Source organism: Cibotium barometz, chromosome 16 (assembly GCF_041138505.1).
Source record: "Cibotium barometz isolate CiBa-2024 chromosome 16, ASM4113850v1, whole genome shotgun sequence".
Classification (NCBI taxonomy): Eukaryota; Viridiplantae; Streptophyta; class Polypodiopsida; order Cyatheales; family Cibotiaceae; genus Cibotium; species Cibotium barometz.
Window position 1 is genome coordinate 14476676 of NC_141061.1, and position 144179 is coordinate 14620854.

The 144179-nt window shown below is 44.1% G+C and overlaps 2 protein-coding genes across 4 annotated transcripts; both read right to left on the reverse strand.

The window, feature by feature from the left end:
* Positions 1–8688: 8688 nt before the first annotated feature.
* Positions 8689–106955, reverse strand: LOC147630408 (mitogen-activated protein kinase 4b). Of its 3 annotated transcripts, none has more exons than XM_086810274.1 (7): positions 106734–106955; positions 106254–106328; positions 105977–106142; positions 105664–105793; positions 28616–28753; positions 9911–10538; positions 8689–9075 (listed from the first exon to the last, which is right to left on the reverse strand). In XM_086810274.1, exons 3-7 carry the CDS (start codon positions 106132–106134, stop codon positions 8900–8902), a joined length of 1230 nt encoding a protein of 409 aa, XP_086666400.1. In that variant the 5' UTR covers positions 106135–106142; positions 106254–106328; positions 106734–106955; the 3' UTR covers positions 8689–8899. The 3 variants fall into 3 exon arrangements, with proteins under 3 accessions (XP_086666400.1, XP_086666402.1, XP_086666401.1); XM_086810276.1 differs by having other exon boundaries at positions 9911–10094; positions 10206–10538; positions 105977–106328; positions 106734–106946; XM_086810275.1 differs by lacking the exon at positions 106734–106955 and adding an exon at positions 106587–106727.
* A 16934-nt stretch (positions 106956–123889) lies between these two features.
* Positions 123890–125026, reverse strand: LOC147630409 (F-box/kelch-repeat protein At3g24760-like). The gene has a single exon (XM_086810808.1). It carries the CDS (start codon positions 125024–125026, stop codon positions 123890–123892), a length of 1137 nt encoding a protein of 378 aa, XP_086666934.1.
* Between the last annotated feature and the right edge of the window lie 19153 nt (positions 125027–144179).

A 144179-nucleotide genomic window follows, 5' to 3' on the forward strand; every position in this document is an offset into this window, starting at 1 on the left:
AAGTTGATGTTTGAGTACATGTGTTTTGCACATACAAGATGTAGCTTGCTTCAGATGCTAATGCAACATACAAGAAGGTAGAATAAGTCTTATCTGATGTTGGATTGCATCAAGGCCAATCAAGTAGAAATAAAAAATGATAAGAAAAAGTCAAGAAAGAGTGGGAGTTTTCCATGTAAACCGTGTTTTGGGAGAGTGAAGGCTCAAAAATTTGTGAGATGAAGATAGTAAAGGTAAATGTGTGGATCATACTTGATGAATTGGAACCACTTTTGCAAAATATGACATTCAATTCTAGTGATGCCAATGCATTTAAAGAGGCGATGTTGGCAAAATTTCATAACTCAATGACAAAGGCATGGACTTCAAATTGCATCACATGATATGGTAAGAATGGTCATCATTTTGTTACAATTAAAATGTGAATGTAATATTTTGTTACAATTAAAATGTGAATGTAATATTTTGAGTTTAATTGTGGATCCTATGATTTTGAATATAGCACATACTTGAGGCTCATGGTCCATACTTTGCTGAATAAGGAAGTTTGGCGATATTGTCCACACAAGGCATGGAACAATCTCATTATTGGCATGCTCGATACGGATTCTAGAAAGCAACAATGCATGGAGGTGGAATCAATGGCTCTAATATTATGAGATAGTTACTCCAATGGTGGTATAGGAGAATAGAGATAAGGTACGAGGATAAATTAATAAAGTCCAAATCCAATGATATAGAAGTTGTTTGTAAGGCAATATATGAAGTAAGGAAATCAAGATACAAAAATAGCATGGCTATAGAATGGTTGATAACCCAAGAGAGAGTCGGCAGCAAATGGAAACATCAAGCACAAAATGGTGAAGAGTTGTAATTAAGAAATAATAATAACATTTTATGCTTATGAGTGTAGTGGAGCAATCTAATGTTTTAAAGAAATAGGTGTTTGCTAAAGTCAACATTGATAGCTTTTTTAAAGTGTTCATAGTGTTGATATTTTTTTAATAGTAAGTGTTAATTACTTATAGTAAGTCCCATTTATAACTGAAGGCACTTCTTTCATTTCTCTCCATTCCTTCTAGCTTGTGAGTATGGCATGCACCAAGCAACTTGCAACAAAGATGCCTACCAAGCCATTGGTTTATTCATTTATATCTAGTGAACCTACTGATAGTGACAATGATAAACGTTAGGCTCCTCCAAATGGATTAGCTGCTCCGACTACTTCAACTAGTAAAGCTTATTCTCCTATGTATAAGAAGAGAAGATGGAGATGAGGCACTGTTGCTTTCATGAAATTAGGAGGTTTCATAACAATCTTGAGTTGATTATAACCAAGGATCCTTTCTTGAGGCTAGTGCAAGGAATATTACAAGGTCTACAAAAGGGGAAAGTAGTATAGGTACTTTTTAAGAGATTAGCATGTAATGAGGAGGGACGGTCAACCCAAGTGCTGCTTACTCTTCAAGAGGTAGCCGAAATTTACTTGTTGGTGGACCTCATGCATCCATGCCCGATGTATCACACTCAAGAACTTGGATCTCTATCTTGTTCGTAGGGTCTATAACAATAGTGATGTATTCAATATTAGCCTTGACATGGTTTAAAGAGATGTGTTAATGCTTGTGTATCAGTTTGTCTTTTCTTATTTTCATTGAGTTCTACTCAACTAGTTATACTTGATGTGATGTAGGGCCCGTTAACAATAGTGATGCAATGCAACCTGAACCTTAATATGGTTTAAAGAGCTACATTAATGCTTGTGTATTAGTTTTATTTTGATGTTTTTGTTCATTTCTACTCAACTAGCTATACTTGATGTGATGTACTAGATGTGGAATCACTAGAGAAAGTTTAAGTTTTCTTTATTTACAATATTATGTCCTAATGTCAACGTACATTCTTATATTTTCATGATAACAAAATTTGCATGTGCAGGGGTTGTTTTATATGATAATATTTTTTTTAAAGAAAAAATTGACACATGGTATTATGCAGTGATCAAAATGGGTTGCAGACCCCCACACGACGTGAGTCTTTAGATGCAAGCCATATAGGCCTTTTATGGGGCTGAGATTTTATCTAGGAGGTGGTACATGCTACATTTTGTGCATACATAAATTTTGAGCTCATTCTGATTAGGGGGAAATTTTTAAAATTTTTAAAATTGTCAAATTTATGTATTAGGCCAATGTTTTAAAAAATCAATTTTTGGTTATAAGTATGTAAGTAACCCTCATCTCTCATCTCTCTCACGTCCAAGAGAATAGCTTGCACGAATCAAACTACAAAGAGAGTCTAGCCCATGAAGAAGAGGCATGGAGGACCCCCCATAGAGCAACATCACAAACGTAGGTGGAGGCCTAGCATTGTGGCTCTCTGTGAGATTAGGAAATACCAAAAGTTGGCTGACCTACTCTCATCTCGTGAAGGTGTCCTCCTTCTAATATGTTGTGCGGGAGATCTTGCAAGATATGTAGCTCTGCATGGACATGATGCTCTGAGCTCATAGAGTAAGAAGTCCACAACCTACATGGTGGACAACTCAGGTCATGGAGGCTCTATAAGAGGCTATGGAGGCATACCTGATACAGACTTCAACATGCCTTTTCTTAAGACCTTTGCAATTGCATCATCAACCTCTTCACTTGAGTTGGAAAACATATTCTTCATCTTTGCACATTGTGCATAGACCCACCAATTATACTGCCCACTCCCTTTGGTTAACTTATGTAATGGTTTGAGAAACCTCACGTGCTCACATGTTTCTTTGGTTTTCACAATAACAATAGTCTTTGCAAGCATTGCTGTCTTCTTCTTTTTTCTCCTTCTCCAAAAACCTGCAGTTTATAATGTAAATATGCATTGTCTACCTTGATAACATGCATCATATTTTCTGTAACATATATCTCACCTTGTAGATTTTGGCACTCTCTCTCCTTTTCACTTAGTGTTTTATGATCTCCTTAATCCTTGCATCCATGCCCATCATGGTGTACTAAAAAGATGTGTAAACACTATGAGCTTACATTGTGAGCCTCTTATTGTATCCTAATAACCTTGCATTGCCTTCACACACATACTTAATGAAAGATGTAAACCCACTAAATTGTGGAGGTGTTTGGGTAATTGGATTGAGTGGATAAATACACCCCTCAACGCAAAGATTAATATAATTTTTCCTTGAATTTCTCTCTTGTTACATTATCTCCAGTTGCCTTTCACTTATTGACATTCTCTTAGCCTCCAATTGGAAGTGATTGTCTCTCTTCATGTTTTTACCTCTAATTAGAAGTAAATGTCTCTCTTCGTGTTTTGACCTCTAATTAGAAGTAAATGTCTCTCTTCGTGTTTTGACCTCTAATTAGAAGTAAATGTCTCTTTTCCTCTATATTGGTGTGACCTCTAATTAGAAGTAAATGTCGCTTTTCCTCCAAATGTCTCTCTTCGTGTTTTGACCTCTAATTAGAAGGAAATGTCTCTTTTCCTCTATAGTGGTGAATACTTGGCCTCCAACTGGAAGTAAATGTCTCTCTTCCTGTTTTGGCTTGCATCCTAAAATTGGAAGTGAATGTCTCTCTTCTTGTTTCGGCGTGCATCCTAAAATCAATAGTAGTATTCTATCATCTTTAAACACAACTATTAACCCAAAATTAGAGCTTTTGCCACTCCATTAGTGATTACAACACCTTGACCATCTTATTTCTTGCCTACAAAAGGGATACGTATTGTCCAAGTTGTCATATCCCCTGAGGTGCATGGTTTATCTTTCCCATGGTCCCAAAAGAAGATGGGATTTAGGTATGCATTACAGACTTTCATGGTTGTAAATTAGAACCCAATGCAACCCTTTGAGAATGTGTTACCTGACCCTCAATACAGTATAGTGGAAGATTAAAACTTACAAATCCAAGAGACACTTGTTTTAATAAAATCCTTTTTCTCACAAATCACAACAGATTGATCATTCCCTGACCTTGGTTCTCAGACCATGCAAACATGTTATGGCATATGAATAAGCTGGAAAAATGGTGGAAACAAACTTGGTAGAAAGTATGGAAAAGTAAATTGCCAAAATAGTGAGTATTCTTTTGGAGATGTATTACAGAAGCACTCCCTCTTGGTACAACTTTAGCCAAAAGAAATATTACTACTGCTCAATGTCCAAGGTGCTCATGCTCTAATGAGACCATTCAACACTTGCAATGGTGTTGTATTAACACCAAGATTTCTTAAATAGTTTGTGTGTGTTTGATTGCTACATTTCTTGGTACACATTTCACCAGGAACTTATGGATCTTTGGCAAATATGAGAGAGAGGAGACTAGAAGGAATGGCACCTTTTTTGAAATGGATAAGATTTTGGGCTCTCTAGTCACTTTGGATTGCAGGAAATGGACTGGCTTTCCAATCACCCCCGATTGATAAGTATGACTAATTTCATCAATCATTGAGTTAATCCTTATATAACTAAGCTACAATAGCTGGATCAGATACATATACATTTTTTCCATTGCTTTTATTTTTGTGAATTGAAGAGAAACACTCTCATGAGGGTGCTTCTTTCTGTACAGTAAAGTAATAGAACAATAGTTTTACAGAAAAAGAAGTGTGTGTGTGTGTGTGTGTGTGGAAACAAGAATACATTACTAGTATAACCACATGGGAATTGAAGGATAGATTTATTAGAAAAAACTACATGGCCAACGGATAGAGCCTATTTTATCCCCCCTACATCTATTAAACTTGTGCCCTTGACAAGAAAAAATCAATTAATATGTTCTTAATTTTATGGCTTTGACCATGCAATTTGTTACATGCTCAATCACCCAGAGGTTTTTCCCCTTGATCAAGCTCCTAAAAAATATGCTTAATCCAATTATTTTGTTGGCTAAAATCATAAACATTGGAATTAATCAACACTAAGTACTTATATGCATTTCCATGAGATGATTTGTAAGAAACTTCATGATAACCCTTCAAAAAACAACCTTAGCAACTCTAAAGTGATCAAAATAGTAGAATAACACCTCAAGCTAATGCTCCCACTGGAAAGAACCCACCATGTAACAAGAAGCACATTTTTCTTGTAAATGGGAACAATCTTGTTTATCTCTATTCCCCCTTCAGACATAAGCCCTTTTTCTTGTGGTTATTACAAACCCTTGAATCCTAGTCCTTAAATGAGTGATGGTTTGTAAATGAATAATTTTTTCCTAATTGTAAAATATATCTAGCTTGGTGCGGGTTTTGCTTCATGTCATTTTATCTTCTCTAAATGGTATTTTTTAGTTTAAATCCAAACCTTTGACTCTTCATTGTCATTTTATATACCTCAAATTTGTTAACAAAATGATCTCTTTTATCAAACCAAAAAACCTCATTATTGAGTTCTTACACCTATAATTTCGAATGATGCCATGCTAAATACTCTCAATGTTATAATATTTGGTTAGGCATACCTTCTTTCTTCTTTATATGATCTAATTACAAGTATTCTTTGTGGATGAGATCCCTACTTGTGTTTGTCACATATACCCAAACTTTTGTCAACAATTTTATAATTTAGAATCCATGTCCGAATAGTCTATATGGCCAATTTTAGATATCTTGCTCCTAGAATGGTCTCATCCACATTCCTTGTGATCCCTTTAATCCTCATGAAGCTTTAAAATTCATTTTTGAGGGAAGGCAATATATTGACATCCTTACACTTAAATATCCATATTCAAACACATTAATCCAAGCTATCAAGGAATTATTTTTGGTCCAAAGTTAGTAATTTCCAAAGGACTACCAACACTTTTTAAGGAAAAATCTCTTTCTACAAAGACTTCTAAAATGGTTTACATTAACTTTGTAAATAAAGTCAAGAATAATAGAGTCATTATGTGTAAGCATCTAGCTTATGTATTAACCAAAGGTAGAGCTTTGTGAGAGTTCTTTATAGCCCTATCTCTATCTCCCTCTATTGCTATCACTAGTTTAGCTTTCAACTTGAAAGTTTTCCATCTACCAACTTCACACCCAAAATCAACACATATTTTTCCAACCTTCAAGGAAACACAAATGCTTTAAAATTCATCACTAATGATTCTCACATAGTCTTCTCTACTCTTCTTACTTAGCCAATCTCCTTTAGTATCTTAAGTTGGACCCATGAGGTAGGAGGTATAAGGGTAAACTAGCATTGCAAATGATCCATATAGCAAAGGAGTCTAGCTTTAAGATTCCAAGTGGTAGGAATGGACACAAAGAGTTTTCTTTATCTTCACCAATGACAATGTCTTCAATGGTTGAATAAGATAAAAGTAGATTTTCTCTCTTATCTATAGGATTACTAATAATATACAACCAATTGTTAACACTAGCATTGTAAGAAAGAACAAATTTTGTGACTTTAGGGACTTTTGTAGAAAATATACAACCAAATTGTTATCTAAGAAAAAAACATTTTTTTGTGACCTTTAGGGACTTTTGTAAAAAAATTTTTTTTTGGTAAACATAATGTCTCAAAGAAAATCCTTTCATCGAAATACTCTCAACATAAGACATTATTGAAAGAAAATATAATCACCAAAAATTTTACAAAAAAAGCTTTACTTTTTTCATTTTGTTGTAAAAACACCTTAAATATTTTTTAAAGCACGTTGCAAATGCAATGCAAAAAATAATTCTATATGTATTCAATCCATTGGCATGTACCTTCTATCAACTTAAGAGATACTTTTTTACATACTTCTCACGAAGATAAGGCTATTACAACATTTTTAATGCTACTTTTAGAAACTATAAAAATCATAAACTTATTAGATACCTAATTTATTTTCAATATACATGGTTCATTAACTAATAATACTCAAGTAATTTCATGAAAATTTTTGTTCATTTTCCTTTTCATTTCTTTAAAACTTGTAAATCATCATGGCTTGCCAAATTCGATCCCTAAGAGCTATTTCAATGGAATTCTATAAAATTTTAAAATTACAAAAAATAACATAAATATGTTGTAATATGTATAAACACGGGGTCTTTTGTTGATAGAATGTACATACTAATGGCTTGAATACATGTAGAATAATTTTTGTATTTCATTTATAGTGTGCTTAATGTGATTTCAAAGTATATTCTAAAAATTACATAAATGGTGACCTTTTGAAAGACTATTAAGTTTTTTGTGGCAACTATTATCTTGTGTTGAGAGTATTTTTGTGATAGGAATTTATCTGAAACAATATACTTAGAAACTTTTTCAAATCAGAATGTTTCTAAAAATGACAGTGTCTTTTTTCTACAAGGCTAGTGTTAAAGCAAAGGTAACAAAGAAGGAGATCTTCATTAATTTGGAGGCAATTTGGATTGCTTTGGACAGAATGAAGTTTTTGGAGAGAACACCTTGTAGATCATTAATCTATTAAAATATCAACTTAATTAAAGGTTATGAAACCATCTTATATTCCATATAAGATGTGTGTATATACTGAAAAACAACAATACAACCATAGTATAACCACATGGGCATTGTAGATGTATTTTCCTTTTAAAAGAGTGATCATAACAAAAGCAAAAGAGTACTTGCACCTTTATGCACTCTTTGCATACAATCTCAATCTCATCAATTCTTGTTCTTCACACGAACGCATAGGAGGGTAGCAACAAGCCATATGTTTAGTTAACTATCAATAATATTTCAATATTATTCTCTATCTCTCTCACTTTGCAATTTGTGTATCCATTTTGCACATGGAAAGATCTTGCATTGACTAGTGTTTTTTAATAGCTTTTACCCACCCTTTACTACTTCCCAAAGAGGGTCTCATCATTAAACAACTGAAGTAATACATCGGCTTTTAGATCGAGCTTTTTGTTATATTATTAAAGGCTAAGCTCAAAAGAATTGAAACTACAGGAGAAATTTTGGGAAGAAACCTAAGAATGTTTTCCTAAATTGGAGGCAAAGAGAGGCCTTTGCATCAACAACTAATCTTGAAGTAAGAGCACAAGGGACTTCTAAAAGAGATAGACCAAACCCAAGAGTGTCACGCAAAGAAATCTCTTTAGAACATTAGGCCAATGGCATGTCTTTGGCCCCCCCCCAAACAAAAAACTTTGAAAGTAAAACCCTTAACATTGTAGATGGTGCACTAGCGTGAAAATCATTGGAATGATGGACCTAGTCTTGAACAATAGGGAACTTAAATAAGGGTAGTTTCGAGAAAATAAAAAATTCATCTAATTTGTTCAAGATAAACACTACCACGGCTTGGGTTCAATACTTGCCCCCTCCTCCCGCGTGCCTAAATGGCATGTGTGGTCTGTCCATTTCCTCACTAAATAAAAATATCCCTCGCAATACAAAAAAAAAGAAAGAAAGATAAACAAGGTTTATCCCATATTTTAAGGAAAATAACATTTATGTTTCTTACTACCTAGTGAGGCTCTCTACTTGCTTCATCGCTTCGTATTGAGGTGTTCTAATAATATTATCATCGCTTTATTTTGCCAAGAGGTCGTTTTTGGAAGGGTTGTCTACATGAAGTTCTTTCAATTCTTGCAATATAAGCTCATGCAAGTTCTTTAACCTTTGACTAATTTCAATGTATATGAATGAGTTTAGCCAAATACATGATTAGATTAAGCATCTTCTCTAAAGGCAAAAAACTCTAGATGATTAAGCATGTACAAGGATTTGATCCAAAACAACATAACACAATTAATTTAAGGTTCCAATGCAATTACCTCCACTGTTAACAACACTCCTACATGTTTTCCTTATATTATTTGGGATTTCCACTTAGTAGATTTCAGAAAATGTTCACTTTTGCTGTCAAGAGACAGCACACACCATACATAAAACCTGCACCAAACGGCAGTGGTAGTTCTACGACAAAATGCTTCCTCACTGGATCATATCGTCCGGATTGAAGCTGAGTGCCTCTAACCAAATCAGCTCCTTTATGTGCTCCTCAGTGAAAGAGGGTTGTTCAAAATCAAAATTAAAAGGTTCGTTGCAGGCAGGCTCATCGTTGATGTCATGAAGACTTGCCAGATAGGGGTGACTCAATGCTGCTTCAACTGTTAAAAAGAGGCACACATCAACACAATTAACATTTTTTGATATAGAACACTAAGCCATCTCTAATATGGTCCTTAATCAAAGCACTAAGCGATTCTAACAAGTTCCTTGATCAAAACACTAGAAGTCATCCATTATTTGATCCTTGATCGAATCACTAAACCATTCCTTGATCAATGCACTAGGCCATTGCTTCTATCTTCCTTCATGAAGACACAGCCACCCTGAATCAAAACATCAAGTCATTGCTTACATGGTCCATCAAAACACTAAGCCATCCCTTATATGGTCCTTGAAAAGAATGCTAAGCCGTCCCTCGTACTGTCCTTACTCCAGACACTCAGCCATCCCTTGTATGGTCCTTAATTGAGACACTAAGCCATCCCTTACATGGTCCCTTAATCAAAACACTCAGCCATCACTTACATGGTCCGTAATCAAACACTCAGCCTACCTATTATGGTCCCTTATCAAGACACTAATACATCCCTTATATGGTCCTTAATCAAAACACTAAGCCGTCCCTTGTGTGGTACCTTAATCAAAACACTATGCCATCCTTACATGGTCCCTTAATCAAAACACTACGCCATCCCTTACATGGTCCCTTAATCAAAACACTATGCATCCCTTATATGGTCCTTTTTGAGTCCATGAGAAACTCAGCACACGAGCATGCACATTAGTAATGTATCATGCTTATGTATCTCTCATTATCACAAAATCTCTCCCCCCCACAACCCCCCCCCCCCCCCCCCCAACCCCAAAAAAAAAAACAGAAATCCCCCATAAGATACCAAACCAGCACACAATTATCCCTAGAATACCACAGACCCGTGATGCGTTTTGCTGGATCAAAAACAAGCATCTTGTCAATAAGATCTATAGCTTCAGCATTGATGTGGGGGTATTTTTGAGCAAGTGGCTGCCGTTCAAATCGTGGGAGTTGCCTAATGTATCTCTGAGCATTGTCACTCCTCAAAAATCCTAGGTCCTCATCATTGGGAGAACCGATTAACTGCATAACACCATACCGCCATACAATACACCAATGCATGATCAATGAAGGTAAACAAAGCACAGATTTAGAATCAAAACCATACAAACCACCACTCTTAAGTTGATATACCTCTGTGATAAGCCTCAGTTGCTGGACATAATCTCTTCCTGGAAATAGGGCCTCCCTATTCAGTATCTCCATGAAGATGCAGCCCACAGACCAAACATCGATTGCAGCTGTATATTCCGAGCAATTCAGCAATAACTCGGGCGCTCTATACCAGCGGGTCACCACATACTCGGTCATGAAATCGGTCTCGGATGTTGTACGAGCAAGCCCAAAGTCGCATATCTTGAGATCGCAGTTTGCATTAAGCAACAAATTGCTGGGCTTCAAGTCTCGGTGCAGCACGTTTGCTGAATGGATGTACTTCAGACCTCGTAATAACTGGTATAAGAAATACTGCACACGGTGCGAAGAGAAAACATGCCTTAGCTTTAACAACAGCTTGTGCAGCATTCAACAAACAATATGCAGAGACCTTGCGCAAACACAAACTGAAGCTAACACACTGATAAGATTTTCACATGCATAGCCCCAAACCGGGCCTCAGGGCCTGGTCAGGATTGCTTTGGGCCTCCCAAGGGTAGCAAAGGCTGCCTAATCTGTCTGTGTTGATGCTCTTCTTGCCCATTCGGATTGAACCCCTTCCTCTGCTGTCCATACATGTTCACAGCCTATCCTTGTCACAGGCCAATTGCCTCAAGGACTTGGAAACCCATCACATGCATGACATAATCTACCTATGTGCACTCCTACTCACCTTCATGCAGGACCTGTTAAAGTCAGGTACATTACTGTGATCACCTCTCAGTTGTCAGCCCCACAGAGAGACTTGGGTGAGCTGGATCATTTAGAGTAGGAACAGGGGCTTAGATAAGGTAAAATTTGGGCTTTTGTGGATAGCATATGAACAAGCCCTACAAGTGATTTTAATAATAGTTTATAACCTTAGGACTAACGTTTTGAGGGTTAATAAAGTTCTACCCTCACAACTTAGAAAAAAAAACAGGAGTCCCAGCACCTTCGAAAGCTGCCACCATCTGTTTGAAGCTGAGAAGGTTGCCGCCTCTGATCGTTATGTGCCACCCGACTTCGGAAAACTTGCTGGCTGCTGTCCACGTAACCAGGACAATGGGTATGCACACTCTTCTGGAAAGGATGCGGGGTGCCTTCTCGACTGCCCAGGCAGCCCTTGGAAGCACATTGTCACTTCAATCTTCACACAAAGTAGAACATCTCTCACTTTTGCAGAACTAAGCTCTTTGGTGCTTCAGCATGAAGCACGTGTTAATGATATTGTAGCCACTAGTTCCAAGCATCCCCGGCGCTACAAGACTCACCCACAGCGGTACAAGCAGCACATGAAAACAAGGCATACTTCTAGACTCTAGTTAATCATCGAACAAGCACATGCATTAATGAGCTATGCATATGCATATGCACATGTAAATGTTTGGACATGGTACATGAGTGGTTGCAGACATTGACATTGGCATAAATGCATCGGTCATGTCAATAGCCCCCTTTCAGCAGCCGCCCTTGCCCTTCTGCCATTGCTGCAGCCCCGGCCCTTTCAGCTGGCCCCCTCTCGTCCTTGAGGCCGTGGATTATAGTCAGGGTTGAGGAGGACCGTGTGGGTCTCCTCAACATTTATGCCCCCAGAAGGGTGGCGGGGCAGACCAAGTGCAAGGCCCAGGTAAGACAGGCACAAGTGCAGATTTCAACATGCTGGAGGACGCAGACGACATGCAGGGAGAAGGCTTGGATACTATCACAGGGAGTGAGTACACGGCTTGGGAGGAGCTCATCCTCTCCCTGAGGGACCAGGATCCATCACACTTACCAGAGTTTGGGTGCACACCAGGAAGCCTTTGCTTCTCCATGTCAGACTAGAGGATGTAGGGACCGAACCTCTCGAGCATTGACAGATTTTGTGGATGAGTGGGCTTATAGAAGAGGTGGTTTGATTGGTATTCTTGCAGGCACCACGCTGTCAAATCATTCGCCAGTTGTCCTCCTCCTGGAGGACACATGGAGACCAGAGCATCAACAAAGTTCACCCTTTGAAGCCATGAGGGATTCCTATCAACAGGATCCAAATTTTTCAAAGCCTTAAAACTCAATGAAAGAAAACAATTGGATTCTTGATGGTGAATAATCTTTTCTTCCACCACAAAAGATTATGCATCACACGAACATTTACACATTGTTTTAGAGGAGATGCATCAACCTCCATACATGGGTCATAGAGGGGTATCCTCTACATGAAAAAGGATGTAGCTAGATTTTTTGCCGAATGCATGACTTGTCATCAAGAGCTACAAAGGCAAGACCCAAGGCCGATTGACGTCATTACCTATCCCTAATGAACCATGGGAGTATATATCAATGGACTTCATTACAAGCTTCCCTACTACAAGTCATAATAATATGATTTGGACTATAGTGAGCCGCTTTAGTAAACAAGTCTATTTCATTCCATGCAAAAAGACGTTGATATCTCAACAAGCCACACACTTGTTTATCAAGCAAATCTTTGTACATCATGGCTTAACCCAGGTCATTATGTCTGATCGTGATTCTAAGTTTTGTAGTCATTTTGGGACTACACACTTTAAGAACTTAGGCACTAAGTTGGATTTCACAACCACATTTCATCCAAAGTCTAATGGATAAACGTAAGTTACTAATAGTATGATTATGAACTTACTTAGCCTATGGTTCATCTCAACCTAGACTTTGGGACACATAAATTCACCTTCTTCAATTTGCTGAGAATAATACACCTCATTCAACTACGAGCTGTGCACCATTTGAGATTATTTATAGGAAGACTTTTCCCATTCCTACCTCTCGCCTTTATCATAAAGGAGAGGTTGTTGATGAGTGTACTCCAGATTTCGAGAACATATTTCAGCAAGTATGCCTAGTTATATGCAAATCGCAAGAAGCGTACCCTAAACAAGTAAACAAGAAACGTAAAGTCGTAACTTTTAAAGAAGTTCCCGTAAAAGAGACGTCTAAAGAGTGTTAAGAAGAATCTAGTAGTCAAATTGGCACCAAGGTTTTATGGACCATTTAGGGTCACCAAAAAGATTAATGACTTTGCACACTGGTACATTCATAGTTCTTTCAACATTAGTTTGTTGAAACCATTGAGAGCTCCACTTTCTTCACATGCTACTTATGAAGAGCCACCTCTAATTGTTGATCGAGAGGAAATGCTTGAACTTGACATAATCATTGATCATCAACACACTACCGAACAGACAAGAAACACATACACCAAGTATCTTTTCACCTTCAAGAGCAGTCCTACGATGATGCTTGGTGGATGCCTAAGCGATATTTTCACACTTGTCTAGACCGTATCCTCTCATATAAGCAAACAAGTGAGGATAATTGCCCACTCAAGTAAGAGGGATGTTAGCTATCCTTCTATGGTAGATTGGGAATGCCTGGAATACCATTGCCCCATGCTCGTAGTTGGTATCATGGGTAATTTCATATTAAACACTAATAGGCTAGTGTTATTGGTGTATATACATTTAGGGCCATGCTAGTGTTATTAGTATTACAGGTAATTTTGTGTTTATACTAAGCTAGTGTTATTGGTGTTTATATTTGTGCCTATCATATATTGTCATGTTGGGATTGATTGTGAGTCCAATTGATTGTATATAACTAACATGGTTAGGTGATAAGCACTACGATGGAGCCGATTAGGATGTCATATGGATGCAAGGTTGTGCATAGCACATATTTATCATTGCGGAGTTACTTCATTTATTTGGCCATGTGCCGCCATTTTTGTTATTATATCCACCACCCATTTTGTATAGTAGGGGTGTGTAATGCACATGTGAGTGTAATTATTTATGGTTGCAAGCTTAGGTGCAAGACTTATGGTTATTTTTGTAAAAGACAAGCCCAATCTTTTAAAGAAAAATAATTATGGCTCCTTGGGCTATTTTGGAAGAAATATAAAAAATACCCATGTGTGGAAAGTGAAGCCACGCACATCTGGCGGGTGGTAGGGGGGGCGGAGGAGAGAAGCGAAGGATTTCACACACAACGCTTTGTCTTGTGTTATTTTCTTCATGCTTTTATGGGCTTTCATATGCTTTTGCCATGATTAATTTATTTGCACATGGTTGTTCAATTCTAGCTTGAAAGGTAGGTGAGTGGTAAGAGATTTCTCCTCGTACCAAGATCTCCTCAACGGCGCTACTCCCTACTATACAACATACAGACCAATCCTACTTGCTATTGGCGCTTGTTGTTGGTGTCTTCATTGGTGGACTCCCCCTTATGCCTAGATGCTTTGAAGAAGGGCCAATTTGCTACTACTGACTCTTGGAGATGTTGAAGACTGGGAAGGATTGTTGTCCTCGTACCAAGATCGTGTCAACTACCCTGCTCCCCCTATTGTACCACATGTACATCATACAAACTAGTCCTGCTGACGCCGGTTGTTGGTGTCTTCATTGGTGGACTCCCCCTTGTGCCTAGATGCTTTGAAAAAGGACCAATTTGTTGCTATTGACTATAAAATGTGGAAGCTTGATGAATAGAATCGGTTCTTCCATCAACAGAATTCAGCAATCTTTCGTGACGAAGATAACACACAAGATAGATAGATAGATATGTGCAGAAAAAAAGAGAGAGAGAGAGAGAGAGTGAGTCCGACACAGTATTGGGTCTCGAATACCCTCTATAGGGCCAATTGTGAATTGCATCAATCTTTGCAAGATCCATCCGCACTCCATCTTTGGACACAATATGCCTAAGATAATGTATCTCTGATAAGAAGAACTCACTCTTCTTTGCATTTATGAAGAGTTTATGCTTACGGAGTTCTTCAAAAACAATAGCCAAATGAGCTTTGTGCTCTTCTTCGGTCTTCGAGAAGACTAGGATGTCATCAAAGAAGACACCTGTAAATTTCCTGTACCCACGGAATATGTGATCCATCATTCCATTGAATGTAGCCGGGGCATTCGTAAGACCAAAAGGCATAACAAGATACTCATAAAGCCCAAATGCTGTCCTGAAAGCAGCTTTATGTACATCCTCAGGCACTACACGTACTTGATAACACCCGCTCTTGAGATCAATTCTGCTAAAGCATGCTGATCCATCCAACTTGTCAAGAATGTCGTCTATGCGTGGAACCGGAAACCAATTCTTAATGATAAGCTTATTCTGCTAAAGCATGCTGATCCATCCAACTTGTCAAGAATGTCGTCTATGCGTGGAACCGGAAACCAATTCTTAATGATAAGCTTATTCAAACCTCTATAATCAAGACACATACGAAAGGATCCATCCTTCTTTTGAACCAAGAGGACGGGTGAACAATATGGAGAAGAGCTTGGTTGAACCAAACCCTTCTCAAAAAACTCATTCACCTGCTTCATGATCTCTTCTTTTTGGGATCCACTTACACGATAGGCTGGCCTATTAGGTGGTGAGCTACCCGGCACAAGATCAATGCGATGATCTTCCGGTCGTACTGGTGGCAACTCATTTGGTAGCTCATCGGCAAAACAATCATTGTACTCTTGCAAGAATTTCAACCTATCATTATTAAGAGTGTTTACATGTACATTATTTTCCTCAACATGATCCCGTACAAAAATCAAGTACGCAAAAACACTCTTTTTCATTACTTTCTTAATTTGTACATGAGATACAAGGGGAATGGTATCATCCTCTTCACCAACATCAATTACATGCTCTCGGACTTTATGCATGAAGGTGATTCTGTTGGTCTTGTAAGCCTTGCACGGATCAATACGTGTATGCCAAGGCTTTCCAAGCAATACATCACAGCCATTCACAAAGGCGCCACAAGAAAATCCTCATGATCCACATAGACTTGAATGTGTATGCACAACTTGCCAATAATAGGTATAACCTGCACTTCTCTACCAACAAAGGCAGCCCCTGCTTCAATTTGAGGACCCATGTCCTCCACTTCAATACCCAAAGCAGCTACCATCTATGTAGATATAAAGTTCTCAGTTGCACAATCATCAAACATGAACAAAGGGGGCTGATCCTTAAGCTGTCCCCAAGCTTTACATACAACCTTGTCTTTGCTATCATGTGAAGTGTTGCCTTGCACATCCGGAACCATATGCACATTAGGCTTTGATGCATTTGCATTATCACGCTTCTTCTTGTTTGGGCATGCCTTTGCAATATGCTCGGTGCTACCACAAGTAAAGAATTTTCCCTCACTCATATATTGCTTTTTCTGCTCCGGAGTGAGACCATAGTCTCTCACTTTGAAGGGATGATTCTTGCTTTGGACCATTTTTATCTTGGTTTCGGTCCTTTTTAGGTGGCTGTCCATTATTTTGCAAGTTTTGGACAACCCTCTCTTTGCCTTGTAATGAGGGTTTAGCCTTATTGGATCGACTCAATTTGAGTTCCAATTGCTCGGTGGCAGTGGCGGCTGCGATTAGTTGGTGTAAGGTGTGATCAGGATACATTTGTAGTCCCGCTTTGTACAGATGTTGCAATCTCGATTGAAACCTTCTCTTCCTTTCCGCCTCGGTGACATGCATAAATGGAGACACCTCCAAAAGTACTTTCCAAAACTTTTGTACATATGCATTCACTGTTTTCCTCTCATTTTGCTTCACCCAATCCCACTTCATTGTTATCTCATTCAATGCATTGGGAGGCAAGAATTGAGCATAGAACCTATCCTTGAACTCTTCCCATGATCTAACAGGATTAGGTAAGAGCTTCTGTGTGAGCCACCAATGGGCAGCAGTGCCTTTCATGAACATGCTTACATACCGGATCATGGATTTCTGAGTGAAATCCTCATCACTGAAAGCAAATCAAACTGGGCAATAAAAGCAAGTGCCTTTGATACATCATATTCCCCATGCATGATATACGTCAAACTTCACAGATTTGTCTCCGGCTTTGAAGTCACGAGACATTGATGCATGTGCCTGCATCTCAACATGTTTTCCCCCATGTTTGTCCATTGGGACAGCCCCTATGACTGGCATCATTTTAGGAGCAAAAGGTGATACATAAGGCATAGATACATGTGCCCTGTAAGCATGAGGCATGGCTGGCCCCTCAACATGCATTGGTACATTTTCAGCCATAGCTTCTCCCTCATCACGAGCACACTCGAAGGCATGAGTGACATGAGAGATACGGAATACCTGCACCAACAGAAAATTGCAACCCATGTTGCATGTGTTGTGCATGCACATTTTCAACCGGTAATGGCATATGACATACATTTTTACCACTGCCATAAACATTGTGTCCTTCACGGGCTACATAAGGTATTTCTGCATGGCGTGAAGTCACTGATTGTCCCTCTCCCACAGCATGGAGATTCATCCTCTTAGACATAAGTTCTTGTTCGGACACCTATGGGGATTCCAAGACATGTCGGATGGTTGCCTTTTTTGCATAGGCATCCTCAGTACGAGCCAAGTATGCACGTGCTGCATCCCTCGGTTGCATGTGCAACTCTTGAGCAATCATTGCCATTGCATAATCCATATAAGATTCAGCTTTCTTGGCTTTCAAACGGTCATGTACCAATGGATCTTCGCGGCGGTAGAGATTCAATTCTTCTTCTTGTGCAATTTGCTGAATTGACAAGAGACACACAATGAGCCGGAATGGCCGGCCCCTCCCTCAAATAAAGTTTATTGATCTTGGGAGAATCAAGTACATAGTGTCATGGGCATTTCTGACTAGATTTCCATACCAATGCATATGAATACAGTATTGCAAACAAATGGTTGTCGATGTAAACTTGCAACTCACACTACCCTCTCAAGTGCCCATGTTCCCTACCATCTACTCTCTATTGTTCCACCAACACATGATAGCAACAATTTGCAAGAGAGCACGTAAGACAAGAGAACACTACACAGGGTATGTGATCTTGTAATCCGGTTCCTCCCTCTTGCTATTTGCTTCCGTATTTAAGCATAAAAGCTTACCAATTGCAAGTAGAGTCGATGATAGCGGAAGTCTTCGCGATGAAAGTCCTTGGAGTGATGAGATCTTCGATTTGTCGCATTTCTTCGCGACAAAAGTCTTCAAGAAGGGAACCCTAGGAAAGCTTCCCCTATGGTTTAACTTGAGAAAGAAGAGCTGAAATTAGGGTTTTCAGCAAAAAGACCAGAAAACCGCAATAAAGAGAGCTGTTTTGCTTAATTTCAATCATTGGGAGTGTGTAGGAGAGTGATTAGCACCCGAAAACACTCTTGGAAGCTTGGGAAACACCTTAGCAAGCTTGGATATGGAGTAGGGAAGAAAAAAGTGCAGAAAATACAGCCCAAATGCCCTCATGAAGGAGACGCCAATCTCTAGAGAGAGTAGTGAGGTGGTGAGTTGTCCAGTGTAGGTGGCAGGCAGGTGCTTTGTGGAGCAAGCTAGAGTGAACACATGGCTGGTTACTCCCTTTGTACAAAGGGGATAAGGTCTGGGCGGTGTGGACATTGGGTTTTGTCCACCTCGGGACATCAGTGTGTGTGAACACTAGGCTAGTCCTAATTTATAAGTGAGTTTTGGTCGCCCAAAACTTAATGAAGTGTGTACACACTCACTTATAAATTAATGTTAACTCTTAAGGCTAGGTTTATAACCAATACTTACCACCTGTCACATGCCACATAACCATGTCAGCAGACAGTTTCACACGCACGGTTCACAGGCGGGCGTCCCCTTACCCGGAACTACACATTGGTCAAGCAAGCTTGAAAACAGCATGCAATTTCAATTGCAAGCAAGCACATAAAGATGCTATGCAATGTAGCATTGGTATGGGCAATCCCCGTTCATGACACTATACCAAAATAGACATGCTCTAGGCAAGTAAACGAAGTACCAGACCCAATGGAACACCAATCCACCAGTCGGGCATGTACACAGAGGCACAAGTCCCAACGGAAAGCCAAGTCCACAGTATCACATGAGTGGCATCAATCCCGGCATATACAACTGCCATGGACACCAGTCCAATGTACATACATGATGAGAAAGCACGGGTGGACCAACTGGGTTTCCAAATGGTGACAATTGGCGCCCAATTGAGGCTTTCTAGTGGATCCCGAGGGGCACTCCACTTCGCTATCTTGGTTGCCAGGTTGGCATTGGAGCAACAGCTCGCCCTCTTCTTCTGAGTATTCGGAAGAAACTTTTATACTGGAGTTATACGAGGCTCTCCCTAGCAGGTAGAGTGGTGGTGGCTAACCAGGTTCTTCTTGCTACCATGTGGTACATCACTTCATGCTCGGCCTTCTCTCGGGCATGTATTGGCTAGGTATAGCGGTTGATCAAAAACTTCCTATGGACTAGCAGTGATGGGAGGCCAGCAAGGGCCAAGGTGGCATAGAGAGTGATCATTCAGCCACGTCGTAGAGGGGGGCTAGGCCTCATTGACCCCGCTATTCTGAGCCGTGCCCTGCTGGGCAAGGTGATCGTTAGAGGACTCCTTCCCGATGGTGAGCCCTGGAAGGATTTCCTCTTGGCCCAGATTTCAGCCCGCACCCCGAGTCTAGGGGACCCTTGGCCGTAGAGTACCAAATGGATTTTCACAGAGATGCGGGCCCACGGTTTTAACCTAACTTTAGAACAGATTTGCAGCCAGCTTACTTTGACCTTGGGATCACCTCAGGCTTGCCCTTAGGCACATAGCTCCGGCAGCCTCAGAGGAGCGGCTTCGGCACCCTTTGGTCTGGAACCCTTGACCAGTTTACCCAGTGGCCACATGTTGGGGGTTGACCTCATGTATCATGGGGCGCCTTGAGCATAGGACCAACCAGGTCCCTTGGAGATTGGATCGCACACAGGCAATTACCCTCGGAGTTGCAGGAGAGAGGCCTAGCAGGGGTCCGAGGTAGAGACAGGCTTAGCATTGACATAGACTCGGGTATCCCTTAGGAGTGGCTGACCCCTATCCCAAACCCGACTCCCCCAAGGTGGCTAGGTGTGTTTACCAAACATGATATTCTCGTGGCGGTCCACGGTGCAGATGAGGGTTGTGGTCTGCTCCCTTTTTTCTATTGGATCCCATGGCAGACTAGAGAGATTTGAGCTTCCCTTAGAGGATTTCAGTGGTGGCTACACCCTGCAGAGGGTGAGGGTGATTGGTTTTCGGGCACGGGAGTGGCACATAGACCCACCACCGGCCAAGGTGGCCAGGGAGAGATTCTGGCGGTTATGGATATGGGAGTGCCGACCTCTCACGTGCCTACAGTGGGACCTGCGAGAGTGGCCTTGGCATGACCCCGCGGATCGAGAGGAGACTCTGGATGCCCCCTTCTTTGCATATACAACGTGGCTAGGTTGCAGCATCCAGATGCCAGAGATTGATGGCACCCCGGCAGCAACAGCATGTTGGAAGCCATAGGGCCTCTCACAAAGTTTCCTTTCAAATTTCTGGAAGAGGCTTTGGGAAAATTTTCGGCCTAGAAAGATCACCCTCTTTCTTTGGCTAATGGCACAAAGGAGCTTGGCGGTCGGTACTTGACTGGCAGTTGGAGGTCGGCCAGCAGCTTGTCCGTGGTGTGGCCACCCTCAGGAGTCTCAGCGAAGGCTCAGTAAATTTGGGAGCGGATTCTCCGCATCTTCATTATGGACAAGGCCTTGACCTAGATCATTACATGGGGCACTGTCGCTTGGGCTACAGAGGCTGGAGTGGTCAGGGCTTATGAGGAGGATGGGGGAGGGCTAGCCCTTCAGGTCTCTCACCATCGTATTTCGGCAGTACCGGTCACAGCCCCATCTACTGACTAGTGGCAACCAAGCTCATGCCTGAGATGGGAGATTTGCAGTAGCATCGTAGCCTGGCACATTGGCGCACTAGATGCACCGAGGCCATTGAGAGTACCCACACTCCACCTGCTAAGTCCATTAGGAGCACTTGGCTCGACATCATTCACACCCTCTGCGGTCAGTGGGGAAAGTTACAGGGAGATTCTAACCGCATGCGGAAGCAGCGGGAAGCTTTCTGGAGGCTCTGGAGGCCTTGACCATTTCTCACAAATAGAGGTGGTGCCCCACTTGGCATTACCGACCACCTGTGTGGTTGTTCCCCCTCCCCTCCCCCTATATGAGAAAGCCTTCTCCTCACAGAGCGGCCAGCCGGAGAAGTGTCTCTTCCCCTTATGATCATTTGATTCCCGCCCTTATATGAGGCGAGTTTGTATCTAGCCCTTCGTGGTTGTATATAGCCCTTTGTGGTTGTCTTTCATTAACTAATAGAAGGACCTTTTTCCCACAAAAAAAAAAAAATGTTCGCTTCAAGGACTGCAAACAAGGTTCTAGTCAATAGTGACTAGAATGCTCTTCCAAACGCTACTCATAAGGAGTCCTACCAATAGCTGAAGAAAACGAATCATTCAAGACTGCTTGAACTAAAGCAAATAAGATTCCCACTTACCTTGTTGATCGTAGACATAACATTTCAACATGTCAAAGACCAAATGGCTGTAAATTTCTATCTGGTTGTCTGTCTGCGGGGGTGAAAGGCATTGGAAAAGTTCAATTTAGTACCAAAGTTATCAAACAATGCCCTCCAGAAATGGTTTGTAAACTTGGCATCACAGTCGAACACTATGGTCCTAGGAATCCCACCAATCAAATACCAATGCCGAGTGAGCAAGTGGGCAACGTCCTCGGCGGTCACATTGGCCCTACATGGAATAAGCATAATAAATTTGCTAAATCTATCAACAATAGTCAAACATTGCATGTTACACTTACCCGAACTGGGAGGAAAATTTGTCACAAAATCCATAGATATGTCTTGGAAAGATCCCTCAAGAATAGGCAGTGGTTGAAGCAACCCTGCTTTCTTCCTAGGAGACGCTTTCACTTTCTAACTAATAGGACAATGTTGCACATAGGTTAACACGTCTCGCCTCATCTTTGGCCAATAGTATTGCCTTTCTTTTTTTCTCTTTTTTTTTCTTCTTATTTTTCAACTGGCCTTAGTCCCAAGATCCTCCCATACTTACTGATTTTCCACCGCCGTAGGCGCTTAGTTCTCCACCCGTAAGCGATGCCGCCAAGAAGCATCCAGGGGGGTTTTGAACCCAGGACCTCTTGGTCATAGTATTGCCTTTCTATCTTCTCCAAAGTCGAATTCATGCCCCTGTGACCACCGGTGATGGCATCATGGGCGTCATGGAGAAGAGCTGCCTTGAATGACTTCATGACACAACGGCGGATTTTGTAGAAAAGCCAACCATCTTGTATCAAAAAGTGACATGGTCCTCTAGCGTCTAATGCATATTTGCACTCTGTAGTACTGAATTCCTCGAAATCTGCATATATGTGCTTCATATCATTAAGTCCCGTACCAATAAGGTCTAATCTAGTGATTTGAATTGTAGTCACCTCACTTTGTACATGTAGATCTTCATGCAGAAATTTCAGCTCTGCTCCTTTGCCTGCAAAATCTTCTTGCAGGCTCGAGCAGGGGGGAGGGGGGGGGGGGGGGGCGAGAGCTTCAACGAGCTTTAGTTTAAAGGTTATAAAGCCTTAATACATATTTAATACTTATGGGCACCGTCCAAAGAAAATGTCCAGTCCCTCTTTTAAAATGTGTGTGAACACATTAGCTTATAAACATTAAAGTTAACCATAGTTTATGGATTTTACATTTTAAAAGGGACAAAATGACAATACTTACCACCTGTTCATACGACACACCAACGAGTCAACAAACAGCACACACACGGTACATTGGGAGCGTCTCCGTCCAGTGTACTGGCACGACATAGCAGGCAAACACACACAAACAAATCATGCGAAAATAAGTTTATGCATGCAGTCATAAATGCATGTGCACATGTAATGGACGAAATCTCCCTTTCATGAAACTTGTACAAAAAGTTCCTATCGGGCACAAAACTGGTGCGACAGAAATATGAATGTATGTCATGGTCTTCCTATGGAGTGACAATCCCATAGGTAAGACGCCATCCTGGCCATACATGGGTGGCACCAACAGGCTCCCATCCATATAGCACGAAGCAGCTTTGGTCACAACTTCACACAGACCCCATCACACGCAAATTCCATTTTCATTGGAACACCTTGGTGGCTGACCTTAAAGCCCATTTTCTTCCACCACAGTACATGACCAATCTTGAGGATGAATTTTACAAACTCACTCAAGGTGGTTCCCTTATTTTGACCTATTCAAACAAGGTCATTACAATGGCCCAGCAGTTGGGCATATCAGAAGAAGATAAGCTCAAGCAGTTTATTCGAGGTTTAGACACTACCATCCATTAGGTACCCAATGAGGAATTTTGAGCCTCAAACTTATGCACGGGCACTGACCCTCACTCAGAATCAAGAGCTGATGCTGAACGGAGGTAAGCCCAAGCAGGTATAGTCTATCCCAAAGCCCCAATAACAGTCATCTACCCAGGGTAAGGGGACTCAGAATAGCAACGACCAAAAGGACCAAAATAAAAATTCTTCGGGTCAAGAAAGATTCTACGCCCAAGAAGACTCCTGAGGAAAAAGCTAAGGAGGGCATCACTGGAGGTTATCTCCAACCAAATGAACTGACACAGTACAGGGTAGAGAACCGTTGTTTCTTCTGTCACATTGTGGAACACAGAAAGAAAGATTGCACTAAGTCCCAAGCTGAAAAGTTTGCTAAGGTATCCACTTTCATAGTAGCAATCGTAGCATCATCATCCACACCTCCTCCATCAGCCTCAAATGCCATTCAGCTTTTACCCTCTTTGAATTCAGTGCCACCAGTGGTATTTGATGATAAGCAGGAGGGTGAGGTTGAGGGCAAGACAGGCTCTCATCCATGCCTATGGCACTACACGGGGACAACAGTTCATTGTCCTCTTTGACATGGGCAATTCTAAGGGTGCCATCTCTCCGCAGTTGGCTACCAAGATGAGTTGTACCTTGGTTCCTTATCACTTAGATGTGGACAGGTTTACCCCTGGTGTCACAAAATTCCTCACACCTTTTGCTTTCTAGTGTTCATGTGTGGCATATGGAGCCTGACATGACATACATGTATGGCTAGTGGAGCCTGACATGGCGTGTTTGTATGGCATATGGAGCCTAACATGACAGTACATGTATGGCTCATGGAGCCTGACATGGTGTACATGTATGGCTCATGGAGCTTGACATGATGTGATTCCCTAGGACTAGCTATCCTCGAGATCTTCTGTATTTATGTTCTGGCAAGGTTCCGGAAGAATCATGAGCCTAGAACATTTTATCTGATACAACTGTGCATATGGGTGTTTCTTCCAGTCTAACTGCACTAATGTGTGCATGACTTTGATTTTACCTTTGGATTCCTTGTTTTGTTTGCATGGACAATGCCTGAGATTTCTGCCTGCGTTGTCCATAGGGCCGGGAACACCTGGGCACCCTGTGGACGTGTATGTGCACACTTGTTTGGGACTAACAGGTGGTCTACATGTGTTTTGTAGGTGGTAAGTGTCCCTAAAAACTCAATTTAAAGCCTTATGATTTCACACATTAATATATATGGGTGCAGGTTCACACACACTTATAAGTGACCGGACAACTTGTAAGTAGTATACACTAGGCAAGACTTATTTAATACACGTGGCAACCAAAAGACGGGCTCTGGACAATATTTCGGCCATCTTCAAGTAGGTGCTTCCTTCTGGACCTGAAAAGCACACGTTTCATCTATTATTGGCGGAGGAGCTCTATTGTTGAGGGGAACTCAAGATTTGTTGCTTTTCTGGTGCATGGGAGTTGGTCAACTGGTTCTATAGGCTAAGAACAGCCATCTACCGCGGTAAATACCCACCAGGTGTATGGGAGATGCAGAGTTCTTTCAGGAGTACCCCCAGTTGTTGGCGGACTACTTGGAAGCCAAGAACCTGCCGCCAAGTTAAGCAGGAGGGAATGTCACGTGCACCCTGCACTGGGGTACACAATGACACACTGGCATGATCATCAGTGCAATATTTGTACAGAAGTAGAACCTTTTCTAGGATTATTTGTCGTACACCGTGACCCATTGTGAGCCCTCAGTCCAAGGATAGTCAGGCACGAGCTACCTAGGTCAGTCTCTGTGCTTTAGAGGTCAAACAGATACAGTCCTCTTAACCCACTTGGAGAAAGCATCATTCAGAAGCATGTAGTGGTCAACCTTAGCATTAGATGCATGTAGGCATTTTAGGTTCATTCACATAGAAGGAGGGCCAGCCCAAACTTGTGGGCTAGCCTTGCAAAGGCATCCAAAGCCTTTGCCATATAGTCGGCCAGCAACCGAAAAGTATTGCTACAGCCCGACCAGCATTTAATGGGCAGCCGACATGAAATACAGCACCCGACCAGCATTTAATGCTACCGATTGGTATTAATCAGTCGTGAGGGTCTTTTTCAACAGCTGACTGTTCATTTAACCAATCGTGGGTCTTTTTGCCTCAACCGACAGCCTCCTATGGGCAGCCGACTACAGTCCTGAAGAGGTATAAAAGCATAACCTCATCCCACATAAATTCATTCAAGTATATTGAGCACAGTACCTCAGTTTGCAGCATCCAAACACTCCACGCTAAGAAGAAAGATACTCTTCACATTCAGCCAGCATATGTGCAGTCCTACAGCTATCTGGACTTCCATTAGTGGCCAAGGAGAGTCTTCAGCAAGCCTCGGGATAACTAGATGCTCAGCCAACGTACGGTCTTCCTCGTCCTTGCGTTAGGCATTCATATCATTTGTACTCAGCATCGTACAGCATTTCTTCAAAGAATAATATAAGCAAATACTCCTGCTTGCAGGGAAAGAGGGGGGGGGGGGGGGGGGGGGGGGGGGGGGGGGGGGGGGCTTCAGTGGGTATTGGGACCCAATACTCTGTCGTCTTCAATATTCTCATTCTCTTGTCTCTCTTCTCTCTAAAGTTGATGCTAAAGATTCTCACCACATACAGGTATAAAGAAGGCCCTATTGTGCGTTATCACGATCAAGCTCAATGCATGTAACAATGGGATAGCCTCGGTCTCTAAATACAAAATACGTTTCGGATTGATGCAACCAAGAATAAAGGGTCATGGGGTTCGAGTTTACCGTTGTACTTACAGAAGTTCATTTTCTCAGGAGGATGACTTGAGGAAGAAGCGGGTGTCACTCTTGCATCTAAAGCCGCAAAAAATCTTTCGTGCTCCACGCGTTGTTTGGCGTTTTTTTGTGTGGCAGCACGGGATGTTGCCTCACAGTCTTCCATCAATCAAATCTCCAATGCTCACCTCTGCAACTCGAGTGCCGAACAGTTGCGGTAGTAATCCTCACTCAAGGTGGGTTACCCGAAAGAGGATCTGCTATCGGGTTTTGGGAAAGAGAGGGAGAGAGGAGTAGATGGAGAAGAAAAGACTAGAGCATGGGTTCTTTCCTCCCAGGAACAAGATCTGCACCTTTTGCTCTTCCAACTTGGTATTCTGGTTTACGAGTGCTCACATCATAGTCTAGAACATCTCGTGCACACTCATGTTTGCCGTCCCCGAACGATTGCCTGATGCTCCTTGTTCCGCATTTCTTTGTTCTCTCTCTTCGTCAAAGTTCGCCATAGTGCGAATAGTCACGTTCTTTCCAGACTGCAACAAAACCATCCACACTGTGTGTGGGAGACTTTCCATAGGCCAAAGGACAGGAGTCACATCGAAAGGGGTGGTCCTCCAGAGTCTAGAAACCAATCACACAAGCAAAAAAAAACTCTGGTTTTCTAGCTGAATCTTCCCATTTGAAGAAGCAGACTCTGATACCAATGTAACATGCGGAAGCTTGATAAATAGAATCGGTTCTTCAATGGACAGAATTCAGCAATCTTTCGTGAGGAAGATAACGCACAAGATAGATAGATATGTGCAAAAAGAGAGAGAGAGAAAGATAGAGAGTGAGTCGACACAGTATTGGGTCCTGAATTCCCTCTGTAGGGGCCCCACCATAGATGGTGTATTTGCTTTATTAGAATGATGAGAAAACAACACAAATCTGTACATATTCTGTAAATAATTTGACTCTTGACCTTCAACCTTCACCTTTGCTTTAGGATTCCCTTTGGCTGTCCTAGCCATTGGAACGCTTCAGCACTTTGTGAATTGTAAGATGCTCAAATGACTTTCTTGCCCATGCTTTTATAGGCTAATAAGATGCTGGTCGGTGGTAGCAAACAGGGGTTGGCCTGTTTTAATTGTCTTCCACGACCTGAATACTGTGCCTTTTAATAAGCGCCTTTCACACCTTGCTGTGGGCTGCCTCTTTGCAATGCTGTCAGCCTGCCTTTGAGGCTGGCCGCCTACCAGGCTGGCTGCTCATGGCTGACCGACTGGCTGGATGCCTTGCTGCCCAGGTGGCAGGCCCCTCTAGGCCTGGCCAACAGCATGCCCAGCCATCATGGCTGTTGGGCATCGGCCATGGGCCTCCATGGCCCCTTGGGTGGCCCACAAGGGTTACCCCCTTGGTAGGCAACGGTACCAAACCCTCTTCTCGGGTAGCCCAAAGGGCTGCCCCTTCTTCTACATGCAACTACATGCTCTAAATCTCAGATGCATGGTATCTGGCTACAAACCAAACACCTGGAACATCCGTCATCATTCCAAAGGGTGACTCACACTACGAACTGGCACCGCTTCATGTGCGGGACTTTAAACACCTGACCAAGACCATGTACGGGACTTGTACACCTGACCCTGGACGCTTAGAGTGGAACCCTAGCTAACTCCTCCCAGATTGGGGCTCACAAGGGACCAGTTTCCACTCCAGGTCCTACACCTACTGTACAGATATGTCCACGTGGCATCCAAGTGCGGGATGCATGTGACACTAACTCTTGGAGGTGTTGAAGACCGGGGAGGATTGTTGTCCCCTTCATTTCTCCACAATGCTGTTGCAAGGAGGTGCTACAAGCAATTAGAATGGCTGAATGCAAACCCCTTTCTTCTCCAGATTGAAGTTTTTTAAAGTGCCACATCAGCATCAATACATTTGTACTAATTATTGGGGATAAATTTACAACTAAAAACGTATGAAGCTAAGTGCTAGAATCTAACGTTTCCAGGTAGGTTAGGGGCAGCATCAGCCACAACAGAGGCTCAACTCAGCAAGGTGCTGACAACTCAATCACAAACAGTGAAACATTTGCTCAAAAAAATCTAAACAGAGTTAAGTATTGCAAATACCAAGATCAACAGAAATAAAGATCAAGAAACATTAAAATACAGTATGAATCACTTTTCTGCTAAACCTAAATCTCTCAAGATTGACCTCATGAAAGCAGCAGACGCTCTGGTCTGCCTAGATTTTACAAAGAACATTGTTTGGAGGCCTCATACTCAGGTGTATTCATACTCTCCAATGCTTTGGGGGTGGTCCAGAGTTGTAGAGCCTATGGTTGGGTAAGTGAGAGAAAGTTTACAAGAACAAGTGCAAAACAACATTAATATACATACTTGACAATGGTCTTCTGTCAGGGGTTGATTTGATCGAATAATTTGGTGTAAATCAGTGTCCATGAGCTCATAGACAATGTACACGTCATTGAAATGTGCTCTATCAGGTGGCCGAATGATGTCTCTTATAGCAACAATCTGTAAACAGACACAGAATATTGTAATACTTTTCAACTCCCTAAATGCATTTACAGAATTACCACAGCAAAACAACCCACTCCTCAACAACTAAACACACATTAGCATTCTTAAAGAATCTGTATTCCCTTTCCTCTTCTAAATCTAAAGATCAAAATAAGGTATTCTAAAAGATAACAAGAAAGCAGAAAGTCAGCTTTCTTTTTCGTTTTAGTTTTTTATTTTATTTTTATTTTACTTATTTATTTATTTATTTTTTGGGGGGAGGGGGGGGTGGGTGCGGGTTAAGAAAGATTGTATTATGTATCTATAAAAGTCCCAAAGGTTCACTAAGAATGAGTACATATGAGCCGTGAAAAGCTGGATGCCAAAAACATGCAAAAAGAAACATCTACAAAAGAAAACAGGCCCATTCTCAAATGCTGGTCCAGGAGCTAACCCCGTGGTAGGGGGAGGGTGGTTAGCCTATAGAAGGCTCTACAGATCTACCGAGCGTGGGAGGTGGCTCTGTGCCTCTCCAAGATTCCTCAAGTTGGGGCTGATGTCAAAAGTGATACAATAGTGTCCATGTAATCTCATCATGGTACAAAAGAAAACAAAGACTAGAGCTATGAGAATGGAATATCAAATCCGAGCCATATGATACAAAGTGGGACCATCATCATCGTGCAACCTAAGGAGCTAACCCCCTGGTAGGGGGAGGGGGTTAGCCTGTAGAAGGCTCTACAGATCCACCGGGCATGGGAGGTGGCTCTGTGCCTCTCCAAGATGTCCTCAAACTGGGGCTGCTATCTGTGTGGCTGGCGAGGTCCAAGGAGTCTCGGGCGTCGGGCTCACTGTAGTGTCGTGGCCCGGTCTAGAGTCACGCCAGAGTGGGGTTTGGCGGGGGGTCGGGCACTCAAGAATGTGTGGCTCGATGAGGCTGTGGGTTATGTCATCCATGGCCGGTGGGGCGTCCTCTTGTGGTCGAGAAAGAAAGAAAGAAAGAAAGATATATTAACGTCTACGAGAGGCCAAAGTCGGCCTATGAGACAAAAAATAATACAACTGTGTTCTTCTGGTCATCGGAAGAAAAGAAACAAAAGAAAAAGTGTGCATGTGTCTCGATACAACTTGTGAATCATCATGAATCGGTGGAGCCCATATACAAACAATATAAGGGGGGTGGGGATGTGGATGGAGTGCTAAGGCAAGATGCATCTCTATATGCTGAAGGGGTAGTACAAGCATGCTATGCAGATCTATGTCTAACTCCATCCAGTGCCATAAGAGGGATATAAGATATCATACATCGCCGATGCTGAGGCTGTGAATGGCATGAACATGTACCCTGAGTCTGAATGAAAGCCAGCTAGCCTCTCCTATGTCTCCATCTGGTGTCTCATTCGGATAGCTGCTATCTCTCGGTGACGGAGTCGGGGTGCTCTATGTCCAATCTGTCTAGGTCTCCTCCTGGCTCTCAATTCCTCTGCTCTCTGTGCGGTCACCCCACGTGGTACATCAACTGGCACTGGCATAGCTCTCTGGAAGAAATCTGTGAGCTGGGACTGTCTCCCACCCCTGGTGGGAGCGGGTGTCTGGAGGAGTCTCTCTCGAGAACTATGAAGCTCTAGTAGTAGTCTGCCAAGCTGTCGCTGGTCCGAGGCCTCCATCAACTGATGTAGTGAAGAGTGCTCCTCAAACAATCCTGCATATCTATCTCTGACCCCCTGGTGGGCTCTACATCTACATACAAAATGATCCTCAGTCTCCACCTCCTCGCGGCACAATCTGCATATCCGCTCAGCTTTGGGAACCCGTGCCGCTCTCCCAGCCTCTATCGCTAGCTGATGTGATGAGACTCGTAGCTGTCCACAATAGCAACGCGAGAGCTGTGTGGCATGTATACATCCATGTACCGCGGTCGATGTATAAACCCATCCCCTGAGATGCTCATAAAGTGGTCTCTGTAATACAGCATCTTCGGTGGTAGTGGGCTCTCTGGTGCTGTCCATGTCTCCTGTATGTAGTGCTGCCATATGTCCTGTCTCATCACTCTGTTCCTCTCATTGAGAGAGAGGTAACCCCGTGGAGCAAACTGATCATACTGAAAAGGTGGCAACCGCTCAATGTCTATCCCATGATGTGAGAACCACTGTAGCATCTGTGCATACCAAGATCCACTGTGTCCAGCCTCGGCCAGCTGTCTCGATGCCTCAAAAGCTCGGCGGGATAATCTCTCCGTGGGCATCTCCCTCATCCTGTATATAAAGGAGAGAGAGAGAGAGAGAGAAATGAAATGAAATGAAATGTTATATTAACATCTTCAAAAGGCTATGAGACCAAAGTTACAACCATGTGACATCTGATACACTATCTAGAAAAGAAAAGAAAGAATTGAAGGTAAGTATCTAGCCCTACAATACATCAGTAGGGAGCATCCGGAAGCAGCAACTAGGGAGAGAGGGAAGCTAATGCTACTAGTCAAAATGGGGTACATGAGTACATGGATACATGAATACATGAATATGGGGGAGTACAAAAGTGATAGTGAGTACAACAGTATATGGCTGGAGTGGTAATCATCCTAGGAGCTCTAGCATGGGTCTCTGCCGGATGGCCTAGATATCTGCCATAGTGAAATGCCTGGTCGGACGAGCCCGATGCCTCGCAATGATGCTCTGAATCCTCCGGTGTAGGCACCGTCTCCGATGTGAGGATCCGCAAACCCTCGGGCGTCTAGATCTGCCCAACTGGATAGCTCTCTCAACTAGAGTCCCACGGGGTGTTTGCTGTGGTAGGGTATCGGCTTTGTGTCCTCCTGGGTAGTCCCTCTAAAGAAGTCAGTAATCTGTCTCTGTGTGGACTCCCTGCCAGTCGGGCGTCTGCTCCTGATAATGGACTCTCTGAGCTTGTGGATCTCCAGGAGATAAAAACCCAAGCATCTCTGATCACAATAGTCCATGACTCTAGCTAGTGGTCCAAATCCCTCTCTGAAAAGGCAATGGTAGCGCCCTCGAATCTCATAGTATGCTGTGCAGCGACAGATGTAGTGCTCCTCCGTCTCTAGCTCTGTCCGACAAATCTAACAAATCCTATCCCCTAGAGGTATGCCTCTAAATCTGCCTGTCTATATCTCTAATTGATGTGAAAAGGTACAGATTTGCCCAATGGCGCACCTCAATCCATGAGACATATGGGTATCCATGTAGCTCGGTCTAAGTATAAAGCCATCCTCAGTGGTGCGGAGAAGATGGTCTCTATAGAAAGCCATCTTCGTCCCCAACTCCTGTGAGGGCTCTAGCCATGTCCTCCTAGTGTCCAACTGAATGAGGTCCTGTGTCTGATGACTCTACTAATCTCAGAATGTGTCAAGGTGAGAGAGGGTGCCTCCAGAGAGTACTGGAAGGGTGGAAGTCTGTCTAAACTGAATCCATGGAGCTCAAACCAGGATGCTATCTATCTGTCCCAATATAATCAGAGATCTCATCAATGTATAGTCCAAATAGAGTCGGAGAGAGTGGGCAGCCCTGTTTCACCCCTATAGTGGAGTGTACTGGCTGGGAGAGACCCTCTGAAGTCCACATCTGCCCAACTATTGTCTCATAAAGTGCTATAATACCCCAAATGAGCTCACATGGAACCCCCGAGTCTTGCAGCCTGCGCATCAGTCTAGCTCTGGGCACAGTGTCAAAGGCCTTGCGGAGATCCACAAAGCCACAATAGATCCTCCTCCCATGTGCTCTGCCCTCCTCAATGATAGCCATGAGGGTAAAGATATGATCCAAAGTAGAGAATCTCCTCTTGAAACCGGCCTGTCCCTGAGCTCGGACCCCTTGTCTCTCTGCCCATCTGCTCAACTCTTGCTCAAGAATAGAGGCATATAGCTTGGCCAGCGAGTGACCAATCATAATGGTGCGGTAGTTAGTCGACAGGCTCAGATCTCCAAACTTGAGTACCAGCACAATCGTGGAAGTACTCCAAGTCCCAGGAAACCCCTCACACATGGCTCTATTAAACATGAGAGCGAGCAAGTCTGCAATCATATCTCTAGCATGTATGAAATGCTTGGCTACAATGCCCTCATGATCTTGTGTCCTCCTTGTATGCAATCTCTCGATGGCCCTCCTCACCGTCTCTGCTATATGAAGAAGGTAGAAGTGGGTGGACAGGGCTCTGGAGGGTTCGGTAGTGGTGGCTGCTCTGGTACTGTGTAGAGGGAGGCTGCCCCATGTATCTGGAGAGGTAATGGCCGGAGGCGGGGGGTGCTCTCTAAGCAATCTCCAGGCCTCCCCAGAATCCTAACTTAAAAACAGCTGATACAAGTCTCTCTCCAGCCGAGTTAAGAATGCTCTCTTCTCCCGCCGAATGAGGCGTCAGAAGATGATGCATGACTGTCTATATGTAGTAACACCTGTGGCCACCTCTCTCTGTAGCCAGGCTCTGAGCTCCCTCACTCATCATACCAACTATTCTGGGGCATGCTCCCAGGACGTGGTCGTACTGTGGGCTGCGTGTGTGGGAAGGCCGTTGTTGCAGTTGTATGTAAAGCCTCTGTCAAGATCTGTGTGAGCTCTGCTAATGGCCTCTGTGGATCCTCTGAACTCAACAAGCTGTAGATCTCCGCAGCGTATACTCCATCAGTCTCTCTACAGAAGGTATATCTCGGGTGATAGGAGGACTGCCCAACCTGGCAGGTACTGTAGTGGAAATCCACCGTAAAGGAGAGAAGTGCATGATCCACCGCCGTAACTCCGATGGGCCTGGGGCCAATTGCAAAATCTTGGATACTCGGGATGAAGGCTGGCGAGGCTAAAACATAATCCACTGTGCTGGCCCCATGTCTGTGTGGGAAGCAAGTAAAGCCACTGGCAAGTGGATACCTCTCTAGGCCAATTTAAATGGCCAGCCCATGTGCAGCCCCCATCTCCAAGAGGTATCTCCCATACTCAGTACACTCCACCTCATCCTGTGATCTCTGGGTCAAACACATCTCCTCCACATCTCTCTCTCTCAACATCTCCTCCGAAGTGTCAAAGGAAGAGGTCTCGTACTGAGCCGTTCGAGCATTAAAGCCCCCAAGTATGATAACATATCCCTCCCTGGAGAACTCCCATATGTCCTCATCTAGAATCATATATGGAGATTGCCCCTTGGGCGCCGCATAATGAGATGTGCTGGGTGGAAAGTAACATATAGCAATGTATAGGGGTCTACCCTCATCTGCCCTCACTTTGACCCACATGTACCTCGCGCTCTCATCACGGCGCATAACATGGATGAGTGGCTGAAGCTCCTCTCTAAAAAGAACTGCAACTCCTCCAGATCCGCGACCACCATGCTTCGAACGGGCCTCATGTCTACAAGTCGTCTCCCATCTGTATCCCGCCACTCTTGGTAATGTGCTGCCTGGGGCCTGATGTGTCTCCGACTAGAAGATGATGTCCCCGTCTCTGAAGCTATCCTCAAAGGCCCCCACATCCAGTCTCAATGCTCCGTTGCAGTTCCATACTGCAAGTCTCAGACTGGTCCCATAGGTCTCGCACCGTCAAGTGGTGCGTCTCTCTAGTATCACCACTCTGCCTCCTTTGTAAAATGCTAGTTTCCCTTTTTCTCTGGCGGCCCTAATCTCCGGCATGCACTCCCTCATATGTGCTAGCTGTGCCAAGGTGAGGTCATCTCCTAAAAAGATGCCCGTTTAGAGAGAGAGAGAGAGAGAGAGAGAGAGAGAGAGAGAGAGAGTCTACTAAAGGCCCAATGGGCCTATCAGACCAAAGTGATACAATAATGTCCATGGCATATCTCATCATGGAACGGAATAATGTCCATGGCATCTCTCACGAGAGAGAGAGAGAAAGAAAGAAAGAGAGAGAGAGATTTCTTTACGTATACAAAAGACCCAAAGGGCCTATGAGACCAAAAGTACAACATCTCGTCAAGACTCAACACTTCAATGGTTCTGGATCACTTCGCTAGCATCACCTAGCCAAGCTAACCGTCTGTGCCCAATGCCATAAGTGGGCAAAACACACCCTGCACCTATTTGCATTCAATGGGGACATTTCTGGAGGTTAATCAAGAAGAGCCAAAGTATTGTCCACAGAGCTTCTGGACAGGCATCAGCAGAGCCTGCTGCTAGTAGCAATGCATGAACAACTTTAGCTACGTGATCCTCCCAGCATTAAAATGCAACACACACAACATACATCATTATCGTTTGGACAACACATATATAGAGCTCAACACAAGAGTAGCATAAATCCCCTCACTACTAACATAGTACAATCTTTACAAGGTTCATTTCCTTAAAACTGGCGGTATGCCTCTGCTCAACATAGTCTCCTCTCTTGAACTCAAGCAAACCCCAACCCCCCAAAAATAAACAAACCAAATTCCCCTCTTTTGACTCTTTTTGTCCCTCCTCTCTTATCCAAGTACTACCCATTGTAAAAGGTTGTTCTGCCAGCTCCGGCTCATGATGCATTATTTATCAATGAGGCCAGTTAACATCCGTTTTGGCGGTGAACTCCGGGGCCTATTTACTTGCCAACACCTCGCATGCCCGAGGGCACTGTGCTAGCAGTCAAACCCTTCTTGCTCTTGAAGACTTCAGGCTATTGCAAATCTGGATCACTTAAGTCCAGTCCCATCCTCCCTTTGCTTGAGTCAACCGCTGCATTAACACCGACAAATACATAGTCTCCTCTCTTGAACTCAAGCAAACCCCACCCCCCCCCCCAAAAAAAAAACCAATTTTCCCTCTTTTGACTCTTTTTGTCCCTCCTCTCTTATCCAAGTACTACCCATTGTAAAAGGTTGTTCTGCCGGCTCCAGCTCATGATGCAATAGTTATCACAATGAGCCCAGTTAACATCCTTTTTGGTGGTGAACTCCGGGGCCTATTCACTTGCCAAGACCACGCATGCCCAAGGGCACTGCGCTACCAGCCAAACAGTTCTTCTCGCTCTAAAGACTTCATGCTATTGCAATCCTGGATCACTCGAGTCCAGTCCCATCCTCCCTTGCTCGAGTCAACCGGTGCATTAATGCTGCCGACAGATACAAATTCTAGTTTTGTTCTTATATCGTACCTGGGTTCATATTCTCTTTGGTGTCTGTTGACTGGGTCATGTCCGAGACAGGTCTTCTCTTCTGGCCTCCTGTGCTCCACATCTATTACCTTGGCAGTTGGAAATTTAATATGTGCCCTATACATGGCTGACACAGCCATCTTGGCAGCAAGAGCTTGAGGCTCTGAATATCATGGAGCAATAGCATCATCATCATAGATTTGTTGTTCAGGCTCCTTGGTTCTTGTCTTGCTGCTAGTGCTCTATGCCCATCCATATGGAGGGCTTTCAATTGGGAGCGGTGCCCCATCACCTCCCTTGTGTCCCTTTCTGCTGTAGGTGAGTGGCACCGGTGGTGTCACCCTCTCCATGAAATTCTGCCCCCTCTCTCGGGGGAGTAAAGCTATAGGGCAACTATTTCATCCTACTGGACAGCATTTTTTGGGCCGAAAAGGCGTTTCGGGTGCATTACGACCTCCATTTTTCAGAAAGCAGGCGATTTCGAGCACTGCGGGTAAGTCATCAATTCTCTGCAGAACTCTGTTTTAAGAACTGCAAGAAGACAGATTGGTTGTGCAGACATTGTGTGTGTTGCAAGGAGGTCAATAGTTGCCACTACTGCAGGTACAGGTTCAAGCGGCGCTAGTTCAGGCTGCGCTGGCAGGAGCAGACAGCAGGCGGCTGCTGTACAGGTGCTTCAGTGCAGACCCGTACAGCTGGTACAGGCGGTGGTGCTTCACACGGCAGCAGCTGCAGGCGCAGAGACTGTACGGACAGGTACAGTAGGGTTTTACTGACCTGTACGGACAGGTACAGTCGGTTTCAATTCTGTTTAGTCCTGAACAGTAGCGAGCGGTGCATTTCCAACTGCAGGCAGTGCTTTATCAGAGCCTAGTTGGTGCATCAATCAAGTGGTTGCAGGGAGAAAAGTACAGACAGTTTCTAGCAAGTACAGACTGGTACGATCGGTCCCACGAGTGCAGAACCACGCACTGAATTGGTAAGCTCTGAACTTGTCCATCTTTCTTTCTTTCCACTGGCTTATGTCTGCTGCAGAGTTGTGTTATCTGGCCCCTTGTGAGAGGAGGGGTATGGCAGTTTGAAGGGTGGAAACAGAGACTGGACAGTGGATGTATATGTGAACTGAGTTGTGGAACCATGTTCATGGAATATGCCAGATGTGTGCTCAAGGCTGCCCGGCTGAATTGTCTTGGTTGATCAGAGGGAAGCACAGTGTGTTGCTTTTGTGGGACACAGATCTGTGTGTGAATCCTCTGTGCTAAGAGGTCTTGAGGGCTGCCAGATTGGACATACAGGTTTATTCTCTTGGCTCGCTTTGTTGTTCTCAGTTTTACATCTCATTGAATTTGAATAAAGAAATACCGAAAGGGGCGCCAAGCTTTGGGGCCAACAGGTGTCGATTTCATTTCAGTTTTGGGACATTCTAGCTCCAATTAAATTTGTTATTTATTTGGACTACAAGTGGAAGGGTGACTGCTAGTCTACCGCACTTTGGTTTCTACCAGAGGCCGGTTTCAAGGTTCCGTTGCCGAGACCCATCATCAACTTTCTTAAGGGGGTGAGCTCGTGGTTGACTCGAGGAAAGTCATCGCTGAAAAATTCAGCAACATGTCTAATACAGAAGACAAATATTTTTATAATGAAGAGGAAGAGCAAGAGACCTCTCCTGAGAGAAATGAATCTGAGGATATTCTTGCAGGAGAACAGGCTGCAGATGATGAACAATATGAGGATGTAACACAGCCAGAAGATATGCCTAGTATAGAGGAAGATGATGCTCAGTTTAAAAATCGTTTGGCCGGTGTAATGGATGTGTTTATGCAGCTCACACAAAGTGAGAAGTTTGCTGAATTTATGAGATCCCGTTCTGAGCCTGAAAAGAAGAAGAAGGTGCGTTCTAAGAACCTACCTCAGGGTCATAGTGGTGTCTTCCCACAGGATCCATCTTTTGGACAGTTTCCGAACATGCAACATGCTTTGGGTGCTAACTCACAGAGTTCCTTCTTCGGACAGCCATCTATTCCTCAGCAGTCTATGCATCCAGGTTATTTTGGTGGTGGCTCTGTGTTCCAATCCATGACTGGGGGTTATCCTCAGGGAGGCATGGGTATGCCAGGGACTTTTGGAGCAAATTTTCAGCCTGGTATGCAAGGGAATATGTATGGTGGTATGCAGTCCGGTATGCAAGGAAACATGTTTGGGGGCATGCACCCTGGAATGCAAGGAAATATGTATGGGGGCATGCAGCCCGGTATGCATAATGGTATGTTTGGAAACATGGCTGGAATGTATGGCATGCCATGTGTGGGAATTGGTAATGTTGACCCTATGATGGGCATGAATGCTAGGGGTAGCAATCTTGTGAAGCCACTTCCTTACGATAATCTAACGGCTATGGGTAAGGCGAAGGATTATAAGGAAGGGGAAGCTGCTGTGAAATTTGATACATTGAGTGGGGCCAAAGATAAGTTAAAAGCACTTACCTTTTTACAGCAGTTTGATGCTGCTTTTTCTGGTGGTAATTACACGGAGTCCTCTAAGGTGAGAAAAGCTGCGACTTTTCTCAAAGGCAATGCATTGCAGTGGTCGTCTACTCTTCTTTTGCAGGGCATAGCACCATCTACTTGGGTACAATTTAAACAGGAGGCCAGAAGATCATGCCATTGATCTAATTCCTGGTAGTAGTACACCAAATAGACCGCCGTACCGTGTTAGTGCAGCCCAACAAGAAGAAATTATGAGTGAGGTACAGGAGCTGTTGAATAAAGGGTTGATACAGCCTAGCTCATCACCCTTTTGCTCACCTGTACTCTTAGTGCAAAAGAAGGATGGTTCTTGGCGCATGTGTATTGATTACAGGGCGCTGAACAAGAATACCATCAAGAATCGATTCCCCATTCCGAGGATCGATGACATTTTGGACCGCTTACAGGGCTCCACAGTCTTTAGTCGGATTGACTTGAAAAGCAGGTATCATCAGATACGTATTAGACCCGAGGATGTGCATAAGACAGCATTTCGAACCACTTTTGGGTTGTATGAGTTTTTGGTTATGCCCTTTGGTGGTTTGACAAATGCACCTGCCACATTTAACAGAATGATGGACAGGATTTTCCGGCCTCATAGAGCGTTTGTGGGCACATTCTATTGATGATATGATTGTGCATTCACAAACTAAGGAGGAGCATAGAAGGCATTTGGCCATTGTGTTTGCAGAACTCCAGAACCATAGGCTGGTTATTAATGGCAAGAAGAGTGAGTTCTTCTTGCAAGAGATACACTTCTTGGGACATATTGTGTCTAAGCATGGAGTCCATATGGATCCATCGAAGGTGGAAGCAATTCTTAATTGGCCAGATTTGAGGACCGTGCATGATGTATGCAGCTTTTTAGGACTGTGTTCCTATTACAGGCGGTACATACGGTATTTTGCTGAAATAGCTTCGCCCCTTCATGCCTTAACAAAGAAGGCAACTCCGTTTAGATGGGCTGATCAGGAAATTACAGCCTTCAAAAAGCTTAAAGAAAAGCTTACTTCGAATCCAGTATTGGTATTACCGGACCTCCGAAAGGCTTTTGTTGTCCAGTGTGATGCATGTGGAAACAGCATTGGGGCAGTTCTCATGCAGGAAGGACATGTGATAGCCTATGAGAGTCGAATATTGCAAGATGCCGAGAAGCATTTACAGGTTTATGAGCAAGAGATGTTGGCTGTAATTCATGCTCTTTCTACTTGGAAACACTATTTGCTTGGGGCTGATTTCACTGTGCAGACAGATCATCAGACCTTGCATTATTTCCTCACGCAAACTAAGCTTTCAGAGAAGCATATGCGATGGGCAAACTAAGCTTTCAGAGAAGCATATGCGATGGGCAAACTTTTTGACTATGTTTCATTTCCAGATTGTCCATGTGGAAGGCAAAAAGAATGTTGTGGGGCAGATGCTTGGTCACGCAAGCCACAAGTCTCAACAGTTTCACTTGCTTATCATCATGAGCTTGATGAAATGAAAGAGCACTATGCCCATGATGAGGACTTGGAAAGGTTGTATGATCAGATGTCTGAGGGTCAGCGGCATGAGCACTATACTCTCAGAGATGGGTTTTTGTTGATGCATGGTAGACTGTGTGTTACCAGGCAATTGCAACTCAAGGTTATGATTGAAAGTCATGCTCCACCGTATGTCATAGAGGAATTGACGCCACCGTAAAAGCAGTGGAGACTTTCTTTTATTGGCCAACCTTGAGAAGAGATGTTGATGCTTTTGTTAGGCAATGCATCGTATATCAGAAGGTAAAGTTTGACCGTCAAAAGACACCAGGGTTATTACAGCCTTTACCTATTCCAAATAGACCATGGGAGAGCATGGCCATGGATTTTATATTTGATCTTCCACGTACACAAACGGGGAATGATGGCATTTGGACTATCATATGCAGGTTCAGTAAGCAGGCTCGTTTCATTCCCGTGCGTAAGACGATCAAAGTTGATCATATGGTGAAGTTGTTCATGGCGAACATCTTCAAGTATCATGGCTTGCCTACGTCTATCATTAGTGATCGTGATCTGAAGGAAGCTGAGAGTTAGGGTTTCATGTGGGAGACACACACATAGAGAGAAGAAGGGAGAGAGAGAGAGAGAGAGACATATGTGGAGATAAGTCAACTCATAGTATGAGTGTGTGACTCCCCTATCACACATGTATATTTGCTCTAGTACACTAGAAGTACTAAGTGTACTATGTACTATAAAACCTTATAGGCTTGTACACACTACAAGGGTGGGCATAATGCCTTTACCCCAACAACCTCCCACTTAAAGGCAAAGTGCCCTTAAATGAAGGAAAAGAAAAAATCAGCATGTACATGATAATATACAAGGCCATATCAAGGCTGAAACTGGCCTCATCCAATGCCCATCAAGTGTCTGCAATGAGCAAATCGCTCTGGAGGCAAACTCTTTGTCAACAGATTAGCCGGGTTGTCATCCGTATGAATCTTGACAAGCTGAATTTGCTTGTTCTCTATCACCTCTCTGATGAAGTGATACTTCACATCCACATGCTTCGTCTTTGCATGAAAGACAGGGTTCTTTGCCAACTGGATGGCACTCTGACTGTCACAATGCAACAATGGAATATCCCCTTTATAACCCAAATCAACCTCTAACCGAGATACCATAATGCCTCTTTGCAAGCCTCTGTGGCTACAATATACTCGGCCTCTGTAGTAGATAAGGCAGTGCACTTCTGCATCCTGGATATCCATGACACAGCACCTCCTGTGAATGTAAACACATAACCGGTAGTAGACTTCCGGTTATCTGGATGACCGGCATAATCCGAATCCGTGTAACCATGCACTAATGCATCCTGTTTGCCAAAGCATATGCACATATCCTATGTGCCCTTCAGGTATCTCATGACACCTTTCACTGCTTCCCAATGCTTCTTGCCAGGTTTGGCCATGTATCTCGAAACCACTCCCACTGCAAATGCAATGTCCGACCTTGTAGCAACCATGGCATACATGAGACTGCCACAAGCTGAAGCATACGGAATCTTGGCCAATCAGCCCTGTCACTATCCGACTGTGGGCTGTCCATAGCACTGAGTTTCACATATGGAGGCAAAGAAGTACTAGTCTTCTTCCCTCCATCCATATTGAACCTCTGCAAAACTTTGCCAATGTATTCCTTCTGAGGCAAATACAACACATGCTGATTTCTGTCCCGAAGTATCCGCATACCCAAAATGTGATTTGCATCACCTAAATCCTTCATATCAAAGGTCTGATGCAGTCTCTTCTTCAAGGCATCCATCTCTTTACGAGATTTCCCGGCAATCAACATATCATCAACATACAAGATGAGGATCAATAGACTGCCATCCAAAGCTTTCTTGGTGTATAAGGAGTGATCTATGTCACTTCTCCTGAAATCCTGGGATTTCATGAATGTATCAAATTTATGATACCATTCCCTTGGTGCCTGTTTGAGCCCATAAAGACTCTTTTTCAGCTTGCATACAAGCTTCTCCTTTCCATTCACTGCATAACCCTCTGGCTGTTGCATATATATCTCCTCATGGAGATCACCCTGAAGAAAAGCAGTCTTCACATCCATCTGAATCAAATCCAGATCATCATGAGCAACCAAAGCTAATACAGCTCTAAGTGGTCATTTTGACCACTGGAGAGAAGATCTCATCAAAGTCCACACCATATTCCTGCTTGAAGCCCTTAGCCACTAACCTGGCTTTGTATCTTGGCTTTGCATCAGGTGCAACTTTGAGCCTGTAAACCCACTTGCATGGCAAAACCTTCTTGCCTGTAGGCAAATGCACCAACTTCCATGTTTCATTTTTGTGCAGAGAATCCATCTCTGACTTCATAGCACGCTCCCAAAGAGCCTTGTCTGCTGTCTGTAAAGCCTCATTATAACATGAGGGCTCCCCACAGTCAGTGAGCATCAAGTAGTCAACCCCTGAAACAAACCTGTCAGGGGGTCTGGAGGGTCTTGTGGACCTTCGTACCCAATGACCATCATTTGCATGTTGCTGTCCAGCCTGCATATCACCTATTGGTGGCTCCTGTTCCATGCCATAAGGGTGAAAGATCATGCCCAGGATCTCCTCTAGCTGTGGGATATCCATAGGGATATCTTCTGCCATCTCTGGCTGTCCATTTGGACCATTTTCAGCACCATTTAAGGGCTGGTTTTGATGCTGTAATGGCTGATTTACAGCCCTTGGTTGTTGTCCATGATGTCCATCATCATCAAAGATGACTCTGCCAGGCTCCTGTTGCCTTGCAGGCTCCTTATACATGCATGTTTCATCAAAAATGACATCATTGCTGCGTATAATCTTTCTATTCACTAGATCCCAAAGTCTATACCCCATTTCACCTCTGTCACCATATCCTAGGAATATGCATTTGTGAGATTTAGGATCAAGTTTGGTGCGTATTTCCCTGCGTATGTGTACGTACGCAACGCAACCAAACACTCTCAAGTGCTTGTAGGACGGAGGCTTCCCTGTCCATACTTCCTCTGGCACTTTCCCACCAAGCCTCGTGTTAGGTGACCTGTTTATAAGATGAACGGCTGTCATAACAACTTCAGCCCAAAAACCATGAGGTAACGCAGCATGTGACAACATAGAACGGACCTTCTCCTGAATGGTCCTGTTCATCCTCTCTGCTGTCCCGTTTTGTGGAGGATCATAAGGAGTAGAGAGCTCCCTCTTGATGCCTTTAGCATCACAAAAGTCCTGAAACTGTTTGGACATATACTCTCCACCATTGTCGGAACGCAAAGCCTTCAGTGTTTTGCCAGTTTGATTCTCAACATGAGCAACAAACTTCTCAAACACTGAGAATGTATCACTCTTCAAACGAAGAGGATAAACCCACACCTTGCGTGTGGCGTCATCTATAAAGGACAAAATATTTTGCCCCTCCCAAAGAAAGTTGAGGCATCTCACATACATCTGTATGCACAAGCTCTAACTGAGCATCTTTCTGTCCAGGAGCTTTCTTGTGGGGGCACTGGAGTTGCCTGCCATATATACAATGCTCACCAAACTGAAAACTTGAAAACTTTAGAGAAGGCAAGTAACCCAAACGAGACAATTGCTCCATTCCTTTGACACTCATGTGTCCCAACCGGCTATGCCACATAGAGATTTCCGGCAGCTCGGTTGCATTTACATTAGCATGGTGACAAACACCAGCATGCATGAGGTAAAGAGTGTCCACCTTAGAGCCTCTGGCAACAACCAGTGAGCCCTTACTAATCTTCCACTTTCCACAATCAAATGTGGTAGCATCATCAAGCTATCCAGTAGAAAGCAGGTTCTTCTTGATCTCAGGCACATGCCTGACATCATGGAGCATAAGCTGTGAGCCATCTGAAAACACAAGCCTCACATCACCTCTGCCAAGAATCTGGCATGCATGGTTGTCACCCAAATAAACTACTCCTTCATTGCCAGTAGTATACCTGACAAACAAGTCTCTGCAACCTGTGACATGAAAGAAGGCACCTGAATCAATGATCCATGAGTGCATACCATGACCATCTCCTGCAAGGAGTGAATGGGCATCAAGTGAAGACGTGAATAGGACTTCATCCTCACTGTCACCTGCATGTGACACATTGACTTCTTCAATCTTGACTCCACTTTTGTCCTTTGGCTTTGCATCTTTGGCTTCATCTTTGTCTTTGTCTTTTCCTTTGCTCTTTTTCTTTTGATCATTCTTCCATTTGTAGCATTGCTTTTTGATATGTCCCTTCTTGCCACAATAATGGCATTCCAAGTCCTTTTTGGAGCGGGACTTGCTCCTTCCCCGTTCTTGGCTTTTACCCCTTTGCTGGGATCTCCCACGTGCATTCATTGCATTGGACTTTCCAACAGAGTTGTTCTTCCTGTTCATCTCCTCTTGAAGGAGAGCACCCTCCACATCTGCATATGACAGCATAGCATTTGAATTGCTAGTGGCTGTCCTGAATGTGTCCCAACTCTCTAGCAAAGAGCATAAGGGAAAGGTGGCTTTGATCTCATCGTCCATTGCCAACTTTTGATTGATGACCTGGCTCACAACACCATTAAACTCATTTAGATGGGCTGTCATAGACGCCCCTTCCTTCATTTGAAGACCTACGAGTTTCTTCAACCAATACACTTTGCTTGAGGCACTTTGCTAGGCATACAGATCCTGCAATCTTTGCCACATTCCCCAAGCTGTCTTCTTTTCACGTATGCTGAAAAGTAAAGAGTGTCACAGACAACATGATGGTGGATCTTGCCAGCTCATCCATATCTTCCCATTCTTCAGCAGTAAGAGAAGCGGGCATTACACCCCTTTCTTTGATGGGCTTGTGCTGCTTCTTCTGGAGCAACACATTATAGCACTGGGTTTGCCAAATGTCATAATTATGTGAGCCTTCAATCTTCTTGATGTGAAGCAATGAAGAGCTCTCACCTGTGGTTGCCATAGCAATATGCAACCTTTGTCAATGCCTGACTCCCTGCAAGATGTGCAAACACTGCACCAAAAGCACACAAAGTGCTCACAGTTGTTCTCCCAAAGTTTATCTCCCACTGCGGAAGCACAAATGCAACTCTACTCCCACTCTATGTGATAAAATCACCAAAATCTGGTTGCTGCAGATTTAGGACAGCACCTTAGATGTGCTCTGTTCCCCTTCCAAAGTACTGTACAACAGTACTAAAGTGCTCACCAATGATGTACCAAATCTGTACCGGCAAGTACAGCAACTGAAAATGAGCCTTTTCCTCACTCAAATCAATGTACAGCCATGCCAAAACATGTACAAAGTTGTACCAAATCTGTACCAACAAGTACAGTAGCAATAAATGCTCTCCTGGCTGTCCAAATGAGTGAAAATCAGACCTTGACAGTCCTCACCACTGCATACAACAGTCCCGGACAGAAATTGAGCAAAAGCCCCTTGACTGCAAGTGGATTTCTGAGGGTTCAAGGCATAAAAGTCTTCCCTGCTGCTTTGCCAAGCTCAACAAGCACAAAATCTTGAAAAGCCCCTTGATTCAAGATCAATTTCTGATCATGAATGGTACATTAATGCACATGAAGGCATCCAGAGTCTTCACAATGCTTCCCCCTGGCCACATATACATCCAATACATAAAAGCCCCTTGATTTACTGGCACATTGAGTGCTTGACTCAACACATTGCCCAAAGCATCAAATGCCAGTGCCTTCATGCAAATCAACCCAATTGGCACAAAAGCCCTTTGATTTGCACTCCAATTTCCTGCAATTTGGCCCCGAATGTGAGATTGCTCACATCATACAGCATGTATGAATGCCCAATGGCACAATTACATCAAAAGCCCCAAATTTTGACATCCAATTTCCTGCAAATTGACGCGGAATGTGACCAATGTCACCTAATTGTTGCCAATTTTGCTCAAAATCTGAGCAATTTGGACCTGTACCTGCTCAATTGATGATTGTACCTGCTCAATTGATGATTGGACATGCAAATTCCAAAATTGAAGCAAATACCTCAGGCAATTTCTGATTTATGTTGCAGAAAGGGGGTGTCAAATTTGCTGACTCGTGTAGCCGAGTTCACAGGCAGTGGTGGCGCAGTACTTGCAGCTCTTTGAGGGTTTCCTGCTCGATTGGCATCGATGACGACCTTGGTCTTGTGAAGAGGGAGCTCGAAGGAGCTGAGCTCATGCAGGAAGGCGCAATAGAGGCACTGTCGAAGGCACCTGCTCTCACCGAAGCTGGCGGGCTGCACACAGATGGTGGCGGGTTGTGCTCGCCCAACCTGGCCCGTTGTGGTGTGCCTTACTACGCCTTGCGGTGGCCATGCCTTGTTTGTTGCCGCCGCCTCCGCCTAGTGGCCAGCGCTACACGCAACGGGACCTCCACGGGAACACGTAAGCGTGCCCTTTGTTACGCCTTGGCCAGCGCTACACGTGATGGGCTGAGCGCTGCCCGCCAGTGATGGCACCACCACCGCGTACTGCAGAGTCGTTGACTCCCACGCCACCGTCAGACCCGCGAGCGGGTACTTTGCTGCCAGCGACAGGCTTACCAACACCAGACACGCCACGTGTTTATCCAGCGGCTCCAGCGAGACGATGATGTTGAAGACCCCGCCGCTCTGCTGAAGGAGAAATGGCTGCCCGCCTCCTTCTCTTTCCGCCCACCTGCCTGCGACTGGTTCAACGCAGGGACACACAGTCGCTGCACACCGCACAAACCCTAACAAACCCACTCTCTACCACAAGGATCTCCTGTAGCCAAAGCTCTGATACCAGTTGAAGGGAGCTGAGAGTTAGGGTTTCGTGTGGGAGACACACACACACAGAGAAGAAGGGAGAGAGAGAGAGAGAGAGACATATGTGGGGATAAGTCAACTCATAGTATGAATGTGTGACTCCCCTATCACACATGTATATTTGCTCTAGTACACATAGTGCACTTAGTACATTAAAAGTACTAAGTGTACTATGTACTATAAAACCTTATGGGCTTGTACACACTACAAGGATGGGCATAATGCCTTTACCCCAACATGATCCACGGATGACAAGTTTATTCTGGAGAGGGTTGTTTGACAACATGGGTACAACTCTCAAGTTTTCATCTTCATTTCATCCACAAACAGATGGTCAATCGGAAGAGGCTAACTCTACAGTGTTAGATCTTCTTAAGTGTCATGTGTCAGAGCACAAGCAACAATGGGAAAAGTATCTTCCTTTGGTGGAGTTTGCATATAACAACACTGTCCATACCTCGACGGGCAAGGTGCCTTTTGAGATTGTGGAAGGAGGGAAGAAGGTACCACCCATTTTGCACACAAAGGATAAGATTTTTGAGGCTGATCAGTATGTGGAGAGTATGGATGAAGCTTATCAGAGAGTTAAGTTGGCACTCCAGAAAACTCAGCAAAAGCAAAAGAAAGCAGCAGACCGTCACAGACATGCTTTAGAGTTTGCATTGGGTGATTGGGTTCTTTTGCGATTTGAAAAGGCTAGGCTCAAGAAGATGAAGGGTAAAGAGCACTTATTCCCTAAGTTGAGCATGCGCTATTATGGGCCTTTTCAGGTATTGGAAAAGATTGGTGAGGTGGCCTATCGCTTGAAGCTACCAGATCACTGGAGGATTCATAATGCATTTCATGTGAGTCTCCTTAGACCTTTCCGTGGGGATGTGCCTGAGGATGTATCATATGAGGCTTAGCCGGAAGTTGAGGAACTTGATGAGGTTCTTATTCCAGAGCAGATACTGGCACATAAGGAAAGAAAGGTACGAGGCAAAGTTTCCCGTCACTATCTTGTGAAGTTCAAGAACTATTCATCGATGGATGCGAAGTGGATGGAGGAAGGTGACTTAACAGATTCACCTCAGGTTTTGCAGCTTTATCTCGATGCCTTTGAGTTGGAGCCGACTCTTGTTATGGCTCGTTCCGGTTGTTGGGGTAAAGGCATTATGCCCACCCTTATAGTGTGTACAAGCCCATAAGTTATAGTACATAGTACACTTAGTACTTTTAATGTACTAAGTGCACTATGTGTACTAGTGCAATATACATGTGTGATAGGGGACTCACACACTCATATCTCATGAGTTGACTTATCCCCACAACTCTCTCTCTCTCTCTCCCTTGTTCTTCTCTGTGTATGTCTCCCACACATGAATTAACCTAACCCTAATTCCTGTTTCTCCTACACAACTAGTATCAGAGGCGCATACCCAGAAGCTCCAACTCGTTGAAGAAAGCACGGTGACCAGCATCTGTCCACTGGCGCTAGAAGGAGGTTTGCCCAGCCAAGCAGGTGTCAGAAGCTGCCATGACAGGCAGTGCAGCATAGCAACGCACACCACAGGGCAGCCATTTCTCCGTTGAACCAGTTGCATCAGCCGGGTGTGTAAAAGCATCAGGCGGGTGTGTACACGCAGGCGGAGCAGGCTGCGTACCAGAACCAGGCAGTGTACCCAGGCGAATACACAAGGCGTGAGTAAGCGAGTCAGAGGTCCAGTCGGCTGCAACGCCTACGTGGTGGTGATCCGCGTAAGTAGGCGAAACAAAAGGCGTGGTGGTCAGGCGAATACACAAGGCGTGAGTAAGCGAATCGTAGGCCCTTCGCTCCTCATCACCTTCCCCACGGCGATTCAACACCTGCCCGACTACAATGCGATTCAAATCGTAGGCCCTTCGCTCCTCGTCACCTTCCCCACGGCGATTCAACACCTGCCCGACTACAAAGGTTTACTGCAAGAGCCACAGGAAGCAGTACAAATACAGCTTCAGCACGAGTCTGTGCAGCACCAAATTCAGCACACTCCCCTTTTCCTGCAACAAAAAAATCAGAAATTACAAGGTATTCTGCTTCAATTTTTTTTTGGGATTTGCAATTGAGCAAGTACAATCATCAATTGAGCAGGTACAGGTGCCCAATTGCTCAATTTCGAACAAAATTGGCAAAATTGGGTGACATTGGTCACAATCAGGATCAATTTGCAGGACATTGGTCACAATCAGGATCAATTTGCAGGAAATTGAATGTCGAAATTTGGGGCTTTTGTTGTAATTGTGCAATTAAGCACTCATACATGCTGTATGATGTGAGAAATCGCACATTTGAGCAAAATTGCAGCAAATTGCAGTGCAAATCAAGGGGCTTTTGTGCCGATTTGGTTGATTTGCATGCAGGCAATCGCATTTGATGCTGTGGATAATGTGTTGATGCCTTACAAGCACTCAATGTGCCTGTAAATCAAGGGGGTTTCATGTATTTGATGTATATGTGGCCAGGGGGAAGCATCGTGAACACTTTGGATGCCTTCATGTGCGTCAATGTACCATGTATGATCAGAAATTGATCTTAAATCAAGGGGCTTTTCAAGTTCGTATGCTTGTTGAGCTTGGCAAAGCAGCAGGCAAGACATTTATGCCTTGAATCCTCAAAAATCAGCTTGCAGTCAAGGGGCTTTTGCCCAATTTCTGTTCGGGACTGTTGTATGCAGTGTACGGGACTGTAAAAGTCTGATTTTCACTCATTTGGACAGCCAGGAGAGCATTTATTGCTACTATACCTGCTGGTACAGATTTGGCACAGCTTTGTGCAAGTTTTGGCATGGCTGTACACTGTTTTGAGTGACCAAAAGGCTCAATTTCAGCTGCTGTACTTGCTGGTACAGGTTTGGTACATCATTGGTGAGCACTTGGTACTGCTGGGGAAGGAGCAAGTCTCGCTCCAAAAAGGATTTGGAATGCCATTATTGTGGCAAGAAGGGACACATTAAAAAGCAATGCTACAAATGGAAAAATGATCAAAAGGAAAAGGGAAAAGGCAAAGACAAAGACAAAGATGAAGCCAAAGATGTAAAGCCAAAGGGCAAAAGTGGAGTCAAGATTGAAGAAATCAATGTGTCACATGCAGGTGGCAGTGAGGATGAGGTCCTATTTATGTCTTCACTTGATGCCCATTCACTTCTTACAGGTGGTCATGGTATGCACTCATGGATCATTGATTCAGGTGCCTCCTTTCATGTCACAGGTTGCAGAGACTTGTTTGTCAGGTACACTGCTGGCAATGAAGGAGTGGTTTATTTGGGTGACAACCATGCATGCCAGATTCTTGGCAGAGGTGATGTGAGGCTTGTATTTTCAGACGGCTCACAGCTTATGCTCCATGATGTCAGTCATGTGCCTGAGATCAAGAAGAATCTGCTTTCTACTGGACAGCTTGATGATGCTGATTATGTTACCACATTTGGTAGTGGAAAGTGAAAAATTAGCAAGGGCTCACTGCTTGTTGCCAGAGGCTCTAAGGTGGACACTCTTTACTTCATGCATGCAGGTGTTTGTCACCATGCTAATGTAAATGCAACCGAGCTGCCGGAAATTTCTATGTGGCATAGCCGGTTGGGACACATGAGCGTCAAAGGAATGGAGCAATTGTCTCGTTTGGGTTACTTGCCTTCTCTAAAGTTTTCAAGTTTTCAGTTTTGTGAGCATTGTATATATGGTAGGCAACTACAGTGCCCCCACAAGAAAGCTCTTGGACAGAAAGATGCTCAGTTAGAGCTTGTGCATACAGATGTATGTGAGATGCCTCAGCTTTCTTTGGGAGGGGCAAAATATTTTGTGTCTTTCATTGATGATGCCACACGCAAGGTGTGGGTTTATCCTCTTCGTTTGAAGAGTGATACATTCTCAGTGTTTGAGAAGTTTGTTGCTCATGTTGAGAATCAAACTGGCAAAACACTGAAGGCTTTGCGTTCCGACAATGGTGGAGAGTATATGTCCAAACAGTTTCAGGACTTTTGTGATGCTAAAGGCATCAAGAGTGTCACGATTGTGACGTGTTTATGTATCAGATTCTCTCTTCATTGCTGATTACTGTTGCAGATGCAAAGAGTTACCAGCCAAAGGGAACCCCTACCCTCGATTGGTTGCGACTCTTCGTCAAAGGATGTACCTCTTCATCGAATAGCCACATCTCTTCGACGAATGGTTGTATCCCTTAGTGAATGGTTGTGCCTCTACATCGACTGGACACATCCCTTAGCCTAAAAGTTGTACCCTTTCGTCTAAGGTCATGTCCTTTCATCAAAGGACATGCCTCTTCAAATGTGTCTCTTCATCTCCTATATAAGAGACCTATTGTACTCAGTTTAATAACAAGAAGTCAATTCAATCTTGTCTCAAGTGTTCTCCTGAAGGTTCTTGTTCTAAGTTAATTACTCAAGTAGTAATTAGTACACAATATGCAGGATTAACAACATAATCCTTCACAGTGGTATCAGAGCAAAATTTTTTCCCGGGCCTACGGTTGTGAGCCTCTCACCCTCTCCGCTCTACTCTCCTCTCGGTGTTGTATGGAAGAAGCAGAGCGATGGTGGACTCGACGTGAATCCTTGCTCGCAGTAATGTAAACAAGCAGCAAACTTTTTTCCGCCCTGTGAGATGCCCAAACCCTAACCCTAAAATCAGTCCAAACCCTAATCCTAAAATCAGCCCGCCCAAACCCTAAAATTGGGTGTAGCAAGTGTTGAATGGAAGAGCAGGAGAGAATGCCCCATTTAATTCTACCCAATTTTGCCAATTTTGCTTGATTAAGCATTTTCCCAATTTTCTATTAAAAAAAAACGATGGGAAGCAGAGAAGCAGAGAAGCAAAAACTCACATCAAAGTGCTTGTAGTATGCCTGTATTCTTCTGGAGGCCCTCATCGCGTCTTTTCGGGCTGCATTTCTCTCCACGCAGGGTCGCCACCTTTCGATCCTGCCTCTTCACGTTTTCTTTTAAAAACGTGACGTTTCATATTTTTTTTTAAAAAAAACGAAACCAAAGCCTTATAACTTAAGGCTTACATTAAGCCTTTTAATATAGGTGGCTTCCACCAGCCACGTAAAGCAGCCACCCAACGGCAACTAGCGCTAGCGCACGCAAGGAAACCCGCCAGCGCAAGGAAGCCCAAGCCGCTGGCCAGCGATTATTAAAAAAAAAAAAAACAAAGGAGTACCCCACGGCCAGCGATCAGCACAATCTTTAAAAAAAAAAAAAAAACCAACGGGCGTACGCTAATGTGAACCGGCACCCCCAACCCCCCGGATGCAGCCCTCTTCATGTATGCCCCTCTTGTCTTGGCAATGACTTTCTTGGCATGTAAGGCTTCCACCAAACCCTGCAGTGCAGAATTTTGTTGCTGACCAGAAATTACAACAAGCATAAAGTGTTGAAAGTGGCCTCAAATCCTCATTTTCTTCACCGATTTTCCTTTTCGGGCATGAAATGAAGGCATTTCAACTACTCTTGAAGCCTTCTCTGGCTACTTTTTCGTCACACTTGATCCATGGTGAGCCAAAGCCTCCTCAAGCTCCCGACAAGCAACTTCTCGGCGTACAACACCCACAACAGGTTTCTTGTCCTCAGCACAGTTCTGTGGAGACCACCAGACATGAAATAACTTCGTTCGAGCCTCTGCATGCTCGTCGCAAACATTCTCAGGATTACAACAGTTATGAGAAAGATCCATCTTTGAATCACTATCAGCAGAAGCCAAAGCAGCAATATGAAGCTTTTAGAAGATCTCCCCTTGAAGAGTCATCAATCTCTTCGAAGTGGGCTCACATAGTGGCACATATTTGCGACCCTAGTCGAGTACTCGGTCGTGAATGCCGCAACGCTGGACAAGTTCCCCCTTGCGAGCCATGCCATGCTCCTCCTACTCTGGAAGCCTTAATACCCGCTGATAAAGCTGACGATTCAAGAGGTTCTGGTTCATGTGTGGCATCCCAAATGCACACAACTTCTTTGGCTGTGGTCCAGGCAAAAACAAAAGCCTTGTCACCGCCCCTGCAGAATGAAGTCTTTGTCTCTTACACAATAACCGATGCAGTTGCAATGGTGAATGAAGATTCTTCAAGTCTGAAGGCTCCAGTTCTTACCTTGAATGGTACAAAGAATAATTCTCATACAGACTCTTGCAGTATGACTTCAGTCACTGCCTCTTTGGACAATACTTGTCCTAGTCTCGATGCACTATCTTTGCAGATGAAAGAGCCTTTAAACAATACCTCTTCTTCATCTACGACAACCCTTGAAGACATCCGTGTTCCAGACAAGCCAATGGACTCCCTTTCAGATTTTCAAATGATGGTCACTAACCAAATGCAAAGTTTGGTGACACAATCCTTGATATTGGAGATTCAAGACAGTTTGCTTATGGTTTCTCTAAAGGCAGATGAAGATTCAGTCTTTTCTTGGACAAAGCTCGAAGTTACCAATGATGTTAACAAAAGAGTTCCAGATATGATTCTCATACTTTCGGTAAAGATGAGACAAGTTGCAGATACAGTTAATATTCAGTTTGGTATATGCAAGATTGTTATGGTCAACAATAATGCCATGACATGGGATCTAGCAGCTAGAGCTTTGGATGCAGAAGCAATTCAATCATTTCCCTTCTTCCAGAGTCTCAACAACTACCCCTGGATTTTATTTTAAATGGGAGGGAATGTCACGATTGTGACGTGTTTATGTATCAGATTCTCTCTTCATTGCTGATTACTGTTGCAGATGCAAAGAGTTACCAGCCAAAGGGAACCCCTACCCTCGATTGGTTGCGACTCTTCGTCAAAGGATGTACCTCTTCATCGAATAGCCACATCTCTTCGACGAATGGTTGTATCCCTTAGTGAATGGTTGTGCCTCTACATCGACTGGACACATCCCTTAGCCTAAAAGTTGTACCCTTTCGTCTAAGGTCATGTCCTTTCATCAAAGGACATGCCTCTTCAAATGTGTCTCTTCATCTCCTATATAAGAGACCTATTGTACTCAGTTTAATAACAACAAGTCAATTCAATCTTGTCTCAAGTGTTCTCCTGAAGGTTCTTGTTCTAAGTTAATTACTCAAGTAGTAATTAGTACACAATATGCAGGATTAACAACATAATCCTTCACAAAGAGGAAGCTCTCTACTCCTTATGATCCTCCACAAAACGGGACAGCAAAGAGGATGAACAGGACCATTCAGGAAAAGGTCCGTTCTATGTTGTCACATGCTGCATTACCTCATGGTTTTTGGGCTGAAGCTGTTATGACAGCCATTCACCTTATAAATAGGTCACCTAACACGAGGCTTGGTGGGAAAGTGCCAGAGGAAGTATGGACAGGGAAGCCTCCGTCATACAAGCACTTGAGAGTGTTTGGTTGCGTTGCGTACGTGCACATACGCAAGGAAATGCGCACCAAACTTGATCCTAAGTCTCACAAATGCATATTCCTAGGATATGGTGACAGAGGTGAAATGGGGTATAGACTTTGGGATCCCGTGAATAGAAAGATCATACGCAGCAATGATGTCATTTTTGATGAAACATGCATGTATAAGGAGCCTGCAAGGCAACAGGAGCCTGGCAGAGTCATCTTTGATGATGATGGACATCATGGACAACAACCAAGGGCTGTAAATCAGCCATTACAGCAGGAAAACCAGCCCTTAAATGGTGCTGAAAATGGTCCAAATGGACAGCCAGAGATGGCAGAAGATATCCCTATGGATATACCACAGTTAGAGGAGATACCGGGCATGATTTTTCAGCCTTATGGCATGGAACAGGATCCAAATGGGTGATATGCAGGCTGGACAGCAACCTGCAAATGATGGTCATTGGGTACGGAGGTCCACAAGACCCTCCAGAGCCCCTGACAGGTTTGTTCCAGGGGTTGACTACTTGATGCTTACTGATTGTGGGGAGCCCTCATGTTATAAGGAGGCTTTACAGAGGGCAGACAAGGCTCTTTGGGAGCGTGCCATGAAGTCAGAGATGGATTCTCTGCATAAAAATGGAACATGGAAGTTGGTGCATTTGCCTGCAGGCAAGAAGGTTTTGCCATGGAAGTGGGTTTACAGGCTCAAAGTTGCACCAGATGCAAAGCCAAGATACAAAGCCAGGTTAGTGGCTAAGGGCTTCAAGCAGGAATATGGTGTGGACTTTGATGAGATCTTCTCTCCAGTGGTCAAAATGACCACTTAGAGCTGTATTAGCTTTGGTTGCTCATGATGATCTGGATTTGATTCAGATGGATGTGAAGACTGCTTTTCTTCAGGGTGATCTCCATGAGGAGATATATATGCAACAGCCAGAGGGTTATGCAGTGAATGGAAAGGAGAAGCTTGTATGCAAGCTGAAAAAGAGTCTTTATGGGCTCAAACAGGCACCAAGGGAATGGTATCATAAATTTGATACATTCATGAAATCCCAGGATTTCAGGAGAAGTGACATAGATCACTCCTTATACACCAAGAAAGCTTTGGATGGCAGTCTATTGATCCTCATCTTGTATGTTGATGATATGTTGATTGCCGGGAAATCTCGTAAAGAGATGGATGCCTTGAAGAAGAGACTGCATCAGACCTTTGATATGAAGGATTTAGGTGATGCAAATCACATTTTGGGTATGCGGATACTTCGGGACAGAAATCAGCATGTGTTGTATTTGTCTCAGAAGGAATACATTGGCAAAGTCTTGCAGAGGTTCAATATCGACGGGGGGGAGAAGACTAGTACTCCTTTGCCTCCATATGTGAAACTCAGTGCTATGGACAGCCCACAGTCAGATAGAGACAGGGCTGATATGGCCAAGATTCCGTATGCTTCAGCTTGTGGCAGTCTCATGTATGCCATGGTTGCTACTAGGCCGGACATTGCATTTGCAGTGGGAGTGGTTTCTAGATACATGGCCAACCCTGGCAAGAAGCATTGGGAAGCAGTGAAAGGTGTCATGAGATACCTGAAGGGCACACAGGATATGTGCATTTGCTTTGGCAAACGGGATGCATTAGTGCATGGTTACACGGATTCGGATTATGCCGGTCATCCAGATAACCGGAAGTCTACTACCGGTTATGTATTTACATTCACAGGAGGTGCTGTGTCATGGATATCCAGGCTGCAGAAGTGCACAGCCTTATCTACTACAGAGGCCGAGTATATTGCAGCCACAGAGGCTTGCAAGGAGGCATTATGGCTATCTCGGTTAGTGGTTGATTTGGGTTATACAGGGGATATTCCATTGTTGCATTGTGACAGTCAGAGTGCCATCCAGTTGGCAAAGAATCCTGTCTTTCATGCAAAGACGAAGCATGTGGATGTGAAGTATCACTTCATCAGAGAGGTGATAGAGAACAAGCAAATTCAGCTTGTTAAGATTCACACGGATGACAACCCGGCTGATCTGTTGACAAAGAGTTTGCCTCCAGAGCGGTTTGCTCATTGCAGACACTTGATGGGCATTGGATGAGGCCAGTTTCAGCCTTGATATGGCCTTGTATATTATCATGTACATGCTGATTTTTTCTTTTCCTTTACTTAAGGGCACTTTGCCTTTAAGTGGGAGGTTGTTGGGGTAAAGGCATTATGCCCACCCTTATAGTGTGTACAAGCCCATAAGTTTAAGTACATAGTACACTTAGTACTTTTAATGTACTAAGTGCAGTATGTGTACTAGTGCAATATACATGTGTGATAGGGGAGTCACACACTCATATCTCATGAGTTGACTTATCCCCACAACTCTCTCTCTCTCTCTCTCTCCCTTGTTCTTCTCTGTGTATGTCTCCCACACATGAATTAACCTAACCCTAATTCCTGTTTCTCCTACACACCGGTTCAGCAGAGCATGGGTCTGGAGCATTGCCTGATGCTCAAGAGGGGGGTAGCACCTCCACTCCCTTGATACAGACAGGCTCAGATGACATCTAGAGGTCGCTTGGTGCAGTTTTTGTCTCACCCGAAGGTACTGATGGCTGACAGTACATCTGTTTATGGGACTTCTATGATATATGTGTACTAGTCACATGGGATGTTGTGGTTGTGTATGGTTCACAGTGGTATACAACTTGGACTACTACTACGCCATTGGTTTGCAGTGAATGTTGTTACATATGCATGGCTTAGAGAGATTGGGACGTTGATCTTGCCATATTGTATATTTCACTTTGGATATTTTGCTATATCACCAGATTGCAATCGAGACGCTTGCCATTTTAAGAGGGGGGTATGTCATGACCCTGTGAAAATGGAACAGCACAAGTGTGGGCATGGTGGTTGCTGAGCAAAATAAATATTAAATGATTCATATTTGGGGTGCCCGGACAAAGGGAATGATGTGTGGACATCTTCAGGTGTGAAGGGGGACCAAGAACATTAATATTTTTAATGTTCTAACCATGGGTGGCCCCTAGGCCTAAGGGGCCCCTAGGAACTTTAATGAATTTTAAAGTAAGGGGCCTAGGATATTTTTGGAGAGAGGGACAACTCCACTTTTGGAGTTACACGCCTCTCTCATCTCTCTCTCTCTTGCTTTTGGGAAAGCGTGCAAGAAAACTTGCGTGGAAGAGAAGAGAGCATGGTCGACTGGTTGCTGCTAGTGTTTGGCTGCGTACAGAAGTGCCCGTACAGTCGGTTGCTGCAAGTACAGGGTACGGCTGCTACAGGTACAAGTTTAGGCGGCGCTGGTTCAGGCTGCGCTGGCAGGAGCAGACAGCAGGCGGCTGCTGTACAGGTGCTGACCTGTACGGTACAGGTGGCTGCAGACCTGTACGGACAGGTACAGGCGGCAAGAAAGAACTCTGTCCAGGTGGTACAGTCGGGTACAGTGCAGACCCGTACAGCTGGTACAGGTGGTGGTGCTTCACACGGGCAGCAACTGTACGGACAGGTGCAATAGGGTTTTACTGACCTGTACGGACAGGTACAGCCAGTTTCAGTTCTGTTCAGTCCTGAACAGTAGCGAGCGGTGCATTTCCAACTGCAGGCAGTGCTTTATCAGAGCCTAGTTGGTGCATCAGTCAAGTGGTTGCAGGGAGAAAAGTACCGACAGTTTCTGGCAAGTAAAGACTGGTACGATCGGTCCCACGAGTGCAGAACCACGCACTGAATTGGTAAGCTCTAAACTTGTCCATCTTTCTTTCTTTCCACTGGCTTATGTCTGCAGAGTTGTGTTATCTGGTCCCTTGTGAGAGGAGGGGTATGGCAGTTTGAAGGGTGGAAACAGAGACTGGACAGTGGATGTATATGTGAACTGAGTTGTGGAACCATGTTCATGGAATATGCCAGATGTGTGCTCAAGGCTGCCCGGCTGAATTGTCTTGGTTGATCAGAGGGAAGCACAGTGTGTTGCTTTTGTGGGACACAGTTCTGTGTGTGAATCCTCTGTGCTAAGAGATCTTGAGGGCTGCCAAATTGGACATACAGGTTTATTCTCTTGGCTGGCTTTGTTATACTCAATTTTACATCTCATTGAATTTGAATAAAGAAATACCGAAAGGGGCGCCAAGCTTTGAGGCCAACAGGTGTCGATTTCATTTCAGTTTTGGGGCATTCTAGCTCCAATTAAATTTGATATTTATTTGGACTACAAGTGGAAGAGTGACTCACACAAAGAGCAAGAGAGAGAGAGAGAGAGAGAAAGAAAGAAAGAAAGAATGATATATTAAGCGTCTACTAAAGACCCAATGGGCCTATGAGACCAAAGTGGTACAATAATGTCCATGGCATATCTCATCATGGAATGGAAAATAAAACAGAATGAAAACATAAATATAGCTATCTCACTGGGGTGATACAAAACTGTCCATGGAAACTCGTCATGGAATACTAAGAACATAAAAACATGGGAGCAACATCAGCTCCGAGTAGATGGTATGCCACTCTCCAAAATGTCAAGCATGGGGTTGACGAGTATGGCCGAGATGTCTCCCTCAGCTATGTCACGTGGAAAGGTAGCTCGATGGCGGTGGAGCATGTCCTGGATCTGGAGCTGATGAGGTGATCGTGGCCGACGGGGGGGGTCGAGGGCGTCGGGCACGCTGGAGTGCAGAGGCTCGGTCCGAGGTAACTCCTCTCGGGCGAGGTAGGTTCAGAGCAGCTCATGGAGGGTCCACAAGATCCACTATGTCGGTGTCCTCCACCTCCTGGGTCCGGAAGAAACTGGTGATGGTTGGCTGCCGAGGGAGGGGGCAGGGTGGCTGGGGCCTGTGTCTCAAGAAGGTGTCCCTGTGTCTGCGGAGCTCAAGCATGAAGAAGCCCAGGCAACGCTGGTCCTGGAAGTCAATGATCCTGGAGAGTGGACTGAATCCCTCACAAAATAGACAGTGAAACCTCCCGCGGATCTCATAGTATGTAATGCTCCTCCGTCTCAACCTCTGTGGGGCATAGTCGGCAGATCCTCACCTCTCTAGGTGCCCGTACGAGCTTCCCGGCTCTGAAGATGCGCTCAGCTCTACCTGTCTCCACTCTGAGGCGGTGGGAAGAAACCCGTATCTGGCCAATCGCAATCCGCATGGCATGGGACATGTGAACACTCAAGTGGCCCGGCTGCTGGATGAATCCATCCTCAGTGAGTGTGAGGAAGTGGTCTCTCTAAAAGTGCATCTTCGTGGGGAGCTCCGGGGGTGTGATCCATGTGCAATGTGTGTAGAGGCTAAGAAGATCTGACCGAAACCCGGTTGGTATCCTCGTGAGACAGCCGGAAAAAAGGGGAGTCCAAACTGTACTGAAGGGGGGGTAGGCGGTCTATGCAGAGCCCATATACTGAGAACCAAGTGGAAACTAGTGCATACCATACTCCAGAGTGCCCCTCAAGTGCTAGCTGTCTGGAGGACTCCAGGGCAAGCCTCGGGTACCTGTGGGGATCCATGTGACTGATGCAATGAAGGTACATGACTGTCTGGAAGAGTGCCTCCACTACCATCGTGGCTGCAACAAACTCTGCCTGGATAATCTGGTGTGGGACTAATGGTTTGCTGCAGATCATACGGGAGAACATCATGACCTGGGGCCTCTCAACTCGCTGCCAATCCTCATCGGATATATCTAGCCCCCAAAAAGCTGCTCCATACATCAAGGCTGGTGTGACGAGGGTGTCAAAAAGCCAGCGCTTCGTCTTGGGCTCTTGGAAATGTGCCTGGAAGCACTGCCGCTCAAGTAAGCTCAAGGCTGCATATCCCCACGTCACTCTAGCATGTGTTGCGGGAAGCATGGTAAAGCGCGGGCCACTGAAAGTGACACCAAGGTAGACATAGGATGAGACAATCTCCACAGGTTCCCCTCTGGTTTTACCAAGGTTAACAGAGAGGTCCCGCTGAGTGCAAAAGTCATGTAAGGCATCCAACTGTCTCTGAAGCCCTTCGGCTGAGTCTGAGAGGAGGACGATGTCATCTGCATAAAGTAGTATGGGGATCAATATGCCTGCCAGTGTGGGACCAGCCCCGCCTAATCCATCAATGAAGCTCGAGATCTCATCAATGTAGAGGCCGAAAAGAGTGGGTGATAGAGGGCAGCCTTGTTTCACCCCAATGGTGCTGGAAATCTCTTGTGATGTACCTCCTGGGGCTCTCACTCGTCCGGTGACGGACTCATAGAGGGCGATGATGCTCCAAACCATGTCAGATGGGACTCCGATCTCCTGTAGACGGTGTAAGAGGCGGGCTTGGGGTATAGTATCAAAAGATTTGCGGAAATCCACAAAGCAGCAATAAATCCTCTGGTGTCGTGCTCTAAGAGAGAGAGAAAGAAAGAAAGAAAGAAAGATTTTATTAACGTCTTCCAAAAGACCGAACTCGGCCTATGAGACAAATCGGAGTACCTGTATGGGGTATCCTCTGTCATCCCAACAAAATGAAAAAGTACTGAACAAAAAAAGCTGAATTTGGGTGTGCAGGGGATGGAGCTCTACTACTAGGAGAATGCAAAGCTATATGCATGGAGTATACAATCATGATATGCAACCTAGCTAGCTCCATCCTGTACCATACTGGGGGTATAAAATGGTATACATCAGTGAAGGGGGTGTCCACAGCTCCCTGAAGAACATGCCTGGGTGTGCTCTGAAGCGAGCCAGTCGCTCCGCACCCTCTCTGTGAAACTGAGCTCTGATCTCTGTCATCTCTCTCTGGTATAGGCGTGGTGTCCGAAAGCCAGGTGTCCTCTGTCTCCTTCGGGCTCTAAGTGTCTCTGCTCTCTGGAGAGTAATTCCCTGCCGTGTAGGGGCTGGGAGGGGGATGGATCTCTGAAAAAATGTAGTAATCTGTGTCTGTCGGCCCCCCTCTAGAGCTGTCTGAGCCTGTAATAATGTCTCTCTGTGGCGCTGTATGTCTAGAATGTATCTCCCCAGTATGCGCTGGTCTGCTGCCTCAAAGATCTGGCGTAGGGAATGTGGCTCTCTGAATAAAATGGGATATCTCTCTCTGATGGCTGTATATGCTCTGCATCTGCATACATAATGCTCCTCACTCTCCACCTCCTCTCTGCACAATCTGCATACCCTCTCCTCTCGGGGGATCCGTGCTGCTCTGCCAGTCTCAATCTCCAATCGGTGTGATGAAACTCTGAGCTGACCAATAGCCACTCGGGAGCCGTGTGGTAAAAAACCCTCCATGTATCTAGGCCTCTCTATAAATCCATCATCAGTGATACTCATGAAGTGATCTCTGTAGTATAGCATCTTCGGTGGAAGAGGTTGTGTAGGCGATATCCATGTCTCTCGTGTATAGAGCTGCCATAGATCCTGTCTCAATACTCTGTTCCTCTCACTATGAGAGAGACGGATATGTGGTGCATCCCTGTCATACTGGAATGGTGGTAGATGATCCATGTCTAGGCCATGCTGTGAGAACCAATGTGTGACCTGTGCATACCATGATCCTCTGTCTCCTGCCTCAGCCAGCTGTCTAGATGCCTCAAAAGCTCTGTATGACAATCTGTCATGTGGCATCTCTCTGAATCTGTCTAGCAGGCATATAGTCTGAAATATGGCCTCTACCATCATAGGAGGCGCAGCAAACTCTGCTCGGATAATGTCATGAGGCACTGATGGTTTGCTGCGTATCATGCGTGCCATCATGAGGGCCTGTGGTCTCTCTATCTGTGTCCACCAATGGGTAGCAAGGCCTGGCGCCCATACCACTGCTCCATACATCAATGCCGGTGTGACTAATGTGTCAAATAGCCACCCCTTCGTCCGGGGCTCCTGAAAATGCGCCTGGTGGCACTGTCTCTCTAGCATAGCCAATGCTACATATCCCCGTGTCAATCTAGCTCTGGCTACTGAACCCATGGTGAAGCGTGTGGCTGCTGCAGAGAAGGTAACCCCTAGGTACACGTATGATGTCACCACCTCCACCTGGCATCCTGCGAGAGTGAATGTCAGCTGACTCCTGCCCTGTCTCGATGTATGAAAGACCATAACCTTGGTTTTCCCAAGGTTCACAGTAAGGCCCCTCTGTGTACAGAAATCATCGAGTGCATGTAGATGCTGCTGTAGACCACCTGGAGACTCAGACACTAATACAATATCATCAGCATAGAGCATAATATGTACTGAGGTACCTGCTAAATCAACTCCATCTCCGCCTCCCCGTGTAATGAAGTCAGCCACCTCATCAATGTATAACCCAAATAGCGTGGGGGAAAGTGGGCATCCTTGCTTCACACCAATGGTGCTAGCAATAATCTCGGACATACCTCCTGGGCATCTGACTCGCCCAAAAACCTGCTCATGAAACCGGCCTCTGATAGAAAACCAGAGTGCGGTAGGAGCGACCACCCGTCCACTTGTAGTCTAGATGATAAACAAAACACAGATTGGGGCTAGAGTGCCCAAATCTGAAAACACAACGACACCTGTTGGCCCCAAAGCTTGGTGCCCCTTGCGGTATTTCTTTATTCAATTAAAATAATATGTATGGCTGAGTACAACACAAAAACCAGCCAAGAGTTTACACCTGTAAGTCCAATCTGACTGCCCACAAATCCTTCTCAGCACAGAGGATCTATGCACACAGATCTGTGTCCTCAAGCAACACACTGTGCCTCCCTCTGATCAGCCAAGATCACAAAGCAGGCCAGCCATGGGCATACATCTGGCATAACTCAAGAGCATGATACATCTTCTCAGCTCAAACATACATGTGCTGTTCAATCCCTGTCTTAATCCCTTGTCAATCTACCATACTCCTCCTCTCACAAGGAGCCAGATAACACATACCTGTAGCAGACATCAAGCAACAGAAAGAGAGATAGATGAACAGAGTCAAGGCTTACCAAATTCAGCTCGTGAAACAACTCTGGAGGAAGCAACAGCACTAATCTGTGCCTGCAGGCACTTGAATCCACAACCCTGCTTCACACGTGTGCTTGCACTTGCCTGTATCCTCCTCCTGATGCTCACTCTTATGCTGTCCTTGAAAAGTACAGATCTGAAAATCAGGACAGTACCCGTCTGTACCGCCTCGGGATACGTGCCAGGCGTTGTACTAGCATAAACAGCCTGCTGTCCACTTCTGTACTTGCCTGAATTTGAGAAAACAGGCCTGTCCAGCACCTGTCCAGCACCTGTTAACACTTCTGCAGCAACTGTACCTTCTGTACCTTGCTGCCCGTACACTGTACGGCAGCCGTACAAGGTGTATTTGCTGGAAAACAGTCTGTACAGCCTGTACAGGGCTTCTGCGCAGAGTTTCCAGCAGCTGTCCTGTGCGCCGCCAGCAACAGAGGAGAAAGAGAGAGAGAGAGAGAGAGTGCCCAGTACTGGCCGTACAGTGCTGTACGGCTGGTTCCACTCAGAAAAACAGCAGCCAAACTGATCTTCAGCAGTCGCCTCTTCCTCCTTGAGCTTTTCCACGATTGTACACAAGCGCATGAAGGGAGCTCCACTTTTGCTACACGACTCCCCAAAAAGGGAAGAGAGAGAGTGAAGAGAGAGAAAACTCCTTTCCAATTTAATCCCTAGGGCCCCAACTTAATAAGTTCCTAGGACCACTAAGGCCTAGGGGCAAACTTCAATAAACATTCAAACTTAATGTTTTAATGTTCCCCCTTCACACCTAGGGTTGTCCACACATCTTAAACACTGTCCGGGCATCCCCCATGTGAATCATAAAATATTCTGACTCTGCAACCACCATGCCCACACTTGTCCTGCTCCATTTTCACAGGGCCATGACAGCTCATATAATGCATAGATGCCCCATGTCATATCTGCTGGTATACCAAGAGACTGCAAGCGCTGAAAGAGCCTCTCTCGTGGTACTGTGTCAAATGCCTTGCGGAAATCCACAAAGCAGCAATAGAGCTTTCTCTTCCTCACTCTGGCCTGATCAATCATACATCTCAAAGTGAATACATGGTCAGTGGTAGAGAAAGCTCTCCTGAAGCCTGCCTGCCCTGATGAGCGTAAACCTGCTCGCTCAGCATATAAGCTAAGCTCTTGCTCCAGCACTGCACCATAGAGTTTGGCCAGCACGTGGCCAACCATAACCGTCCTGTAGTTGCTCGGATCGAGCATATCCCCTGTTTTGTGAATCGGCACAATGGTGTGCATCGTCCACTCCGCAGGCAAACCCTCTGCTAGTGCCCTGTTAAACAGGTGTGCAAGAAAAGGAGCTAAAGAATCTACTGCATATATGAGATGCTCACCCTACAGGCCCATATGGTCAGCGGCCCGTCCATGCTGTAGGCGGCGGATAGCTTCCTGTACCATCAAGTGGGTAAAGAAGCTAGCTGTGGTAGGTCGAGGCTCCTGTGGCTGAGGTATAGGTGGCTGCTGTGGGGCATGGTATAGGCCCTCTGCATATGTGTGCCATGTCTGTGGGTCTGCAATAGGTGTCGGGATCCGGGGCTCTCTGAAGTGCCGCCATGAGACAGGGCTATCTCTACTCATGAAGAAATGAAAGATCTCTAGCTCCTGTATCTCTGCGAAGGCCCGCCTTTTGCGGCGAGTAAGTCTCCTCATCTCTCTCCTCGACTCCTGCTCTGTGATGGCTCCCAAGGCTCTCTGTATGCGGAGCCGTGAGTATAGGGCTCTGCACTCGTCATCATACCATCTGTTCTGGGGCATAGTCCCAGGTCTCGCAGGCTCTCCTGAGTGTACACGATGTGGGAAGCTCTGTAATGCAGCCGTGTGTAGGAGTGATGCCAGCTGGGCTGTAATGGTATCCATAGGTGCCAGGGGATCCATGAGTAGGAGCCCATCCTCTACTCTGCCACAGAGAGAGAGAGAGAGAGAGAGAGAGAGAGAGAGAGAGAGAGCACAAGACACAAAGTGTCTGGTGATCACAAATTCAAGTTAACCCTTGCATGTGAGTCACATCCATATAATATCCAAGTACAAAGTGTGTGGTGATCACAAATTCAAGTTAACCCTTGCATGTGAGTCACATCCATATAATATCCAAGTACAAAAGTTATATGGATAGTGTCCTTTCACACTTGATATCCAAGGGGAAAAACCACGTGGGAAAAAGTGCCCTTGGTTAAGCCTTATTCACACGTAGCGCTACTATAAGTGAGCATATGAAACCGGCCTTCAGAAATCTGACGGACGGTGGAACAAACACTCGCACACAAAACACTTCATCACCCATGAGAACCTGGAAAAGGAAAACAAACAGGGGAGCTAGAGTGCTCCTGCAAATAGTACAAGGACACCGATTGGCCCCAAAACGCAGTGGCATCCCTTGCAGTATTTCTTTACTTGAACAAAATTTTAGTACAAAGTACAACTTGTCGAATCCTCTTCCAACAGGATCCCTTTTAGCTTTTCATCCAGGAGTTCCAAATAAAAACTCTCGTTATCACAGCAAAGCATTCCATAGAGAAGGCACACCTGTACGACACCTTCCTGCTTGAAAAGGTCTTCTCCATCTCAACCATGGATCCCACGAACCCTTTCCCAGACGGCAGTAGGACTGTACCAAACCATATGTCCTTCCTACAGTCACAGCTTGCGTGTAACCTCTAGAAAACTAGAACCTGTTCACATGAATCCAGAGACATGCTTTCCACACGAAACCAAAGACCTGTATCTGATAAACCATAGACCTGTGTCCATAAACCATAGTCCTGTATCCTCAATACCAGAGTCTTGTTTCTTCTCGAAAGACCAATGTCCTGTTTTCATGACAGATAAATCCACATATGCACCATCCAATCACGATGCCAAAAACCCATAGATCCGCTTCCATCATGCTGGTCTAAGCCTGTCCACTCTGACTGTGGAGATGCCTCAGTGATGCATCCTCAGGCACATCCCCACGGAAAGGTCTAAGAAGACTCACGTGAAAAGCATTGTGAATCCTCCAGTGATCTGGTAACTTCAAACGATAGGTTACCTCACCAATCTTTTCCAAAACCTGAAAAGGCCCATAATATCGCATGCTCAACTTAGGGAATAAGCGCTCTTTACCCTTCATCTTCTTGAGTCTAGCCTTTTCAAAGCGCAAAAGAACCCAATCACCCAATGCAAACTGTAAATCACGTCTGTGACGGTCTGCGGCTTTCTTTTGCTTCTGCTGAGTTTTCTGGAGGGCCAACTTAACTCTCCGATAAGCTTCATCCAAGCTCTCCACATACTGATCAGCCTCAAAGATCTTATCCTTTGTATGCAAAATGGGTGGAACCTTCTTCCCTCCTTCTACAATCTCAAAAGGCGCCTTGCCTGTCGAGCTATGTACAGTGTTGTTATATGCAAACTCCACCAAAGGAAGAGACTTTTCCCATTGTTGCTTATGCTCTGACACATAACACTTGAGAAGATCCAACACTGTAGAGTTAGCCTCTTCTGACTGACCATCTGTCTGTGGATGAAATGACGATGAAAACTTGAGAGTTGTACCCATGTTGTCAAACAACCCTCTCCAGAACAAACTCGTCATCCGTGGATCACGGTCACTAATGATAGACGTAGGCAAGCCATGATACTTGAAGATGTTCGCCATGAACAACTTCACCATATGATCCACTTTAATTGTCTTCCTCACGGGGATGAAATGTGCCTGCTTACTGAACCTGCATATAATAGTCCAGATGCCATCATTTCCCGTTTGTGTCCGTGGAAGATCAAATACAAAATCCATGGCAATGCTCTCCCAAGGTCTATCCGGAATAGGTAAAGGCTGTAATAACCCTGGTGTCTTCTGACGGTCAAACTTTACCTTCTGACATACGATGCATTGCCTCACAAAGGCATCAACATCTCTTCTCAAGGTTGGCCAATAAAAGAAAGTCTCCACTGCTTTGACCGTGGCGTCAATACCTCTATGACCTGCATACGGTGGAGCATGACTTTCAATCATAACCTTGAGTCGCAATGGCCTGGTAACACACAGTCTGCCATGCATCAATAAAAACCCATCTCTGAGAGTGTAATGCTCATGCCGCTGACCCTCAGACATCTGATCATACATCTGAGAGATTGGGACGTTGATCTTGCCATATTGTATATTTCACTTTGGATATTTTGATGCATCACCAGAATGCAATCGAGGACGCTTGCCATCTTTCAAGAGGGGGGTATGTCATGGCCCTGTGAAAATGGAGCAGGACAAGTGTGGGCATGGTGGTTGCAGAGTCAGAATATTTTATGATTCACATGGGGGATGCCCGGACAGTGTTTAAGATGTGTGGACAACCCTAGGTGTGAAGGGGGAACATTAAAACATTAAGTTTGAATGTTTATTGAAGTTTGCCCCTAGGCCTTAGTGGTCCTAGGAACTTATTAAGTTGGGGCCCTAGGGATTAAATTGGAAAGGAGTTTTCTCTCTCTTCTCTCTCTCTCTTCCCTTTTTGGGGAGTCGTGTAGCAAAAGTGGAGCTCTCTTCATGCGCATGAGGAACAAGCGTGGAAAAGCTCAAGGAGGAGGAGGCGACTGCTGAAGAGAAGTTGTGCTGCTGTTTTTCTGAGTGGAACCAGCCGTACAGCACTGTACGGCCAGTACTGGACACTCTCTCTCTCTCTCTTTCTCCTCTGTTGCTGGCGGCGCACAGGACAGCTGCTGGTGGCTGCGCAGAAGCTCTGTTCAGGCTGTGTAGTGTGTTTTCCAGCAAGTACACCCTGTACGACTGCCGTACAGTGTACGGGCAGTCAGATACAGCACATACAGGTGCAGACGGCGCTTTTCTGGGTGCTGGACAGACCTGTGCATGCTGATTCAGGCTGGTACAGAAGTGGACAGCAGGCTGTTTATGCAAGTACAACGCCTGGCACGTATCCCGAGGCGATACAGACGGGTACTGTCCTGATTTTCAGATCTGTACTTTTCAAGGACAGCATAAGAGTGAGCATCAGGAGGAGGATACAGGCAAGTGCAAGCACACGTGTGAAGCAGGGTTGTGGATTCAAGTGCCTGCAGGCACAGATTAGTGCTGTTGCTTCCTCCAGAGTTGTTTCACGAGCTGAACTTGGTAAGCCTTGACTCTGTTCATCTATCTCTCTTTCTGTTGCTTGATGTCTGCTACAGGTATGTGTTATCTGGCTCCTTGTGAGAGGAGGAGTATGGCAGATTGACAAGGGATTAAGACAGGGATTGAACAGCACATGTATGTTTGAGCTGAGAAGATGTATCATGCTCTTGAGTTATGCCAGATGTATGCCCATGGCTGGCCTGCTTTGTGATCTTGGCTGATCAGCAGAGGGAGGCACAGTGTGTTGCTTGAGGACACAGATCTGTGTGCATAGATCCTCTGTGCTGAGAAGGATTTGTGGGCAGTCAGATTGGACTTACAGGTGTAAACTCTTGGCTGGTTTTTGTGTTGTACTCAGCCATACATACTATTTTAATTGAATAAAGAAATACCGCAAGGGGCGCCAAGCTTTGGGGCCAACAGGTGTCGTTGTGTTTTCAGATTTGGGCACTCTAGCCCCAATCTGTGTTTTGTTTATCATCTAGACTACAAGTGGACGGGTGATTGCTCCTACCGCACTCTGGTTTTCTATCAGAGGCCGGTTTCAAGGAACAACAGCTTTGCCTGCTTGCAACTCTCTCCAAAAAACAAGAGAAAGCTGAAGCGCAGCCCTGCAGCCTGCCTGTTTTCAAAAAAGCTCTCCTCTCTCATGCACTACCCGCCAGCCTTCCTCAGCGAAGAAGCACACCACCCAACAAGAGTTAGGCGCCTACTGTGCAGATGCAGATCTGTACGAACAGGTACATGCAGGCGGATAGGGACAGTTCTGTCCAGCAGGTACAGGCGGGTCTGAGGCTTGAGCAGCTGAATCGCTTTGGCTTGCTAAAAAGGGCAACAGGCAGGCTGTGCTTCAGAAGTTGAAGGCGCGGCTGAATATCTCCACCGGCATGCTTTTGGGAGAGTAACGGGCTGGCTGCTGTGCTGTGCTTCAGAACAGAGACACAGGCCTCTTTTCTCTCTCTCTCTCTCTCTCTCTCTCTCTCTCCCTCTGCTGAAGAGTAGACAAGGGTTGGTTTTCTCTTGACATAAAGGTGAACAAGGGCTGTTTTTCCATGAACATAGACATCATGTCGATGGCGTTCAACTGATGGAACTTTCAGCCTTTCTATGCTTTGATTCGGGACAGTTTTGGGACAGGTTATGGGCTGTTTTTGTTTGGTCGCAAATTCAGCTATGTGCTTGGGTTTTTGACTGCAAGTACAGGTCTTGTGGTTATGTTTCTTGGCATGGGAGTGATGCAAGCTCGCATGGCTGCGTGCTCATGGAGCAGATTGTTTTCTTCCTGCTAGAAAGGAACAGTGGGACCTACAGTATGGGCATCTCTATGTTGCCAGATGTTTCATGAGGGAACAGGCAACTAGATGTATGGAAACATGACAGAAGTTTCAAAGGGAAACAAGCCTAAGGGTTTCATGTGGAAACAGGTCGTAGGTTTTCTCGAAGAAACATGTTTTTGGGTTTCTCCAGGAGATAGGTCACATGCAGGCAGAAAGTACAGGAGTGGACACATGTTTGGTACAGCCTTGCTACTGACAGGACAAGGGACAGGGAATCCATGACAGAGATGGATAGTACCCTTGGATGGTAGAGAGGGTTTGTACAGGTGTGCCAACTGTATGGTATGCTATGCTGTGATGCGAGTTCTCTTTTGAGAGATAGTTTGGGAGACTGTGTTGTGATGCAGAAGCACTGGATGTGTCAGGGTGTGATGCTGTTCATAGTGTGAGAGGCTATGGATGGTTGTGGCAGCCTTGATCATGGGAGAAAGCTTATGTATGCAGACTCAATGTGAGAGAGTCTTTCGATGTGAACAATGGCTGGACTTGTTTGTGGATGCCGTGTGGATTAGAAGCCAGATGCAGGTTCTTTGCAGGCTTCAGGAGTTCTACTGGGACGGCTGAGTTCCCAGCCTTATATTGTAATCAAAGCTCTTATAATCAATTAAAGAAATACCGCAAGGGGCGCCACTGCGATTTGGGGCCAATCGGTGTCCGTGTACTATTTGCAGGAGCACTCTAGCGCCCCCTGTTTGTTTTCCTTTTCTAGGTCCTCAATGGTGTTGAAGTGTTTTATGTGCGAGTGTTTGTTTCACCGCCCTTTGCTTTCTGAAGGCCGGTTTACAAGGTTCCGTTGCTTGAAACCGGCCTCTGATAGAAAACCAGAGTGCGGTAGGAGCAATCACCCGTCCACTTGTAGTCTAGATGATAAACAAAACACAGATTGGGGCTAGAGTGCCCAAATCTGAAAACACAACGACACCTGTTGGCCCCAAAGCTTGGCGCCCCTTGCGGTATTTCTTTATTCAATTAAAATAGTATGTATGGCTGAGTACAACACAAAAACCAGCCAAGAGTTTACACCTGTAAGTCCAATCTGACTGCCCACAAATCCTTCTCAGCACAGAGGATCTATGCACACAGATCTGTGTCCTCAAGCAACACACTGTGCCTCCCTCTGATCAGCCAAGATCACAAAGCAGGCCAGCCATGGGCATACATCTGGCATAACTCAAGAGCATGATACATCTTCTCAGCTCAAACATACATGTGCTGTTCAATCCCTGTCTTAATCCCTTGTCAATCTGCCATACTCCTCCTCTCACAAGGAGCCAGATAACACATACCTGTAGCAGACATCAAGCAACAGAAAGAGAGATAGATGAACAGAGTCAAGGCTTACCAAGTTCAGCTCGTGAAACAACACTGGAGGAAGCAACAGCACTAATCTGTGCCTGCAGGCACTTGAATCCACAACCCTGCTTCACACGTGTGCTTGCACTTGCCTGTATCCTCCTCCTGATGCTCACTCTTATGCTGTCCTTGAAAAGTACAGATCTGAAAATCAGCACAGTACCCGTCTGTACCGCCTCGGGATACGTGCCAGGCGTTGTACTTGCATAAACAGCCTGCTGTCCACTTCCGTACCTGCCTGAATCAGCATACACAGGTCTGTCCAGCACTCAGAAAAACGCCGCCTGCACCTGTACGTGCTGTATCTGACTGCCCGTACACTGTACGGCAGTCGTACAGTAGGGTATGGGCTGGAAAACAGACTGTACAGCCTGTACAAAGCTTCTGCGCAGCCACCAGCAGCTGTCCTGTGCGCCGCCAGCAACAGAGGAGAAAGAGAGAGAGAGAGAGAGTGCCCAGTTCTGGCCGTACAGTGCTGTACGGCTGGTTCCACTCAGAAAAACAGCTACAGCCACAGCAAAACAGCCGCCTTCTCCTTTCTCTTGAGCTTTTCCACGATTGTACACAAGCGCATGAAGGGAGCTCCACTTTTGCTACACGACTCCCCAAAAAGGGAAGAGAGAGAGTGAAGAGAGAGAAAACTCCTTTCCAATTTAATCCCTAGGGCCCCAACTTAATAAGTTCCTAGGACCACTAAGGCCTAGGGGCAAACTTCAATAAACATTCAAACTTAATGTTTAAATGTTCCCCCTTCACACCTAGGGTTGTCCACACATCTTAAACACTGTCCGGGCATCCCCCATGTGAATCATAAAATATTCTGACTCTGCAACCACCATGCCCACACTTGTCCTGCTCCATTTTCACAGGGCCATGACATACCCCCCTCTTGAAAGATGGCAAGCGTCCTCGATTGCATTCTGGTGATGCATCAAAATATCCAAAGTGAAATATACAATATGGCAAGATCAGCGTCCCAATCTCTCTGAGCCATACACATGTATCAATATTCACTGCAAACCAATGGCATAGTAGTAGTCCAAGTTGTATACCACTGTGAACCATACATATCCACAAAAATCTCCATGTGACTAGTACACATATATCATAGAAGTCCCATAAACAGATGTACTGTCAGCCTCAGTACCTTCGGATGAGATAAAATCTACACCAAGCAACCTCTAGATGTCATCTGAGCCTGTCTGTATCAAGGGAGTGGAGGTGCTACCCCCCTCTTGAGCATCAGGTAATGCTCCAGACCCATGCCATTGGATCCTGGTACCATTGAGAATACATTGGGAAATACTCTGCAATTTGTCATGTGCTGCATGTATGTTGGTATGATACATCAAGTGCTTTATTATGTTCATGGGTGTAACTCCTGCGGGATGGCCATGAGACATATGTGGGAAAGTACTTGGTAGATGTAGTGATTGGATGCATTGAGTGCTTTCATATGCTCATGTGTTACCTTCAGTCGTGGGTCCTGCGGGATGCCCATGGGCGTAAGGCTTGCGAGCAGCCCTTAGACTGTTACTTTGGAGTAGGTAGAGCATTTTGAGGAGCATATTGTTTGCGAATGCATGTGTGTGTCATATGTAGAATGATGCATGGTTTTGTTTTTGGCTAACACAGTTAACGTGTTTCCATTTGGTTTTAGACTTTTGCTGTAGGTTCTGAAGGAACAAGCAAGAGGACAGTGTGGCTTATTGTGCAGGATGATTGTTCTATCATCCAGATGCATTGGAAGGCCATTGTTTTTGCCATATGGCATGTTTTTGCTCATGAGATGCTTTACTGTGCCATTGAGTGCAATCGCGGACGCTTGCCATTTTTCAAGAGGGGGGTATGTTACGACCCTGTGTTTTTCTCTGGACAAGATGCAGATGTGCACGGGGACATGGTGGACAGTGTGAAATGGCATCAGGTGGGAGTGAAGATGGAAGCCCATGTGTGGATAACCCCATGTGTGAAGGGGGGCAAAGAGACATTAATTAAAAAGGTTTTATAACCTTTGGTGGCCATAAAATTAATGTTTTAAAAGGTTTCAAAACCTTAGGAGGCCACTAAGCAATATTTAGAGGTTACACCACTTTTGGAGCCACACGACTTTCTTCTCCCTCTCTCTAGCTTTTTGGGAGTAGGCGTGCATATGGGCTGCGTGGAGAAGAGCAAGTTGGCTGCTGCAGGTTTTCTGGCTACTGGTCCTGGAACAGACCGTACAGCACTGTACGGACAGCAGGTACAGTGTACGGCTGCTGCAGGTACAGGCTGCGCAGATCAGGCTGCTACAGGTACAGGCGGCGCAGGCAGGTCAGGTGGCTGCAGTTGCACTTTCAGGCGGCGCAGGCAAGTGTACGACTGCATGCATGTGTGTACAGTTCTGTCCAGCAGGTACAGGCGGGTCTGAGGCTTGAGCAGCTGAATCGCTTTGGCTTGCTAAAAAGGGCAACAGGCAGGCTGTGCTTCAGAAGTTGAAGGCGCGGCTGAATATCTCCACCGGCATGCTTTTGGGAGAGTAACGGGCTGGCTGCTGTGCTGTGCTTCAGAACAGAGACACAGGCCTCTTTTCTCTCTCTCTCTCTCTCTCTCTCTCTCTCTCTCCCTCTGCTGAAGAGTAGACAAGGGTTGGTTTTCTCTTGACATAAAGGTGAACAAGGGCTGTTTTTCCATGAACATAGACATCATGTCGATGGCGTTCAACTGATGGAACTTTCAGCCTTTCTATGCTTTGATTCGGGACTGTTTTGGGACAGGTTATGGGCTGTTTTTGTTTGGTCGCAAATTCAGCCATGTGCTTGGGTTTTTGGCTGCAAGTACAGGTCATGTGGTTTTGTTTCTTGGCATGGGAGTGAAGCAAGCTCGCATGGCTGCGTGCTCATGGAGCAGATTGTTTTCTTCATGCTAGAAAGGAACAGTGGGAACTACAGTTAGGGGCTTCTCTATGTTGCCAGATGTTTCATGAGGGAACAGGTAACTAGATGTATGCTGTTGTTGGCGAGGAAACATGTTTTTGGGTTTCTCCAGGAGATAGGTCACATGCAGGCAGAAAGTACAGGAGTGGACACATGTTTGGTACAGCCTTGCTACTGACAGGACAAGGGACAGGGAATCCATGACAGAGATGGATAGTACCCTTGGATGGTAGAGAGGGTTTGTACAGGTGTGCCAACTGTATGGTATGCTATGCTGTGATGCGAGTTCTCTTTTGAGAGATAGTTTGGTGGGAGACTGTGTTGTGATGCAGAAGCACTGGATGTGTCAGGGTGTGATGCTGTTTATAGTGTGAGAGGCTATGGATGGTTGTGGCAGCCTTGATCATGGGAGAAAGCTTCTGTATGCAGACTCAATGTGAAGAGTCTTTTGATATGAACAATGGCTGGACTTGTTTGTGGATGCCGTGTGGACAAGAAGCCAGATGCAGGTTCTTTGCAGGCTTCAGGAGTTCTACTGGGACGGCTGAGTTCCCAGCCTTATATTGTAATCAAAGCTCTTATAATCAATTAAAGAAATACCGCAAGGGGCGCCACTGCGATTTGGGGCCAATCGGTGTCCGTGTACTATTTGCAGGAGCACTCTAGCTCCCCCTGTTTGTTTTCCTTTTCTAGGTACTCAATGGTGTTGAAGTGTTTTATGTGCGAGTGTTTGTTCCACCGCCCTTTGGTTTCTGAAGGCCGGTTTACAAGGTTCCTTGGGCAGCCCACAACAATACTTCTCTACCTGCTCAGATAATGGCACGGCACGATAAGAAGTCACTGGGAGTAGAGCTTCCCAAAACTTCTTGTTATAATCCTCCAAACTATCACACTTTGAAGCATCCAGCTTGTGCCATGCTGTCATAACATCCACCTCAAATGTAGATGTGAGCCATACGGAAGAGAAAACCTATTTGAATTGGACCCATGTGGTGGGTGCTATGCCCTGCAAAAGAAGAGTAGACCACCACTGCAAAGCATTGCCCTTGAGAAAAGTGGCAGCTTTCCTCACCTTCGAGGACTCTGTGTAATTCCCACCAGAAAAAGCAGCATCAAACTGCTGTAAAAAGGTAAGTGCCTTCAATTTATCCTTGGCCCCACTGAAAGTGTCAAACTTCACTGCAGCTCCCCCTTCCTTGTAATCCTTCGCCTTTCCCATAGGCGTTAGATTATCATATGGAGGTGGTTTCGTGAGATTGCTGCCCCCAACATCCATACCCATCATTGGGTCAACATTTCCCATTCCAACACCAGGCATACCATACATCCCAGCCATGTTTCCATACATTCCATGCTGCATACCTGGCTGCATGCCACCAAACATATTGCCTTGCATCCCAGGTTGCATGCTTCCAAACACATTTCCTTGCATACCGGACTGCATACCACCATACATATTCCGTTGCATGCCAGGCTGAAAATTGGCTCCAAAAGGCCCATACATACCCATGCCTCCCTGAGGATAACCCCCAGTCATGGATTGAAACACTGAGCCACCACCAAAATACCCTGGATGCATGTTCTGCTGAGGAATAGGTGGCTGTCCATAGAAGGAACTCTGTGGGTTAGCACCAAAAGCATGCTGCATGTTCGGAAACTGTCCAGGAGATGGATCCTGTGGAGTGGTACCACTATGACCATGAGAAAGATTCTTTGAACGAACCTTCTTCTTCTTTTTCTGGGGCTCTGTGCGGGGCTCTGAGCGAGATCTCAAAAATTCAGCAAATCTCTCACTCTGTGTGAGCTGCATAAAAGTATCCATAACACTAGCCAAGCGATCTTTGAACCGAGCGTCATCATCCTCTTTACCATGCACATCTTCTGGCTGTGTTATATCCTCATAAGGCTCAACATCTGCAGCCTGTTCTCCTGCAAAAATATCCTCAGATACATCTCTTTCAGGAGAAGACTCTTGCTCTTCTTCTTCTTGATAGAAGTACTCTTCCTCTGTATCAGACATGATTGCTGAATCAGCAATGGCTTTCTCCAAAGCAACCACGAGCTCACCCCCTTCAGAAAGTTGATGATTGGTCCCGGCAACGGAACCTTGAAACCGGCCTCTGATAGAAAACCAGAGTGCGGTAGGAGCGACCACCCGTCCACTTGTAGTCTAGATGATAAACAAAACACAGATTGGGGCTAGAGTGCCCAAATCTGAAAACACAACGACACCTGTTGGCCCCAAAGCTTGGCGCCCCTTGCGGTATTTCTTTATTCAATTAAAATAATATGTATGGCTGAGTACAACACAAAAACCAGCCAAGAGTTTACACCTGTAAGTCCAATCTGACTGCCCACAAATCCTTCTCAGCACAGAGGATCTATGCACACAGATCTGTGTCCTCAAGCAACACACTGTGCCTCCCTCTGATCAGCCAAGATCACAAAGCAGGCCAGCCATGGGCATACATCTGGCATAACTCAAGAGCATGATACATCTTCTCAGCTCAAACATACATGTGCTGTTCAATCCCTGTCTTAATCCCTTGTCAATCTGCCATACTCCTCCTCTCACAAGGAGCCAGATAACACATACCTGTAGCAGACATCAAGCAACAGAAAGAGAGATAGATGAACAGAGTCAAGGCTTACCAAATTCAGCTCGTGAAACAACTCTGGAGGAAGCAACAGCACTAATCTGTGCCTGCAGGCACTTGAATCCACAACCCTGCTTCACACGTGTGCTTGCACTTGCCTGTATCCTCCTCCTGATGCTCACTCTTATGCTGTCCTTGAAAAGTACAGATCTGAAAATCAGCACAGTACCCGTCTGTACCGCCTCGGGATACGTGCCAGGCGTTGTACTAGCATAAACAGCCTGCTGTCCACTTCTGTACTTGCCTGAATTTGAGAAAACAGGCCTGTCCAGCACCTGTCCAGCACCTGTTAACACTTCTGCAGCAACTGTACCTTCTGTACCTTGCTGCCCGTACACTGTACGGCAGCCGTACAAGGTGTATTTGCTGGAAAACAGTCTGTACAGCCTGTACAGGGCTTCTGCGCAGAGTTTCCAGCAGCTGTCCTGTGCGCCGCCAGCAACAGAGGAGAAAGAGAGAGAGAGAGAGAGAGTGCCCAGTACTGGCCGTACAGTGCTGTACGGCTGGTTCCACTCAGAAAAACAGCAGCCAAACTGATCTTCAGCAGTCGCCTCTTCCTCCTTGAGCTTTTCCACGATTGTACACAAGCGCATGAAGGGAGCTCCACTTTTGCTACACGACTCCCCAAAAAGGGAAGAGAGAGAGTGAAGAGAGAGAAAACTCCTTTCCAATTTAATCCCTAGGGCCCCAACTTAATAAGTTCCTAGGACCACTAAGGCCTAGGGGCAAACTTCAATAAACATTCAAACTTAATGTTTTAATGTTCCCCCTTCACACCTAGGGTTGTCCACACATCTTAAACACTGTCCGGGCATCCCCCATGTGAATCATAAAATATTCTGACTCTGCAACCACCATGCCCACACTTGTCCTGCTCCATTTTCACAGGGCCATGACAGCTCATATAATGCATAGATGCCCCATGTCATATCTGCTGGTATACCAAGAGACTGCAAGCGCTGAAAGAGCCTCTCTCGTGGTACTGTGTCAAATGCCTTGCGGAAATCCACAAAGCAGCAATAGAGCTTTCTCTTCCTCACTCTGGCCTGATCAATCATACATCTCAAAGTGAATACATGGTCAGTGGTAGAGAAAGCTCTCCTGAAGCCTGCCTGCCCTGATGAGCGTAAACCTGCTCGCTCAGCATATAAGCTAAGCTCTTGCTCCAGCACTGCACCATAGAGTTTGGCCAGCACGTGGCCAACCATAACCGTCCTGTAGTTGCTCGGATCGAGCATATCCCCTGTTTTGTGAATCGGCACAATGGTGTGCATCGTCCACTCCGCAGGCAAACCCTCTGCTAGTGCCCTGTTAAACAGGTGTGCAAGAAAAGGAGCTAAAGAATCTACTGCATATATGAGATGCTCACCCTACAGGCCCATATGGTCAGCGGCCCGTCCATGCTGTAGGCGGCGGATAGCTTCCTGTACCATCAAGTGGGTAAAGAAGCTAGCTGTGGTAGGTCGAGGCTCCTGTGGCTGAGGTATAGGTGGCTGCTGTGGGGCATGGTATAGGCCCTCTGCATATGTGTGCCATGTCTGTGGGTCTGCAATAGGTGTCGGGATCCGGGGCTCTCTGAAGTGCCGCCATGAGACAGGGCTATCTCTACTCATGAAGAAATGAAAGATCTCTAGCTCCTGTATCTCTGCGAAGGCCCGCCTTTTGCGGCGAGTAAGTCTCCTCATCTCTCTCCTTGACTCCTGCTCTGTGATGGCTCCCAAGGCTCTCTGTATGCGGAGCCGTGAGTATAGGGCTCTGCACTCCTCATCATACCATCTGTTCTGGGGCATAGTCCCAGGTCTCGCAGGCTCTCCTGAGTGTACACGATGTGGGAAGCTCTGTAATGCAGCCGTGTGTAGGAGTGATGCCAGCTGGGCTGTAATGGTATCCATAGGTGCCAGGGGATCCATGAGTAGGAGCCCATCCTCTACTCTGCCACAGAGAGAGAGAGAGAGAGAGAGAGAGAGAGAGAGAGAGAGCACAAGACACAAAGTGTCTGGTGATCACAAATTCAAGTTAACCCTTGCATGTGAGTCACATCCATATAATATCCAAGTACAAAGTGTGTGGTGATCACAAATTCAAGTTAACCCTTGCATGTGAGTCACATCCATATAATATCCAAGTACAAAAGTTATATGGATAGTGTCGTTTCACACTTGATATCCAAGGGGAAAAACCACGTGGGAAAAAGTACCCTTGGTTAAGCCTTATTCACACGTAGCGCTACTATAAGTGAGCATATGAAACCGGCCTTCAGAAATCTGACGGACGGTGGAACAAACACTCGCACACAAAACACTTCATCACCCATGAGAACCTGGAAAAGGAAAACAAACAGGGGAGCTAGAGTGCTCCTGCAAATAGTACAAGGACACCGATTGGCCCCAAAACGCAGTGGCATCCCTTGCAGTATTTCTTTACTTGAACAAAATTTTAGTACAAAGTACAACTTGTCGAATCCTCTTCCAACAGGATCCCTTTTAGCTTTTCATCCAGGAGTTCCAAATAAAAACTCTCGTTATCACAGCAAAGCATTCCATAGAGAAGGCACACCTGTACGACACCTTCCTGCTTGAAAAGGTCTTCTCCATCTCAACCATGGATCCCACGAACCCTTTCCCAGACGGCAGTAGGACTGTACCAAACCATATGTCCTTCCTACAGTCACAGCTTGCGTGTAACCTCTAGAAAACTAGAACCTGTTCACATGAATCCAGAGACATGCTTTCCACACGAAACCAAAGACCTGTATCTGATAAACCATAGACCTGTGTCCATAAACCATAGTCCTGTATCCTCAATACCAGAGTCTTGTTTCTTCTCGAAAGACCAATGTCCTGTTTTCATGACAGATAAATCCACATATGCACCATCCAATCACGATGCCAAAAACCCATAGATCCGCTTCCATCATGCTGGTCTAAGCCTGTCCACTCTGACTGTGGAGATGCCTCAGTGATGCGGTCTGCTCCATGTTGCAGAAAACCCGCCCGCCTGGCTGTCACATACAAGTAACTTGCTCCACGACCGCCAGCACCTGACCAGCTTCACTGCTGTGTTTCCATCCTCTGCACCGCCTTCCCACACTGGGTGTCTACCTGGCTGCCCAATTGGTTGTCCGCCTAACTGACACTTGCCTGGTTGCCCACCTATCTGGTCGCTGGTTGCTGGCAGCCCGTGCACTCAACACGTTTCGTGGCCTTTCGCTGGCAGCAACCCTCCTGGCTGTAGCCATGCGCTCAGCCCCCCTGTCTACACCCAGTAGCAGCAACAACCGATGGCGGCAGGAGCAACGCCCAATAGCAACGGCAACAACATCTGGTGGCAGCAGCGGCAGTCGCCTATGCGTAGCAGTGCTCCAAGAGATGCGCCCACGTAGACCATCCGGCCACCTTCCCTACTTGCTCGCCACCCTTCCTCTTATAAAGAAAAACAATTCGCTTTTTCTCAAAAACGCCAAAAGCAAAGGTTAAAAACGCATGCTCAAAAATAATAATAATACTTTAAGCATCAAAGGTTATTAAACCTTATAAACAATAAAATTCCCTTTTGTCCCCTTTCGCACTTGGGTTGGCCACCATTTATGAGTTTCCTTTTCATACCCAAACTTGATGCATGTTCACACTTGTCCATCCCGTGCCCGTGCCCACCTGCTTGTTGTCCAGAGGGAAAAACATAGGGTCGTAATATACCCCCCTCTTGAAAAATAGCAAGCGTCCTCGATTGCACTCAATAACACAGTAAGCATCCAATGAAGGAGTCCCCATATGACCAAAGCAATGCCCCTCCAGTGCATCTAGGTGATGAAACAATCATCCTAAACAATAAGGCCTCACTGTCACATCGAAGTGACAAATAACTCTTGCTTGTTCCTTCAGAACCTGCAGCAAAAGTCTAAAACCAAGTGGAAACACGTAACTTGTGTTAAACAAAAACAAAACCATGCATCATTCTACATATGACACATAGATGCATCCGCAAACAATATGCTACTCAAGATGCTCTACCGTTCCAAAATAACAATCTCAAGGTTGCTCGCAGGCCTTACACCCATAGATATCCCTGCAAGACCCACGACTGAAGGTACAACATGAGCATATGAAAGCACTCAATGCATCCAAACAATACATCCGCTAAGTACTTCCCACATGTCCCTCTTGATGCTTTACCCACTCTGCACATGGCCATCCTGCAGGAGGAGTCACACTCAGTGATAAACCATGAACATAATAAAGTACTTGATGTATCATACCAATATACATGCATCTCATCCCGACACATCCAGAGGATTACCCAATGTATTCCCGGTGGTACCATGATCCTATGGCACCAGAATACAAAAATACCTAAAAAAGTGTATAAATACATGCACAAATAGAGTTCAATCCATATATGAACCAAACCAACTCTAGGACTGCTCGCAAGACTTATGCCCTCCATAGAGTCTTGAAGTGTTAGCTCAGGTTGCCGCAGCCTTTGAACTCAACCAAACCATGCCATTCCAAAGGAGACTAACTCCACAAATAGCATCATCTCAATATCCAATTGACCGATCCTGTGGTCAAGAACAGCCAGAACCATATGACAAAGATCAATGTCCCAATCTTCCTCAGTCATACCTTAGTTCCTGTGATATGCAGCGGAAGTCTTTGTATCGGAAGATCCTGTCACACAAATGCTCACACCGTCTTCTGTATCCTAAGTTTCGTGAGTTTAGCAATCCACTTTAATACTTCAAACTTTAAAGAGATATGAGAAACATATATGAGAACTGTACACCAAATTGGGTCCCAAATTACCCACTGAAGGGCCCCCTATCCCGATAACGAGATAGTATTTGCTTTATTACTTTAGAGAGAATGACTGTGGACTGTAGATAAGCCAAACGCAAGATCTTGAAGGATCTGAAGCTTGGCTCAATTGTACACGGCTGTAGAAACACCTCAATGAACTGATCTCGAGCCTATGCACTCTTCCCAAGGCCATGAGGAAGGGCTGCACACCTGAGGCTGAGAAAAGAAGGCGGTGGACTCTTCTAAGCTATGTTAGAATGCTGTAAATGCTTATGAATGCTGTGTTACCTTCACCACATGGCTAGGGCAGATGTGGATGATGATTAGAAGGCTAAGAACTGCTGTAGACTGAAACGCAGATCTGTAGGCCTGATTACTGTGGAGAGACTAATGCTGGACTGAAACGCAGACTGTAGGGGCTGCTGTGCACAGGCCGGCTGCTGGATATGCAGAAAACGCAGGTGTACTTGCTGATTCAGGCCTGTACTGTTTGGCTGCGTTGAAGAACTGTGGGCGTTGCACTGAAGAACTGTGGGTGGCTGAAGGCAAAACGCAGATGCTCAGAGGGCTGGAGAAGCAAAGCTCAAGTACTCCAAGGCTGGATGAGACTAGTCTAGTGCTGAAGGCAAGGGTACTCCTAGGGCCGAGGAGGAAAGCGCTTAGCACACTGAAGACTGAATGAGAAACTAAGCCCTATGCAAGCCTATTTATACTAGACAGGGGCTGGTCAAGTTGGCTGGTCATTTATTTAATAAAGTTTATATTTATAAATGACATTAAATGCTAAATAAATACCATAAAATATGGAAAAAAAACTAGATAAATCTTTCCCTAAGGCTTCTGGGATGTTCTAAATGATGCACAGGCATATGAATGCATATTATGTAGGATGCAGAGTGCTTTCTCATGCAAACCCTAAGGCTTCTATTGACTCTACATGCATGAATGATTCTCTCCAAGTGGGTTAAGAGACTTGACTAATTGATTGACCCGTAAGGCTAAGGAATGACCTACGTAGCTCGTGCCTGACTTATCCTGGACTGAGGATGTACAATGGGGTCACGGCGTACGACAATTATCATCCTACTAGGTTCTAATAATGTACAGCCAGTTTGTCACCATGCACTGAGTGCAGAGTGCATGTGACATTCCCGCCTGCTTAGCTTGGCGGCATGTTCATGGCTTCCAAGTAGTCCGCCAACAACTGGGGGTACTCCTGGAAGAACTCCTCGTCTAGCCATACACCTTCGTGGGTACCTCGATCTCGGAATTTCGTATAGAACTGAAGTATCCGTCGACCGAAACCATGCTTCCATCGATGAAGAAGGATCTGCTCGGGCTCAATAACTTCTGCTTCGTCTACCACGTCTGGTTGCTGTTCATCTGAAACATCAAACACTTCTGGACCAACATATGGTTTTAGACAAGAAACATGGAAAACATCATGCATTGTCCAACTGGTAAGCAATTTTAGCTTCATGGAGACATCACTTAACTTTTTGACTATTGGAAAAGGACCAATACTATGGAATGAAAGCTTGGGACAATGTTTGCCCACTTGTTTCAATCTTTGTTTCATGATGCACTAAGAGACCCTATCCCCTTTCTTGAAGTGGATATCTCGTCTAAACTTACTGGCCTGTTTGTGAACTGAATAATGGCCACGCTCAAAATTGAGGGCCAAACTAGGTTGAGTACCAAACTCTGTGGAATCGAGATACTAATCTTCTAAGTCTTTTCCAGAGATGTTGAGAATGGTAGACTTCTGACTGGTTTGGACGCTGGTCTTTCTACTAAGAACATCTACTACCGGGTTATACTGACCAGGAATGCACTTGATCATTCTTCCAACTTGGTGGAAGAGCTGACCTTGTCTAGTGTGCTGACCACTCCACTGGGCACTTGGCATCGTCGGGAGCCACTTAAGTGCTTGGTGGTCTGTGGTGACTGTGAAAATGTGTCCATAAGGAATAGGTTTCAAATGCTTGAGAACTGACTGCTATTCTAGCTTGCCCATGAAAGTCTTGGAAAGACAAGAGGAAAACTTGCTATGGGATATTGGGTGGAAGATCATCCTTAAAAATATCTGAATGAGAAAGGATATCTGCCAACTGAGGGACTAAAGATGATGAGACAACGGTTATCGATGAGATAGAAGCCGTCTGAGCATAAATCAATGCTCCTTCTGCTCCCTTGTGGATAGCTTGATTGGCCTGGAGATGAGAAATCATAGGGATGCCAAGAATGCTCCTATTGCCCCGAATCATGATAGGCTTAGGAAAACCTTTAGCGATAATAAAGGTGTCCTGCCCCCAATTGGGAATAGGTTCATACACTAACGAAACCACTGGATTCCTAAGATCATGTCACATCCCAAAAGAGGAGCGACAATGAAATCTCGATGAAATGAGGCCTTTTGAACTTCAAAGGCCAATTGCTGTGCCTTTTGGGAAATGTGGGTGCGGAGACCAGGTGTGAACCCGTCTACCTCCAAATGATAGGGCACTAAGGTACAGCTCATGTTGGTAGCCAACTAGGGAGAGATGGCGTCCTCAGAACTGCCCATGTCAAAAAGGATGATGAACTGTCGGCCCTTGGCAGAGCCATAAGCCCGGATCAAGCTTTTCTGTGTGGTTGTTGCCTCACCCTCCTGCTTAGCATCAAGTACCACCGATGGCATGGAATGCATAGAAGGTAAGATCTGAACCGCATTGGTGGTAGCAGGCGGGTCTGGAGGAGCGGGGGATACTGCGACAACTGTGGCAAAAGGCTCTTTGGAGCCTTGCTCCGCTTGCCTTTTTGGACAATCCTTCTTACCATGCCCAATGGTATGACAGAAAAAACATCAGTTTTCTGACTGATACTATCTTTGCTCCTCTGGAGGAAGATAGCCTCCAGTGATGCCTGCTTGAGCCTTTTCCTCAGGGGTCTTCTTAGGCTTGGATTCCTTACCCCCCCTGAACTAGAGCTAGGACTGGTGTCTGTCTTAGTGTCTTTAGAAGACGAATTACTCTTCCCCCGTTGGGGTTTGGTACTGGACTGTGATGACTGCTTGGGCTTGCCTCCGTTCATCTTCATTTCTTCATTCCGAGCGAGAGTCAGAGCCCAGTCATATGTACTTGGTTCAAAGTTACGAACTGTGAACCGAATGTTAGAGTCCAATCCACGAATGAATTGCTACATCTTAGCCTGCGCAGAAAGCCCTAACTGCTCCGTTCTGTCTGAGTCCATAGAACTCATCTTTCAAACCGGTCATGTACTGGGGCGAGAGAAATCTGGTCTTCAGGTCATGGACAAAGATGTCCCAGTCAAAGGCTGTGACACCTATGGCCTGGTCTGTATGAATACTAGACCAATGCTGCCACCAAGTGACTGCCTCACCAGTGAGATGGGGAGCCGCTAAGTGGACTTTATCTTGTGGGTCTGTGATCCTAGCTAATGGAAAATGAGCATTAAACTGATGAATAAATTGATTAACTGATGAATAAACACACTTACCATCATACTTACTGAAGTTTGGTTGACTGCGAATGACGGTGGTGGATGCTGCTGCGGACTGCGGACTGGTGACACCTATAACTGGGGAGACTGAGGAGAGCAGCTGATACCTCAAGTGTATGGCCTCCTTTTCCCATTGGTGCTCGAGTAACATACGTTCTCGATCAAGCTCACGTTGGTGTTCTCGAGCGGCCAGTTCAGCCTCACGCCGGTCTTCGTCGGTCCTGCATTGGGCTTCCTCATAGTCCCGTCTTTCTGCTTTTCTTTCCTTCGGGCCTCATCCTCTCTCCTTGTTGTTCCGTCTGAAAGAAGAGGGAGATGTAGTCGGGTGCTGCTGGAGGTGGAGAAGGACGTGCTGTTGCTGCCACCAAGAGTTGGAGACGCTCCATGAGCAGCTGGTTCTGAGCTCTAAGAAGCGCTATGATGTCTGTTGTAGGCGGAAGAACATGGTCTCCTTCGGGGGAGACGTCTTCCGGCTGATGAATACTCTCTTCTGTAGACATGATGCTAAAGTCGGTGGTCGTGCCAGAACTCAATCTAACCATCCAAGGATGCCTCCACGCTAGGATATGATGTGTGTGGACAATCAAACCCTAAGGCTTCTACTGACTCTACATAAATAAATGATGCTCTCCAAGTGGGTTAAGGGACTTGACTGACTGACTGACCCGCTAAGGCTGAGGAATGACCTACGTAGCTCGTGTCTGACTTATCCTGGACTGAGGATGTACAATGGGGTCACGGCGTACAACAATTATCATCCTACTGGGTTCTAATAATGTACAAATGTTGCACTACTAATGATGAGCCAGTTTGTCACCATGCACTGAGTGCAGAGTGCATGTGACAGTTCCAAAGGCAAAAACCATCTATAGTTGCAATTATAGTTCATGGTGTGGCCGACTGTGAACCATACCCAACTTTACCATCTCATGTGACTAGTACACAATATCATAGAAGTCCCGTAAGCAGATGAACTGTCAACCTCAGTACCTCGGGTGAATACAAAGATGTCACCAAGCGACTTCTAGATGAAAACTCAGCCTGTCTATAACAAGGGAGTGGAGGTGCTACCCCCCTCTTGAGCATCAGGCAATGCTCTAGACCCATGCTCTGCTGAACCTGAATGAACCGTAGCAAGAGTCGGCTCCAACTCAAAGGCATCAAGATAAAGCTGCAATACCTAAGGTGAATGTGCTAAGTCACCCTCCTCCATCCACTTCGCATCCATCGGTGAATAGCTCTTTAAACTTCACAAGATAGCGACGGGAAACTTTCTTATGTGCCAGTATCTGCTCATGAATAAGAACCTCCTCAAGTTCCTCCACTTTCATCTGAGCCTCATCTAATACATCCACAGGCACCCAAAACCTGCTTGCACTCCACCCAAGTGGTAAGCACAAGTCCCAATGAAGCATAGTAGATCACCACTGCTAAAAATAGAAAGAAGCTGCCTTCCGAACCCATGAAGCCTCCGTGAAGATACCACTGGTGAAAAAGTGTCGAAAGCCATAGGCTTCAACCCATCTCTTGCACCATAACTCTTCAACTGCTTCTTGTTCCAGCCACTATTTCCTGTCCTTGGTGTCTTTTCTCTTGAGCTTCATCTTCAGCTTTTGCTCTTCACCTCATATAGGCAAAGACACATAACCCTGCACTGTCTCCTGCACTTCCTTTTCACTTTCCTCATGTTGAAGCTTTTGATGTGACAACCACAGGCTCGCCTCCTTGAGAAAGTCGACGATATGCCGGCGACGGAACCATGAAACCGGCCTTTAGAAATCTGACGGATGATGGAACAAACACTCGCACACAAAACACTTCATCACCCATGAGAACCTGGAAAAGGAAAACAAACAGGGGAGCTAGAGTGCTCCTGCAAATAGTACAAGGACACCGATTGGCCCCAAAACGCAGTGGCGCCCCTTGCGGTATTTCTTTACTTGAACAAAATTTGAGTACAAAGTACAACTTGTCGAATCCTCTACCAATAGGATCCCTTTTAGCTTTTCACCTAGGACTTCCAAATAAAAAACTCTCGTTATCACAGCAAAGCATTCCATAGAGAAGGCACGCCTGTACGACACCTTCCTGCTTGAAAAGGTCTTCTCCATTTCAACCATGGATCCCACGAACCCTTTCCCAAACAGCAATAGGGCTGTACCAAACCATATGTCCTTCCTGCAGTCACAGCTTGCGTGTAACCTCCAGAAAACTAGAACCTATTCACATGAATCCAGAGACATGCTTTCCACACGAAATCAAAGACCTGTATCCGATAAACCATAGACCCATATCTATAAACCATAGTCCTATATCCTCGATACCAAAGTCCTGTTTCTTCCCGAAAGACCAATGTCCTGTTTTCATGACAGATAAATCCACATATGCACCATCCAATCACGATGCCAAAAACCCATAGACCCGCTTCCATCATGCTGGTCTAAGCCTGTCCAATCTGGCTGTGGAGATGCCTCAGTGATGCGGTCTGCTCCATGCTGCAGAAAACCCGCCCGCCTGGCTGTCACATACAAGTAACTTGCTCCATGACCGCTAGCACCTGACCAGATTCACTACTGCGTTTCCATCCTCTGCACTGCCTTCCCACACCTGGTGTCTACCTGGCTGCCCAACTGGCTGTCCGCCTAACTGACGCTTGCCTGGCTGCCCGCCTATCTGGTCGCTGGTTGCTGGCAGCCCGTGCACTCAACACGTTTGGTGGCCTTTTGCTGGCAGCAACCCTCCTGGCTGTAGCCATGCGCTCAGCCCGCCTGGCTGTAGCCATGCGCACAGCCCCCCTGTCAGTGCCCAAAAGCAGCAACAACACCCGACGGCGACAGCAGCAGCGCCCAACAGCAGCGGCAACAGCCCCTTGTGCAGCGGCAGCAGCCGCCTCCTATGCGCAGCAGCACTCCAAGAGATGCGCCCGTGTAGACCATCCGGCCACCTTCCCTGCTTGCTCGCCACCCTTCCTCTTATAAAGAAAAACAATTCGCTTTTTCTCAAAAACGCCAAAAGCAAAGGTTAAAAACGCATGCTCAAAAATAATAATAATATTTTAAGCATCAAAGGTTATTAAACCTTATAAACAATAAAATTCCCTTTTGTCCCCTTTCACACTTGGGTTGGCCACCATTTATGAGTTTCCTTTTCATACCCAAACTTGATGCATGTTCACACTTGTCCATCCCGTGCCCGTGCCCGTGCCCACCTGCTTGTTGTCCAGAGGCAAAAACACAAGGTCGTAACAGCATATGCCTACAAAGAGGCGGCATATTATCAATCATATGATGCTTCTACAAAAGCATCAAACTCCGAAAATTTACATGCCCAAAACGAGCATGCCAAAGCTCTGCATCATGCATAGCAAGAGTGTAGGCAGCCACTGTATGTGCATCATAAGTACGCTTGCATTAGCTGTCAGCTTATACAAGCCTTTGTATCGTGTTCCAGAAGTGACTATCGCATAACCATTTGATGGGTCTTTCACCAAACACTTCCCATCTTCAAATTCAACCTTTAAACCTTGGTCGTTTATGGCTGAGATAGAGAGCAGATTTTTCTTTATCCTTGTAATATACAACACTTTTGTCAGACATATATTTGCACCATTGGCTGCACCAAGTATGACATTGCCAATTCCCTTTCCTAGATAAGTGGTATGATCTTTACATGATACAGTGCGGCCATTAATAGTATAAACCAATTGCTGAAATACATCTTTGCATGAAGTGATGTGGCTCGAAGCACCACTATCAAAATACCATGATACATCCTGTCTGTCGGATGCAATGCAAGACATATCATTCCCCGAAGCACTTCGTGTGTCACTAGTGCATGTGACCAAAAAAGTGTACTCTTCTTGAATTACATTAGCCAATTGCTTTGCTTTGTCATCAGAAGAGTCTGCTACTGCATTGCCTGCATCTTTCTTCTTCTCTTTTGCAATCCGCTTTCTACATTCATTGATGTAGTAGCCAGGCTTATGGCAATAGTGACATTTTTCCTTCTTTTTAGGCTTGTTTGCATCCCCTTTGTCAGACTTTTCACCACCAAAAGAGGGTTGTACATGACCAGCCTTACTAGACTCGTGTCCCACATGGTTAAAGCTCTTTGCTTTACCCTTATCCTTGGCTGTAAATGCCTTGTCTCCACCACGGTTGCTAGATAGGTTTGCCCTTGTTTGCTCTTCCTGCAGCTCTAAACCCACCAGCTCTTCAAAAGTGACGGGATTAGCACCACCTCTCATAGAGAGGTGTGAAAGCCCAAATAGGAGGGTGGTAAAGAAGTTAAGAGTGTTGGTGACCAGCTTTCTATCTGGGATAACCTCATCAATGTTGAGCAATTGTTCCTGCAAATCTATCACTTTGGTGAGGTGATCTGACATGGCGTCACCCTCATCCATAGAAAGAAGATCCTATTGCCTCTTCAAGTAGGCAACTCTTGCCACGTTGCGTACCTAATACATTGCTTCCAAAGTGTCCCATGCAAGCTTCGATGTCTTGTAAGACCAAATGTGTGGAATAATAGACTTTTTCATTGAAAGGGCTATCAAGGACATGGCCTGTGCATCCCTAGAGTCCCATCTTATATGTGGGAGCAGGTTTTACTTCAAGAGCTCTTTGAGCACCTCCCCTTTGAGGCGTTGCTGGTTGTAAGGTAAGGGGGTGTGTGTCGTCACCACACACGATGCTCCAAAGCCCTTTCGCTACCAGCAAGTTACGGATCATAAAACTCCACAGGGAGTAGTTTGATCCATCTAACCTGTCCTCCTGGGTGAGCACATCAAATACATCTGTAGCATTTTGAGCCATGTAGACAAAATACACCTGCAACCAAACCAAGCACCAATGTGCACTGCCAGGCAACCAAATGTCCTATGCAAACTTTTGCCTGCAACCTCAAGCAAGTATAAACCTGCAACAAATTGTCCAAGTACACTCAATGTGTATACATATGTGACAAATCACTGATGTAATCCCCAGTTACATGCTCCAAACTAAAAAGGCCCAATTTTTATACACTGCAATTGCTTCAATGTGCAATTAATTGCCCAATTTTCACAAAAGCCCCAAATTCTAGCAACTGAAAGAGGCTCAATTTAGTGATTTTGACCTCAATTTGAAAAACTCCCAAATTCCAAGCAAAGCAAAATGTTCAATTTTGGCAATTATGCATCAAATTGAGAAATCTGCAGATAGTGATTCCTGACATAGCCTTCAATTTTCCATGCAAAGGGGAATTTTGCTAAACGCCCAAATTTGTGTACCTCCAGATGTCTGCTATTAGATGTTTAAAAAAGCAAAAAAAAAAATTATCTCCACAGAAGGGGCGAAAAAGCAAACCGGTACACAAGAGACGGGCAAGTACACGTGGAGGCACACTAGTGGGTAGGTTCCTGTACGGGGACGTTTGGCTACAGATGGACTGGAGACAGCGACACTAGCAAGGAGCAGTCAGACAGGAGATGGCAACGACGACGGCGAGTTGTAGTGGCTGTTGCGTTGAGGTCGGAGCCAGCGTGAATGGTGGGCAGACGGTAGCGAGGGCAACAGCAATCATGTTGGAGCCGGCGTGAACGGCCGATAGACAGAAGGGTCGACGGCGACAGAGTCAAACGACAACGGCGAGCAGCTATCAGGGAACAAGGAACCCCAAAAAATGGCAAATTCCATCGAATGCCACATAAGCCACAAGTATGGCGGAGCTCCACCAGGGGCCGCTCGCTGTGGTGATAGCACCCGCTGGTTGTCCGAACAGAGCACAGTGCACTAGTGCCGCTGCATGTGGTGGTGCAAAGGGGCGGAGCCTAGCCGACAAGGCGGCACACAGAAGGCAAGGAGAGTGTTGGAACAGTGCGGGCGGATGGAGTTGAACAGTGACGGATGAAACGGGTCCCCTATCGACGGACGAACACAAAGTGTGGTGATCACAAATGCAAGTCAATCCTTGCATGTGAGTCACATCCATATAATATCCAAGTACAAAAGTTATATGGATAGAGTGTCCTTTCACACTTGATATCCAAGGGAAAAAACCACATGGGGAAAAGAGCCCTTGGTTAAGCCATGTTCACACGTAGCACTACTATAAGTGAGCATATGCCTACACTTCGGGATTTTTTTCCATATTTTTCAGCTATTTTATAGCTAAGTTTTAGGCTTTTTTAGGCATTTTATCATTTGTCCAAATTAGAAGCTTTTTTGCTACTCCCGACTGGCTCTACACATATGTAAATAAGCATGGACATTCTTCATTCATAATTCATTCAATATTTCAGTTCTTGGCTCAAGTGTTGGATCAATCTTGGCTATCTACTTTCTTTTGTTTGATCTCTACTTGCTTCCGTTTCTTATTCACATATTCTCACATGGTATCAGAGCACCTATGCTTCTACAAATCAGCAAGAGGACTTTCAGCCTGCGTTTTTTTTTCTCCACATCTTGCGTTTTCTTCTCCATACCTCTCTTGGTGGTTGCGTTTTGGAGATCTCCTGCAAGCACACATCAGTGCGTCTCTTTGCACTGATTCTAGGCTATTTTCGGCCTCTTTCCTTCATCTTGACCCACCCTAATTTCTGCATTTTGTTTTCAGCAGCCCCTTTCTTGCATTTTTTCATTCCCAGCCCTCCCCCACTACAAAGGAGGCCCTTCTAGCCATTCTTTCTCAGTTTTTACACCCTTCTACCTCTTTCCAACCCCTCACCTAGCTTCTAGGGAGAGTAGGCTACCGGTTGAAGAGGAGGCTTAGTTATAAAATCTTTCCGCATTGATGCATGTCTCAAGGCATATGTGTTCTGCATTGACATTCACAACCAGCTGTTGCTGTCCCCTTAAAGAGGTGGATCCAATCCCTTGCACTTCACTGGTCTCATAGATCATTGGACTCTCACTCTCCTTGAACCTCAGAAGAACTCCTTGTTAATGGTTCACACTTTGACCACCGCTGATCCTCCACCTTCCTTTAATTCCAGACCAACTTGTCCTGTTTCACACTCTATGGGACCAAATATGTTTCAAATTGGTTTACTTCCTGACAGCCCAGAGAAGTCTACCTTCTATGTTCCTTATGATACCTGGATCCAAAACACAAAAGACCTGTTTGCTACTGTGTCCCCCAATTGATTTTGTCCAATTCAAACCTGAGCACTCAAGAATCAATGATCTCCCTTCAAGCGATTTGTACAAATCAAAGATCCAATCCATGTTAGCAATCCCTGCTCAATCTCTGTGACCCAATCAAACCCACACATTTGATGAAGTTGAACCTGTATAATCAAGTACTCACTCCCCTTGATCAACTTACACACAAACTCAACATTCAGAGTTCACAGTAAACCACTACCTGCTCAAACAATGATACCTCAGATATAAGGTGTTCTAAACAACCAAATCGCACTCTGTTATTGACAGATTCAACAACAATTTTTCCTCAATTGAGCCCTCAAAAGTAAGACAAAAAAACGATGACAATCTTTACGCTTTTAATACTGAATAGCTTGAACCAAGTAAAGAAGAAGAAGCTCCCTGTGATGAACTCCCTGCAAGAAACTACCAACCCACAGCTGACACCAGCTTCAACCACCAGGAAACCTTTGGGAAGAGCCAAGTTCCAACAGAGCCAGTCCTATAGGTGCTCAGGCCCTCCAATTCAGCTAGTCCTCCACCTGCACAATCTGCTCTGCTCTGGCTTTAAGTGCCCCTGGCCCAAATTGTTCAAATTCTCCTGTAGCTTCTCTCACAACTTCTGACACACGTAGCCCCTCTCCAATTCTCCTCTGTTCCACCTTGATGATCCTCTCCTCAATCTTCAATTCCTCCTCCTCAGCTTGTCGTTTCTGCTTCTCTCCTCTCTCACAGAGATGCATGCTCATCCCCAATTAGGAATCGACTAGAAAAAACTGCCACCTTCTACTCATACTTCTTTTGGGTTCTCCTCGACTGATAACACCTCTCCCTAATGCCAAGTGGAAAACACCGTATGCATGGATATTGGATGCACATGGCAATGCATCATCATTATGTACATGATCAACCATGGGACATCTCTAACACCATCTCACATACATCCACACATCTCCCAACATCCTCAAATCATGAGCATCCTATGATCATCTAAAGCCATCCCCTCTTAGACTTACATCCCGAATAGACCTCTATTGCCATGTGAACAGGTTTACCATGTGGGTGTTAATGCATTTGATCATGTATCATCACCAAGGACATCATCAGCCATAGCTCATTTTCATCACTCTCCACATGCACTCATTCAACTTCCATCAAACCCCATACTCTAAGATTCAAGGACTACCTATAGCTACTTCTCAAATTCACACCTACCATAGATTTTTGCTGGGGCTCTGATCCCTCATGCAAGCATCACCAAAATGCTCCTCACATATTGCCCCAACCCGAGAGTGGAACACTTTCAAAGTGTTCCACCATCTTGTGAATTTCACATAATCCTGATATGATAAGGCCTTAAACCCATTGACTCTACTGGGATGCAGTCTGCCAATTAGATCTTTGAGTTGGTAACTCCCATTGGAGAAAGCTTCATGTACCACATATGGTCCTTCCCATCTAACTATGAATTTAGTTTGAAAGTGCTGTCCAGAGCACTATTTTACCTCAACACCAACATGCCTTCAATTAAACTCGTATTCCCCAGCCTCTCATTGAACTTTTCTGTCCTTTTCTGACTTGCTTTCTCATACCATTTCACTGCTTCATCTGTCTAACAAAAGAGCATGCAGCTTGGCCCATCTGTCCCTTTCTTGTTCCTCTTGTTCTATGCTGTGTTGCAGCATAAAGTCTAGAGATGGCAGCATGACATTAATAGGTAGCACACAATTTTTCCCATAAACCAAATGAGAGGGTGAAAACCTTGTTGTGTGCTTGTCTAAAACCCTATAGGCCCACAATGCTCTGTACAAATACAGATCCCAGTCTCTAGGATGCTCTTCCACAAGCTTGAATAGCAGCCTCTGTAAAATCCCCATTGAAGCTCTCTACTAACCCATTACATTGAGGATGGTAAGGTGTGGTGAACCTGTGTTTGATGTGTACAACCTGATCACATCTTGGACCATGACTCTGAACTCTCTGCCTTCATTTGTCACCAATTCCAAAGGAAGCCCAAACCAACAACAAACCATTTCATATAGGAACTAACTCACCTGCTTTGCATTTGCTTTACTAGCTGCCCTTGCCTCTGGCCACCTGGTCAAGTAATCTATTGCAGTGATGATGTACAACTTCTTGTTCTTGGTTCCTGGAAGAGGTCCTATGACATCCACTCCCCATTCTTCAAATGCCCTATAACTCATAACATGTTGCATGGGTTCTAGTACCAACATTCTTTTTTGAAAGGCTTGGCATTCTGCACAACTTCTACACCAGTGGGTGATATCCCTATTCATACTTGGCCACATCAGTTGAGCTCCTAAGATTTTCCTTCTGGTGATATCTGCCCTGTAGTGTCCTCCACAACCTTCCTCATGACATGCTGTTAAACATTGTTGTATCTCATTATGATATAATACTCTCCTTAAAACCCCATCTGAGCCCTTGTGATATAGTTGCTCTCCGATCAACACATATTTCATGGCCCTTCTAGTCACTGCCTATTTGTTTGAAGCACTCAGATCCCTCCTGGCAAAACCAGTCAGTAGAACATGTTTGCAAAGACTCTCTTCCTTGATATAAAGGCTCTTGCAACTTTACCCCATGCACGGCTGGAAACAGTACCTGCTCAACTAGCTGATGAGCCCTTTTATTCTGATCCCTAGGTATATGCCAGATTTGGACAGCTTGAAAGCTTTCAAGTAACTTCCTGGCCTTGAAAAACCACTGTTTCAACTCATCCATATTAACCCTCCAAACTCCTTGGATCTGTCTGATGACCAACATGGCATCTCCCTTTATAATCAACTTTCTGATTTTTCTCCTCTTACACTCCTCAAGCCCCCAGCATAAGCTGTTGTACTCTGCTTCATTGTTGCACTTCACCTGTATCTCATGGCAACCACATCAGACCTCTTCTCCCTGTGCACCCAAAAATACATATCCAGCCCCTCCTTTGCCCATACTTCTTTTGAAAGCACCGTCAAAGTATGTGGTCCCTCACCACCCTGCAATTCTTCATGTAGACTATGACTGGAAACCACTTGTCTCTCAACATCCTTATCAATTGATAACACCTCTCCCTAATGCCAAGTGGACAAGCACCGTATGCATGGATATCGCATCCACATGGCAATGCATCATCATTATGTACATGATCAACCATGGGGCATCTCTAACACCATCTCACATACATCCTCACATCATGAGCATCCTATGATCATCTAAAGCCATCCCCTCTTAGACTTATATCCCCAATAGACCTCTATTGCCATGTGAACAAGTTTACCATGTGGGTGTTAGATGCATTTGATCATGTATCTGTCTGCGCAGCGGAAGACTAACGCACGTAGGAGACGCATCACCATCGAGCTCCACGAACACCCCAACGGGCACTGGAGCATCCCTCCACCGGGCTCCTATCTCCCGGTGAGCTGCCTCCCAAAACACTGGCCAGAGGAGATGATTATGACAACGTGCCACTCTAGCCTATATATGGCTCTTCAACTTCCCATGCTTCCACTTATGGGATAATCCAAGGCACCTTCTAGCCATAGATCACACACTCGAAATCGCCAACCTTCCAACACCCTCCCTCGATTCGAGCTCCACAAGCCACCGAGGCGCGAGGGGGTCGCCAAGGACCACACACGCCTGAGCCGCCCAGGACCACACACGCCCGGGCTCTGATACCATGTCAAAATGCGCAGCGGAAGACTAACGCACGTAGGAGACGCATCACCATCGAGCTCCACGAACACCCCCAACGGGCATTGCAGCATCCCTCCACCGGGCTCCCATCTCCCGGTGAGCTGCCTCCCAAAACACCGACCGGAGGAGATGATTATGACAAGGTGCCACTCTAGCCTATATATGGCTCTTCAACTTCCCATGCTTCCACTTATAGGATAATCTAAGGCACCTTCTAGCCATAGATCACACGCTCGAAATCGCCAACCTTCCAACAGTATCATCACCAAGGACATCATCAACCATAGCTCATTCTCATCACTCTCCACATGCACTCATTCAACTTCCATCAAACCCCATACTATCAAGATTCAAGGACTAGCTACTTCTTCTCAAATTCACACCTACCATAGATTTTTGCTAATGCTCTGATCCCTCATGCAAGCATCACCAAAATGCTCCTCACATATTGAAAAACATGTGAGGGTTCTGGATGATGGCCTCTATAACACCACCAGACACCACACAAGGGTAAGATTTACAGATACAAGAACTGGGGGCTGCCAAATCACCAGCTCCAAAGCACCCAACAATTTAAATGTTCTCCCTTGGGCACTTGTTGATCAAAACATATCAAAACCAGCTACTGTTGTCCTCTTAAAGAGGTGGAGCCAATCCCTTGCACTTCACTGGTCTACTAGATCATTGGACTCTCACTCTCCTTGAACCTCAGAAGAACCCCTTGTTAATGGCTCACGCTTTTGTTAGACATCATCCCCTTGTTGCTAGCTTCCTCTTTGGTGTCCTATTTTAGCCTCTAGGGCTGACCATGTTAGCTATACAGACTAGTCACCCCTCACATATTTTTACCCTATTTTATCCCCATTTTTTTGGTGTCTTAGATATTTATCCTAGTCTTGGACATTTATCCCAGTCGTGTGGATGCTAGTCGGCTGCATACTTTTGGGCATATATATAGCTGGCTTGCCTCCCTCATTTTCACTGCTTGCTTAGCATTGTTTGCTACAGTCCCTCACATACGAGGTTTTCTCCCCTCTTGCTCGGGACATGTATTCCTTTGGATGATGATATTGAGAGCAGGTTCTCACATGTGTTTCCTCTCCATCTCTCTCTCACTCTCTCTCCTGTGTTTCCACTTTCCCTTCTTCCGCTGCACATTCTATCATGGTATCAGAGCGCCGGTGATCTTCAGTGTTGGATGCTCCCTCCTCTACCTCCTGCGTTTCTGGGTTTTTTAGCAGGTGGACAGATCTGCGTTTACATGTGAAGAAGCTTGCATTTAAGGTCAAATGAGGGCAGATTCATCCCCAATTCAGAGGGCTGTAGACCCTCAACATCAGGGCGTCAGTTGTTAGCAACCTCCAAGCAGACTGACAATGGTGTTTTCCCAGGGCGGCAAACTTTCTCTCCAGGCGGCATCTACCAAGGTTCCCAGGTGGCTGTTTACAGGAACTAAGCATCCCAACAAGCTACATTTTTGGCCTGCTAGGGCCTGCCTTCCCTCGCCCTATTCTTGGGGCTCTTTGGGCTCCCCTTTTGGCCTCTTTAAAGGGCCTTCTACTAGGCCCTAGGCCAGCACCTTTTCCTTTTTTGGTTGTCATGTGCCATCGCCCCCCTAATTGTACCTATTCTTTGCAGCAGTTTTTGATATGAGGCTTCAGCATTTCCATACTCTGCCCTATCTACTGCCCCGAATACCTCTGTGTTTTCAGATTTGCAGCCATGGTTGCTGCGTTTTTTTGAACAAATCTTGCTGGTAGCTCTACCTTCATCTAGGCTTCATCTGTTGGACCCGAAGGTACCTTCTCTTCAGTGTTTTTCCTCATAGGAGGTGTGGACACTGGTTGACCTGAATTTTCACGTTTGTAGCCCTTGTTTGGCTGCGTTTTCTTCTCCAGTGGACACAGATCACTTGCAAAGGGGGTGTTTTGCTTGGATTGTGGCTTTGAAGGCAATTTGGCACTTGAGGAGGGTACTGAATTTCTGATTTCAGTCAGCGTTTTGCTGATTTTGGAGCATCTATACCTCTGTTTTGTTCCTGGCCTACACAGTTACCCGGTTTCTTCATGTTCCTTGCCTTCTGTTTTGGCGGTGGAGTGCTGTTTTTTGCTGGACAACTGTGTTTTGTCTGCATTTTTTTCTACACTCAGAGGGGGCCTATCTCCAACTACTTCACTTGAGGATCAGTTTTGGGAGCTGTTTTGTATCTATGGAGACTTTCTTCTGTGACAGGAGTTTACAAATTTTGGAGGAGAGTAGTGATCTTTTCAGAGATCCTAAGCAGAGTTTATTTTGTCCAAGCCTATGTTTTTTGCAGTGTTTGTAGAGAAAGGAGGGTGTTTTGCCTATGAGGTGTGAACCTTTCACATGGATCACTTGTTTGTTGCTAATTCTTGGGATCTTGTTACCATTGCAGTTTATATTCCTGCTTCCCTTCCTCATAGTGAGGAGTCTACCTCTGCCTCTCTTTGTGATGCTTCTGAGGATGCCCCTCCCCCTGCCAGTTCTGCAAGTTTGTTGTTTTGGAGGATGATTTTTTGGACCTAGTGGGATGCTTTGGATCTGTGGTTGCTAACCGTGCCTGGGACGCAGTGGTACTTCCAGAGTTTTTTGGATTTGGATCAGAATCAGGTTGGGCTTGTACCAATCCGACAACATCAGTTTTCAAAGGGGAATGTGAAGTCCTTTCATCTTGCGATGCCCACCTCAGTGGCATGTACTTGTGTACAGCATTGGGCAACTCATGGTACGGAGTTTGAGCAGATGGACCCCATCTTTTATACAGAGTCTTTACATCTTGCGATGCCGATCTTTTTAGAGGATGCTATTGTACAGCATTTGGCTACTCTTGGTAGAGAGTTGGAGCAGATTGACTCTATTTCTTTTGAGGGTTCCAGTGAGGAGCAATTTGCTTCTCCCAAGATTGATTATCTACAAGATCTGATTTTGGTTGGTTATGAGGTTTTTCATACCTTCTCCAGGCTGGTTACATGACATTCGACTTCGGGGAGTGTTCTTACACTTGGTCATACCTTCTCCAGGCTGGTTACATGACATTCGACTTCGGGGAGTGTCCTTACACTTGGGTTTGAAACCATTATTTGGAGCAGCACGTCGCAGCCCACATGGTTGTTTTCTTCCAGAGGAGCGATGTACCTGGCAGCTTGTTCTGTTGCTTTTGTAGCTGAGTTGCTGAGGAGATTGCTTTCCTGGTACCTATTTTTGTAATTTTTCATCTATGATCGAGGACGGTGTCTCTAGCTTCTTGGAGTTCACTCAGCATCCGGTGCTCAGAGGGGCTGTTAGACATCATCCCCTTGTTGCTAGCTTCCTGTTTGGTGTCCTATTTTAGCCTCTAGGACTGACCATGTTAGCTATAGGGACTGGTCACCCCACATATTTTTCCCCTATTTTATCCCCATTTTTATGGTGTCTTGGATATTTATCCTAGTCTTGGACATTTATCCCAGTCGTCAGCTGCATGGTGGAGGGCAGGCGCTTCAGCGTTTTCTTTATTTGGTCCAGTCGGCTGGCCGACTACTTGTCGGCCAGCACTTCAATATTCCAAAGGGCCTATAAAAGGCACTCAAGGCTCATCATTGTATTCATTCATTCCTTCATGGAATGGGTTCTTAGGGTCCTTACAGTAGGACTAGATTTTGGTGTTTATCACCTTTTGTATGAGACAGCCTAGGGCTGTAGAAAAGTACCTTTTTGTACTATATGGAATTTCCAGCGTTTCTCTCTCTCTCTACTCTCCCTTCTGTCTGCATTTTTGCATCAGCATGTTCTCACTGGTGTTTAGGGCTAAAAGAAGACCCCCAGAGCTTCCGCGTGTTACAATGCTCCTCAGAACGCCCATGACGCCATCACTGGTGGTCACTGGGGCATAAATTCGACTCTGGGGAAGCTAGAAAGATAATATTATTGGCCAAGAATGAGGCGAGATATGTTCGCACATGTGCAACAGTGTGACGTTTGTCAGAAAGTGAACGCTCCTCGTGGGAAGAAGATACGGTTGCTACAACCTTTACCAATTCCCGAAGGACCTTTCCAAGATATATCGATGGACTTTGTCACGAATCTGCCTCCCAATCTGGGTAAGCATCATACTTAGTGCTTGACTATTGTTGATAGATTTAGCAAATTTGTTATGCTTATCCCATGCAGGACCAATGTGACCGCCGAAGCTGTTGCCCATTTGTTCATTCGGCATCGGTACCCGATTGGCGGGATCCCTAGGACCTTAGTGTCAAACAGAGATACCAAGTTTACCAATCGTTTTTGGAGGGCACTATTTGATAATTTTGGTACTAAATTGAATTTTTCCAGTGCATTTCACCCACAGACTAATGGCCAGACAAAAATCTACAACTAGTTGGCCTTTGATGTACTGAAGTGTTATGTCCATGATCAACAAGGTAAGTGGGAATCATAATTGCCTTTTAGTTCAAGCTATTTTGAATGATTCTTTTTCTTCAACTATTGGCAGGACTCCATATGAAGCAGCGTTTGGAACACCATTCCAGTCGCTAATGACCAGAACCTCGTCTTCAGTACTTGAAGCGAACAGAATGAAGGAATCTTACTAGGAGATTTTGGAGTCAATGAAAGACAGGTTGGCTAAAGCACAAGAGGCCTACGCTCGACAGGCCAACAAAGACCAAAGGGATGTAAAGTTCTCGAAAAGAGATTGGGTTTACCTTCGGATCATGAAGCATCCTATCCAGAGAAAGATCAACGAGGTGTCAATGAAGTTGAAACTACCTCCAAGTTGGACTATGCACAATGTGTTCCATGTCAGTTGGCTAAAACCATATGGAGGTCCAATCCCTTCAGAAGTGAGACGAAGCAGAACCAGATATAGTTGATGAAGCTGAAGTGATGGTTCCAGAACACATTCTTTTGCACCGCTTCAAGCATGGCTCAAACTGAAGACAAAGACAGTTCCTCACGAAGTTTTAGGACCGAGGGACTCACGAAGCTGTATGGCTTGACAAAGAATTCTTCAATGACTATCTGACTTTATTGACAGACTATCTAGAGGCTATGTAGCTTCCGTCAAGTTCAGTAGAAGGGGATGTCACGTGCATCCTGCACTTGAATGCCACATAGACATATCTGAACAAGGTGGTGCAGGACCTAGAGTGGAAACCGGTCCCATGTGAGCCTAGTCCAAGACGAGTCAGCCAGGGTTCCACTCTACGCGTCCGAGGTCAAGTGTGCATTGTCCTACACATGAAGCAGTGCCAATCCGTACTATGAGTCTCCCTCTGGAATGATGTCAGATGATCTGTGTATCTGGTTTGCAACCAGATGCCGGACATCTGGAGAAGCATGTAGGATTTGCATGTAGAAAAGGTGTCCAGCCCATAGGGCTACCCAAGAACAGAGCCTAAGGCTCTTGTATGGGTATGGGGTAGGCATAGAGCCACTCCAAGGGGCTAGGAGGGCCCCAAGCTGTGCCAACCAGCCCTAGTATGGGCTGGGCAGGCTGTCGGCCAGCCCTAGGGGGCCTGGCCAGGCAGCCGACAGGCCTCTGGGCCCTCCCCAGCCAGTCGGCCAGGTGTGGGGTAGCCCACATATCCTGCGCAGGGGCTGCTCAGCAGCCCAGCATTTGCGCATGGATGGTCAGCCACTATACAGTGTGAAAACGATGGCAAAAAAGCATTTAATGCTGGACCAAGTCGTGAAGGAAAAACTGAAGCTGGCTGACTAGAGCATCTTAGGGGTATAAATACCCAAGCCTGAAAATCCGTAGATCATCTCATAATTCACAACCTATGGTGCATTCGAAGGGCCAGGTCAGCCAAGCAAGAAAGCTCCAACCAAGGTGAAAAGAGCAGGTCAAGAATCAAGATTCCGTCTTTATTTTCAGATTTGCATCATTCTAATAAAGCAAATACACCATTCATGGTGGGGGGCCTATAAAGGGGGTTTGGGACCCAATACTGTGTCCTTCTCCCTCTCTCTCTCTCTCTCTCTCTCTCTCTCTCTCTCTCTCTATATATATATATATATATATATTTTATGCACATCTTCTTTAGTATTGTTGTCGTGAATGATTGCTGAATTCTGAGCATTGAAGTTACCGATTCTTCCATGAAGCTTCCCCATGTTACAAAAAATCCATGAAACAACAGTATACCTTTTGCTTTCGTGCCCTCACCGCCTCAATAATGGCTCGAACCGTAAATAGTAGACTAGTTTCTCTTGAAGCCTACCTAGCCAAGTGGCTCTCTCACCCTGTTTCTCTACTAAGAAATAGATCTCGTTCTCCAATACTGCCCCATATATCTTAGCCATTATATGGCCAATCATGATTGTAGTTGTTGGGGTCGGTGGGGTTTCCTACTTTATGGATGGAGAAAATGATATTAGTGGTTCAGGAGGGCGGAAAGCCTTCCCATAAGGCCCTATTAAAGGGATGTGCAAGAATGGGAGCCAGGATGCTATATAAGCAATGATCACCTTTTGCATCATTCATCTCATATTCTCTCAAGAGCCATAGTTCAAGGGCTGAGACAGCCAAGGAGGTAAAGGCAAGGTAGAAAGTGTAGATCAAGGGGTCATCTTCAGGCTGTAAGTAATCTCAGCCACGTGAAGCTATCCAAGTCAATTCAGTCTTAGTTATTTACAGCCAGCAATCTGTCAGTCTACTCATTCAATAAAGAAAATACACCATATGTGGTGGGGGCCCTTCAGAGGGTATTTGGGACCCAACCCTGTGTATTGTTTCTCTTCTCTCTCTGCACTCTTCCTTTTATTACATTCTGCTATACATCGTCAAGAACGAAGGGGCTGAAAGTATTTATCAAAGTATAATTTGTGTGACAACCAGCCCTAAACAGGTATTTTATTTGATTTTTTGGTCTTGTGCTGCTGGCCAAGAGCCCTTCTCTGGGCCGACCAGCAGCCCTTCCACATATATAAGCAACATCTCATAAATCTGAAAAACAACACAAACATCAACTATCTGCTGCTGCCGCCCTACCTCTGCAGCAGCCTGGATCATGATCGCCCTTCCTCTGCAGCTGTCGTCAGCTCTAGCATCCTGCACACAGCAGCCATCGACTCCTTCCTCTGTACCTGCAGCACAGCGCCCAGTGACCTGAAGCCAGTGCCCTGATCTCTGATCTTGTACCTGCAGCCTGCAGATCCTGTACCTGTACCTGTACCTGCACACCTCGGGACAGCAGCCCATTCTCTGCTCATTCAACATCGACTTGGGACAGCAGCCCTCTCTGCTCATCATCACCTGACGACATCCGGACAGCAGCCCTCTCTACTCTTCACCACCTACCTCGTGACCGCAGCACACCATCTGCCCGGGACAGTAGCCATCTCTCCTCCTCAGATCTGTGTTTCTCCTGCAGTCCACTCATCTGCAGATTTGTGTTTGTCTGCACCCCTCAGGTATAGCAGCACCCTTGTCACCAGAGCCTGCACCACTACATTTCCACTGCGCACTACAAACATCTACTACCTTGGAGTGCCACCGCAGATCACCCTTCCTCTGCAGTAGCTGTCGTCGGCTCTAGCATCCTGCACACAGCAGCCGCCGTCGGTTCCTTCCTCTGTACCTGCAGCACAGTGCCCAGTGACCTGCAGCCAGTGCCCTGATCTCTGATCTTGTACCTGCAGCCTGCAGCTCTTGTACCTGTACCTGCAGCACACCTCGGGACAGCAGCCCATTCTCTACTCATTCGACATCGACTTGGGACAGCAACGCTCTCTGCTCATGACATCGGGACAACAGCCCTCTCTGCTCTTCACCACCTACCTCATGACGGCAGCACACCATCTGCCCGGGACAGCAACCCTCTCTGCTCCTCAGATCCGTGTTTCTCCTGCATTCTACTCATATGCAAACTTGTGTTTGTCTGCACCCCTCAGGTATAGCAGCACCCGTCACCAAAGCCTGCACCACTACATTTCCGCTGCCCACTACAGACATCCACTTCCTTGCAGTGCCACCGCATCCACCAACACGAGCCTTCGACACCGACCACCGCACGGAGTGCCACCACTATCCCCGACACGAGCCTTTGTCACCGACCGAGCCCCTTCTTATGACATCGACATCTTCACGGAGTACCACCGTTGTCCTTGACGCGAGCCATTGTCACTGACCGTGCTTCAGCTCCGACCTCATCTTTGCTTCTTCACCGGTCTACTACTCAGAGTCACCTCACATAAGAGGACCTCTTGTACACGATTACATTCATCATTGTACATACGCTCATTCCTCCATTTCATGTTGTGCTGATTTGCTATGATCTCTTGCACATCTGGTCCTTTCATACTTTTGCCCTCAGATAATCCACATCAGGCAGGGCACCTTTTCGCTCGTTAGGAGGTTTTTTTCCCCATGCATGTGAACACCCTCTAACACTTATCATTGGTGTGCACTTATCTTTTGTACCTTGTACCACTCATTCTACTTGGTAATCATCATCAAGTTGTGTGCCTCTCACTCACTCTGTTTGAGCTCTATTGTGAGTGTCTTGTTGTTGCCAAACCTAACCTGCAGGTTCCAACATTTGGTATCAGAGCTCCAGGTTGATTTTGCCTCCGAATTTTTCGCAACCTCCGTACAGTCGTCGTTCGTACTGTTTGTACTTATAGCCGTACCTACACTCGACTGTACCTACTCATACACGTGTACCTACCCGTACTTGCAATAGCCACTTGTACTTGCTGAAGCGTTTATGTAGCACATAGATTAGAGTTTCAACACCTATTGGGGCTTTTTCAGTTTTTAAGCAAAATTGAGCAGTTAAAGCTAATGTGCACACATGTATTTGGGGGTTTTCGCAAAATTGACAGAAACTACTTTAAAGGTTTAATCAATCGAGACAGGTGCCACGCTTAGCATTCAAGATTCTGGAGAGCCTTTTGATCAGACACTATACCAGCAGGCTGTTGGATGGTTGATCTACCTATGCAACACGAGGCCAGACATTCAATGTGGGTTCTCAAGGTTGAGTAGATTTATGCATTGCCAAAGTACCATGCATTAGCATTGGTAGGCTGTCAAGCGGGTTTTTTGCTACTCACAAGGCATTGGTTCCTTGGATTGTTCTCTCCGGTAGGGTGAGTCACGGCTGCATGCCTTCAGTGATTCGGACTGGGCATGATGTCCACTAGCGGATTTTGTTTCTTTCTTGGTTGTCCATACTTTCATGGCTCAGCAAGAAAAAGCCGACAGTGGCCACATCTAATTGTGAGGTTGAGTACAGGGCAGCATTTACAACTACCATTCAGTGTATGGCTTAGACGCCTTTTGGCTTATCTTAGTGTTGGACAACAATCCTCCACTCCTATCTACCCTGACTCTCAAAGCGTATTGGCAATTGCGAGGAACCTAGTGTTTCATGCTCGCACGAAGCACATTGAGGTGCATTACCATTATGTTGGGGAGAGGCTCCACGCTAGAGAGATCAGCTTGGTTTATGTCTCTACACACCCTGTACATGTTCAAGCATCACTACAGGGGAGTTTGTAGACATCTCTTTCATGGGCAGTGGTTTGTGAACACTCTAAGACTAGCCAGGGCACTTTCTCCCTCTTTAGGAGGTTTTTCCCCGGTGCATGTGAGCACCTTCTAACACTTATCATTTGGGGTGTTCTTATTCTTTGTACTTCGTACCACTCATTCTACTTGGTAATCATCATTGAGTTGTGTGCCTCTCACTCAGTCACTCTGTTTGAGCTCTATTATGTTCCCAGCTGGCAGCCCTTCATTTTCATAGGCACTTGCCTTGGGGCAATGGAATCTCCCGTCACATACATGCACCTACTCAACCCTGGTGTGTACCTACCTGTCATTACACTCAATGCCCTATCCTTGATCAAATTGGGCTCACAATAGTTTGTATCTTACCTAGACTACCCTGTACAGTGCATCAGTAGACATAGCACATGCAACTGAGAGCTGATGCCTGTGACAGATACAAAAAAGAAATATTCTGAATAGCCTTGTCAGAGTTGAAAGGACCAAACAAGACTGCCTCAATAGCAGAGCATCCAAGCACAATGCACGAGACACAACACAAAAACATATATATGAACCAATAGAGAACAAGAAGTACATAGAAGTTTAACAGAACAGGAACCTGAAATCCTTAGGGCTAAAAAAAGTAAAAGATTTGTGACAAAAACTGAAGAGCCCAAAAAAAATTACATTTTCATGATCCAAGTGACGCAATAGCTTGATTTCTCGCAATGTGCGTTTGGCATCAATCCTGTTGTCAAATGCATTCCCAATTTTCTTGATTGCCACTTCTTCTCTTGTTTCGCTATTGATTGCAGAACTAAACAGACCACGTGGCCACTTAGATTAGCACAAAGCACAACAGAAGACATCACAGCAAAGCACAAGAAGTTTACTCCTACGATCACCAACACCCTGCTGCACCTAGCAAACCATGCTTCAAGCACTAGGGAAAGCCATGGCACTCTAGACAGCACAAGCTGATCAAGGACAAGGTCTTTACCAGACGATGCCATATGCGCCGCGTCCAATGGGGCGAAGTGGTGGGACATACTTTGCAGACACTTCGAACAAGTTGCCAAAGATGTTGTACTGCACGTATTGGCCCCCATGTGTGGGCACTCCCTGAACATGACCCTCGGTGGTGCTGCTTGTGTTCATTATGCAGACTGCATGGATCAAAGAGCACAATAACAAGGTAAGAATGCTCTAGCTCTCTAAACTCCAGCCATTACATAGTACAATATCTTCTGCAGTAGGCTTTCTGGAGGACAAATTACAGCTGTACTATCTCTAACTGTATTTTGTCTCTCAAATCAGCTTTTTCCTTCAAAATGGGAAGAGTGCCAACATTCCTGCAAAAACAACCCATGTGAGTTTAATTCTCTTAACAATGGGCAGAAACCCGGCATTCCAACAAAACCACCCGATTCACGTGTTCCTCAGTAAAACCACCGAATTAAATTTTACCTTAACAATGGACAGAAACCCAACATTCAAGAAAAACCACCGAATTGAGGTTTTTCCTTAGAAAACCTTTTGGAAAGAAACCCACTAAAAATTGCCCACTAAAATGTCTTTCGTGGTAAAACGAAGATTTTTGCAACACTTACCCAGTTAGGGTTTCCTTCACAGTGGATCAGAACCCAACAGTTGTACAAAGAGGAGACAGAAATCCCAAGTTCCAGGAGACCAGCACAAAGGATCGAAAACCTTGGGGGGAGGGGGGGGAAGCGAAATGAAGAAAAAGATGGACTTACCAGTAGTAATAAGGGCGAAAAAGCACCGCCCAAAATTCAAAAGGCCTGCAAACAGCTTAGCTAGGAGAGCATTCTTCGCTTAAAAGCTGCTCCCAGGAGAGCAGAAAAAACATGCTGTGTAACTAAGACTATGGCTATGATGATGACGACGATGACAGCTTAGTGATTTTAGACTAGAGAAAAGAGAGCAGATACATTATGGAGCTTAGAGTGGGGTCTAGAATGACCTCATTACAAGTGTAAAAAGCGCATATGCACTTACTCAACGATGCTCTTGTTATATAAGTACTCTTCCTTGCATATTCAACTAAAGTTGTATTTCATTCTCCCTAACATTATTTAATGCCAAGGTCTAAACCTTACTTTTTTTAAAGGTAGGTCTAAGACCCTCTGCCCTTCATCATGGACATAGGTCGATGAATTCCATCACTTGGACGACTACTAAACCTATGCAACTTGAATTTTGGGAGTTGACGTGTGCATACCGTCGGGAATGGATTCCGGCTGCTAAGTTGGCCACCTCCCAATCTTCGTGATGGGGCCAAGAATAGTCACTAATCTAACCATTCTCACCTCAACCTCACAGCTTCATCATAGCACCCATTTCGTACACCTTCATTGCGTATACCCCTCAAACCCTACCAACCCATAAACAAGCCTCCTTGGCTCTTTTTGCTTTCCCGTGCAAGTGCAAGACCCAGCCCTAATGTCCATCTCCCAACCTCCCTCTTCTACCCTCTTCTCCTTCGACTCCACTACTCCCTGTGTTCACCTCATTGTACTTCCTCCACCACCCTCTTATCTCTGTTGCATTTCATAGACAACCACTCACTCCACCTTCTACATGCAAATAGAAACATAGAGAGCCCTTACAAATGTGCACACCTTCACACATGCTCGTGTCCACACACAGGCAGATAGACCCAAGTGATGTTATTACCTACTTAGGGTAGTATAGATTAAACATAGCCCTATAAGTCCTGGTGTAGTTTCCACACCCATCTAGACTCATCATGGTGCTCATTTGAGCCTCACAACTTGAGGAAGAGGTGTCTAGAGAAGGTTTCATCTAGCCTTAGTGTGGCCCGACATGGAAATATTAATTATCACTTACATAAAGCCTATTTAGAAGTGTGCATAACCTCTCTAACCTTCAAGCAGCATCTAATATCTAAATTGGATCGTGTCGATTAATTATCACTTGGGTAATAGCACATTTGGTGATTTTTTAAATTCAAAAATTAATGCTGGTCAAAATATTTGACGCTCCCTAAGACTCCATGCTTCTTTCATTAATTGGAACAACAAGCTTGCACATCTAGATGAATGTGTCACCCTCTCTTGTGTCCTTTTACTCAAATTATGTGTCAATCATAAACTCTTGTATACATGTTATGAGGCACCATTTTCTTCCTCGCCCTACTTATATAACTTGTAATCTTTTTTACAATATCTTTTATAGTGCATTAGATTTATGGGTCTATGCTTCTATTGGGAATTTCCAATATCAATTGTAAAGTGTTTTGCTCTCCTTTACACATAGAGTCCTTTTTTCATTACTCACAAGCAACATGCATAGTAGATAATATCTAAAAGGTTGGTTGATAATGACTTAAATTCACTATCATTCACAAAACAAATGGCTTCTTCACACATTACATTTATTGTAAAACTAGTGGAGGTTCTTAATAAGCCCCCCTTTAATGATGAAAGATGTTAATTGAGATAATTACAATCAATATAATTTATAAATTTTATTGTTAATGAAAATATATTTATATATTGATGAATATTCAACTCATTAAAAATATACATTGTGAGTTAAGGTTGTCAACACTCTTTTTGCTCTTTTCCTTGGAACTACTACTCTAGGTAACTCGTTACCTACACCAAAGCTCTTCTCCTATCTTCATTTATACAAATTTAACTATTCCAATCAAATGAAAGCCATGTGGTAGATTGATGGGGGTTTTCTTTTGGCAATCATTTCTCTCTACAAAATGGCTTTAAACGTGATTATGTGTGTGTGCTACGTGCGTGCGCACGTGTGTGTGTGTGTGTGTGTGTGTGTGTGTGTGTGTGTGTGTGTGTGTGTGTGTGTAAAATATTTAAAGAAATCACCGGGGGGTAAATGCAATGAATGGATGAAACATCTACTTGGAAAGATATTGTGGCCAAATGATAGCCTAGCAAAGTTGGACACAACCCATGGATAAATAGTAGTGGAGATCACAAGCTAAAGCACTCAATCTTAGATTCATGGACAAGATACAAAGTGCAAACATATGCAATGGAAAAGATCACAAAAGGTTATCATTAAAATGATGAGAATAAAGTAGCCAAGCATTCAAAAGGCATAACTTTATAGCCCTTCTCACACCCTTGTATGTGTGTGTGTGTGTGTGTGTGTGTGTGTGTGTGTGTACGACATGCATGCATGTCTATGTGCGTGCGTGCATGTGTATATGTCTGCGTGTGTGCATGTGTGTATCTTGCGAAATAGCTAAAGAAATCACCAGGGCTAAATGCATTAAATGGATGAAGCATCTACTTGGAAAGATATTGTAGCCAAAGTTGGACACAATCCATGGATGAACAGTGGTGGAGATCACAAGATAAAGCACTCAATCTTAGATTCATGGGACAAGATACAAACTGCAAGCATATGCAATGAAAAATATCACAAAAGGTTATCATTGAAATAATGAGAAAAAAGGAGCCAAACATTCTCAAAAGGGATAACTTTATAGCCCTTCTCACACCCTTATTCTCATTCACATTCACCCAAGGGCTTATTGCCAAAAAAAAATTGTTTAACACCTTTTCGCCAAAGCCTCTTCACGCTCTTACTTTTCACGTGGACTTAGCCCTTTGCAACTCATTTTACATAGGCTGGCTCCCTCTCCAACGAGGAAACTTTTGCCACTCTTCATTTTCACATGTAGGTCCTTCACTACAAGCAACTACTCTATTCAAGAATATAACCCTTCGTGCACCCCTAGACATATGGATTCATCATATATTGATGTATGAGATATTGTAAGTCTTTGAAGTCCCTAGAAAAAACACCATAATCGAGGGAAAATATCCCTCTTTTAAGATCTACATGATGGTGAAATTTACTACTTTTATGCAAAACGTTCTATGGAATCTTTGGTAAGAGCATTCAAGACACATGGTAGTAAGTTTCAGAGTAAATTTAGATGAGAGTTTCTCCTTGAGAAGGAGAAATCATCTTATCCACTCTAGGATTATGTATTGTGTTTAATTACTTATTAATTCACATTCCCATATGCAACAATGAAAAGTTTGTGTAATATCACGATGAAAAATTTATGTAATTTCATTGGAGTGCACTCAATAAGTTTTCTTTACTAGGTCTACTTACAATCTATACATTTATAGGAGATGTGTTGTTTATAACTTGCTAATGTAAATGACTTATTATGGCATTCTAAATATAATGTGTGTGTGTGTGTGTGTGTGTGTGTGTGTGTGTGTGTGTGAGAGAGAGAGAGAGAGAGGTTTATTATGGCTAACTTGCTAATGTAAATGACTTATTATGGCATTCTAAATATAATGTGTGTGTGTGTGTGTGTGTGTGTGTGTGTGTGTGTGTGTGTGTGTGTGTGTGTGAGTGTGTGTGTGTGTGTGTGTGTGTGTGTGTGTGTGTGAGAGAGAGAGAGAGAGAGAGAGAGAGAGAGGTTTATATTAAATGTCTATAACAAAAGACCAAAAGGGTTTGTGAGATCAAAAAATAGTACAATAAATCCATGAGAATATTGAGTTATGAAAGAACTAAAAAAAGAAACTAGCTACCTATAATGTGAACATGTGAGAATGAAAAAGTAATACATGGTGAAGTCTATGATGTGGTATGAGTATATGGTAGTAGTATAGATGGAGAGATGAGGGCCTTATGTGACCCTATGTATGACCTCATGTTAGCCCTCCAGATCCATATGAGATAGCTAAAAAAGAAACTAGCTACCTACAATGCGAACATGTGAGAATGAAAAAGTAATACATGTTAACCATGTGGCTAAAGTCTATGATGTGGTATGAGTATATGGTAGTAGTATAGAATGGAGGGATGAGGGCCTTATGTGACCCTATGTATGACCTCATGTTAGTCCTCCAGATCCACAACTCTAGAGTGACCCTATGTATGGAGGGATGAGGGCCTTATGTGACCCTATGTATGACCTCATGTTAGTCCTCCAGATCCACAACTCTAGAGTATATCTTGGACCTGAAATTGACATGCGAATAGACAATATCTAGAGTGCATTTGGTCCAATATGATCGAGAGCCCAGGCCCCAGTTGGCGACTAATGCCTCCTCCCCCTAAACAATAGTAAATTGTTAAAATAGCAGGTATGCATGTGTGTGGCAAAGTGTCGATGTTTTGGGCACATTTCTATTGTGAGGGGAGGTAACATTTTTCCTAATGAGATGGTGATATGTAAAAGGGAAAGTGGGTAGTAGAAGAAGTCAAAGGTGTAGATGCATTGATGGTACACATTGAAAGTATTGCATCAACCTTGTGTGGGTGTCACAAGGTTTACATGTATTTCACATGATTTGAGTGGGATCACATGGGTTATCTGATGATCATTTTGCATTTGAAATGAATGCTCTTGAAGCTACATATGATGTAGTTGGCCTTAACTATTATCTAAGATTTTATGAAGATTTGAGTGTCTATTTGGCATTATCTTGAGTCATTCATTATAAGCTTCTATTATTTTCTTAATTCTTGTTTATAAAGTTGATTAGCTTTGATCCAACATGAATTCCAACAAAACCTTTTTAAAATTCAAATTAAAAGCCTTCTATTTTTAAACTTTAGTAGTCTTTTAACCTTTAAACCTTTGTGATAAAATTCTCCTTAAACCTTTTACATATTAACTCATTTACCTTTGTGGGAGAGTGAATTATACATTCATTCCTTGTGAAAATCATAATGTACATGCTCTACATATATGAAGAACACATTGCATCCTTTTGGATTTCTCAATGAAAAGGGGGCAAATGTTCATGGTATGAGTATTCCATGTGCTAGACATCATGCCTAGATTCATCAAAACCAAAACCAAAGTCCAAGTGCATAAGTTAAAGCAAAGCATTTAGTCCAAGCAAATCTCCAAGGATAAATCAAAGACAAGCTATCTGGAGTGGTCAGAGTTCATGTGCAAACATCTTTATCCTTGTGCATTTCAATCATTTGGGTGGCCAAGGAGGCTAGTGGTGGATTTAGAAGGGTGTTTTGGTCGATTAATGTGTGATTAGAAGGAGGTAATTAGTGGTAAACAAGTTTTAAATTTGAGAAACTCCTCGCTCTTCTTCTCCTCTCCTCCACATTGCTTCCATTACTTACAAGAGAAAGAGGGGATAATGAATTTTGAAACACAAGTAGTTAACATAATAGAGAGTGTGTCTACTTTCATCTTAATGGATGGGCATTCACTTACATCAGCTCTAGCGAGCTTCTACAGTAAGACCTATAGATGTGGGCATCTCCATTGACATTTGCATAGCTATCAATGGAGATTTCTACAACAAAACCCATAGTTTACAATAGGACCTATAGATAGCCCCACAACTATTTATAGGAAAAGTATAGACTTGGACATCTGGATATCTCCATTGACATTTTCACAACTATAGTAGACTATGCAATGGTGGTGAGGAGCAGTCCAATAGCATTTGAGCACCTCTACTAGAGTAGCACCTGTAAAACAATTGATGTAGGCAACACCGATGTAGCTCCTTTAGTAGTAGCAACAACTTCTTTGGTGCATAGTAAATAATGAGAGAGTAAATGAGTAGCTCCACAGTGCATAGCAAAAACTCAAGAGATAGAGTAGAGTGGCTATAAAGCAACATGCAAGTTACTAAAATCTCCAAAACATTATAGGAACCTTGGTGTAAAATAAGGGGTGGTTTCTTTGGTGAATGTAAACCTTATTGTATAAAAAGACTATTGATGTGTTCATATGTAGTGATAGTAAATTAACAAAAGATCATGGTTTTTTTATCACATTGGATAGGTGTTAAAATAGCGGATAGGTGTTAAAGGGGAGGTTTTAAAATAGCAGATCTACATGTGTGTGTGCAAGGATCTAAATCGTGGTGTATTTTTATTATGAAGGGAGGCAAGAGTTCTCCTATAATGTATGGCTCATTAGTCTAAATGTACATTTGTATGGCGTAGAAGAAGTTGTAGAAGAAGTTAAAGGTGTAGATGCATTCAGGTGTACATGGAAAGTGATAGGTGCACAAGCCTTATTGGGAGTCACGTGGTTTACATGTAGTCCACATGATTTGAGTGTCTTGCATGCTTTGTACACATGGGTTATGTGATAAGCATCTAGTGTGTGAAATGAATGATCTCGCGAAGCTATATATGGTGTACTTGGCCTCAACTATCATGTGAGATTTTATTAAGAGATTTGTGTGTTTCTTTAATATTAGCCTGATTTGTTTTAGGCTTTATTATTCTCTTAATCTTAAATATGGAGTTGATTGGCTTTGATCCACCATGAATACCAACAATGATGAAGGCCTTTAGGGTAACTTAGACCATATTCACATCCTTTTGGTTTGTGTGTCTCTTTGACAATAGCATCATTTGTTTTCAGCTTTATTATTCTCTTAATCTTTAATACGGAGTTGGTTGGCTTTGATCCACCATGAATACCAACAATGATGAAGGCCTTTAGGTGTAACTTAGACCATCTTCATATCCTCTTGGTATAGTAGGTCTTGGTGTCTCTGCAACTCTAAATAAAGCCACATGCAATATTGATCATGGAAGTCCATGATCCTAGAGTGGGGACCAAACCCAACTCAGTCACCCACAAATCTGCATATGCTTATGTAATGCTCCTCTATCTCAACCTTTAGGTGACAGAGGTGGTAGATTATGTCTTCTTGTCCATGTGTGTCGAGACTCTGAGCTAGCTAATTGCAATCTACATGGTATGGTGAGGCCCCTAAATGAATTCATTATTCATGACTTTGAAGAATGAGATCTTTATTAATATGCACATTTGGCATAAATCCCAATGATGTATTGTGTGTGTGTACACAAAGACTGTTAGAGCAAATCAAACGATGGATATCTTGATGGGTGAGAGGGAGTAGGGGTGCATCTAATCTATAGTAGAAGGTTAGTAATGTTGATAATTAGCTTGGATTCCTAGAGGCCTCACTCTTAAGAAAGCCCCCATATTAGCCGCGTGCGAAGCTGTGTGTAGAGTATACTAAAATATAGATATGTATACATGGTTTTATGTATACATTATTTCAAATACACTGCAAATAGAACATCCCTTGCAAATGTAAAACTTTAAATGGCCTAACTAAAAAAAAGTTCTCGTGTTAAACTTAGATCATATCATATATATTTTTCTTGTGAACCTCCTAAGCTTAGATGGCAATGCCAAATTATATGGTGCTAAGCAAAGTTTACTTGTCTAAAGTTATTGGTGAATGTGATTATGAGGAAATTGGGTAAAGGTGAAGATGCCATTTATGAGGCATATTTATGGTGTTGGCACATGGTTTAAATAGACATGTAGTGTACCATGCTGTGCCAAAACTATGAGTTGTTAATGCTCACTTGTAGCTATTTAAGCTTGTACTTGGAGCTTCATTAGCAATGGAGTTATAGCCTTGTATCATTGAATCCAAATTGTAATTAATGTGTTATATTTACGAAAATGGAGTTAATTTTATGCTTTGTTCTTGGTTAGATCCAAGATTGTATCTTGATTTTAAAGCCTCTTAGCAACAAGGAGTTCCTCTTAGGGAGGATAAGATTTGGCTTAGGTTGATTTATGGAACTATACTCTTTATTAACAAGAGATTAGTGGAAAATTATGGAACCTTATACTCTTTATTAGCAAGAGATTAGTGGGAAATTATTCCTTTCACAAGAAATTAAGAGTCGATTAGTGAAGTTTGAGAAAGCTTTTATCCTCTTAGTGAATAACTCTGTGTGAGGTAAATAAGAGACTAGTATATCCTTTGCTAAAACATTATGCGAGAGAGAGAGAGAGAGAGAGAGAGAGAGAGAGAGAGAGAGAGAGAGAGAAAATTGTTATTTTGATTGAATTAGAGCCGATAGACCTCTCACTCCCAACACTCCTTCTACTTGATGAATTCGTCCCTACAAGAGTTGTATAGTAATGACTCTTTTTGGTGGTCTCATCAACACTACTTGCTTTAGCCATAGTAGCAACGGAGCACATTCAAATTTATCCTTATCTCACAAGTAGGCCACACTTTAAAATTTACAAAATCATTACAACTTCTAGCTCTTTTTATATGAAGCATTCAGACCAATCCTAGCCCAAGTGTTCTAGCTAGGCACCTCTTCTCTAGAGTTCATAATGAGGTTTTTATTGAGAATGAGGTTTTGTATGCACAAAAGTGAAGGAAGAAAAGGAAAGCAAACTATGGCTTCCACATTGACTTAATCATCACCAACCTTTGCATTGGCACCAAATCTTTATGAGCTAATTATTTATTCATTGTGGATTTGCCAACATTCTTAGTGGGGAATTTCTTTAGGTTCTCTACTTGAGCTTTATAAGATGTTCAAAATGCATTTCACATCTTTCAACAACTCTGTAGGTTAACATGGTTTCACCTACCCCCGAACTATCGTAAGGCACTTTGCCCTTACCCGCTCGAACAGGTACTTATCCTTTATAAGATGGCACTTAAACATATAAAGTGGCCTTACCTTGAGCTTAATGTCAAATAAGGAAGTTCTATGGACTATGTGTACATACTTGCTTAAGCTAGTAATAGAGGCTAGACCATTTTTAAGTTTGGCTAGCCTACTGTTAGTCACTTGTATATAAGTCTTTTTTTATAAGTAATACACAATCATTCCCTAGAATACTAGTGAGCTCCTATGATTTTGATGGTAATTGAATGCACAAAAGTGAAGGAAGAAAAGGAAAGCAAACTATGGCTTCCACATTGACTTAATCATCACCAACCTTTGCATTGGCACCAAATCTTTATGAGCTAATTATTTATTCATTGTGGATTTGCCAACATTCTTAGTGGGGAATTTCTTTAGGTTCTCTACTTGAGCTTTATAAGATGTTCAAAATGCATTTCACATCTTTCAACAACTCTGTAGGTTAACATGGTTTCACCTACCCCCGAACTATCGTAAGGCACTTTGCCCTTACCCGCTCGAACAGGTACTTATCTTTTGTAAGATGGCACTTAAACATATAAAGTGGCCTTACCTTGAGCTTAATGTCAAATAAGGAAGTTCTATGGACTATGTGTACATACTTGCTTAAGCTAGTAATAGAGGCTAGACCATTTTTAAGTTTGGCTAGCCTCCTGTTAGTCACTTGTATATAAGTCTTTTTTTATAAGTAATACATAATCATTCCCTAGAATACTAGTGAGCTCCTATGATTTTGATGGTAAATTATTGCATACCAAACCATATCTCTTATTGGAAATAGGTGTGGGTGGTCTACTTGAGGGATTGCTAGGGCTAGCCTTGAGATTGTCCTTGGGACTGGCTCTACTATACTGGCCTAACGATTGAGCAGATTCTCTACCAACTTATCCATGCTCATGTCCTTGACTAGGACTCTAGCTATTTTGTTGGTGCAGTATCCTTAGCTATTAAGGCTTTAGATGATGCATCCCCTATCTCTTGATTCAGGTGGACAACTTCTACATCCTTATCTCTTAGGTTTATTGCCAGAAATACTCGTCAAAGATGTGGTATCTGTAGTAGTGATGGCTGTGAAGGCTATTGTTCTTAAGATCAATTATAAATTAATCAACCAGTGATAAATCATAAATCATTCAGTCTTTTTCACGAGTGCTACATCTCATGCGGAGATAATTGGTTTCAACAATGTAATCGCTCATTGTTTCTCCTCCTCCTACTTGAGCTTATAAATTATGCAATGGGGTTCCATTTAGCTCTTTACTAGGAAAGAATGGTGGGGGGGGGTTGGCGAGCATTTTCGAGTGAGCACTTTTGGGAAACGGGCGAGCAGATTCCAAAAAGATACCCCCGCCTCCCCGAAGAGAGAGAGGGGTGAAGCAAGTTGGAGAGAGCAACATGACATAAATATTTAAGAGGGAGAGGGTGATAGTGAGCCAGAGGGAGTGAACATAGAAAAGCATCCTGTACAATTGAGATTATTGGTTCAAATTGAAAATAAAACCAAGTTCATTCATGTACGACTTCCAATTATAGAAATGTGAAATCCCCCTCCATGACGAGAGAGGGGTGAAGCAAGTTGGAGAGAGCAACATGACATAATTACTTCGAAGGGAGGAGTGAACACATAAAAACATGTCAACATCACATCCGTTACATTGACGTTATTGGTTCAAATTGAAAATAGAACCAAGTTCATTCACGTACACCTTCCAAATATGGAAATGTCAACATCACATCCGTTACATTGATGTTATTGGTTCAAATTGAAAATAGAACCAAGTTCATTCACGTACACCTTCCAAATATGGAAATGTGAAAACCATCATCTTTACTACTATACGCCTCACTTGTTCTCTGGGGTGTAGGCACAAAGTAAGCGAATAGTGTTTGTACCCTTCCGCACTTCCTCTAAGACATGCTTAGACGATTTATCAATAAAACCATGGAGTCGCCAAATTGAAATTAAGCCCACCACTTTGTCCTTAACTTGAGAAACAGCATCAACATTTCCAGGAAGTGGAAAGGATGTGAGACCTTTCCATGCTTGTGCTCTACTTGACCTCCACATTGGTGGCCTCCCTCTGGATACGTGCAACAACAACTTCAATTCTAACATTTGATGAGGCTATCACAAACAAAACGGAGGAGCGTTTAGGGTGTTGTACTCTACTAACAAGGATTGGTGGTGGTGATGGTGTATAACAAAGGGCTTTGGAGCTTACCTTTATCGGGAGAGGTGCACTCTTTCTTTTTCAACATATAAAATAAAAAACTATATTTATCTTTTTTAATGTTACTAATAAAGGTATCTTTCCTCGAATTTTGGTGCCACAATAAAAGATGCATCTTTTGAACTTGTTTGGGAAGACCAAGTATGTATTTGAAGGCGATAGACATTGCACAATAGAACCCTCTATAATGAGGTGACTTCCATAAAGGTTACATAGGTCCCAAAATACCGAAGGTCAAGGGTATGTTTTCCTATGACACAAGGCATTGTAGAGCTCAAGGTCGAATAGGATAGGTTGGTGGATGAACATATTCTCACTCTGGCGGCTTAAGCCTAACACACGTAAATAAATGAAGTACAAGTGCTTGCATGCAAGATATGGCTTCTTCATGGCTTCTCTATCTGCAAAATCTGGACATGTACAACACGGTTTGTCTTTCACATCATGCACATCATATTTTCCCACATGTGCATCATCCATGTGCGATTTGATCTTGAAAACTTCATACTTGTGCTCTACTCTTTGCACTTCTTTTACCACCATAGCTTTTATTTTCAAAGCAGCCTTTATTTTTTTGGCCACTTACTCTGATATCGACATGCGGTACTTGACTCTTATGCCATTTTGCATGCCTGAGCCTCCAGTCTCTATGTTAGTAGTGGACCCATATGGCGGATCTTTTGAAGTTGCAGTTGTAAAGAAATTTAAAGCCCACTGCTATGCAATGGGGTGGGCATAACACCTTCTGCATTCTTGCTCTCCAACTGGTATACACCTTCCCACAAATGAATATACCTCCTTGTTCTGTGAGGTATGTTCCTATAGCAACTAGCCATATCTTGGGTGGTGGATTGGGCTTTGGGTCTATGTTGTTGTCCACAATATAGAAATAAAGTACTTGGTCAGGGCAGAACCACATCCATTGTCTATAATGAGACCATTAGGGTGCTTGCGATAGCCTTCAAAGGAAGGTGCAGGCACACCCTTAGCAGATCCAACTATGTGTTACCCACACCTCTTACCCCCACGAGGCGTTCCATTGCATGTGACCTTGTTGCCAATGCATGTTCTTCGGATTGCCCACATTGCTTCATTCACCTTGTGCTCAATGACATTTCCCTCTGTGACTACTGCAACCAAATGGCTTCTCGCATACTTATCTAGCGTTGCAGGTGGTGGCTTAGCCATTCGGTGCAAATCATTCGGAGTATTAGTGTGACTTATCTAGTCTTTCAGTACTCCATCCGGATTGTACTACTTATCTAGAGAAACACTACTTATCTAGTAGGTAAAGATCTCTTCTAGTGGCTTGTAGGTAGTGGCTAGTCCAAATCATTCATCTTAAGTAGGTAAACCGGTTATCTATTATCTAGTATTGGTAGCAGAAGCTAGACAATTGGTAGCAAGCGGATTGACATGGCTGCAGTCATTCGACTCCCCCATGCTATCTGAGTGGATGCACCTCACCCTTCCACTGGGCCAACGAGGACTGGACCAATGTGATCTCACCTTGACATTGACGGTCCGGCTTATGGAGAAGAGACCAAGGCCTTCTCCAACCAAGAGTCACACCTTCATGAAAATATTGCACCGCACTTGTGCCTGTTAGTTGATCGCATTTCCAGCTAACGTTCCTTGTCATTGTGAACGACACCAAGATTCTAAAGTACGCAGGTTGAAAAAAATCTTTATATGGCCTTAAACAGGCTCCCAAAGCATGATGAGAAAGTAAATGGATACTTGGTTGCAACAAGAGTCCAAATAAGAGTAGAATCTATGTAAAGAGGAGTAAAGATTGTTTCTTGGTCATCGTTTCATACATTGATGACATGCTTCTCACACTCCCTAATGAGGAGAAGATTTTAACCTTTCAAGGCTAAATTACATGTGCCATTTGAGGTAACAGATTTGGGCTCATTGCATTACTATTAGGGAATACAATTTATGCAATGTGATGATGATATTGTGATGTTGCAGTCAAAGTACATACAAAGGCTACTTGCACGGTTTGGTCATGAAGACTATTAACATGTTCCTACACTTATAGAGACAAGTGCTAGGCTCAGTCTCCAAGATGTAGGTGAACCATTTGATGCATCACTTTATTTGTAGTTTGTTAGGTGCCTCATTTACCTATGCAATACGAGTCCACTCTTAATTGAGTAGGTTTATACACAATCCCAGAAGTAAGCATTGGTAGGCTATCAAGAAAGTATTCTGATACTTAAAGGGAACCCATTCCCTTGGGCTATTCTATGCTTAGGGGGGTGATTTTAGCTGCATGTTCAGATGCGTGCTTTCAATGACTCCAATTGTGTTGGATGTTATGACATGCAAGTGTCACCAGTGGCTTTTTCTTTCCTCTTGGTGATTCATATATATATCATAGCTCAACAAAGGAGCACCCAATAGTGGCCACTTCGAGTTGTAAAGCTAAGTATAAGACAACTTTCATAGCGATTGGAAAGTGTGTATGGCTTAAACGCCTTTTGGTAGATCTTAGTGCTAGATATCAATCCTCCACCTCTAGCTTTACTAAGCCAGAGTACATTAGCCGAGGAACCCAGTGTTTCATGCTTGCACAAAGCATATTGAGGTGCGCTATCATTATGTTTGAGAGAGGCTCATTGGTAGAGAGATTAGCTGGCTTATGTCTCTACATACGACAATGTAGCATATATGTTCATGAAGGCTCTCTCATAAGAGAAGTTCGAAGCTTTTCATAAATCTTTGGGCTTAATACCATTTGGAGATTGATCCGCCACATGATCCTTGTGTTCACATCATCACTGCAAGGAGGATTTGTAGCCATGTATATGGTATTGATGTGTGGACGTAAGCTCTAATAATGGGCTAGGACACTTTTTTCCTCAGGAGGTTTTTCCCTAGAGCATGTGCACACTTTTATGAGTGTGTGTAAGTGATCTTATCATGTCACTTTAGTTGTACTTTACTAATTCTCGTAAATCTACTTTGAGTGTTGTGCTTCCCTCTCTCTCTCTCTCTCTCTCTCTCTCTCTCTCTCTCTCTCTCTCGTTGCTTGATGCATGTGTGTGTGTGTGTTGCTACCTTCGTCTCCACTCTAACAACAGAAGATGTTTGTGGTAAAAAAATTATTCTTTGCTTAGTCATTGGTTTAATCGAAAGCAATGTACTTTTGTGCTCATAATGACAATCTATCAAGAATCTGTTGTAATGTACTTATGTTCTCATAATTGCAATTGATCAAGAATCTGTTGCCTTAAAATGCCGCCTTGCTTTTTTTTTTTTTTAAAGGGGGAGGGGTGTATGTGTGTGTGTGGCATGCCCGGGTGTCCTACTTTTGCCAATGATTTTACTCTTCATATTGCTTTGAAATATCAATATGTTATTTTCTCTATTCTACACTCCCAACCGTGTGGCACCTCCCCGTGATGTCACATGGCCCAGCTCTCCAGAGGAGAGTGACGCTCATGCTCCTGAGTGGTGGGCTCCACCTTTCTCTGTCTCCTTCTCTTGTTGGTTATTACAGCTACATGTATGCAATCCTTTCTTCTTCTCCATTTCTGTCTCCTTCATCTCCATCATTTTCCTTCCCATCTCCATCTCTATCTATAAGTGTCTCTATGTTTTTCAGCTATGGCCCCTCTCTCTCCCCCTTGCCTTCTGCTTTTTTCTGTTCTTTGCTTTCTTCATATGAGCCCCATCTTCTCTTTCAGCCCATACATATCTCCTCTTTGCTTTCTTCAGATGTGCCCCATCTTCTCTTCATCCCAAAGCCTTCACCCATATCTCTTCTCTGCCCATCTCTCCCTGCCAAGTTGAATGGCTCTCTGCCCAAGCAAAGCTTTGAGGTCATATGAACCATGAAACTTCATGTGCAGCTAACTGTTGGAAGCGTGAAACTTGAGGCCACTCGATCGTCCCTCCTAGGCCCACGTCCTTCTGAAGCTAGGTAGAACGAAAGGCAAGAGCTTCATTTCCTCAAACGGCTCGCTAAACCCTTACTACTTCGCGGACTTCATCTGCAATGTAGACGATCTCGACGTTGAACTCGATATCTCCATGTGGAACCAGGACCGCTTCAATCTCCGTGTGGAACTAGGACTGCTTCACATGTTGCGAGAGAGAGCGAGAGAGCGCATTGCTGATATGAGAGAGGAAGACCCTCGTCCTCATGCCACATGCACAGTGAAAGTTCCCGAGTAAATAAAATATATATTGATCAGAGATATCACGTCAAAGAATTATATTATATTGATCAGAGATATCACGTCAAAGAATTATATTATTTACAAAAGAGAAAATGTCTTTGAATTTGGCAGGCTTTTCCTTGAAAAATCTAACCACTTGCTGTTGAGTTGTGGATAAATTAAATATGTGTGAGACTTGAATGAATTAAATCTGTGAAAAAACGTGGTGATGGTCAACAGTAAATCAAAACGTTCACAGTAGCTCCGGATGCCACAAGCCTTCTATGTTGGCCAAAGCTTGAGGCCCCTGTCGAACGTGTATTTTGAGGGGTAGCACTCCTTCGTTATAGGGCACCCAGCAATAGTGCCCATGCCTCTCTAAAACTACATATTGACTCTAGCGGCATCATCTAGCGTTTATGTGTTCTAGTCTTAGAATGAGTCCGCTCGTCTCTGACCCACAAGCGGAATGTTCTAGTCTTAGAACGAGTCCGCTCGTCTGCGACCCCAGCTTGAAAAACAAAATCTAGTTTTGAGAAGTGCCCGAAACTATGTCACCCTGGCCTAGCATCAAACTAGTTGGAAGTTGAATGAGCTGGTAGCAGGAGAGCCAACACCACATGTTAATGGTCTGAGAGTCAAGTGAGTGCTAGTTGTTATTGCCTAATTCTAGCTGTTATTTAGTTGAACATCAAACTAGTTGGGAGTTGGATGAGCTTGTAATAGGGGAGCCATGTAGGAGCACATGTTAATGGTCTCAGAATCAAGCAAGAGTGGCTTCATAACAGGCAGATGAAATAGGCTTACATAGTCTCCTAAGATAGGCAGGCGGCTAAAGACCATAACCAACCTTAGCTACTTACAAACACAGGGTCTTTGCAAAAGGTTCCACAGATATGACACCAAAACACCTAACAGGTTAAACCATCCCCTGCCCATTGCCATGATGGAGCACACGCTTGGACAGGAGATCATCCGAGCCACCTGAAAGTCCCAAGCAGGAGTTGCACTAAAAAAAGTTGCTTCTCAAATCTGACCTCACCTTCTAAACTGTCTGCATGTTTCACATTTCATTTGGAACCTAAAAACTCTTTAATCATTCCATTTGCTTATACAAAACAAATACAAGACTAACTGTATGGACAATAAGGGAGGATCACAAAAATCTGCCAAGCCACAGCCCCCCCACCCCCCTGCATGCAGCATGGCCCAAGACATTGTCGACCTCGACCTTGACCACTACAATTTTGTCATATAGTCTGCACATACCATGAGGATAATGTAGTCTGTGGGTCCAAACTAGTGGATTTGAACAAGAGACCCCAACCTATCCTGTCAAAAACCTTAACTATGTATCGTGTTTCTAAACATGCAAGTTACATTTTATGGGTATAACATCCAGATTTTTTTTTTACAGTAGTGAATGGGCCCTAAGAAGAACTTATCATGGAAGTACATACCATGAGACTTCTGTAAAGTGTATTAACATGCTTCAACATCTCTTGCTTGGAACATCTGTACAACCTTAAGCATCCCCTGATTGGACCTTGAAGGGCCAGAATCAAAAGATTGTATAATATCATTTGCTGAAGTATACAATTTAGATTAGCAAAACACTTAAAGGTCAAACCACCTGCAAAATCAAAATAAATTGCCAGAAATATGTTCATTTGACGACTCCTCTCTGTGAAAAAAAAATTACCTTCTTCTTTGTGACTGTCTAAAATCATGCAAACTTATTACACAGTACACTTGAGCGAGAGACTAAGGAGGCCAGCCAACAAAGCTTAAAAAACCATACATGTGCATATACAATGGACTCACATAGTCCACATTTCCCGTACCACAATTACCACACTCCCCACATTTCGATGCATAGGCATCAAGCACAGGCATCGGCATACAAAATGGATTCAGGCAAGCTTATCCAATAAAGAAGGATGAGGGTCTCCTTCATGATGAAAGCGTCAAAGATTGGCACAGCAGCTTTTTGTGATGTAGAGTTTACAGCAGAGGTCTTGCATTCCATCTTCACAGGCAAATGTCAGACGTGATGGATGAGCTGAAGCAGACAACTTTATCAAAGCGGTTCACAGGAGCAGGAAGATGGGGCATCTTCCTCCATGTGACCTTGCCTCCGGAAAGGTCACAAAGGCATGCAAGGTAATCCTTGTGCCAGGAGTCACTGTAAATGTAGATGAAGTCACCACCACCAACACAGGAGATGAGGGGATCCTTCTCATCATCCTCTTCATCAAAGAGAGTGTAGAGTTCATCCGGCATTCGACCAACCTCAGTGCATTCCAGGGTGGCGAAGTCAACTGACCAGAGCTTGAAGCAGGGGCGGTTTCTACAGAGTCCGGCGAGGATAAGTGATGTTCCACATGCAATGAGGAAAGAGTAGATGGTGTTAAGCGGTTTGAGGAGGGTGGCATTGCTCCAGCGACGGCGATCGAGGTCAAGGGATGCCATAAAGCCAGTGTGGGTCTCATATGCAAAGAATTTTCCATCAAAGACAGTTGGGCGCATCCACTGGGAGGAACTGGAGAGGCGGAACTGAGGGGGGAGAGGAGCACATGGCTGCCAGGCATCCGTTTCCGAATCGTAGATCTCAACAACAAGCTGGTCATACAAGGCTTTGCCACCAGCAACGACGAGGCGGTAGCCACCGTTGCTGCAAATGCTGTCTCCACTGCTTTGAAAAGAGCGGTTTCTGACCATGGCAACGATGGGGGAGCGCCGTGAGAACAGGAGAGGGGGGGTTTCCCGCCAAGAGCTGTTATTGATCAAGCAAGGGGTGTAGCCGAGCTTGCAGATGCCGGTGCCGGCGAGGGCGAAGAGGAGGCCATGGGTGCCCGTGAGTGAGCCTTGGTCGTACGGCGGCAGCTGGAAGGCCGGGAAGCGGCGCCAGCGGCAGGATTCGGGGTCGTATCCAAAGGCCTGATTTTTGGCGGCCAGAAAGTGGTTGACGCCGGCCAAGAAGAACCAGGGGCGGTGGGCAAAGTGGCGGGCGGCGAGCTGACGGCAGAAGGTACCGGGGCAAAGCAGAGCTTGCCAGCGCTTACAAACAGCAGAAGCGGCGACGCTGCCATGAAGGGGAAGGCGACCCAAGATCTCCTCGAGGATCTCGGGGCTGAGCTGATCGAAAGCCCCGTCCTCTGCTTCCATGTGGGTGAAAATCAGCAGCTTTTCTTGTCTCTTTGGTCACAGGCCCTAATCTAAGCTATGAAACCAACCCACTTCCTGCACTGAGAACCCAACAAATTCAGCCAAAATTCAGCCCTATCTCAGCCAAGAAAAAGCCCAGAGAGAGCATACACACAAAAATTCTCCCAAAACTGGAAATCTATCCCATTTCTGCTTCTCTGTCTGTCTCGCCCCTGTGAATTCTTCCAAAAAGAGAGAGGGTCCAGGTTATGGGGTCTGTCCAATGGATAAGGATGAGCTGGTGTGCCCCCTTTTACCCCCTCTTTTTTAATTTCACCTACTTATCTCTATTCTCAGCATCAAGTCTTGGACAGCTCACTTGTAGGGCTCTCCCATGGTACTCCTCAATACAATTTGGATAATTTATTTTATTATATACTTTATCCGCATAATTTTATATACTATTCCCATTCCTGCCAATATATATATATACACACTATTACTATTGTACCAAAAAGATTCCTCCCTTTTTTGAGAACAATAATTTATTAATATATACATTAATATCTACAACTTTATCATGCACAAGTAGTGAAAAATACTCCTCCTCCTCATCCATGTAAGTTGATTGTGCATAAAAGATCCATACTCCTCATCCATGTAAGTTGATTGTGCAGAAAAGATCCACATCACTTCATTGTGCACACCACCTTGCCATCCACTCCCAACCACTTTTCTTGGCAAAAGCCTCTCGTAGCCCACTTTGCTTGGCAAAACCCTCTAGTAACCTGGCCGCCCTAGGCTTGGCAAAAGCCTCAAAAAGTCGTCGTTCCCATTGCCTAACTTCCCACCTTAACTTGAGTTGGCCCACCGGTGAGGATAAAAATCTTTTACCTAATCATACAAAACAAAATTTGAAAAAGTTGCTCTACAGAAAATTCAACTCTACAAATTCAACCACAGGCCGCTCCCTTGTGCCAATACCACCTTTGGCATTATGACCAAAGGTGGGAAGGGTTGGCCACAACACCGCCAACCACCCCCAGTGCTACGTCATGTGGGAAAAAAATTAAAGCTATCTATTCAAACTTCACATTACACACCTTTCACATGGAAGCAAACATGGCCTAACATGTTGGAAGACCGCCATTAGAAATGTGCCCAACACAATGCCATGGATGCATACTGCATGGCCCAACCAAGACAACACCTAAGATGTGCACCATGCCCAAGCCATACTGCTCGCTAGTTCTTCCTTCAAAGAAAGAGGACGTCAATATGCGTTTTTGCGTGGATTATAAGAGGCCAAACAAAGGTCATTGTAAAAAGATGGATGAGCTAGTAGAGCGTCTTCTGGGTTCAAAGTATTTCACTAAGATTGATCTAAAATACCATGAAATAAAGATTAAAGAGAAGGATTTACCTAAGATTGTGTTTCGAACATGGTATGACTGTGCTATTCACAATAGTCTTGCCCACTAGCCAACACCTCCTAGTATAAAAGTGTATAGTGTGCCTTGGCTACAATGCTGAAATTTGAAGGTTGTAGTAGGCTTTAAAGCCTATTCTAACCTTTTAAGAACCTAGGGGCTTGTTAATTTTCTAAGGTTTGATTCTCATGCATTCTTTTTAGCCTCTCCCCTTCAAGCCCTCCCTAACAAGTTAGCATGTGGCCCCCAAAGTGTGCACTACTACTTGACCCCTATGGAGACATGGAGAGAGAGAGAGAGAGAGAGAGAGAGAGAGAGAGAGAGAGGGAGGGAGGGAGGGAGACAGATGGTGATATGCAAGTGTGCTCGAGAGAGACAAACAGAAAAGCTTAATGGAACTCAAGATGGGCAACTATAGAAAAACACTACCCATTATAACAAAAGATCATTATGCAACTATTGCGCAATGATAAAGGTTTCACAAACCTCAATGTTTTAGGGTAATATCCAAAGTAATATAAAAGATTTGACACACCAAAGAATTGATAAATTTGGTAGCTTTAGCTTAAGCTACATTTTTTCTTACCTTTAAGCATGCCCTAAATTTTAAAAGTGAATCTAACTTTAAGGTCGTAAACCTTTGTTGCAAGGACAACATCTCTTGCAAGGTCATCACAAGACTGGGGCCTTTTGATTAGACATATGATCCCTAACTTAATATTCTTGATTATCCATAAAATTACAAAATGGATCAAGGTATTTAACACTAGAACCATCAAAGAGAAATCATGTTTGCTTTCTTTTAGAGTGTGATTTATACTTGTTCTCTTCATTAGCATACAAAACTAAAATTCTAGTTGCTAATTTAATAAAAATTGTGCTGAAACCACATCCTTCTAGAAACTATGGAAATTAGGATAAAAATTACAAAGGATTACAAGTAGTATTAAGAAAAAGAGAGACTTCAAAGTGATCAAAGATGATAAGAGGTGGGGCCTTATGTTTAAAGTCATATAACATGATGATAGTTGTTATGCATGACTCTCCTTATGTTTAAAGTTGTATAACATGATGATGATGATGATAGTTATCATACATGACTATCATTTATTAGCTTAACTTTGATTAGGACATGCAAGAAACTCGTGTATTTCATAGTATGATAGAAGTTCCTCTATGTGATTATTTAATTATGTGGGGACATTACACAGTTTTTGAGAAGTTAATTCATAATAAATCAATGCAAAAAAGATTTTAATAGCTTTAGTAGGCTACTAGTCCTTTATGAGGTGGACTTGCCATGTAGAAACCCATCTCTCCCATTTTTAAAAAAGGACATTAGGATGCCTCTAGATTAAAAACTAAAAAAATATCAAGACTTGGTCAACCCTAAATGTTGGCATTAAATAGTAGCACACACAAGAACTTGACTAATAGATCAAACGATGAAAAGGGTCATTATTGGTTAAGAAAACTTGCTTGAGATATTAGAGAAAGAAGCTTGCTCTAATTGCTTAATTGTATGGCAAGACAAGGAATACCTTGATGAATGAGATCAAGAGCATTAGAATTAGTCACTCGATCAATGTAGAGTAGAACATTGAAGGCTCATAAGTGAATAATTTAATAGCACTTTGAGAAGTATAATGACTTGAGAACCTTAATACATATGTGCAAAAGTTATTTCCTCTAGTAGACAAATAAATTTTAAAAAAACAAGTGAAAAATCTAGAAGCATACCTTGATACACATATAATGAAATGGTATGTAGAGATGGAAATAGTAGTTCAGACTACTTCTATGATTATGAAGTCTTATATGCACAAAAACACACTATGTGCATTGCCTAGCAAGAAAAGCCAAAAAAGGAGACAAATGAACAAAGGCATGATAGCATTTTAAGCTTGAAAGAAACTTATCTAAAGAGGCATTTCGTTTTGGTTTACTTGTGAATAGTATGCATTCGCATTGTTTCTCAATCTCCACACTACCCTTTCACTTACCAAGCTCAAACCACACTTTGGCTAAAGGATTATTTTGGTACATATGTTAGCTTGTGATTGGTATATGCATTCTTTTAGGTGACATTGCTTCTAAGATTGTGTAACCAGCATTTCACACCACCTTTCACTTACTCAAAATCATCAACCCTCCAAACTTGTATGAAACTATGGAAAACGATAACATGCTACGAGGATATGATAGAGCATGAATGGAGGACATACTCTTTATTCCACGAGTTTAAACTCCTTAGCTAGATGGAAGGTTATCAAGGAGAGGTATTAGGCACATCAAATTTGAATCTGTCCCTTTTCATGAAGAACTCTAGAATGGAAGCTTAAGAAAGGCTTTCTTGTGATGTCTCTGAGGCAGCTCCTGTAAAACACCTGTAAAACAACTACATGCAACTAGCTTAAGTAGGGAAGGTAATAGACGTTGATCCTAGTTCATAGTATGATGCCTACACCTAAGTATCCTTATGAATAAGAATGTGTAATGATTTTAAGAACATGTTTCACTTTATTGCATGCACAAAATGAATTTTTATTTAAATTTACATACAAGGACTTTATTCTAGAGACGATAATTTTTTCCATGTATGGAAATAGAGAGAGAGAGAGAGAGAGAGAGAGAGAGAGAGAGAGAGAGAGAGAGAGAGAGAGAGAGAGAGAGAGAGAGAGAGAGAGAGAGAGAGAGAGAGAGAGAGAGAACAACATTGTACGCCATCTCTTGCATGCTTCTAATAGAGGTTCTTGACTCTAGTCTTGGCCAAGGTATTACACATGGCCAATTGACGAATGAAGCTAGTGATTGCTAGCGTGCTACCCAAGTACCCATTTCTCCATGCTAAGGAGGAAAAAGGGAAGATTGGATGCCTTTAGAGAGATAAAGAGATAGGTTTCCAAATGGGTGTGTGATGTCATGAGGATTGAATGTATTGGCCAATTATGGTGATACATATGCTCTAGCTTGCCATGCATTTACTCATCAATCAAAGATGTTAATAAGCATGATCTATATAACTCTCTAACCTTCGAAGTTTAATTTCTTCACTTTGACAAGTTTATCATAGCTCTATGTGAAACAATTGAAGATAATAAACAAAGAAGGAAACTCATAATAGAGCATTCCAATCTTCTTCCTCTAGATGGTGGCTCCCCTTTGTATCTAGATTATTTATATCTTTTATTTCAAAAAATAGACCCATGGAGCTAATAATAGCTTGCTCCATGCAAATTTGGGTCTTCTTTTACAAAAATAAATCTTAGTGCCTTGTGCACTACCTTTACATTAAATCAATTAATCTCCTACACACCAATAATACACTAGCTCGTGTAGAAAACCGAGGTGTACTCAAGATCTGTGGAGGCCTGAAGTCATCCATGGTGTGTGTGCACAGGAAAACAGATGAAAGCTCAAGGTAGAATGTGAGGCTTTAAAGCCATAGCAATGATGCACAAGAATGAGAGAGAGAGAGAGAGAGAGAGAGAGAGAGAGAGGTAATAGAATAGAGCTAGGGGTTGTTAATGAGGGAGCTTGGTGGAGAGAGATTTAGAGGGAGATTTTCTTGGCTACCTCTCTCTCTCTATACTTTGAACACTTTCTCTCTAGCTCTCCCCACCACCATCTCCTCCCACCACCTCCCTCTCTCTCTCTCTCTCTCTCTCTCACACACACACACACACACACACATCTCCTCCCACCACCTCCCTCTCTCTCTCTCTCTCTCTCTCTCTCTCTCTCTCTCTCACACACACACACACACACACACACACACACACACACACACACCTCATCTTTGCTTTTTTTTGTAGGATGTGGATGACCACTTTATCTTCTCTCCTTCTCTCTCTCTCTCTCTCTCTCTCTCTCTCTCTCTCTCTCTCTCTCTCTCTCTCGCTCACACACACACACACACACACACACACACACACACACACACACACACACACACACACCCCTGATCTCTCCTTCTATGGATGACCACTTTTTCACACATGCCAACCGCTAATCTAGCTGAAACGTTTTTTTAAGGATGTGGATGACGACGTTTTTTTAAGGATGTGGATGACGACTTTTTCACATATGCCAACCACCAATCTAGCTAAAACAAAATATGCCAACCATAAATCTAGATGTAACAAAACATTCAAGCTGGTTAGCAAGAGAGGGTTTCAAGGGAACCATTAGTTTATATGATGGTGTTATGTTAGATCTCATTAATGCCCTCTTGCAAGCCACAAAGCAGCATGCGTTAATGCAAGGAAAATATCATGTTGTAGGTCCTACAATAACAAAGTTAATGGAAAAGGCTAGATCATCAAAAGATCCAAGTCCATCAACCACTAGTAGATTGGTGGGAGAAGTAGTGAGTGGTACACCAATGCATGTGCAACCAAGCTATATTGGTTATAACATTATAGTTTCTCAACGTCAAAAACCAATAGTTATAAACCTTGAGGATAATAACTCATCCATCATCACCCCAAGTATGTCACAGAGAACCAACCATGTAAGAAAAAGGGTAGGAAGTTAAACTTTCCACCCCTACTCCTATAGGTGACACAACGTGTGAAAAGATGCAGGGGGGAAGAGAGCATGTGAAGTAGCTTTCTCAACCAAGCTACCTCACATGCTGCCATAGCAGCTCCTCTGTACTCGGCCTCTATACTGGATAGAGCAACCGTAGGCTGCTTCTTGCTGCTCCAAGTCACAGCAGCACTCCCCAAAGAAAACATGAAGCCACTAGTAGATCTTCTATCTGAGATACTACCAGCCCAATCAGCATCTGTGTACCCATGTACACATATCTCTGTCCCAGTCTCATAAAATAGTCCACAATGCAAAGTAGACCTCACATACCTCAGTATGCGTCTCAATGCATCCAAATGCGGTTTTCATGGAACCTGCATAAACTGACTCACCAACCCAACAGCATAGCTCAAATCTAGTCTGGTGATTGTCATGTAGATCAAGATTCCTACTATGCGCCTATACATAGTAGGATCCTCCAAGATCTCTCTTGAATCTGCACTCAACTTGCCATTCTGATCCAATGGCACGGAAATAGGCTTACAGCCTGTCATACCATACTTGGACAACATGTCCAAGCCATACTGTCTCTGCAGTAATCCAATACCATGTGGTGACCTAATCACCTCAATGCCCAAGAAATATCTGAGCTCCCCCAGATCCTTCATCTTGAACTTTTGTCTAAGCAAGATCTTTACATCAAAGATCTCTGCATCATGGTCCCCCGTAATGATCAAGTCATCTACATAGATGACAACAAGCACAACCCCTCTATCACCATATCTCACATACAGCGAGAAATCTGCATTGGCTACATGAAAGCCAATAGTGACAAGATATTCAGAAATCTTGTCAGACCATGCTCTTGGTGCTTGTTTTAAGCCATACAAGGCTTTCTTCAACCTGCAAACATGCTCGGGGTGACTCACATCCTCATAACCAGGTGGCTGCAACATATACACCTCTTCTTGCAAATCCCCATGCAAGAATGCATTCTTTACATCCATCTGATGTAAAGACCATTGCTTTGACGCAGCCCCACTGCTATCACAACTCTCACTGTTGCCATCTTGGCAACTGGGCTGAAAGTTTCCTCATAATCAATGCCATATATCTGCGCATATCCTTTGGCTACCAATCTAGCCTTGTACCTGTTTATGCTTCCATCACTGTTATGTTTTACTTTGTACACCCACTTGCATCCAATGGCTTTCTTGCCTTCAGGCAACTGCACTAAATCCCAAGTCTCATTTCCATATAGTGCATCCATCTCCTCATCCATAGCTTTCTCCCAACACACATTTCCAATAGCCTCATCAATGCATGTGGGCTCTACAACCTGCACAACCTTTGCCATATATGCATAGTGATGTGCCACATAACCATCATATGTAAATCTCTACACAGGGTTTTTCACTCTCCCAGATCTTTGCAGCTTTTCATTCATGGCTTCCATAGCCTTCTTTACACCCATCAACATGAGAATGCCTTGCAGAAATGTCAGGCATACCAAGGGGCTTAACCACTTTCTCTTTTCCTTTACGTGATGTACTAATCACATTTGCAGGACTGGTATTATGACGCAGCCTGCCACTCCATGGTTTATCAATAGACCCACTAGATGAGGACTCTCCTGGTCCACTCAAAGACTGTGATTGCTGACCTGCATTCTGTGCAACCACACTTCCACTCACATCAACCCCAACAGCTTCTTTTTCAGCAGCATACTAGCTGCTCATCTCATCAAAAACAACATCCCTGCTTACCCTCAACTCACGTGTAGCAGGGTTATAACACCTGTATCCCTTTTGCTCAAGGGAATATCCAATAAACACACATTTTTCAGCTTTTGGATCCAGCTTAGTTCTTAGCTCATCTGGCACATGCACATATGCAATGCATCCAAAGACTTTCAAATGAGACAATTCAGGTTTTCTACCAGTAAACCTCTCCTCTGGAGTTACATCATGTATGGCTGCAGTTGGAGTCCTGTTCATGATGTATACTGCTGTAGAAACAGCCTCAGCCCAATAGCTATGCGGCATATTCTTCTCTTCCATCAATGCTCGTGCAATCTCAGCAATGTGCCTATTTTTCTACTCAGCAACTCCATTTTGTTGCGGAATGTATCTACATGTAAACTGTCTCCGAATACCATTCTTCTTCAAAAATTTAGAGCTCATTGGAGAAGTACTCTCCCCCTCCATTTGACCTTAGGCACTTTACATATTTCCCTGTTTGCTTTTCAACCAAAACTCTGAAATTTTGAAAGTGAGTGAACACCTCACTCTTCTCCTTCATGAAATATACCCACACTTTCCTTGTGTGGTCATCAATGAATGTCACATAATACCTGCAGTCTCCTATAGACATGGTCTTCGTAGGACCCCATACATCTGAATGCACAACATAATACCTGCAGCCTCCTATAGACATGGTCTTCGTAGGACCCCATACATCTGAATGCACAACATCTAGTGCATTTCTGCTCACATATCTGTTATGTGGAAATACATGCTTTGTTTGATTTCCAAATTGGCATGCTTCACATATTCTCTGCATACCTTCCACTTTTAACTTTGGCAGCCCTGTCACAATTCCTTTAGTCTGCATAGACTTCATTCTCTGCACATTCACATGTCCAATTCTTTTATGCCAAATGTCTGTGTCTGCAACAATTCCTGAACCATTTGCAAACATCGCAGCACTCATTTCAGGCATGTCTACATTCAACGTAAACATTCTTCCCACTCTGTTGCCTTACCAACCTGCACTTGTCTTTAAAGTCTTCAACATAACAACCATCAGGGTTAAACCGAACCTACACTTGTCTTTAAAGTCTTCAACATAACAACCATCAGGGTTAAACCGAACCTGCAAACCCTGTTCAATCATATGGCCAACTGAAACCAGATTCTTTGTTATGTTTGGAACGTGAAGTACATGTGCAAGGTACTTCACTTTGCCATCTTGCATAGACAATGGCACATCTCCAACATGGGTAATTGGATGAGCAGTGTCATCCCCTGTTTCCACAAAACCTGGTCGTTTAAGGTTTTTCATCTCCTTGAACCACTCCCCATGACTTATCATGTGGTTCGAAGCACCTGAATCCACATACCATACATCATCTTTTTGTGCTGCTTCAATATTTTCAGACATGGCATTCACGACATGCTGCATAACAAACAGCCTTTCATTATCCTCATTGTTTCTGCTTGAGGATGCATAGATGTTCTGCTGCACTTTTCCATTTTGCATATCAGCCTGCTTGTTATAACATTCTGCCTGCACATGTCCAGGCTTACCACAATAAAAGCATTCACGTGCATCATTATATTGCCTTTGCCAATTTCCACGTCCTCTTTGACTCCCCCTGCCTCTGAATTTGCCTCTTCCACCTAATATGTGTTGTTGATGTTGTTGTTGTGTATTCTGGGACTGTTGCTGCTGCTGTTGGCCATAATTCTGATTACCTGTTCGGCCACCTCCTTGACCGCGTCCACGGCCTCCTCAACCTCGTCCTCTACCTGAACTTGTGTAGAAGGCCTTTTGCTCTGAATTGTTTTTGTTTTGTGAAGACTGTTGGTCTTCACCCAAGCTCTTCTCTTCTATAATGAGCATAGACACCAAATCTGTAAAGTTGGGAATGTTTTCCCGAGTCTGAATAGACGTCTTGAATGCCTTGTATTGTGGCCCGAGACCACGTAGACAGACTTCCACTTTATCATCATCATCTACTGACACACCAATAGATGCAAGGGATTCCACAATACCCTTTATCTTCAATGCATAATCATTCACAGACATGCTCTTTTTCTCCACAGTATGAAGTTCATTCTTCAACTGTATCTTACGTGCCTTGGTATTTGTTTCATAGAGTTTTACCAAGGTGTCCCACGCCTCCTTGGGGGACTTGGCATCCTGAATGTGCCCAATCATGGTGTCCTGTATACTAATGGAGAGCTAATACATAACTTTCCTGGCTCCTTGGTTTCCAATCTTAAACTCTTTCACATCTGTAGCAGTCAGATTTATGTCCGGTATCTCCGATGCCTCTTCATGCTCACCTTCTTTGTAGTCCCAATAGCCCTTTCCCATCAGGAAATTCGTCAACCTAAACCTCCAAGCATGGAAGTTATTCTTATCAAGTTTCTCAGCCACAATCTGGGTTATGCCATCATTTGACATCTTGCCAGACACACAATTTTACCAAAAACAGCACTCTGGTTTGTCCTGCACAAACTGCTATATTTCTGTAGCGGTATTGTAGTACCCTCAAATGTCACAACCAGTGACCTCAATATGCATACATATACCCAATGGCAACTGTTGACCTCTTTGCAGCACGCACAGTGTCTGCACAGCCAATCTGTCTTCCTGCAGTTCTTAAAACAGAGTTCTGGAGAGAATCGATGACTTACCCGCAGTGCTCCAAATCGCCTGCTTTCTGAAAAACGGAGGTCCAGACGCGCCCGAAACGCGTTTTCAGCCCAGAAAATGTTATCCGATATAGGACCTTATAGTTGCCCCATAGCTTCACTCTTGCGAAGAAAGCTCCTCAATCAGATATCGTGCCGGTGCCTCCTGTAGAGCTCCCGACAAGGGTGTAGTCACCAACACAAATAGGGAAGAGTAGTTGAAGCTCTTACCCTTGTACCGCTTCCTGTGGTTCTCTTGCTTGCAGCTCAGCCCTTAGCACGAACTAGGCTCTGATACCATGAAAAGATGCAGGGGGGAAGAGAGCTTGAGCTCTTGCAAGCACACACACACACTCACAAAATCCTAATAGAGAACACATAAGGTGAGAGGCTGAAAATCTTCTTCTTCTTCACTCAACACTCAACACACCATATACAAAATAAGAGTACACACAATATGAAAGGTACTCAACCAAATACATACAAGGATTCTCTATAGTGTGAACCCAACTAAATGAGCTGGCACTATAACTATGCCAGTCTCTAGAATGGTTGTCACACAGCCTGTCATCGCACTGATGCATATCACCCAAGATCTCACCAACCATGCCAGTGGTGTAAGTGTGGGGCCTATCCCCCAGGCGGGTCATCTCAGTGTCCACCGCCTCACTAGATGAGCTCGATATCTCAACAAAGGTGGTCAGCACAATGAAGAAGGATTTGCAACTGAAGATGAGGTGTAGGAAATTCTTGAGAATGATATCCACAACTTAATGTTGGCTATACGTTGAACACCTCTAAAGAGTAAGGTCACTTTCCAAGGATGGTTAGGTGGCTAAGATGGAAAGTGTAAGAAGAACATTAAAAAACTATGGGTGAAGTGTTCTAGCTCCTTATTTCTATGTTATGAGAGAGTGGTCAAGAGGACAGAGGTGTCAATTTATGTGGTTTTGAAACAATAGCATGGATCACACTTGGAGAGTATGTAATTCTATCTATCAAAAATCACCTGCCGCCCGCAAGACCCCTGGAAGTGTATGGCCAGTTGGAAGAGGTACAAACATTACTTTACATGAGATCTGGGCACTAGAGGGTAGAGGATTTATGTTGCAAAAGGGATTACACCAAGAAGTAAATGATGCAACCCATTGGCCATAATAAGGTATACAAGTGGCATATCGGATATAACAGCTAAGAGGATAGATTTAGCAATTTCAAATACAACTACTATCTTTGAGCATTTGGTCATAACGCTGGAAAGGTGGAAGTGTTCGTAATTGAGACCAAGGAATCCCTACTACATAGTGAAAATTACAAGCTGACTATGGGAAAGAATCCATCATACACATGACTCGATTTTTAAGTCAGGGTTGGGGCAACAGGTAGATCGTAAGTTGCATGCAAGTACCTATATTTTGTGTATTTACACATTTTTTGGTTAGATGCATTAAACCATAACATGTTTATATATAAACCCGCTCTAAAAAAGGAGGACCTAATCATAATATTCAACACTAGGCAGATAATGAGAATGTTTATCACTCTAAAATGGGAGGACCTAATCAAAATGTTCAACACTAGGTGAACAATATGAAAAGAAGCTCTTTTAGTTGGTATCTAAGTTGAATGGTAGTATTAATGAGAATATTATTTTTTTAAAATGACACCTATTCGTCTCTTAACTTGACTCTCATTTGTGGACAAAAAAATATGTTTAATCTTATCTTTCTCGTATTTAAATGTGAATGTTTACTTTGGCAAATATTCACATTTAAATGTGAATGTTTGGTTTAGCAAATTCGCATGAAAATGTGTACATAGTGTTGAACTCACATATATATTATAATATGATATTGCCAATATATAATATCCTTGAAGTCATGTCATTATCAACTTCCTCTAGGAAGGTTTATAGACTTTTCGCTTTTTATATCTTTCTAGAACAATCGACATGGTTGTAATGCAATGCTTAAAATGAAAATAACAAGACGCATTTCTTTTTCTATTGATATCAACATCATTATTTTATATATAACTGATGTCATATCACTAGCAACTTCCTTTAAAGGTTCATATAAATTTCGCTTTTTAATATCTTTCTAGGGTAATCAACATGGTTGTATTATAATGTTTCAAATGGAAATGCCAAAAACATGTTTTTTGTTGTTGCTGTCAATGGTTGGAATATCATCATTTTATATATTAATGTTTTTTTATATTGATTTCAACATCATTATTTTATATATTATCAATAGCTAGAATATCTTGGCACATTTATTTAAGTATAGAATTTATCCATGCAATTACTTTACCTAAATATAGCATTTATCCATGTAATTACTTTAGCTAATTATAGCTATTATCTATGCAATTACTTTAGCTAATTATAGCTATTATCCATGCAATTCACTTTGTACTTTTCGCATGTTCTATCTATATATATGACCCCTTGGATCTCACTCTCACCCCTCACTCCCATCTCTCATTGTCTCCCTCTCTCTCACTGTCATTCTTTTCATCACAATCATACTCTCCCTCTATCTAACCCCCCTCATTCTCTCCCTGTGCGCTTTTGTCGCACAGGTCGTAGCTGGGGACTTGCCAGACACCGTATGCGAGCCACGAATGGCTGCAAGCATACAACCAGGGAAGGAAGCTCAAAACAGAATGCAAAAGGTGTGTCACTCACCGCTTAACCGCCGCCTTGAAGGATTCCCGCGTCGAAGCCGTGAAGGAGGAGCCGCCGTCGCGCCGCTCTACCGCCTCTCCGCTGCCGCCGTGCCGCTACACAGTGCGCTCGATCGCTCTCTCACTCTCTCTCTCTCTCTCTCACACACACGCAGGAGAAGGAAACCAAGGAGATAAGGCAAGAGCACTCTTGTATTCACAACACATGAGAATGAGGATTTTAGGGTTACATTTGACTCATATAGGTGACTTGGCCGTTCACACTTGGGCGCCCATACATGGTCGGCCGACCCTAACCCTTATCCTACTGATATCCAAGGTGCACCTCTCATCGGCGATCACCCAATCCCTTCATCCTTAACATATGGTGCCGACAAGCCCGGCCCATGACTCAGAATATTTAAATTAATGACGTAAAATATAGTACATCGCCATGTCCGCCATGGGTTAACATGCCCCCCTTCCTGATGTAGATTCCGTCCTCGGAAGCTATGGTATGGTAAGCTCGAGAGAGTGTTGTGGTAGACCGTCTGCAAAACAGGGAAGTAGAGTGAAGGTATGCTGGAATTCAAAAGATATAAAGTGTATAAATTCAAGCATGTGAGACCACAATGGATGTTGCTATGAGAACTTAGTTTAAGGGTCACATGAGTGAGCTAGTGTAGCAAATTAATAGGAGTTTAAAATTATTGAAAGGAATTCAAGAGTTAGCAAGGTGTCAAAGGTTAATCAAGGTTTATAACTGGCCTAAGTCAAGGAAACTAACCAAGCTTAATAAATAAACAGATGACCACACTGTGTCTACTCTAAGAACAAGTTAATACCACAAGCCTTGGGACACAAGAAACATCAGAGTTACAGGAGCTTTTTGCCTTCTTTTTTTTTAAATTAATGCACGTGACAATTTTTACACACAATGGCGACCTTCCTAAGGCAAAACTAACATCGATCCTGGTACCATGTTTAACACAAGGCATTATCCAGGAAGCTATTAGCTTACTTTAGGCAAGGCTACCCCCTACCAACCAAGGCATCGGTCTGGAGTAGAATACTCCTCGCCTACCAAGTATCAATAAGGCGATAGGCCAACATTAAAGCACATCATAGACTTGTATTGCCATTTATTGTAGGCTTTTTTTTTTAAATCTATTTCTTTTGATCCTCGCTCCTGAACTATAATTTGTCTTGCATCCTTTCGACAAAGGGGTAATAGCTATGTCCTAGAGGTCAACACACACATGGCTAGGTGTCAAACATTAAGATGGTTTTACCCTAGACCTAAGACATTCGTATTCCAAGGTTAACTAAAGACGTCATGCTGCCTAGGAATATTTCCAATAAAGTTAAGCTCATTAATGATTTACACTAGTATGCAAGCAACTTCAAAAACTAAGTAGTACATTGACAATTTCCATGTGGTCATGCATTATACTCTATGCCATTGATTGAACAGTAAAAACGAAAGAGAGTGGGTATGGAAGAATTACACCTGTAATTGGAGATCTCCTTGATTTGACGAGACAGCTTGCAATTTGATGTAGATATATTTTGATGAACGTTGCGGCAGTCTCTGGACTTGGAAGCGAACCCACCTCAAACTTTTTAACCTGTACAATCAACTAACAAGTACTATACCTCGAGAGGCACATCAGTGTGAAAATTTCAAGACTTGTTTAAGGAATCTGAACTAGAAAAAACTTGAAAACGCTAACCTACCTACCAGTCACCACACTACTACTGAGGATACGGTAAGAGGATGTTGTAGAGTCCTGGCTCTAGCCCTAAGGCTAAGCCTCTATCCGCCTCATCCAAATAAATAAAATCAACCTCAGTAGTGCCATGAGTTTCATCTGTCCATTCATCATTGTCAGATATTTCCTTTTCATTTTCCCATCCACATAGACTCATCAAGAATATAACCATGCGAGGATAGTCATCTTGTGGAAAAGGAAAGCATTGGGCTATCGGGGATATGTCCTCTACGGAGTAGGGGTCAGTCATGGTCAATAGGCGAATTAGCCATTCTAATTCCTCAACATTTTCCTCTCTGGCTAGTACATCTATATGATCCCATTCAGTTTCAATTACAGGATAGCACATGTGGAATATCTGAGAAAGGTACAGATGATACCTCTCACCAAAGGTAGGAGTGGATGAAGTGTATGATGATCGTGCATCTGCCATATCTGCAAACACAGATATAGCATCAGTAGGTTTATGTTGACAGGTCAATCTAGTTCTTGATTGTATACGGATATTTCTCTTGTTTTTGTGCTCTTGCTCTTTTTACTATTTTTTGTTTTTCTTTTCTTTGTTTTTCTGTGTATGAAGCTATATATATACATCCCCTTGAATTTGGCAATTACATGGTCAGGGGAGAAGGCTAAGGATGGAGCATTAGAATGTCGAGCGTGAGTACATGCTCCCCCTTTCCTTGGGTGGATCATATTATTTGCAATGACGTTGCAGCCTCTTGGAACCAATTTGTCCAGCGGGTCATAGGTTGGGATGTGGGCAGATAGCTTTTTATGACCCTTGTGGCCACATCCACCAATTGTAGAGATGGTAGTGTACGCTCCCATTGACGAATGGAGGAAATGGTTTCCGACGATACTATTACAAGGGGAGACGTAGACTCATCGGTTTTTTGTTGGGTGTTGGCAAGAGTAGGTGTAGAGCATGGAGAAACTTCTACATCAGCATGTGCCTGGCATGAGGAGCTAGAAGCTTCATGTGGCTCCCCCCTTCCTGAGCTAGATGGTAATGATCGATATCGTTTGGGAATCCAAACTAACTCTGGAAGAAGTGGTGTGGAGCACTCTGTTACCTTTCCCTTACCATGATCTTGAATTATCATTGGGGTGGCAACAATTGGTTTGCAAGGTTTTACAGGTGATGTAGATGGATTCAGCTTATGTTTAGGGACCCAAATCTGGTCATTTCCCTCGTAGTACCCTTGGGCTAGTAATAATTTTTTAGGGATCCATCGTGATGTTACATTGCCCTTTCTCGGGTGGGTAGCTGCTTTCCTTTTACGAGGCTTCTTGGTGGCTGAACGAGATTGAGCAGGGGAAGTAGCTATTAACGAAGCTTTTGGGACCCATTTGTATGTGTTTTTTGGCATAGTAAGCGAAGCTTTAGGGACCACCTTGCCTGTTTCCACTCTTGGCATTGAAGCGTTAGAGGGGTGGCCAACAATCGAAGATGGTTTTGCCACTGGACTTGGTGATTTTTCGTTATCCATCATTTTGTCCAGAGTGGATGGCTTAGGAGCGAGATTTTGAGCGGTCAGACCTAGTGTTGGTTCTTGCGTTGTGACTTGTCTGGTTGCCCAATCGATATTGCACTTGGTGGCCATCATCCATTTGCGCCCTAAGATTACAGTCCCTTCCATGGTACCAGCAGGCATAACCAAAAAGCTTTGAATTATGGTTCCCTTGTCATAAGCAACCGGAGTGTGTAGAATTCCTGAGACAAGGGTTTTCTTCTTGTTGATTCCTTGAACTTGGATAGAACTCTTGGTTAAAGGTGGTTTTCCCAGTTGACACCACATGCCATATGATAGCAAATTGTGTTGAGCTCCTGTATCCAATAATGCATTATACAACACCTCCCCGTAAGGACTCCGTAACTCAATTGGGTATCTTAGAGGTGGGTCAGATTCCAGTGCATCCTCCTCTGCTTCCTCGAAAAATACTTGCGTAATTCCCAAGTTTGCTTCTCGTTGTCTCCTAGCACGCTGTTGACGTTCTTTAGCTTCGACTCTCGCTTGTATCTTTTTAAGCTCAGCTTGTTCTTTAGCTGCCTTCTTTTGATGGATTGCATGTAACTCCTCCTGGCTCAGGGGGTCATAGTATCGTTTGAATTTACTCCCATTAAGGAATCCAATGGTTTCAACTCCGTCGAGAGTCTCCACTCTGATGGTACCTTGCGGGGTAATTTCACATACTCCATATGGTCCCTTACCAGCATATTTGAGCTTCTTCTTTTCGTTTCGCACTCCATACATCAGGACTTTATCCCCAACCTTGATGTCCTTGTCCTTTAGATGGCGATCAAACCATTTTTTCCTTCTATCCTTCTCCACAAGGGCATTGTATACAGCCAATTGTCTTTCTTCGTTTAGCCGCTCAAGGATATACAGACGCTCTGCTAAGGGATTACCATCCCATCCCTCTTGAGTAGCAACACGAAGACTAGGAATGACAAATTCCCACGGCATGACTGCTTCTTGGCCATATACCATTTTGAATGGTGTGCAATTAATAGCCACTTTGTACGCAGTACGATAGGCCCATAAAGCTGTCGTAAGCTTTAGATCCCAATCCGTGCGATGAGCTTCAACTGTCTTTGTCAAAATAGAGATTAAAGTCTTGTTGGTACTCTCGGCTTGGCCATTCGCTTGTGGATAGTAAGGAGTAGATTTATGATGGGATATCATGAAATTTGTTGTGAGCTCCTTAATCACTTCATTTATAAAATGCGTACCATTGTCGCTCACAAGTTCCAAAGGACAACCGAATCGTGTGATTATATTTTCAAAGAGGAACTTGGCTGTTGTCCTCGCATCTGCCTTACGTGTCGCTTTCGCTTCAGCCCATTTGGTCATATAGTCAGTGGCCACAATAATATAGCGAGATTGTGTGTTTCGGGCCGCTGGACTAATTGGACCTACAAAGTCTAAACCCCACTTTTCAAATGGTTGGTTTACTTTGATTGGATGTAGGGGCATCTGATCTTTCCTCTGGGGTTTCTTGTATCGTTGGCATTCATCGCAACCCTTCACAAAGAGTGATGCATCTTGGAACATAGTGGGCCACCAATACCCTGATTGTAAGATCTTTCGCGCAGTTAAGTCTCCTGAGAAGTGACCACCGGCTACGCCCATATGTGCCTCTTGTAAAATGTATAGATACTCATCCTCTCGGGCACAACGCCTAAGAACATCATCCTTTCCTCTTTTATAAAGAGTCCCAGCTATCAGGCAATAGGGTTCGCATTCTTTGATCAGCTTTCGAGCTAGGTCTTTACGAAGCTCCTTGGGTGGAAAGCCATTAACCAAAAAGTTAACAATCTTCTCACTCCATTCAGGCATGGTCTCCACCATGAACAGGGAGGTGTCAGGTAAGTCATCATCAACCCCCGTAGGAGCCTCACCATTAGGTATGCGAGACAAATGATCAGCCATAACATGTTTTTTGCCAGGTCTCACAACAACAGTGAAATCAAACTCAAGAAGAATCAATAGCCATCGTGTGATTCTTCCTGTGGAGCATGGTTTGTTTACCAGATACAGCAATGCTTGATGATCTACATAGAAAACAAACTTGGTGGCAAGGAGGTAATAACGAAATTTCCTTACTGCATATATCATTGCCAACCCTTCTCGCTCCGTAGTGGTGTAGTTCATCTCAGCATCGTTCAACTGGCGACTGGCAAAGCTAATGGGGTAGTCTAGCTTATGTTCTCTAGGTTGAGTTAAAACACACCCAATAGCAAAGTTTGATGCATCAATATGCACATGGAAGAGTAAATCCCAGTTAGGCATTCTCAAGATTGGAGCACTCGCCAAGGCCTTCTTTAATAGCTCATAGGCACGGTCACATTCTTCGGTCCAAATAAACTCGATGAGAAGCTTATACAATGGTCGAGCTATCTCGGCGAAGAATAGAATAAACCTTCGATAATAACCAACGTGGCCCATAAAGCGTTGGACTCCCTTGTAGTTGGTGGGTGGTGGCAATTCCAGAATGACCTTGATTTTACTCTCATCAGTGGAAATCCCATTTTTGGACACTATATGCCCTAAGATAACTCCGTGTTTAACCCAGAATTGGCATGTGAAAGGATTCAAGGAGATGCGATATAATCTACACCTTTCAAATATTTTTCGTAAACACATCAAGTGCTCGTCAGTGGAAATCCCATTTTTGGACACTATATGCCCTAAGATAACTCCGTGTTTAACCCAGAATTGGCATGTGAAAGGATTCAAGGAGATGCGATATAATCTACACCTTTCAAATATTTTTCGTAAACACATCAAGTGCTCGTCCCACGAGGAATGAACACAAAGATCATCTAAGAAAGCTTCACAGAAGT

What these genes read in the sequence shown, in the direction of transcription:
- LOC147630409 (XM_086810808.1), bottom strand. Translation starts at nt 125,026, where the DNA reads ATGGAAGCAGAGGACGGGGCTTTCGATCAGCTCAGCCCCGAGATCCTC.
- LOC147630408 (XM_086810274.1), bottom strand. Translation starts at nt 106,134, where the DNA reads ATGAACACAAGCAGCACCACCGAGGGTCATGTTCAGGGAGTGCCCACA. An exon ending in GGCGCATATGGCATCGTCTG is followed by an intron (nt 105,794 to 105,976) that starts GTAAAGACCTTG and finishes TGGTCTGTTTAG; the next exon opens with TTCTGCAATCAATAGCGAAA. An exon ending in TGACAGAAGACCATTGTCAA is followed by an intron (nt 10,539 to 28,615) that starts GTATGTATATTA and finishes CACCGTGTGCAG; the next exon opens with TATTTCTTATACCAGTTATT.